The following is a 144,179-nucleotide window of genomic DNA, read 5'->3' on the forward strand; positions in this document are numbered from 1 at the left end:
TTCCTGACTGACTCCGGATGAGAGAGCGGAGTTTTCCTGCGTGACTTCTGGATGAGAGAGGGGAGGTTCTCCTGAGTGACTTCTGGACAAGAGAGGGGATGTTCTCCTGTCTGAATTCTGGACCACAGAGTGGAGGTTCTCCTGCAGGAGAGAGAGTGGTGATTCTCCTGACTGACTTGCAGGCAAGAGAGATGGGAGGTTCTCCTGACTGATATCTGGATCAGACATGGGAGGTTCTCCTGTCTTACTTCTGGATGAGAGAGAGGGGAGGTTCTCCTGAATGACTTCTGGACCAAAGATGGGAGGTTCTCCTGACCATCTTCCAGATGAGAGATAGGGGAGGTTCTCCTGAATGACTTCTGGACGAGAGAGAGAGTGGAGGTTTTCCTGCCTGACTTCTGGACGAGAGAAGGGAGGTTCTCCTGACTGACTTGTGGACCAGAGAGTGGAGGTTCTGCTGACTGACTTCCGGATGACAGAGAGGGGAGATTCTCCTGACTGACTTTTGGATGAGAGCGAGAGGAGGTTTTCCTGACTGACTTCTCAACCAGAGTGGAGGTTCTTGAAAGAGAGATGGGAGGTTCTCCTGACTGACCTCTGGACGAGAGAGGGGAGGTTCTCTTGACTGAATTCTGGATCAGAAAGTGGAGGTTGTCTTGCAGAAGAGAGAGGGGTGATTCTCCTGGCTGATCTGGATCAGAGAGGGGAGGTTCTCCTGTCTTACTTCTGGACGAGAGAGAGGGGATGTTTTCCTGACTGAGTTCTGGACCAGACAGTGGAGGTTCTGCTGACCGACGTCCGGATGAGAGAGAGGAGAGATTCTCCTGACTGACTTCCAGGCGAGAGAGATGGGAGGTTCTCCTGAGTGACTTTTGGACCAGAGACTGCAGGTTCTGCTGACCGACTTCTGGATGAGAGAGAGGGGAGGTACTCCTGACTGATTTCTGGATGAGAGAGGGGAGGTTCTCCTGTCTTACTTTTGGACGAGAGAGAGGGGAGGTTCTCCTGAATGACTTCTGGACCAGAGAGAGGGGAAGTTCTCGTGACCGACTTCCAGAGAAGAGAGAGGAGAGGTTCTCCTGACTGACTTCCGGACTTGAAACCAGGCAGGTGCTCAGCATGGCGATGTCAGCGCAAGGAAGCATCTTTACATTTGAAGGTGCTCATGGAGTGATGGCAACTGGGAAGTGCCAACTACCTCTTCTCAGGTGTAACAACAGTGGTTGTATTATTTGCTCATTTCAAGCTACAGGCTGACTTCACTGATAGCAGATTCAGACGAATGGTGCCCAGCCGGCTCCAGGGAGCTGGTGTGAGCAGGACTGTGTCAGGATGGCCAGCAGGTGTGAGCAGGTCCCCTGCCAGGATGGTCAGCAGGTAGCATGTCGCAAGGGCCCGGCGAGGACAGTGCAGGTGAGCAGCGTTCCGGGGATTATTGCTGGGGTCCTGTCTTCCAAATGGGATGGATGTTGGAACTGCTCACAGACACACTCCAAGGGGAACAGGTATAGGGAAAAGGCCTGTGAGGCCACCAGTTACAGGGGATTTGGAAAAAGTTGTAGGGACTAGCAGTCCCAGAGGGTCTCAGGGCCTGAGTGGACGGTCTGTCAGCCCAGGTCATGTGTCAGTGCTTTCAGGAGGTCAGGACTTACTGCGGACCCTCTGGTCCTGTGTTTAGAGGACGGGTCAAGGGCACAGTGGGAGACGCCAGCTGCAGATCAGAGGAGGGGGCTGGACTGGAGATAAACGTGTGAGAATCACACATTCCTGTGCGGCTGAGGCCAGGGTCTGGGTGAGGTTCCAGGGCGACAGTGAGGACGTCACCTGTGAGGGAGTGAGGCCCACCATCTCTCTGTCTCTCATTCCACTCTTCTCTCTGTCTCTGTCTCCCCCCATCTCTCCACGTCTCTGTCTTCTGTCTCTCTGTCTCTCTCTTTTGTCTCCCTCTGTCTCTCCTCTCTCTCCCCTCCTCTGGCTCTGATGAATGCCACGGCTGCCAGCTGGGTAGAAGAGACGATGCCTTACCAGGAGGCCGAGGAGCAGCGGGCAGGACACTGGAGACTGTAGCCAGGGGAGGAGTGTTTCTGGAAGGAAGTCGGCGCTGGGAGGTCCAGCAAGGGTCTGGAGGATGGCGGTTGGGTGTGGGCAGGTGGAGGCCTCTGGAGACCCTGGGGAGGGTCGTGGGCCAGCCGAGGGGCAGGAGCGGCGTGGAGTGGACGCAGCAGTGGATGCGCCTGAGAAGCTGGTCTGGCGCCGTCAGATGCCTCCAGAGGCTGTAGCTGGGGGAGCACTCGAGAGAAGTGGGAGGACTTTTCAAAGGGAAGTACTGAAGCTGCCTACAGGTTGATGCAGCCAAGAGGGGAGTTTAAATGCGAGAGAGAGAGAGAGAGAGAGAGGGAGAGAGAAGGGAAACAACAGAGTAACGACCTCTGAATGTCGCTCTCCCACTAAGAAAAGATGGCAGAAATGGTCAGAAGAAGCTTTTCCACAACTCTAGAAATTAATCAAAGTCTTCCAGGAACACGAGTTTTTCTGTGTTCTGGTTTTTCGTTGTTGTTTCGAGGAAAAGCAGTTGAATGTTGTTAAGAACGGTGAGAATTCTGGCTTTCCCCGTGTCGCCCCTGCTCTGCAACTCTGGGTGACCTTGAGCACCAGCAGTGCCGCCCAAGGGGTGAACAGAGCCGGGGCTCGCCGAAACCACCTCCTCAGAGCACTGCCCTCACCACACGTGTCCTGCGGTTGCTTGGACGCCTCTGTCTACGAGGCTGTCTGTTTGCCTCGACGGGAGCTCACCCGGCGTGAAGTCAAGCAGGGGCAGGTGACGGACGGAGAGCCGGCCACTCAGTGACGGAGCACAAGAGCATTTCAGGTGGAGGGGACAGGTGCAGGCCCTGAGGCTGGAGTGAAGCTGGTTGGGAGCCCAGAAGGAAGATCGGGGGTGGGGCAGGTGGGGGAGTGCCAGAGAGGAGGGCTGGGGACCCGGGATCTCACCCCACTGGCACTGCCGAGATCTGGCTGCGTTTTGAGTTGGGGAAACCGCTCTGAGGTGGGGTGTCACTTTGTCTTTGAGCCACGATCCCGCTGGCCTGTGAGCGACGTGGGAATAGAGGCTGCCTCTTACGTCCTCAGGACAGAATCCTGCCGTCCGTCACAGGTCCTGACGTAGGGGCATTTGGGGAAAGAAAGAAGGAAGGTAGGAAAGCTGGCCGGGTGGCCGGAGCTCACGCTGTTGCGCCTCTGCCCTTAGCATGCTGGAGGGGGTGCTCTGATTTCGGATTTGAGGCCTTTCCTGACTGTTTGGTTTAGCTTCTGTGCCTGTTGGGCCTGACATGCTTCTAAATTCAATACCCTCTTCCTCTCGTATTTTATGCCAAATTTCCTTACCTTGGAAATTCTAGATCCTTTCTTCTGGGGAAAAAAAAAACTGCATGTGTTTGATGCCATAAAATATAATTTACTGGGAGTTACAGATACCTTTTCCATTTGATCATTATTTATTTGTTCAATTTTGCATTTCTTCTATCGATTTTATACCACAGCGTTTCTCTCTGTTGTTAATTAGAGCCAGTCTGTATTCCAGGCATTCCTGGAGTCAGAACGCAGCGGTTCGTTGTTTGCAAAGGTGAATGGGAATTGCCAGCCCGTGCCTGCCCCCAGTATGCCCCAGTATGCACAGTATACTCTGCGTTTACACATTCTCAGAAGGCCCCACATGTCCCCATATCTGGCCGGGGAAGCCGTCGGTGGCAGTGATGGTCCTCACCTGGTGATGATCTCTTTACTGCGTCTGTTAAATAATGTAGTCACTTTTATTAATTCTCAGTCCATCTATGCAGGAGAAAATATCATCTGAACAGCCATATGGTTGACTTTAAAAAAAATTTTAATGTTTATTTATTTTTAGAGAGAGACAGAGACAGAGCATAAGTGGGGGGTGGCGCTAAGAGGGAAACACAGAATAGAAGCAGGCCCCAGGCTCTGAGCTGTCAGCACAGAGCCTGACACGGGGCTCAAACCCACAAACCGTGAGATCATGACCTGAGCCAAAGTCAGACGCTTAATCAAGCGAGCCACCCAGGCACCTCCATGCAGTTGACTTTTTAATGATTGCAAAATTCCTTTTTTTTTCTTTTATGAAATTTATTGTCAAATTGGTTTCCGTATAATACCCAGGGCTCATCCCAACAGGTGTCCTCCTCAATGCCCATCACCCACCTTCCCCTCCCCCCAACCCCCATCAACCCTCAGTTTATTCTAAGTTTTTAAGAGTCTCTTATGGTTTGGCTCTCTCCCTCTTTTTTTTTTTTCCCCTTCCCCTCCCCCATGGTCTTCTGTTAAGTTTCTCAGGATCCACATATGAGTGAAAACATATGATATCTGTCTTTCTCTGCCTGACTTATTTCACTTAGCATAATACCCTCCAGTTCCATCCACGTTGCTACAAATGGCCAGATTTCTCATTGCCAAGTAGTATTCCATTGTTATATAAAACACAGTTTTTTTATCCATTCATCAGTCAATGGACATTTAGGCTCTTTCCATAATTTGGCTATTGTTGAAAGTGCTGCTATAAACATTGGGATACAAGGGCCCCTATGCATCAGCACTCCTGTATCCCTTGGGTAAATTCCTAGTAGTGCTATTGCTAGGTTGTAGGGTAGTTCTATTTTTAATTTTTTGAGGAACCTCCACACTGTTTTCCAGAGCGGCTGCACCAGTTTGCATTCCCACCAGCAGTGCGAGAGGGTTCCCGTTTCTCCACATCCTCCACATGCAGTATCTAGAGTCTCCTGATTTGTTCATTGTAGCCACTCTGACCAGCATGAGGTGGTATATCAGTGTGGTTTTGATTTGTACTTCCCTGATGAGGAGTGACACTGAGCAACTTTTCATGTGCCTGTTGGCCATCTGGATGTCTTCTTTAGGAAAGTGTCTATTCATGTCTTCTTCCCATTTCTTCACTGGATTATTTGTTTTTTGGATGTGGAGTTTGGTGAGTTCTTTATAGATTTTGGATACTAGCCCTTTGTCCGCTATGTCATTTGCAAATATCTTTTCCCATTCCGTCAGTTGCCTTTTAGTTTTGTTGATTGTTTCCTTTGCAGTGCAGAAGCTTTTTATCTTGATGAGGTCCCAGTAGTTCATTTTTGCTTTTAATTCCCTTGCTTTTGGAGATGTGTCAAGTAAGAAATTGCTGCAGCTGAGGTCAGAGAGGTTTTTTCCTGCTTTCTCCTCTAGGGTTTTGATGGTTTCCTGTCTCACATTCAGGTCCTTTATCCATTTTGAGTTTATTTTTGTGAATGGTGTAAGAAAGTGGTCTAGTTTCATTCTTCTGCATGTTGCTGTCCAGTTCTCCCAGCACCATTTGTTAAAGAGACCGTCTTTTTTCCTTTGGATATTCTTTCCTGCTTTGTCAAAGATTAGTTGGCCGTACTTTCGTGGGTCCAATTCTGGAGTCTCTATTCTATTCCATTGGTCTATGTGTCTGTTTTTGTGCCAATACTATGCTGTCTTGACGATTACAACTTTGTAGTAGAGGCCAAAGTCTGGGATTGTGATGCCTCCTGCTTTGGTCTTCTTCTTCAATATTACTTTGGCTATTCGGAGTCTTTTGTGGTTCCATACACATTTTAGGATTGATTGTTCTAGCTTCGAGAAGAATGCTGGTACAATTTTGATTGGGATTGCATTGAATGTGTAGATTGATTTGGGTAACATTGACATTTTAACAATACTTATTCTTCCAATCCATGAGCATGGAATGTTTTTCCATTTCTTTTTATTTTTTTCAATTTCCTTCATAAGCTTTCTATAGTTTTTAGCGTACAGATCTTTTACATCTTTGGTTAGGTTTATTCCTAAGTATTTTATGATTCTTGGTGATGATTGCAAAATTCCTGATGTCACATGAAAGATTCTGGATGCGTGCACATTGTGCCTGATTTTCTGCTAACTACCAAACCTAGCTCAAATCCCCTCCTGGGGGACCTTTACTATGTGGCTGTGTATTTAAGAAAAGGGGACAGTTCACAGAGCAGGCACAAAGCTGCAATGCATACTTAATGGCTTGTTCTAAGGAGTAAATTAAGCCTGGAACTGTCACTGTATTAAACTTAGCAGAGCAGGTCCTGAGCATTAAGGAGAGACATTTCTGAGAGAGAGGGTTCATTCTTTCACATTGACTCAATAGTAAAATAAAGTGAACTCTGACAATGTGATTTAGCAAAGACTCTAAAACATAACATGTTGGAATGGCTGTGTATCAAAAGTTATTTTTCTGTTCTATTACCTTTAATGAATAGCTTAGATCACCAAGTATATTCACAGAGCTATGGCCCAGTGCATTTTTGATAAGGAGAAAAAACGTACCCTGGGTTTTGGTGTAATTTTATATATGATGGCGTTGCGTTCTCAGTGTCATGTGTGTGCAGAAGTGCCTGTCCCCGCGCACAGTGCCCGTGTTTGTTTACACACATGGGCATGTGAAGATTTTACCTGTGGGGCTTCGACTGAATCAGGATAGGTTTGATAATAAAGAGCTTTATTGTATTTTTCATCTTAAATAAATAGAGGTGCACAAAACCCTTTATTGGAAATTCACTGAAGGGAGATACATCATCAAATTTGTCCCCACAAAGCCAGCTGTGAGGTGAGGTGGTGAATCTATCTCAGATGAGTCACTGCTCTTTGAAAAAGCCTCAGATTATTTAGCCCATGGCCTTGAAAGGACTAAATGTCTCCCAATGCATGGTTTCAAGCAGAGTTCAAACCACCCATTCCTTATTTTCAGAGTTCAGGTGGGAAGTTTCCACTCACCTTCTGGGCTGAGTCTCTTCTCCCCTTCCAGCAGCGTCTTCAGCTGCTGGGAGGGGAAGACAGTCCGTCTGCCCCTGGGGCTGGGTCGGCCAGTGACTCCCCCACTGTAGGACCCCATCCTGTACTGGGGACCCCTCACCTGTGTGGAGAATCCTGGACAGGAATACTCTCCGTGGGGGTTGTGGTAAAGCACCCCCCACCCCCCGCAGGCTTCTGCCTGGTGTGGGTCAGCGTGCCTCAGCTGGGACCACAGCTTTGCCGACCCCACGGTCACCGGAGGCACCCCCGCTGCCACCCCTCTGGCCTTTCTTCAAGCTGCCCCCCCCCTCAGGGCTTTTGCTCTGGCTGTACCTTTTAGCTGGAACACCCCAAGCCTGGTTGCCTTGTCCACATTCCTCTAAGACTTTTCTGTCTTCTGAATCTATGACCATTCATTCATTTGACACATTCATTCCTTCCTTCATTCATTTATTTATATACTTATAACGTTTATTTATTTTTGAGAGAGAGAGAGAGAGAGAGCACTAGCAGGGAGGGGCGGAGAGAGAGGGAGACACAGAGTCGGAAGCAGGCTCCAGGCTCTGAGCTGTCAGCACACAGCCCAACACGGGGCTCAAACTCACAAACCATGGGATTATGACCTAACCTGAAGTCAGACAACTGATTGAGCCACCCAGGTGCCCTGACACATTTTTTTAAAGTTTATTTATTTTGAGAGAGAGGGAGAGGGAGAGAGTGAGAGCGAGCAAGGAGAGTGCACATGAGTGGGGATGAGGCAGAGAGGGGGAACCCCAAGCAGGCTCCACGCTGTCAGTGCAGAGCCCCACACAGAGCTCGAACTCATGAACCGTGAGATCACAACCTGAGCCAATATCAAGAGCTGGACTCCCAACCGACTGAGCCACCCAGGCACCCCACATCCAACCCATTTTTGATGACTTCCTCTGGATGGGAGGCACCAGGTATAGGTGTGGCTCTGAACGAGCCATATGGGGGGGCTCATGTTCTAAGCAGTATACGTTCTAAACGTATACTGTCTCAGTATACGTTTCATGGATGAGGACATGCATCACACACGATCTGTCCTGTGCTTGGCACAAGCCAGGCGTCACATGGGTTCAGGGGCCCTCATTCGGGCTGTCACAGGCATTTGTCATGGTGTGCACCACGCTGCATGAGAAAAGACCTTTTCCACTCCTCTGTAAGTTCTGCAGGGCAGAGCCATGCTGTTTTGATCTTTTTATACATAGCGTGGTGCCTGCTTGGCGGCTTCTAGAAAATACATTCAGTAATCCATCCCACAAATATTTACTGAGCTCCTGCTGTGCGGCTTGCCTCGTTCTAGGTACCAGAGATGGAGATAGGTGAGGCCGCCACCCCCTGGGGAACCAGGGGAGGAAAGGAGGCTCAGTCAACCAGTGCACCTGGGACCCACCACCCCCAGAGTCTCTGATGAGGCAGGCGTGCCACGGGGCTTGAGAATGTGCATTTGTAGCAATCCCTGGAGCTGCTGCTGCCGGTGCATAGGACACTCTGAGAAGGTGACGTGGAAATTGAGGCCTGGAGGAGAGGAAGGGGGCAGAGTGGTTCAGGGAGGGGCATCGAGGGCAAAGACCCCGAGGCAGGGACAACCCGATCATAACACCAGGGGCCCTGAGCCTGGCGTCCGGTGAGAGGGGAGGAGGGACGTGACACACAGGGGATCTGGTGTCAGGTAGGTCCCCCGACCTGGGGCCACTGAGCTCAGCAAGGAGCTGAGATTTTCGGAACAGCAGTGAGAAAGTGCTGTGGCCTGCTAAGCAGGGAGTGGCATCCGCTGACGTGCATGACGGCAAACCCAGTGGCCTCAAGCAACACTGCCCTTCCCAGCTCCGGGCTCACCTGTGGGCTCACGGGGCTGAAGTCACGATGCCCGCACGTCGCATTCCTCTCGGAGGCTCCCGGGGAGATTCGCACCTCCTGGCCTCTTCCAGCCGCTAGCGGCCCGCGTGGGCTGGAGTCCGCCTCCTCGGTGGTTAAGGCCCATGACGGTGCACCCGCCAGTCTTTCTCTGCTCCCTTTCCCACCTTCAGGGCTGACCCACTTGGGTGACCCGGGGTACTCTCCACATCCTGCGGTCCACTGACGAGCCATCTTTGTGGGGAGCACTGTTCTGCCCGCACATCTGATTTACCTTTAAAGTGAACACTGTGGATACAGTTCAGAGGTGGCGGCACAAGGGTCCCGAACTGGTCCAGGCGTGGGATGGGCGGGCAGGGGTGCCATGAACTGAAGGACGAGGAAGATGAGGGTCAGAGTCAAGGCTGTTCAACCTAGCTCACTTACCAGTATACACACCGGGCTTTAGAAGCACATAAACTTTATTTTTTGAACCAGAAGATGAATCTTGGGCTCTAGTGTCTGAAGGAAATCCATCACTCTGTGGGCTGGCACTGACTGACCTGTGGGACAAAAGGAATCTGCATCAATTCTGGAATGTTTCATAAAGAGAGAAAAGATGTTTGAAGACTGTGCTTGAAAGGAAGTGTGGACTTCTGGGATGGGCACAGGTTGACCTGAGTTTGAATCCAAGTTGGGCACTTACTAGTTGAGATATTCCAAGAACTTGGCTGACTTCCCCGACTCCTTCATCTGGAAATATGCCCTGGGAAATCCACCTGTGGGGTTGTCTAAGACTGGGCGTGCTGTATGTAAATGCCTCACAGCTCCTGAGAGTTCATTCTTACACTCTTCTGGTCTCTGTTGAGTTCTAATGAGTTGGAAATCATTTGTTCTGACACTAGTACTCTGAGGCAACGACTTTTTCAGGGTGCTATACAATTACTGATCCAATTGATATGCCCTATGAAGGCTCCTCAAAGCAGCCAATAATTAAAAAATTAAACTTTGTAAAAAAGTTCAGCATCCTTAAAAATATTTGTATTATTCACTCTTCTTGATAGGCCAGCAGGTGTTAAGAAAAGTTTTACTTTAAAAACAATTTTTTTAACTTTTTTTTTTTTTTTGAGAGAGAGAGAGAGACTGTGAGTGGGGAAGGGGCAGAGAAAGAGGGAGACACAGAATCTGAAGCAGGCTCTAGGCTCTGAGCTGTCAGCACAGAGCCCAACGTGGGGCTGGAACTCATGGACCATGAGATCATGACCTGAGCCAAAGTCGGACATTCAGCCGACTGAGCCACTCAGGTGCCCCAAGTTTTTCTTTTTTTTTTTAATGTTTATTTTGAGAGAGAGAGAGAGAGCAGGAGAGGTACAGAGAGAGAGGAAGAGAAAATCCCAAGCAGGTTCTGCACTGTCAGCACAGAGCCCTACGTGGGGCTTGAACTCATGAACCCTGAGATCATGAACTGAGCCAAAATCAAGAGTTAGATGCTTAACTGACTGAGCCATCCAGGTGCCCCCCCGAAAAGTTTTTCTAATGAGGAATTTGGGAATCTCTGTGAAAGTCCAGCAGCCCTCTTTGAGAGGTAGGAAACGTTACGTACAAAAACAATACATTATCTGATGTTTTCCAAACTGCCTTACTCCTCTCCTCCCGTGTTCTCATCTCTGTGTACACTCCCATCTGGCGATGCGCACAAGTACTTGTCAAAAGTCAAAGCCATATTAATATGTTTGTTTTCTCAGACGGTTGGCAGTGAGTGAACAATTAGCAGGTCTGATTATGGTTTTAAATTCAGTCCCGCTTCCTAGTTGCCAAGCATGACAGGCTTCACGACCCGCAGATACTGTGAGTTTATTTTTCATTTGTATTCATGACACTCGTGATCTGAAATGGCCATTTTCATGTGTCCCCACTCCTCTTTGCAACAAATTAGTGGAGTCAATTGCTTCTGGCCCAAGGTCTCGTTTGTTGTGCCAAATGTGACCCGGATGCCAAGTTCCGTCTCAGCATTGGCCTTTATAGCACATTAGACATAAAGAGACCCTGACAGCCCTGATCTCCGGCCTGGGAAGGGGCCAGCAGTGCAGCACCACGGACAGCTGCCTGAACACGCCTCCTGACACTTTATGTCTGGGGATGCAGTGACCACAGGCTGTCCCTCCCACACAATGGGAGGTGATGAGAGGGGACAGCTCCACAGGCTCTACTCCAGCACTGGGGTATTGACGAGATGATTCTTGGTTTTGGCAGGGTTTGGGGCCAAGGAATTTCAAATACCTTTACTTTCATTGTGATTATTGATGCAGAATCTTAAGGTTGCTGAGTGTAGCATTTAAAAAAAATTTTTTTTAATGTTTATTTATTTTTGAGAGAGAGAGACAGAGTGCAAGTGGGGGAGGGGCAGAGAGAGAGAGGGAGACACAGAATCTGAAGCAGGCTCCAGGCTCCAAGCTGTCAGCACAGAGCCAGACGTGGGGCTCCAACTCACAAACCGTGAGATCGTGACCTGCGCCGAAGTTGGACGCTTAACTGACTGAGCTCCCCAGGTGCCCTAGGGTGGCATTTTTTAACCACTATTTAATAATATTATAAAGGTAATATATACAATATATGACTTTTACAAAGTCAGATGTAGAGAAGAAGGTAGAAGATAGATGCTACACACAGGTGTGGTTTCTACCGTTCTAAGTAGGATCTCAAAGACGGGGTGGATGTAGAAGTGTGAGTTGGGGTTCTCTCCACCCCTTCCACTGTGTGCTCCTTTTCTACACTTGATTGTAGCCAAAAGGCTGAGAAGCAATGTATGCTTATTTTCTAGAAGTAGTATTTTTAGCTTTTAGCTATTTTATTTCTTATGTACCTTTATAGAAATATGTATGCATTTACCACAATGTCATTTATATAATACATCTCTATGGTACTTATAAGGCATCTCCATATGTATACATATGCACATTTGAGAAGCCTGATTTAGATGAACGTTTCCCGTTCTAAATGCACCTTTTTCCTTATCCGATCTTGAATATTTCATATGTACAGAAGAGTACATACACTGGGTGCGTTCCTTCAAGAATGACAATGAGTGGATTCTCTACCCTACTCAGGTAACACAAGGAAGCCCATGAACACCCATCAACTGTACCCCTTCTCCTGTTACCCCAAATGCTGTAATTATTTCTTTGCTTTTCTTATAATTCATCACATATGCATACATCCCCCCCAAAAGTCAATATTTTCTTTTACACAAATGGAATCCTCTGTTGTTCTGCAGTTTTCTTTTTTGGGGGTAGAATATTTTTGTGAAATCAATCTAGATTGATGGATAAAGGTGGATATTTGGATTGGAGATAATATGGGCCAATCGGGGGCGATGGAGGATGCTGACCGGGACGCTGAGAACAAACACGCCCCTGAGGTTCCCATGGCTGATTCTTCAACGCATCTGGTTGGACCAGAACCCTGTGCTGTCCCCACACAGCACCACCCCTCTGGCCTGGGCCGCCAACATCACTCCTGCCTGGGTTATGGCAGCCAGCCATCCTCACTGCGCCCCCTATACCCAAGTTCATGTCCCATCAGCCTGCAGAGCAGCGAGGGCCACATTGTATCTCAGCCCAGAGCCCGTCCGTGGACTCTCATGTCACCCCAAGCAGAAGTCAGGGTCCCTACAATCCTCTCCACGTCCTGACCATGAGCCTCCGGGACCTCTGCACCATACCCCTCCCTGCCCTGCAGCCTCCAGCTGCCCCCGACACTCCTCTCCAGCCAGCTTCCTGCCAGCTCCCTAGTCTCTTCTAAAATGTAAAATGGGGGGGGGGCGCCTGGGTGGCGCAGTCGGTTAAGCGTCTGACTACAGCCAGGTCACGATCTCGCGGTCCGTGAGTTCGAGCCCCGCGTCGGGCTCTGGGCTGATGGCTCGGAGCCTGGAGCCTGTTTCCGATTCTGTGTCTCCCTCTCTCTCTGCCCCTCCCCCGTTCATGCTCTGTCTCTCTCTGTCCCAAAAATAAATAAACGTTGAAAAAAAATTTAAAAAAAAAATAAAATGTAAAATGGGGCACCTGGGTGGCTCAGTGGGTTAAGTGTCCAACTTTAACTCAGGTCATTCATGATCTCACGGCTGGTGGGTTCGAGCCCCGCGTCCAGCTGCCCCCGACACTCCTCTCCAGCCAGCTTCCTGCCAGCTCCCTAGTCTCTTCTAAAATGTAAAATGGGGGGGGGCGCCTGGGTGGCGCAGTCGGTTAAGCGTCTGACTACAGCCAGGTCACGATCTCGCGGTCCGTGAGTTCGAGCCCCGCGTCGGGCTCTGGGCTGATGGCTCGGAGCCTGGAGCCTGTTTCCGATTCTGTGTCTCCCTCTCTCTCTGCCCCTCCCCCGTTCATGCTCTGTCTCTCTCTGTCCCAAAAATAAATAAACGTTGAAAAAAAATTTAAAAAAAAAATAAAATGTAAAATGGGGCACCTGGGTGGCTCAGTGGGTTAAGTGTCCAACTTTAACTCAGGTCATTCATGATCTCACGGCTGGTGGGTTCGAGCCCCGCGTCGGGCCCTGGGCTGACAGCTCAGAGCCTGGAGCCTGCTTTGGATTCTGTGTCTCCCTCTCTCTCTGCCCCTCCCCTGCTCCTGCTCTCTCTCTCTCTCTCTCAAAAATAAATAAACATTAAATTAATAAAAATAAAAATAAAGCGTAACCTTCTGCCGAGGGCTCCTTGAACCATCCTCTAAAGAACTACATCCTCCTGCCCTCTCCCCCAGCTCCCTGCCCCGTGGCCACGGTATGTTTTCAGCACTACTTGTTATCCGCTAACATATCGTGTAATCTAGTCATTTGCGCTGTTAATTGTCTTTCATAGCAGAACAGAATCCCCTGCTAGAATATTAGTGGGGAGTTGTGTTTGTTTTATTCTCTGCTACATGTCTAGCGTGCAGAAGAACGTGGGGCACGTGGTAGGTACTAAATCAGTCTGTGTTGTATAATTGAAAGGAGGAATAAAAATGGGACAGCCACGTGTGCCCCGGATGTTTGTCTGACTGTGTCCGTGATGTGGGCTGCGGGTAGAGCATAGGACAGAGATGGATACGTAGCTGGTGCCGGGAGCCTGAGCGAGCTCACCTGGGAATGAGCAGTGGTGCAAGAAGAGGACGGAACCGTGACTGTCAGGGTGGGAGGTGTCCCAGGTGAGCGTGTGCCCTGGGGGCAGAGGAAAGAACATGCAGGGTGCCCCCCTGGTGACAGTCTGACTGTGAGATTTGGTGATGGGATCCCTCGGGTCTTGCTGGAGGAGGTGATGGGAGTAGGGGGTGTGAACGCCCTTCTGTGGGAAGGTTTCAGGGAAAATGGGAGGAACAGAGGTGATGACATTGAGTATGGTCACAGCCTCGGAGACCTTTTCCATAAAGGGGAGAAGAGAGTGAGGTACCTGCTGTGGGAGAAGGGAGCTTACGTGGTTTGTTCAAGGTGGGAGGCATTTTGGCACATCTGTGGCCAGGAGGAATTCTGTAGAGAGGAGAAAGTTGGTAACGAAGGACAGGATGACCGTGGTTGAGAGGTGGCCTTGAAGCTGTGAGAGGCCCAGGGCTCTGGTGTCCACACAGGGTCCCCAGCCTCCGCAGGGCACACGGGTGTGTGTTTGCAGGAGTGAGCAGGCGGAGGAGACATGGGGACACGGGTGCCAGGCGAGCGATGGCTGGGAGGACCTGTGTCTCTTTCTGGTTGCTTCTGTCTCCCTTGGTGATCTGGGAGGGAAGGCCGTCATGGGGAGAGGGGAGGCCAGCAGCCCCCCGGCCCTTGCAAGATGGGCGGCCTTGAGTCCCAGAGCGACCTGGACACATGCCTGTGCTGGCCTACTGCCACGGTCAGCTGGGTGGGTGCAGGCACACGTAGGCAGAGCATTTGGGTTAATCAGGGCAGGGGTCTTCTGGGGACATAGGCCGCGTGGGCAGAGGCCAAGGGGGCTGACTGCTCGGAGGGATCAAGCTGCATGAGGAAGGAAGGCGAGGGACAGCAGACAGGCCCCCGGATCTGTGTCTCAGAGACTCTCAGAAATGGCTGGGGTTTGGCTGTAAAATGACCAGAGCGGGTGAGTCGCTCTGATACGTGTCTAGATACATGTGGTGTTTGGAGAGTGCTGTGCTCCACGTGATCGTATGGAGGTGGTGTGGCTTCACCAGCCACAGCGTCGGGAGAGAGCTGTGGGGATGGGTGGCTGAAGCATGGAGGGTGAGGTTACTGGAAGAGAGACGCCAGGAGCTGTACCCAGTGTCCGCATAAATGCTGGGATTTGAGAATGTTGAGGGCAGAGGTGGGCTGGCTGCTGGGACAGGCATCCATTTTCTGAGGTTACTTTTATGGGGAATTAGGATGTTGGCTGAAGGAGTTGGGGAGTGCTTGTGTGTCCTTGTGTCGGAGGTGAACGGAGAGGATATGAGAGTCACAGAGCGACAGTGACAATGACGATGGTGCTACTCACTGTCCTTAGTCACTTAAATGCATTGGTTTGGTACGTTTTTCGTGACAACCTGAGGAGGAGGGCACTGTGTTACCCACACGTTGCAGACAGTGAAACTCTGGCACAGAGGGTTTACATCACCAGCTTGAGATTGAACAGCTCATCAGAAATGGAACTAAGTCCCCACCCCGGAGATCAGATTTCAGAGCCCGTGTTCTCATGACTTGGCGTCCGTGCTGGACCCCACCTGCCCGCCGTGGCTGTGCACCCCTCTGAGGGAGGACGATGACCAGGGAGCACCGAGCAGGTCGCCCGGCCACAGGGCGTCTCTGGTGGGCTCAGGGCTCAGGGCCACCGTCTGCAGAGCCGGCTGCATCCAGCAGAGCGGGACACAAGTGCCTGAGCCCAGTGTGCGCTCAGCCACTACTTTGTTTCCCCTCCAACGTTCCACCGTACAAACTTCACATGTACGGAAGAGCTAACGGAATTTTACAGTGAATGCCTGCACGAGATTCCTCCATGTAGCTTTTACTATTCTTGTTTTATCACAGCTTCGTCCGTCTCTCTGTCCCCTCCAAGCATCAAACCATCATATGCTTTTTATGTATTTCAGAGTCACTTGTGGAAGTCAGTGCACATTTCCCTGGATTCTTCAACATACGTGTCATAAACTAGAGTTTAGTATTGATTTAGATTTTTTTCTTTTGAGGTAAAATTTGCATAAAACTAAACACACACATTTTAAGTGAATCATCCCATTTTGCTCTGACAAATGCACGTGTGTAAGTAACCCAGACTCCTGGCGAGATGCTGAACATCCCCCTCACCACGGAAAGTTCCCTTCTGCCCATCTCCCATCACCTCCCGCTCCCTGCCCACTTCCTGGAAGCAGCCGCTTCCTGGTTATTTTCCACCTTAGATTGTTTTTGCCTGTTGTAGAACTTTGGATAAATGGTACCATACTGCGTGCTGTTTTCTGTAGACTTGTTTCACTTGGCATAATGATTTTCAGGATTCAGTCAAGTTATGTACCTGCTCTGTTCGATTAAGTTACTGAGCCCCAGTCATTGTGTAGATAGACACACGGAGTGTTTATCCATTCTCCCATTCACTGACGTCAAGATTATTTTTAGTTTTTGGCTTCAGCGAATAAAGCTATGGGGTGTGTAAGTCTTTTGTGGACACCTGTTTTTATTTTTTCTTGGGAAAATGCTTGGGCCACAGAATTGCCAGGTCACGCTGTACATATGTAGTTTCATTAGAAACACTGACCGACAGTCGGTGAGGCATCTGGGGGCTCAGTCGGTGAGGCATCTGACTTGGGCTCAAGTCATGATCTCTCAGTTCTTAAGTTTGAGCCCCGCGTCGGGCTCTCTGCTCTTTAGTGCATAGCCCACTTTGGGTCCTCTGTCTCCATATTTCTCTGTCCCTCCCCTGCTCATGTGCTCTCTCTCTCTCTCTCAAAATAAGTAAATAAACTATATATATATATAATATAGATGGATGAAACACTGACCAACAACGTGTGAGAGCCCCAGTCCTTCGATACACCCATCAACATTTAATGTTGCCATTCTTTTCAGTGGTAGTCATTTCGAGAGGGTGTGGTCGCTTCTCATTGGAGTTTCAGGTGTACCATAGAGTGAGTGAGTCACATCTCTGTACATGACTCCGTGCTCATCATAAGTATACTCTCCATCCCCATCACCTGTCTCACCAATCCCATTACCCGCGTCCTCTCTGGTGACCGTCAGTTTGTTGTCTAAAGTTAAGAGTCTGGTTTTTTGTTTGTCTCTTTTTTTCTTTGTTCGTTTGTTTCTTAAACTCCACATGAGTGAAATCATATGGTATTTGTCTTTCTCTGACTGACTTAGTTCACTTAGCATTATACTTTCTAGCTCCATCCACGTTGTTGCAAATGGCAAGATTTCATTCTTTTTTATGGCTGAGTAAAGTTCCATTCTATGTATACGTATATATAGCATATACACATATATACATGTATACATATATGTACATAGACCACGTCTTTTGTATCCACTCATCTATTGATGGACACTTGGGCCGCTTCCGTATCTTGGCTATTGTAAATGCTGCAATAAACATGTATCTTTTTTATTTTCTTTGGGTAAATATCCAGCAGTAGAAATTACTAGATCATATCGTAGTTCTATTTTATTTTTATTTTTTTAATGTTTATTTATTCTTGAGAGAGACAGAGAAAGAGAGAGAGACAGAGTGTGAGCAGGGGAGGGGCAGAGAGAGAGGGAGACACAGAATCCAAAGCAGCCTTCAGGCTCCGCGCTGTCCTCACAGAGCCCGATGTGGGGCTCGAACTCACAAACCTGAGCCAGTCAGACACTCAACCGACTGAGCCACCCAGGTACCCCACGGTAGTTCTATTTTTAATTGTTCAAGGAACCTCCATGCTGTTCGCCACAGTGGCTGCACCAGTTTGCATTCCCACCAATAGTGCACGAAGCTCTCTTTTCTCCACATCTTCACCAGCACCTTATTTCTTGTGTTTTTCATTATAGTAAGTCTTGAAGTCAGGTGACTTTCAATTTTGTTCTTATTTTTTGAGATTGCTTTGGTGATTCTAAATTATTCACATCTGCACAGACATTTTTAAATAAGCTGGTCAGTTTCTCAGAAAATTCTTCTAAGATATGCTTGAAATCTTGTTGAATTTATAGATCAGTTTAGAAAGAATTTATATCTTAACATTATCAAGTCTTCCAAGTACATGTGCATGCTATATGTTTTCATTTATTTAGGACTTATTTAATTTCTGTCAGCTATATTTGAAAGCTATCAGTGTATATGTCATGTGCATTTCACCAAATTTATTTCTAACCATGTTTCTATTGTAAATGGAATATTGTGAGTTTGTTATTTAAAGTTTTAAACTTAATATTCTACTTGTTTGCTAAGTACAATTGATTTTTTTTTTTTTTTTTTTGTAGTGAGCTTGTATCCTGTGATTCTGCTAAATTGTCTTATTAGGTCTAATGGGTTTTTTTTGTAGATTCCTTAGGATTGTCTCTGAAGCAGTCTTTGTCCCACTCACTGGCCTAACACTGTCGTCTCATGTAGAGCAGAGGTGGCGGAAGTGGGTATGTCTGCCTTGCTCCTGATCTCAGGTGCGCTAGCGTTTCATAGCTCACAGGTATGACGTTAGCAGTAGGGTTTCTGAGATGCTCTTCAGTAGATCAAGGAGGCTCCTTTCTGTTTCTGACAAGTTGCTGACAGTTCTGAATCATAAATAAGCATTGAATTTTGTCAAATGTTTTCTTCTTTATCGTACTGATAGGGTAAATTGTGTTGACTTTGGAATGTGAAGATGTATTTGTGATCCAGGGATAAACCACATTTAGTTGTGACATGCCTCCCAGTTTGTGTATTTCTGCATTCAGGGTGTTCATGTTGGCCAAGGAGTGTGACGTTCACGAGGGATATCGGTCTGTAATTTTCCCTTTTTATATCATCTTTGTCAATTTTTGATGTCAGGGGTGTGCTATCCTCATAACATTATTTGGAAATTATTACCCTCACATTATTATTTTCTATAAAAATTATGTGCAAATTGTGCTATTTCACCCTTAACCTTTTTTTAATGTTTATTTTTTTTTTTTGAGAGAGACAGACACACACATACACAGAGTGCGAGCAGGGGAGGGGCAGAGAGAGAGGGAGACACAGAATCCAAAGCAGGCTCCAGGCTCTGAACTGTCAGCACAGAGCCCGACACGGGGCTCAAACTCACGAACCGAGAGATCATGACCTGAGCTGAAGTCAGACACTTAACTGACTGAGCCACCCGGGCACCCTTCTTCTTTAAATATTTGATAAAATTCACCAGTGAAACCATGTGGTCTTGAGGTTTTCTTTTTACACATGGTTTTGCTAACAAATTCAGTTCCTTTTAAAAGACAGAGATCTATCCAGAGTTTCTGCTGCATCTTGTCTCAATTGTGCTAAATTTGCATTTTCAGGGACTTTGTCCAATTCGTGTAAGCTTTCAGATTTCATTCATGCGATGTTACTTCCAGTATTCCGTATTTCCCGTGTACACTTGTAGAATACAAGTGAGGATGGCACTCCCTTTATCTCTGGTATCGGGAGTGTGTGTCTCTCTCTTTCTCTGTGGACCAGTTTAGGTAAGACCAGTTTTGTTCACCTTTTCAAAGAACCAAGTTTGGGCACTATGAAATGTCTCTATTGCTCATCTGGTTCCTGCGTCCTGGATTTTTATCGTTATCCTTATAATTCCTGTATTTACTCAGCACTCTGTTTTCTGGGTATCCACAGGTGGAAAATTTAGGTCATCAATTTTAGACCTTTCTTCTTTTCTAATATAAACATTTAAGGCTATCCATTTCCCTCAAGTACCACCTTATCTGATAGGTTGTATGTTTGTTTCCATTTGATTTTGAAATACTTCCTGATTTTTCCCTTGACCCATGGATTAATTAGAGGTGTGTTGTTTAATTTCCAAATACGGAATTGTGTTTTCTAGGAATCTTGTTATTCATTTTTAATTTAATTCCGTTGGAGTCAAAGAACATACTCAGTATATCTCAGTACTTTTAAGTTAACTGATACTTAATCTGTGGCCCAGTGTGGGGTCTGTCTCGTGGAGCTCACTGCATGCCCTTGTAAAGAACATGCCTTCTGTGGTTGTTGAGTGTGGTGTTCTATAAGATCCATGAAGTCAAGGTGTTTGCTAATGCTGCTCGTATCTTCTAGTATTCATTTATGTATTTGGATGGTTTTGTAATTCCCAAACTGTGCACTGATGACCTCGGGTGTTGTAATGAACCCACAAGTGTACCCTGGCGTATTTAAACATGCTGACGTCTGTCGGACTCTGTGTGCGTTAGTGCTGGTGAGTCTTGGGGCAGATCTCCCAAATGTGGACATAGACCATTATACAATATCAAAATCTCATGTTCATCAATATCACCACTGACTTATTCAGAAAAATCATTAAGTATTGGGAAGCTGTAAAGTTCATGGAGAGAAATGGAAGTTTTCCAAATTCTTCTTTTTTTCCTTTTTAAATTTTTATTTATTTTTGAGAGAAAGAAACAGAATGTGAGTAGGGGAGGGGCAGAGAGAGAGGGAGACACAGAATCCGAAGCAGGCTCCAGGCTCTAACCTGTCAGCACAGAGCCTGATGCAGGGCTTGAACTCATGAACCGCGAGATCATGACCTGAGCCGAAGATGGTCGCTTAACCAACTGAGTTACCCAGGTGCCCCAACGTGTTCCACATTCTAATTCTGATACCGGTTCCATAGACCTAGGTCTGAAACACCACAATTTGTCTCTCAGTCATTTTTTTGTTTTTCAAGTAAGAATAGTGGTCTCCAAAAAGGCATCGGTTTAGTTAGCAACTCACACAATCACACAAATGTATTTTCTTAGACAGCTGCCATTGCTGCAGATGTGTTCCAGAAGTACTTTCTGTCACATGGGCAGCAAAAGGGTATGTAGTCAAGTTTTGAGATATCATAAAATTAATATACCCCCAAACTAATAATCTCTACTGCTTTTTCAAGAACATTTTCAAGAGACACCAGCTGTGTGTGCCATTGAATGGTGAGTATGTGGCAGTGTGGAGTGATTGCTGGCAATGCAATCAGGAGGGGCCCCTGCTGCATCAGATCACCTCGTGGTTAGAGTCCATGAGATGTGGGTCCAGTCTTGGCCTCGCTCATCAATAGTGTGACCTTGGGCACATCTTTCTATGCCGGGATATAAATTTGCACCTTGCACAACATTTGTGAACATTAAGCATGCAAAGTATATCAAATATCCAGCAAAGAACCCGATTCATATTAAACAGTCAAGAACTGGTGGTTGTTCTTGCTGGTTTAATATTAGCAAAGGGAGGGGCACCTGGGTGACTCAGTTGGTTGAGCATCTGACTTTGGCTGAGGTCATGATCTCACTGCTTTGTGAATTTGAGCTCTGCGTCAGGCTCTGTGCTGACAGCTCAGAGCCTGGAGCCTGCTTTAGATTCCATATCTCCCTCTGTCTCTTTCTCTCCCTCTCTCCCTCTCTCTCTCTCTCTCTCTCTCTCTCAAAAATAAACATTAAAAAATAAAAAAAATATATCAGCAAAGTGATCAAGAGCCTGGACATTAGACCCAGACCATCAGGGTTTGCACCAACTCCCCTTTATTTATTAAGTGTAACTTTAGAGAAGTTACCTAATTTACCTGAACCCCACTGTCCTCATTGGTAAAGTGAGAAACAGTCATACGTGTTGCATGAGATCGTTGTGAGGGTCGAAGAGGTTAACATTCTGAAATGTTTAGAACAGGGCCAGCCCATAGCCGGAGCCGTGCATGTGTTAGCAGTTGCTGTCACTAGTATTATTAAAACCATCATTGTGCTGTTCTTTGTCACCAACATCATCATCGTCATCTAGGGTGACCAGAAGTCCTCGCTGGGCCCAGACTCTTCTCTGGTTTTAGCACTGAAAGTCTGGGGTCCCAGGAAAGCTCTCTGTCCTGGGAAAGCTCTCCATTGGACCAGAGTGGAGCCCTGGGCCATGCGAGGCCATGCCCTCGCCTTAGTGCCCACCTCCTGTCGTCACAAACCAGACAGAATCATCATGGAGTTCGTGTGGCCAGGCACCCATGGATGCACCCCCCCTCACACCCTCACACACCATGACAAGGGCTCTCCAGCCTTCTCCTGGAGATGTCCAAGATTTACTGGTCGTCTGAGCACCTAGAAGCAAACATTAGTTTGCCATAGGACCATTTTAGCGTGATAAACCCTGCAAGCGAGTCTTAGTTTCTGCTCTGTTCTGGAAGCACCATCATTCAGAGGAGGCCAACAGCTGTGAGTTTCACTCTTGCAAACCAATCATTTCTAAATAGAGCAATACCACAATCTTAATTTTCCACTCAATGGTGAAAGCAGTCACATTATTCAAAATTATTCATCAGCACTTAGTAATTCACATTCTAGAGCAATCTCAGAGTGCTTTAATGTATATATTACGGGCGAGATTTATGGTGGGAATTACAGTATGGCAAAGCATTCTTTAAAATGGTGCGTAAATCACACAAGTTTAAAATACTAATTATGTAAAATATATTCTGAATTTTTAATTTCTACCTTTATTTAACAATATTCTCATTACCAGCGTTGGAAACAGGATAGGTGCACCTTCAAAAGCACTCAACTCTGAACCCATCTGTAAGGCAAACAACTTAGTGTTTTCACAATGCTGCCTGTGCCCCAATGTCCCCATTAAAAAAAAAAGTGAATAATGATCATGTAAAAGTTACAATCATTGCAAGATAATGGGGCATGAAATTCTGTTCTGAGACAAAATCATCTCTAAAAAGTGCTTGAGAAGCCTTTGATGGCCATGAAATAACTATTCAAGTTAAAAGATAAAATTTAGGAAATCTTTCTACTAACGACGTGGCTCTGGAAAAAAAAACCATATTATCTTCACTTGATTTCTCTTGTGTACCCACAAGGAGAACCTCTGGGAGATCTAGAACCGCTTAATTTTCTGTAGCCATTTGTGACAGCCTGGTGGGCTTTTGGGAACCCCAGAGGGTGTTCATTGCCTCGTGGCTGGAGTCTGGCCAGAGGCCACATTTACACACCTCCTGTCCCAGAGAACCACTCACACACACTGAAGACCAGGCTTTGTTTAAAGTAGCCCTTTCTTCCTCATTGCCAAGTAGTATTATTCCATTGTATATATAAACCACATCTTCTTCATCCACTCATCAGTTGATGGACATTTGGGCTCTTCTCATAATTTGGCTGTTGTTGAAAGTGCTGCTCTAAACTTTGGGGTACATGTGCCCCTGTGCATCAGCACTCCTGTATCCCTTGGGTAAATTCCTAGTACTGCTATTACTAGGTCGTAGGGTGGTTCTATTTTTAATTTTTTGAGGAACCTCCACACTGTTTTCCAGAGTGGGTGCGCCAGTTCGCATTCCCACCAGCAGTGCAGGAGGGTTGCCATTTCTTCACATCCTCTCCAGCATCTAGAGTCTCCTGATTTGTTCATTTTGGCCACTCTGACTGGTGGGAGGTGGTATTGAAGTTTGAAGGGAGGGCAGGGGAGAGGGGAAATGGGTGATGGGCATTGAGGATGGCACTTGTTGGGATAAGCACTGGGTGTTGTATGTAAGCGATGAATCATGGTAATCTACCCCCCAAACCAAAAGCACACTGTATACGCTGTATGTCAGCTAACTTGACGATATATTTAAAAAAAACAATAAAGTAGCTCAAGGTAGCCCCCTGCCACAGCTCCACCCCAGGCCCGCTGTCCAGTCTCTTGGAAACATGGGGATTGATTGCACATCGGTGGGCAGGCCGTGTCAAAGTCATGCTTCTCCAAGCATCAGTGTCCAGGACACAATTCTGTTGGTGGAGGGGGAGTTGGGGGGGGGATGTAATAGGAATAATGAGACCCACCCACATTACTCTTCACAGTGGGCTCTTCTAGAAAGGTGAGCTCTTCAGATGACAGCCAGTGGACAGGGACACCACCCACACATAGAGTGAGCACTTAAATCGTTCTCCGCAGAAAGGAGTAGTTTAATGCAAGGGTTTCACGAGCCCTGAGGACGTGTCCGCCGAGTTAGATGGGGGGCATCTTAAGGCTGGCACTAAGTCACATTCACCTTTGTACTTCCCACTGCACAGAGCCGAGGACCTAGCCCAGTGGGGCGTGCCAGTGAGCATCTGCTGGCTGAACGTGCAGATGAACTGTGCCCGCAGATACCAGGAAGAGTGGCTCGCTCCGGCTTCTCATCTGTAACAGGGCCCTCCTCACCAGGCCTGGCTCTAGAAGTTTCTTCTGCTTTGGAACTTTCACCGTGCAGTTGTCTTTAGTAGCATTCCGGACTCTGATGTCATGTGTTTAAAAATGAGCCAATGCCTGGGGCACCTGGGTGGCTTAGTCAGTTAAGCATCTGACTTCGGCTCATGGTTCATGGGTTGAAGCCCTGCATCCAGCTCTGATCTTCGTGCTGTTTGCACTCACAGTTGGCCGTTTCTGGCCCACTGCTTCTTTTGGATCAGGGTCTCATCCAGCCTTGGAAGGGACAGGTTCAGGAGCAGGGTCTGTGCACAGGGGCTTGCCCTGCAGCCGCTGGTCCCCGCGCCACCGCTGGGGGTGCTGACCCACTGTTTTCCTCTCGTGGAGTAGCTGATTCAGATTAGTCAGTTAGCAGCAGGCACCCTGTGCCTACTCCAGGAAGAGCTTCATGCACCCAGGCTTACATCGAAGAAGAGAGAAGAGAGGCAGGCGACAGAGGGCAAGGGTGGGGGACACGACTTTCTTTCCCACTGCGGTTGTTTCTTCCAGGGAGGGGATAGCCCTTTCTTAACATCCATGACCGTGCTCTGTCCTGAGAAACATTCACCACAACCCATTGTGTGAACGATCACATCCATCACCTCCCTCACATAGCATTGTCTTTATGGGGATGCTTATGGTCTACTCTGTTAACAAGTGTCAGGTATAGGATATGGTATTGTTAACTGCAGTCGACCCCAGAACTTACTCCTCTGCGCCCTTTGTCCGGCCTCTCCCCAACGCCCTCACCCTGGTCCCTTGTATCCACCAGTCTACCTCTGTTTCTGTGATAATATGTATGCACAGCGGTTGGAATGCATAGGGAACCACCTGTGTCTGTTGAATGAATGGGCATCTCCAGATATATAATATTTCTCTGTATATGACATATGTAATATTCCATTATGCACAATGGAATCTCGCGGAGCCATAACAGGGAAGGAAATCCTGCCATGTGTGACCACATGGATGAACCTGGAGGCATTATGATCAGTGAAATAAGCCAGGAAAAGAAAGATGGATACTGCATGCTATCACTTACATGTGGATTCTTAAAAAGAAGGAAGAGGAGGAGGAGGAGAGGTCCTTGAGCATCAGGGACTCAAATCCCTGTAGCTTGGGAGCAGCCATCCCCACGTCTGACATCGTTTGTCGGCCTGGATGGCCTCCGAGGGTGAGTTGGGGAACACGACACTGTGAGCAAGTGTGGGGTGGTGCGGGGGGGACGGTCCGTGGGTAGCAGAAGCACCCTGAGGCTTGCAGAGTGAGAGGACACAGCTAGCGGTGCTGTCACTGTGACACACGCATTCCCTCCGGGGCAGGGAAACCCTGAGTTAGCACCAGAACGAACTGGAAAGAGCGCCGAGCCATGGCATGGCAGGTTTCTAAAATACCCGCGAGATGGCCTCATTTCCCACGTTCATTTTGTGGAATATTAACTTACCGGACAGACGAACAAAGTGTCCGTTGTTCCCGCCTAAGACACCCAGACCCTGGGAATCTGCCTGACGAGGGGATAACAGTCTGAGTCCCCGAGTGGGGGTGAGCCCACTTGCTCAATCTGGGGTGTAAACTCATTCCAGGTAAGTAAACACATGACCTCTCTCCAGGGTGGCCACATGCTCTCCTTGTGTTGAATCTGCCCCATTGTTGCCCAGATCTCCTAGTCACACCTGAGATGGGAGCAGGTTCTATGCTTCGGGCATACCCTGGTTCTGTGCAGCCTTCCTCTGGTGATTCAAAAAGAAGCTTCTTTTCTAAAGTGTGTGAAATGGGTAAAGAAGGGGTGTTGTGATTGAACCTGAATTTGGCTTAATTAAGACGAATCTCTGTGCAGCCCCACAGCCCCTCGGACGCTCCAAACAGGATTCCCTTCAGATCTTAAGAGGCTGAAGCTCCTTGGGTAGGAGTGGAAGCCGAGTCTGGAAGCCAGCTGGCCCTTCATGCTGCTTCTTCATTAACTTTGATGAAATCTCTGGCACATCGTGAAATGGGTTGGGAGGGCTTCAGTGGAAGAGAGCCCCTGAGAAATCAGTGTCTGGTTTTCCCTCCCCGTTTGTCAGTTTGTTAATATTACAGTGGCCAAAATAGACCCAAAGTAAAGGGCGTGTGTGTATGTGTGTGTGTGTGTGTGTGTGTGTGTGTGTGTGTGTGTCCAGCAGGAGCATGTAGTGTGAAGTGCTCCCACCTCACCAGGAGTGCTCTCCACATGCATCTGGGGCATCACTGACAGCCCCCACTCCGGGTAGCCTGCTGAGGGAGAGGGGGTCTTCCTGGTCATCTGTGGCTCTCCCTCCATGTGGGGGGCTCTCCGGGAGGCCCCTTCACCAGTGGTCATGCAGGGGATGGTCTGGCTTCCCTAATGGAGCCATCACTCAAGACTCTGTTTCTTTTGTACACAGAGTCTCCTTATGACTTTAATTCCTAGCTTTGGGGTATTTCTTAAGAAGCTGGAAGGAACAAAGTAAATTCACCTTCTCTGTCATATCTAAACATAACGCCTGGGCATTCTTGTTTTTCCTCCACCATATTGTTGAATTGGGAGAATTTTTAAACCAACGTCAACCTGATCATCTTCTGCAACATACCAAGAGTTTTCTGATTTTTCTCCGCAATAGTTTATCTACTTTTTTGTAAACACATACATTTACACACTATATACGCACAGCACCCCCCACACAAGCACATGACAACCTCTTCTAATATTTGTACTGTTTCCTACTTAGCAGTATATTCCCTTATTAGAATACTCTATGAAAATTATTCACACCAAAAACCCTGCAGCTTTTTAAAAGATGTATTTCATTTTTTTCCTTGTGTCGCACAGAATTAATCAAGGTTCTAATGATTGTTCTGCAGGTGTTATTTCAAAAACAACAAGTACCCCCCAAATCAGTAAGTTTACAGGGAGACTTCTGATTACAGGAGGTGATGACTGTTATTTTTAAAATAGAAGATGTGAAGTGTGACAGAAATCAATGACACGGCCATTAGGTTGGAGCTAAATTTACCCAGGTTTTACATTTGTGAGGTTCTTACCCCCTTCTCTGTAAATACCACGTTGTGACTTGTGAGTGTGTACACTTGGATATTTATAACTTATCCTGATGATTTGGGGAAGAATTTGAAAGAATCAGTGCCCAGAGATCTACTCAACAATATTACTGAGGAACTGATCAGTGCAAGGCTTGACCCTGGTCCACAAAGGATTTGACACAGGGCTCTTCCTAATGGATTTTCCATTTGAGAGAAGAGACAGACGTTAAGCCCACAGGTACCTGCGTGCATACATAACCCCAGGATTGATAAGAAATACACATGGGCACTTAAATATGGGAGTCATATTATGGGAAGAGGCCCCAAGGAACAGACGGAGGGCACACCTTGAGTTATTTAGGGCGTGGAGTCTTCCCTAGGAATGTGGTTGCAGAGAGAGAAAACTAATCTGCGTTTTCAAAAACTCTCTTTGCCCCAAATCCTGTTCCCTCATGTCAATTTCCAGGACGGTGTGGAGAGCTCAGGTTTCGGGGTTCTTAAAATGTGTGCTGTTGTACACCATTATAAGAAGGCAGGGCCTTCCTTTGCAGAACATTCTAGAAGTTTGTCTCTACTTTGCAAAACTCACATGTCCCCAGTGTCAAGGGCTGTCAGTGGGGTGTGACTCTGCCCCTGCCCCTGCCCCAGGGGATGTGTGACAATGTCTGGAGACACTTTCCATGGTCATAACTGGAGGGGAGGTGGTCCTGACATCTAGTGGGTAAAGACCAGGGATGCTGATAACCACCCTGTAGTGCCCAGGATGGTGACAGTCTCCCCCCGCCCCGCCCCCATCCCCCAGGACAGAGAATCATCTGGTGTGAAATGTCAGTGACCCTTCTTCTCTTGTGTCCCTCACTGGACAGCAAGATCCTCGTGGATGGCACAGAGGTAACACGGAAGTGGCCAATCACACGTCTGCAGGTTCTGTGGGAGCCGCTGGGCAGCTCCAGCTTCTGTCCTGCCACCTACCAGCCGTGCATGCACCCCGAAAGCTTAAACTCTCACCCCTCCCTTTCCTCCTTGGGAAAATAGCAATGCCTGTGTGGCCACAGGAGCTGAAAGTAACTCCTGGGTGGGCTCCTAGTAAGTGCTCAGTAAATACTGCTGGTCATTGCTAACCCTGGAGGAAGTTCACAGCTTCCAAAGCCTTATCTTAAGCCTTGTCCTTCTCCCTTTGAAAAGCCAAACAAAAGGAGCACGCCCCCCACATTGGAGTTTAAGTGAGAATGTAAAAGGTTTATTGGCCTTTGGAATGGCTCTGGGCCTGAAGGAGGCCCAGGTTAGAGATAAGGATTATCGGTGTCTCCCCCCACTGGGGTCCTGGGTGCCTCCTCCGGATGCCTCCCATGATCATTGCTCCAGGCCGCCCCTCAGATTCTTTTATGTGCACACCTCTGAGATCACACCATTTGGTTAATGACTGTGCTGTCACACTTTGTCTTCAGAGCCCAGGGGGCTGCCCCCCAGCCCCAGACACACAGCCTTCTCCTCTAGGTCTGAGCTGGCCTCCTGCTGGGAGAGAGAAAGAGAAGGGACCTCATGACTGAGCCCCCCCCCCCCCACCGCCCCGTTCCCCTGACTGTTGTTCCTTCAGCATCCATGTAACCTCAGCCTTCTGCAGGTGTGTGGGTATGTCAGGGCTCCAAAGCTCAACCCAGACCCTCTGTGACGTTCCAGACCCTTGTCCAGTCCATTTGGGGCCCAGGGATCCAGTTGCAAATTAGACCCAGCTCCCACCTTTCTGATGTATACAGTCCAGAGCAGGGGAAAGGATTACTTTTGAGGAAATCACACAAATACATGTAAAAAATGATAATTGGACCAAGTGCTATGGAGAAGGGCAGGTGCTATAGGTACAGGTGACTATGGTCTGATGCAGCGAGCTCATGGGGGCCTGGCCTGAGTGCATGGCCATGAAGGGGATTGTCTAGGAGACCTGGAGGAGTCAGGGGAGGAGACCGCTGTGTGGGGGGTGAGGCTGGGGAGACCAGAATGCCCCACTGGGCTGCCGGCTGCCAACGCCACTGACGAGCATCTCCATCCGGGATACGATGGACCAGGGTTTTCTCCATCAGAGGAGAGCCCCATGTAGACTAGTTGTCCTACCCCACTAATCCCTTCCTCCCACAGCTGGCACTCTTCGGATCCCACAAGCAAGGGCACAGTGGAGTTTCTGCAGCAGAGGGACATGACCAAACCCATGACTGAAAACTTCCTGGGTGCTTCACAGGGGCTGGATTGAAGCTAGGGACAAGTTGGGTGCCGTTGGGGAGGACGTGATGGTCCTCTGGAGTGGAAGGTGGCCGTGGTGGGGCGGGCGGTGAGAAGAGGCACATTTCCCAGACTTCTGGGAGTCAGAATCCTTGGACTCAGCGTTGGATGGGTTTAGAGGCTGCGGGAAGAGCTGGCAAGCGTGACGTCCAGGTTTTGGGCTTCAGCACTTTGGGTACAGTGGCTACATGGACTAGTGTGTGGAGGGCTCACTGAGAAAATCCCCTAGAGCAGTGCCGTGTTGGGGGAGGTGGGGCACTGCAGAGGCGTGCTGGGGACACGCGGCGCAGTCTCATCCCTATACGTCATGTCCTAGACAGAGTCCATGCCTCCCCAGATGGCCCTCCATCCCTGCTCGAAGTACACCTCCCTTCCCTCCCCGTCCCCACGCACTGACCCTGTGTTCCTCCTTCCTCTTGCTTCCTGTGCTCTGCACAAAGCCACCCCGCACACCTCCAGCCACGTGTGGACTCACAGGTCCACGTTATCTCAATAGAATGTTGGGGCTCAAAAGAACTCCAGGTCACCAGTTGCCATGACCTTTTTCAGTGCTCCACTCCTCAAGGTCAGCGGCCATGGATCCCGTCGTGTCCCATAAAGGACAACTATAGAGTTGTTCCCTCTTCCCCGCAAGAATGTCATCAAGTCTTCTCTGCCAGGCAGTCGCCTGGCCTCTGCTTGTGTGTCTGTGGATGCTGGAAAGTTCCCCCTTGGGGCTGTTCTGCCCCAAATGCTCAGGTGGGGATCTTCTCCTATCAAGTGGAGTGTCTTTTCCAATTGGGACATTAGGAGTTGGCCGCTTTCTGTGTGGCAGGACGGGCCTTTCCCCAAGCAGGAACCAGGGGACTTGTTACTTGGTAAGTGGTCCTAATGCGGAGTTGTCCCCCAGCTCCTGAGGGGAAAGTCCCCTTTGTGCCCAGTGTTTGCTTCTGGGCTGTCCTTGTGTGTTGCTCCTGGAAAAGGGGGAACAAGCAGGGGAGTTTCACCTACTAATGCAACCCCAGTGGACCCAGAGGGGTTAGCCCAGTGACAGCGTCTGTCTCATGTCTCAGTGCCCATCTTGTGGGGACCTCGCCTTACATGATTCTGTGTCCCTAGAGCACGTCCCTGGAACACGGTCAATACTCAGTGAATGTTTGCTGATCCTGTGTCTCATGAAGGAGGAGATTCCAGATAGTCGAACATCTCCAGTCCTCACCACACAGCCAGCTCCAGGAGGATCCACATTCTAGCACATTCTGTTCATTACAAGCAAGCCACTAAGTACACCCCATGCTTAAGGAGACAGGAATTACCCCCACCTTTTAACATGAGGGTTATCAAAAGGGCTCTTGTGGACGTCCTAACGAGAACAAAGGACCCAGACATGGAGGGACTTCCTTGTAGAGATCTGTCTCTTGGTCCTTCCGTGCTCTCCAGACTCCGTCCTCGTGCGAATCAGAAATAAATCCTCTCATCTCTCCAGGTGTGCAGTATGGAAATTGAGCCTCCCCATCCTTTAAAGTTGGCCCCAGCAGATCTGAGCTGTGAACTTTCCCTTTGCTGACCATTTACACTGCGGACCATTCAATCTGCCCGTCAGACTGTGCACACAGTACTCACCTGCCTGCAGCTTAGCAGCTGAAATTTAGATAGCCGTGCCCGGGGACCTCCACCCTGCTGGTAAGGTGTGTGCTCTAGCCTGTCCAGTGGGGAGCGGGAGGATTTCTCCATTAAACAAAGAGGTCAGCCCTCCAAAGCAGCGATAAAGCCAAAGCCACACTTGATATTTTGCCGATCAGTTTAGCGAAGGCATATACGTTCTCCCAGCTCCCGCTGGAAAACACTGCGTTCCCGCATCTTGCACCATGGATTCTGTTGACTGCCGCGGGTTTCCACCTTGGATGGTGTCCTGAAGGCCTGAGTTCTTCTCCAGAAATTCATGCAAGGGCTTCAGGAACTTTCTGAATTTTTATGCAAGCTCTGTGTTCGTTTTATATATATATACATACATATGTATATATATATTAATGGAGAGTCAAAAACTCTTTCAGATCCTTTCAGAATCCCTGATGAATTCCCACTGACTGTCCCTCTGTCCCCCATCCAAACACGGTTGTGACCCCCCACAACCGTGACTCTCTAACAGAAGACATGCTCTCTGTCCTGAAGTTCGCACCACTGGTGTGTCCGGCCGGTGGACGTGGGTCGACGCTCTGAGAGAGTTGTAGCAGCTGCATTTCCCCGATCCCCTGCCATGGAGCCGTGAGCTTTGACGGAAAGGGCCATGACTGCGTCTGCTCTTAGCCGTGGTTTCTCAGCACATGGCTCTTTGTGGAACTGAGTCTCCACGAGCTTGCCAGAGCTTGGCTTCCAGGAGCTGGTTCTGGGCACAGTCGTTCCTGCTGCCATATGCTGGTCTCACCCAAAATAGAGCCGAGTATTTGCTAAATGGCTATCAGCTTGTCATGTGCAAAATAAGCAAGATAAACCAGGAGGCAGATCCAAACAGAATCTAGGAAATAAATGTGATGCTACGGACTCGGCCCCCTTCTGACTGCGGAACTGTCGCCTCCCTCCTTCCCTCCTCCCCTGCTCCCTCAGCAAAACTTACCCCGGATTCGCCCAACACTGTGCAGAGGGCCAGGAGCCTGAGACAAACGGGGCTGTCTTGGAAGTCCCTGTCTGGAAGGGGGGACGTAAGGAACCACCCAACACCATTCATAGCCTGAGAACACCCTGGAGGCAGGAACTTGGTACCTCCTTGACCTGCTCTGTGATCTGATTTCAACATAGCAGCCTGAGTGTTCTTCAGAATGGGTTGGACCACGTCACTTGTGTGCTTAAAACCACTGGCTGCTGGATAACACTCAGAGCAAAAACCACATTCTTATGCCAACCTGCAGGGCCCACGTTGCCCCCTTCCCTACCAGCTCCTCCTCCTTCCTCCCCCCCCCCCCATCCTCTACCTCTCTGCTCTCTCCCCTGTCTCACTGCTGCCCAGCCCTCTCCTCCCCTCCACTCAGCTCCTTGAGCACTTTGTCCTGGGGCTTCCTCCTGCCCCAGGGCCTTTGCGCTGGCTCTTCTCTCTAACTAGCATGTTTTTCCCAGATGTTATTTTCTCTCTAGTTATTCTGGTCTCACCTCAGAAGCCACCCCTCATGGAAGCCCTCCCTACTTATTATTTTCCGTGGGACCCCCTCACTCCATCACTCTCCGGCTCTGTTAACCTTTGGCTGTATCTGTCCTTGCAGGTACACAGCCTTTCTTGGTTTTGCACATGTCAGCTACTGGAACACCATGCGGGGTGGGGAAGGGCAAATTGCTTGTTCACGTCCGGGTCCTCAGTGTCCAGACCGTGCCTGGCAGTGAGTGGGTGCTGCTTAGTGTCTGAGGAACGAGCAAGGGAGACACCGTTCTTTGTGATTCCCAATCCCTGGCTCCTCCCACTGCCCGCTCCACCCCTGCCCTTCTTCCCTTCTAGAAGGTGCAGCTGGAGTAAGAATCCCTCACATTTATACACTTCTGTTTTCAATCTATGATGTCAACACCCAGAAAACAGGAGGTGCTCAGTGGGCATTTGTAGGATGAGAGAAGGAGTGAATGAGTGAACGAATGCACAAAGTTTTCAACGTTTATTTATTTTTGGGACAGAGAGAGACAGAGCATGAACGGGGGAGGGGCAGAGAGAGAGGGAGACACAGAATCCGAAACAGGCTCCAGGCTCTGAGCCATCAGCCCAGAGCCTGACGCGGGGCTTGAACTCACAGACCGCGAGATCGTGACCTGGTTGAAGTCGGACGCTTAACCGACTGCGCCACCCAGGCACCCCATGAATGCACAAAGTTTAACCAGAGCCTGCAGGTTCCAGCCAAGGGAGTCAAGGGGCCTTCCCAGGAGAGCAGAGTTGAGCTCTTTCCTGAAGGAAGACCGAAATCGGCCTGGGAGCCGTGCCCAGGTGTGCCTGCGTGTCCCCTGCACCGGTGGGTCGGAGCCCCCTCCTCCTGTGTCCTCCCCTCTGCCTTGAATGGCTCAGCCTTCCCCTGTGCTGGAAGCCCAGCCCTGCCCTGGCTGTGCCTCTCGGCCAGCCCCGTTTCCCTTCTTTCCTGCTCTCTGAAGTGGACGCCCCCTGGGGCTTCCCTCTCCTCTCCACCTGCTCCCTCCTGAACTGCTTATAGCATTTCTCCCGCAGAGACATTGTTCTCCTTTGGAGCGTGAACCCTGTTGAGTAAAGATGGGCAGGAGAGCTGAAGATCAAGAATGTCTGTGAAGAATGAGGGTGACTTTTGAAGACATTGAGGCCGTGGAGAGTGAGGCGGCAGAAGGATGCTGCCTACGACCATTTAGGAAGGTGGAGATGGGTCCCTTGAGCCCAGGGAAAGAGGCCACCATCCCCGTTTCTGAGAGGCAGTGTCTATCGTTAGTGTGCTGGGGTCGGGTGCCTGCATCAGGCCCTGTGATGGGGAGGAGGAAGGAGACTGTGTGTATAAATAGGTAGATGCGTGAGCACGTGTGCACAGACACACACAGACACACACGGCCTAATTGTATGCATCAAGCTAGTGCTTTAAAGCCGTAGATCTTGCCTACTATTGCTTCAAATGTAAAGGTATCTGCGCAGTTAGATGCAGAAATTCTACTTCTAGTTATGTGTCCTAAACGGATACTTACGTATGTATGCGAAGATGGGTCGTCAACGATGTTTATCGTAGCACGGTTGTAATAGCCACCACCATGCCCCCCGATGCACAGGAGACTGGGCAAGTCCAGGTCAAAGGAAATGAATAAGTACAAATAAGTAAGCTCTCAGTGATGAGGCAAATGCATTTACGCCAATACAGGAATATCACCAAGCCCCATCACTTTGTGAAAGAAAACAAGGGACGTTTGCATGTTTGAAAAGCTGCTGGGGGTACGCATCCTTTTGTTTAAATTTTCACTACTTTAAAAAAAATTGTTATTATTTACTTATTTTTGTGAGAGAGACAGAGACAGAGTGCGAGTGGGAGAGGGGCAGAGAGGGAGGGAGACACGGAATCCGAGGCAGGCTCCAGGCTCTGAGCTGTCAGCACAGAGCCTGACGCGGGGCTCAAACCCACGAACCGTGAGATCGTGGCCTGAGCCAAAGTCAGATGCTTAGCTGACTAAGCCAGCCAGCCCCTCCAAATTTTCACTACTTTCTTGTAATAACGTAAGAATGGCCAGTTTTCTTAGGTAATTTGAAGTCACCTCTCCGATGGCAGAGATCGTGGGGATGGTTGGGGCTGATGTGAAGCCATGTGCACGCTCAGTGAGGAGATTCCCCGGAAGCTCTTTCTGTCGGTATTTTTTGCAAGTAGGAGCTATGCAGGCTTTGGAAGCAAAATGGAGTAGATTCTTGCCTGTCTGCATATTTGAGGGAAAAGGCTCTCCTTTATGAGGCTTCCCTCTGGGACACAGCCTGTCCTTTGGGTTTGAAAATCATTCAGCCTCCACAAGTTAGAGGCTCGTTCAGACAAGACTGCCACATGCCTCATGTTCCAAATCTCCTGTCTGCTGATTGTCCAGTGTACATCTTTGAGCACTTACTCTGAATCAAGAACTAGGCCAGGAATAGAACATGAGCAAAATTAAACATGCCTTTGCCTTCACAGTCCATGTTTTCAAAGGACCTCACAAATACAATGTTGTAGGCGCTGCAAATAGGTGTTCATAGCACACGCAAAAAGTGTGCTATGGGAATGAGTCACGGAAGCTCTGAAGGGGGCCACCTGCACGGTTGTGTGGTCTGTGTACTGACCAAGGGCTTTCTCAAGAGTGTATAATGAGAGGGGACTGAAATCTAGCCCACACTTTGCTGACCAAACCCTGCGCCCTAATGTAGGGCTGTATCCACCTGCTGGGGGCACCACCATCCCTCCCCAAGCCATAAGTCCCCAGGGCTATGTTTGGCCAGAGGCAGCATCCTTCCTAATCGTCTACCCAGAAGGGGAGTCGCATATTAATGCTTCCACTATTGTCTGTAGGCTAGATGTGGCTGTGGATGTGGCCTCGTCGGGGATATCAGGGAGGGCTTCCTGGAGGAAGTGACACATGCTCTCTGGATGAGGAATGAGAAGAGCTCTCCAGCCAAGAACGAGTGGAGGCCGAGGGTGGGAAAGATCACGGTCCGTGTGGGTGATGGTGATGGGAGGGGCATACCGGCAGACGCTGCCGTGAGCATCCCCGCGTCTCTGTCTTTTGCACACTTGTGTGAGCGTTCCGCATGACAGATGACTGGACACCGAGCTGCTGACTCAGAGCCCGCACTTTCTCCAAATGCAGCAGAAGCAGACAGGACTTACGAGGAGCCTCACTGGGCCCCCGTGGAACATCTCGTCCTGACCCCTGCTGGCCAGAGCCAAACCAACTTTCCCCGCTGGACTGAAACCTCATCGTCTTGTTCTTCCAGGACTTTCTAGTGAACAATTTATTTTATCTATCTTTAAAAATTTTTAATGTTTATTTTTGAGAGAGAGAAAGAGAGAGAGAGAGAGAGAGAGAGAGAGAGAGAGAGAGAGGAAGTGGGGGAGGGGCAGAGAGAGAAGGAGACACAGAATCTGAAGCAGGCTCCAGGCTCCCAGCTGTTGGCACAGAGCCGGACGCAGGGCTCGAACCCACAAACCTGGAGATCATGACCTGAGCCAAAGTCGGATGCCTGACTGACTGTGCCACCCGGGGGCCCCTCAACAACTTTTTTTTTTAATTTTTTTTGGTAACGTTTATTTATTTTTGAGACAGAGAGAGACAGAGCATGAACGGGGGAGGGGCAGAGAGAGAGGGAGACACAGAATTGAAAGCAGACTCCAGGCCCTGAGCCATCAGCCCAGAGCTGGACGTGGGGCTCGAACTCACAGACGGCGAGATCGTGACCTGAGCTGAAGTCGGACGCTTAACCGATGGAGCCACCCAGGCGCCCCAACAACTTTTTTTTAAAAAGCACCCTCTGAGGGGCGCCTGGGTGGCTCCGTCAGTTGAGTGTCCGGCTTCAGCTCAGGTCACGATCTCGTGTTCCGTGAGTTCGAGCCCCGCGTCGGGCTCTGTGCTGACAGCTCAGAGCCTGGAGCCTGTTTCGGATTCTGTGTCTCCCTCTCTCTGACCCTCCCGTTCGTGCTCTGTCTCTCCCTGTGTCAAAAATAAATAAAACGTTAAAAAAAAAAAAAAAAGCACCCTCTGAGCATGGCTTGTGGGCGCCCCTGGAAGAAAAAGAGAAGAACCCCCTTTTACCGTCAGTTAAGTAGCTACAAGGAGGCATCAGAAGGTCTCACTGTGGACAGGTGCACACGGCAGTGTGGGGAGCGCTGGAGGCACCTGTGCATTCCACAAAGTCGACCCCATCGGTGGGTGGAGACTTACTGTCCGGCTACAGGGCACGTCAGAGGCACGAAGCCCGTGACTTGCCCAAGGCCCCAGAACTCTGCAGAAGTGCTTCCAGGGAGCACTGGGGGAGGACAGGTGTTCCTGGCTGTTTCTGCTCAATCACAGACACTCTTAATTTAGCTCCCTCCACGATGGGGTCCCCTGGGCATGATGTTTTCAAGTCTCACTGCACAAACAACTTTGTAAACTGATGGAATCCACCTCCCTTGTTTTATGCAGAAGAGAAACCGGGGGGACAGGGAAATGGAGGTTGTCAGTATCACAGGTGATTAGTGGCAGAGCCGGGCCGGGACCCAGAATTGTTTAGAAGATGGAAGTTTTTGTACACTTGAGTTCTGAACCCTGGCTGCACACGAGAATTACCTTGGAAATGTTTTAAAAATTGCCATGTCTGGGCCCAGTCTGCTCAGTTGCATCAGAGTCTTTAAGGGTGAGACGCACAATCGGTATCTTCGAAAGCTTCCCAGGATATTCAAATGCACAGCTCTGAGAACACTGCTGGGTAGGAACCTTCAACGGGAGGAATCACAGGTCCTCTGGATGGAAAAGTAGCACTGCTGTCCTGCTGGACAGTGGCTTCTCCGAGTCGCCTTTCATACTGCAGTAGCTGGAGAAAAAAAAACAGATGCCCCAGGCGACCACACTTGCGCATTTGGTGCAACATTGCCCAAAGCCACAGATCTATAGGACTTCAAAGGGACTTGTGATCTCACGCTGACCTTATGCACATATAATCACATGCAGAGCCTTCCACACGTAAGATCTGTGCATTTCACTGCATGTACATTTTCTTTGGAGTAGAGCATGAAGTCAAAATTTACTGACATCCTTCTTTGGGCTACCAGCCAATTGGGGACCTCTGTAGGACATGTGGAATTGCAGAAGAGCAGTTGTCCAGAAGGTGAAGTTGAATATGCTCAGATACCCATGATGTTAGAGAAGGGCGTCCCATAGCATTCATGCTACGTGCAGCTTGTTAAGCTGAATGAGCTCCGATGTGTCTGGTTAAGTTGCTAGGTGTCATCTGTGCATCACACGCAGCAAGGAGATAAAATGTGGAGTCTCAGACAGGTGGAGGGCCCCTTGGGGCATTTCTTCCTGGCTGCAAACTTCCAGGTAAAGGTGCCTCTTCCTCTCAATGCCCTGTTGATGCCTGCTGGGTGCACCTCCTTAGCAAAATGCTGGAAGCTAGGGAGCCCTTCATCTGTGCCAAGACTTGTGTGAACTTGGTCCTTTGCAGGGAATCCATCATCAGGAAAGTACTTCTGTGGAAGTCTCTGTATCTATTTGATAGACCGTTCATTCTTCACTTGTTGGATCTGTGCCCTAGAAAACCGGTTTTTAATTGAAAACTGTGCAGCTGTTGCCGTTGCAAACTGCATTTGCCCATGTCATACATATTTGCTGAAATTTACCACTGTCCCAAGGTTCTAGACAAGTCTCTGAGCTTTTCTTCTGTGCCCCATGCTTTGATAATCATAGCAAGGGCTATTTACTCACAGAGCTGTGAGAGTGTGATAGGTTCTAAGTGTTTGGGCTCTACTCCTTTATTTTTTAGTGATCAAAGCAAAGTTTACATACCATGAAATGGCATAAATCTGAAGTGTGTAATTATATGAGTTTTGACACAAGTACAGTGATCCAATCAATATAGGAACTTTTTCACCATCCCAGATAGACAACAGCAGGACTATTCAGATGTTCTGTTTCTACTTGTGTCAGTTTTGGTAGGTTGTGTTTTCTTTTTCATCTAAGTTGTCAAATGTATTGGCATAAAACCATTTAAATATTTCCTTGTCCATTTATTTATTTATTAACTTGTTTTATTTTTTTATTATTTTTTTAAATTTACATCCAAATTAGTTAGCATATAGTGCAACAATGATTTCAGGAGTAGATTCCTTAGTACCCCTTACCTATTTAGCCCATCCCCCCTCCCACAGCCCCTCCAGTAACCCTCAGTTTGTTCTCCATATTTATGAATCTCTTCGGTTTTGTCCCCCTCCCTGTTTTTATATTATTTTTGTTTCCCTTCCCTTGTGTTCATCTCTTTTGTCTCTTAAAGTCCTCATATGATTGAAGTCCTATGACTTTTGTCTTTCTCTGACTAATTTCACTTAGCATAATATCCTCCAGTTCCATCCACGTAGTTGCAAATGACAAGATTTCATTCTTTTTGACTGAGTAATACTCCATTGTGTATATATACCACTTCTTCTTTATCCATTCATCCATCGATGGATATTTGGACTCTTTCCTTGTCCTTTCAATGTCTGTAGGGTCTGTAAGGATGTACATGTTTTTATTCCTTATGTCAATAACTTATGTTCTCTTTCTCTCTCTCTCTTTAAAATTAACACAGTATTGGGCACTTGGGTGGGTAAGTCGGTGAGCATCCGAGTCTTGATTTTGGCCTGGGTCATGATCCCAGGGTCGTGGGATCAAGACCTGTATTGAGCTCCACACTGAGCCTGGAGCCTGCTTAAGATTTTCTTTCTCTCTCCTCTCCCCCCTCCTCCACTCATGCTCTGTTTCTCTCTCTAAAATTAAAAAATAAATAAATAAGGGGCGCCTGGGTGGCGCAGTCGGTTAAGCGTCCGACTTCAGCCAGGTCACGATCTCGCGGTCTGTGAGTTCGAGCCCCGCGTCAGGCTCTGGGCTGATGGCTCGGAGCCTGGAGCCTGTTTCCGATTCTGTGTCTCCCTCTCTCTCTGCCCCTCCCCCGTTCATGCTCTGTCTCTCTCTGTCCCAAAAATAAATAAAACGTTGAAAAAGAAAAAAAAAAAAATTTAAAAAATAAATAAATAAAAGTTAAATTAAATTAAATTAATACAGTATTATTAGGGGGGTCTAGCAATTTTATTACTCTTTCCAAAGAAAAAACTTTTGAATTTGTTAAAATTCTTTCTACTTTTGTCTATTTCCTATTTTACTAATTATTGCTGTCCTATTTATAATTTCCTAAGGTAAGTCAATTGATTTCCTTAATTACTCCCCATTGGTCGCCTCCCACCAGCCCTTGGCAACCACTAATCAATCTACTTTCTGTTTCTGTGGATTTTCTTATTCTGGACATTTCATATGATCGTCATACAAACTGTGGACTTTTCTTTTACATAATTTTTTCAGGGTCCATCCATGTTGTTGTAGCCCTGCATTCCTTCATTAGCCCTTCATTTCTTTTTATGTTCCACTGTATGGAAATCACACTTTATCTTCTGGTATGTTGATGGACATCTCAGATTGTTTCCACTTTTTGGTGATCATGAGTAACGCTCCTAGGAAAATTTGTGTACAAGTTTTTGTGTGGAAATATGTTTTCAGTTTTCTTAGACATGCTTTGGAGTGCAATTGCTTGTGTCATTAGGAGCTCCATGTTTAACATTTTGAGAAAAATGTCAAAAGGTTTTCCAAAATGGCAGTGGTTCCATTTTACAATCACATAGCAAAGTCTGATCGTTCCAATTTTGCCATATCCTTGCCCAAACTTGTTATGTTGTCTTTTTTATTTTACCATCCTAGTGGGTGTAGAGTGTTATATCATTCAAAATACTCTGTTTCACTTGTGATTTATTCCTTGATCTCTGGCTTGTTTCAAAGTGTGTTCTCCAATTTATAAGACTTTAGAGTTTTTATCAGGTTATTGATTGACATTAATTTCTTTTTTTAATATAATTAATTGTCAATTTAGCTAACATACAGTGTATATACAGTGTGCTCTTGGCTTCAGGAGTAGATTCCCATGATTCGTTGCTTACCTACAACACCCAGTGCTCATCCCAACAAGTGCCCTCCTCAATGCCCATCACCCATTTTTCCCTTTCTCCCCACTCCCCAGCAACCCTCAGTTTGTTCTCTGTATTTAAGAGTCTCTTATGGTTTGCCTCCCTCTGTTTGAAATTATTTTTCCCTTTCCCTCCCCCATGGTTTTCTGTTAAGTTTCTCAAGTTCCATACATGAGTGAAAACATATGCTGCTTTCTGTGACTGACTTAGCATAATACCCTCCAGTTCCATCCATGTTGCTGCAAATGGCAGGATTTCATTCTTTCTCATTGCCAAGTAGTATTCCATTGTATATATAAACCACATCTTTATCAATGATTGACATTAATTTCTAACCTAATTCCAGTGTGGTTAGAGAACATACACTATATGATTTAATTCTTTTGAAATTTATATACTTAAAAATTATATAAATGGAATAATTCACTATATAGCATTTTGAAATTAGATTCTTTTACTTAATGATATGCATTTGAAATTCTTCCTGTGTTGCACGTGTCAATAGTTTCCTATTGCTGAGTAGTTTTTCATTGTGTACATAAACCACAATTCATTCATCTATTTGGGTTGCTTACAGTTTTGACTATAAGGAATAAAGCATTTATGTAGAAGTCTTTATGTGGACATATAGTTTCATTTTTCTTAAAAACCTAGAAATGGAATTGTTGGGTCATTGGTTGAACGCATGTTTATACTAAATTGACAAGGAATTTTCTAACATAGCTGAAATGTTTTCCATTCCACTGGCAACATATAAGAATTTAATTTATTCCAACACTCTACAAAATTCAAAATTCTCAGTCTTTTTGTTTTGTGCTATTATGTTAGTTGTGCACTGGTATCTCATTGTGGTTTTAATTTTCACTATCTCTAATGATTAATTCTGTTGAATGTTCTTTTACCTGTGTCTTTAACAATATACATGTTCTTTGGTGAATTACCTGTTTGTGTCCTTTATTGCTTGTTTAATCTTGTTATTATTGAATTGTAAGTATTCTTTACATATTCTGGAAACAAATAATTTGTCAGGTAAATGTTTTGAAAATACTTCCTCCTACTCTGTGGCTTGGCTTACATTTTATTTTCCTAATAGTGTCTTATGAAAGCAATGTTCTTAATTTTGATAAAGTCCAATATATCTTTTTAAATTAAAATTTGTATTTGAGATACATGTACATTGAGATTGTAAGAAATAACACAGTTGTCAGAAATAATACAGAGAAGTCCCATGTACCCTTTACTGAGTTTCCACCAAAGGCAACACTTTGCAAAAATATACTTCAATATAAACACCAAGATATTGACATTGGTATAACCAAGGTACAGAACATTTACATCCACAAGGATCCCTCATGTTGCCCTGATGTAGCTACAGGCACTTTTCTTTTTCTACCTCCACCTGCTTAACTTAACCCTGGAAACCACCAATTTGTTCTCTATTTCTATAATTTTGTTATTTTGAGAATGTTATATAAATGGAATCGTACAGTATGTAACTATTTTGAGATGAGCTTTATTGCACTCAGAGTAAATCCCTTGAGATTAATCCCTAGTAGTTGCTAGTATTCCTTTTTTTATTTCCCAGTAATATTCCATGGTATGGATATACCACAGTTAGTTTAACAATTAACCCACTGAAGGGTATTTAGGTACTTCCCATTTTTGACTACTGCTAATAAAGCTATGAATTGTGTCTATAAGTTTCTACATGAACATAAGTTTAGAATTATTTCCCGGGAGTACTGTTGCTCAATCTTTGATAATTCCATCACTAATTTTAAGAGAAACTTTCTAATTATTTTCCAGAGTAACTCCACCATTTTAAATTCCCACCGGCAATGTAGGAACAATTCAGTTTCTCCAAATCTTTACTAGCTTTTGGTGTAATCACTATTTTTAAAATTTCTGTTGCGTTGATGGTGTGTAGTGATATTTCAGTATACTTTTAATTTCCATTTCCCTAGTGGAAAAGAGGTTGAACATTTTTTCATGGGCTGATTTGACATCTTTGTATCCTATTTAGTGAAATGTCTGTTCCTATCTTTTGCTCAGTTTTTAATTGGATTTTTTAAATGTTGACTTTCACAGATTCTGTATATAGTGTAAAATAAGGCTTTTGTTGGAAATATAATTTGCAAATATGTGTCCCAGTCTCTAATTTGTCATTTTGTTATCTTGACAGGGCCTTTTGAATAGCAAAGTGGTTAATTTGGATGAAGTCCACCAAATTATGCTGGTGTCAAGATCTTTGCTTAACCCTAAATCCCCAAGTGTTTCTCCCCTATTATGGTTTTTCAAGTTTTAGTTTTGTGCTTTATACTTTCTACCCACGATTCATTTTTATTCATTTCTGTGTAAGTGATGCGACTCAGGTGGAGTTTCAGGTTCTGTGCTATTGTTGTCGTGTATTTTCCTCTGCGTGTGTTACACACACCACGCCTCAGTGTTGTTATTCTTCTCTAAGCAGCTAAAAGTCTCTTAAAGAGACTTAAATAATGAGTAAATATATATTTTCTCACTTATTCCCCACTTGTGGTCTTCATTGGTTTTCACGTAAATCCCTGTTTCCATCTATTATCATTTCCCTCGTTCCCGAAGAACTTCCTTTAATATTTCTTGTACCAGGTCTGCTCATCATGAATCCTTTCAGCCTTCCTTTTACACATAAAGTGTCTCTATTCCGGCTTCACTTTTGAAATATACTTTTGTTCTGATTAGTATCCTAAGTGGATGGGCTTGTGTTTGTGTTTTCCCTCAGTGGAGATGCTCTCCGCTGTCTTCTCCCCTGGGGTCTTTAGACTTACCTTTGTGCCTGTTTATGGAAGGTTTCTTTCTTCCCTGGCTGCTTTTTAAAATACCTTGTGTCTTTTTCTCAACTTAGTATGTTTTTATTTATTTATTTTTTAAGTTTTTAAATGTTTATTTATTTATGAGAGAGACAGAGACAGAGCGTGAGCAGGGGAGGGGCAGAGAGAGAGGGAGACACAGAATTGGAAGCAGGCTCCAGGCTCTGAGCTGTCGGCACAGAGCCTGACACGGGGCTTGAATTCCCAAATGGTGAGATCATGACCTGAGCTGAAGTCGGATGCTCAACCAACTGAGCCACCCAGGTGTCCCATCAACTGGGTATGTTTTTAAAGATTCTGCCACAATCTGTACATTTATCAGCAGTTTTCTCTTTTTCATTCCTAGATAACATCCCCATCTCTGAACCTGTGCTCTTTGTTAACTACAACTTAGATGATGAACCTGTGAGCTATTTTTAGTCTGGAATCTCTGATTGCTTTTAAGATTTTTCTCTCCATCACTGGTTTTGAAGAAATTAGTTATGCTGTACCTTTGTGTGGCTTTCATGTTTCTTGTGCTTCAGGGCCATTGAGATTCTTACATCTGGGAGTTTATAGTTTTCATCCAATTTAGAAATTTTTCACCATCATTTCTTCAAATATTTTTCTCTTCGAACTGCTTCTTATTCTAGGGCTCTTAAAATTATTATGTAGCTAAATACTCCATTTTATGTTTTGAATCTTTTTATTCCCTGTGTTTCATTCTTCAGAGCTTGTATCACTGTGTCTTCTAGGTCACTGATTTTTTCTTCTGTGACATCTACTCTGCCACCCACATGTGTGTCACATGTTGACCCTGTTTTCATGAAATCCATAGTCTGGTCAAAGAGACCCAATTCTCTTGCCCATTTTTGATGTGAGTTTCCTTTCTTCCTTCCCCTGTAATCTTCTGAATACAGAACATTTAACTTTGAAAGCCTATGTTCCCCCTTAATAAATCCGCCAATGGGTTCCTCTGAGACAGAGAGAAGGTTTCTTTGTAATACTGTAATAATGAATGTGGCAAAAAGTATTATTGCTTGTTTTTTTTTAATGTTTATTTAGTATTTAGAGAGAGAGAGAGAGAGAGACAGAAACCAAAGCAGGCTCCAGGCTCTGAGCTGTCAGCACAAAGCCTGTCAAACTCACAAACTTTGAGATCATGACCTGAGCTGAAGTCTGACGCTTAACCAACTGAGCCACCCAGGGGCTCCATAAAAGTGTCATTGTTTCTAGACTGAAGTTCCTTCCTCTTCACCACAGTTACCTTCCTTGTATGAACCTGCTTTGAATTCTGTGTCTCCCTCTCTCTCTGCCCCTCCTCCCACTTGCACTCTGTCTCTCTCTCTCTCAAAAATAAATTAAAAAAAATTAAATAAAAAGATGCATAAATTCTAGGAATCTAATGAACAACGTAGTGATTACAGTTAACGATACTATACTGTACACTTGAAATTTGCTAAGAGAGTAGGTCTTAAGTGTCCTCGCCTCACACACGTGATCCTAACCGTGAGATGTTGGGGTTTTTAACCAACTTGACTGTGGTGATCATTTCACAATATATCCTGCATTAAACCAACACAGTGTACCCCTTAAAAATAAGGTACAGTATGTATTTCAATATAACAGCCTGGTGTGGCACGAGGGAGGCAGAGGGCCTAGCGGAGACTGTCAGGGGGGCATACAGGGAGATTGGAAGCAGGCGGAAGGCCCTTACTATGTTGTCCCAGAAAGCGTGGCCAGCATCGTTGCTCATAGAAAACAGAAAATGGTTAGTGCAGTTCTTTACCAAGTGAGCTTTCAGGCCGTGTGTTCACAGGAACCCTCATGTTTTTTTTCCAGCTGACTGTAGTCAGAGGAGCGAAGGAAGAGATGAGCTTTAAAAATAATTTATCAGATGGAGAGGAATCGGGACACGGTGGGTCCCAGATTCAGTACTTTCTCATCCCAGCCCTCTCAGAGAGCCCACAAATCTCAACTCAGGCTATAGCTTCCAGGGAAACCCAAACCCGGGAGTCTGTTGGTAAAAATCATCGTGTAAAGAAACAGCCATGGATCTGACTTTAAAATTTCCTTGGGGACGCAGAAAGATTGAAGAGCCTTTGCACAGACCACGGCCTCCCAGGCTCTCCCTGTTGGACCGTCGTGTCCCCAGCCACCCCCAGGTCATCGTAACCAGGCCGCCTCAGCTCAGATTTGCAGGCATGGCTTCTGTCAAATGGCATGAACTCCAATAAGTTTCACAAAAGATGTGCAGGGTATCGAAGAGCATTCTGTGCACAGAAATGCTGCCTGCGAGGACTAACGGGAAAAGACACAGTGGAAAAAAAAGAAAAGAAGGCTTTGAATCCCAAACATGTTGGCTCAGGAAGCAAACAGAGAAACCAGCTGCTGTGGATGTGAGCTATATATTCATGACAGGGAGGGACACTTGGGAGGGCTGAACTGGGAGCCCGCAGGCAGAGCTGGGGACTGGGGACAGCCACTGAAGGCAGCAAGACTGGGCAGCCCGCCTCCATGGCCCGCCAACGTCACCCTATTAACAGGAACGTCGCAGAGGGGGTGGTGGCCCCGTGCCTCCTGTGGGGGCAGATGACTTGTTGCAGATCAGGGGTCTTTGCGAAGAGAGCTGGACCAGAGGAGTGATCCAAGAGCAGCCTCATCCAAAGCTGGACCCGATTTGAGGTCAGGATCCTGACCTCCAGCTTGAGCCTAATGCATGATAACAGCTTTCGACAGGTATGGGGGACAGTGCGTGGATTTGGCGTGTGGGAGGAATATATGTAATTTGTGACCTGAGGAATGACCACAGGGGTTTTGAGACAAGGCCCCAAATTCTTCATTTCTCCCATTAGTCAGTGGAGGGGTCTGACACCCCTTTCCTTTTCACGTGGGTGGTCGAGGACCTTGCTGGTCGTTAATGGAATACAGCCAAGGTTGACACTGAGGCCTGGTTAGGAAAGTGAATAGAGCATCCCTGCCGTCTATCAGGTTACTCACTCTTAGAACCAAGTGGCTTTCCTGCAAGCCTGGCTTTGCAGAACCCAAGTGTGGGCCTTCCCACAAAGAGCCCTTGCTGAGATTCCAGCGGAGGCTGGCTGCCCATTGTGACATGTAAGTGAGGAAGCTTCTCTCCACCGCCCGCCACTGTGGGACCGTCGCCGCCTAAGGAACCCCAAGTGAGAACCACCCAGCTGGTTCCAGCTGATCCCCAGAACTGTGAGAATTAATAACAGCAGTAAATCGTTGGTGTCATGTAACGCTACCAAGTTAGGGCTAGATTATCGTGCAAACATCCAGCCTGTGCATACGGGAGACCAGGTGTGGGAAACAGAGGTGTGCAGAGACCATGAGGCCACGAGGCGTGCACCCCCTCTGATCCCTGTGCTGTTCCACAAGAACCTGGAAACCCAGATTTCTACGCAAAATCTCTTGATTTTGAGAACACTGAGGTGGCCAGGCCAAATGGCAATGGGTACGTGCAGCTCCTCGGGGAATTAGGCCCATTGGTGCTCCTTCAGCACGGAGTCCAAACAGCAGAAGACACGCGGCCTGGCCCAAACCTGCCTTTTTTCCTCGGCACTCGCTGCTTCTCCTGCCGTCTGGTGACTTCGGAGGATTTCCGTCGCGTGGCTGTTTGCAGAGCTGTGGTGTCCGCTGTGTGGCTAGGGGGCAGTGTGTCTCACTTTCCAGAATTGCTAATTGCTGTCCGGAAAGCCCCACCAAAGACCATTAATGCTAAATACTGATGATGCTGGAAGGCTTTCAGGAGCTGGCTCTCAGCCGCAAAGGCAATGCTTATTTATTCATTCTGCCTAATATAGTTCACCAGCCTTTAGAAATATTTTGAAATATCTGAGAGATGCAGTGTGTCCACTGGTGTCAGTATCTGGACATCTTTCTTTAGCCTGGGCTTGTAGCATTTATTAAATCTCAGGAAATGAAGAAACTGTATCTCCACTCAGCCTTTCAGGGGGGCATCAGAGAGGTAAACAGTTTGGTAAAGTGATGTTTTGCTTTCAAAAATTTAATTCAAAATTCAGAAATTTTGTTGGGGCTTTCCGGACCGCAGCACTTTTGCCCATGCCGAAAAGTCTCAGGAGGCCCTTTTCTGAGAGGGTCCTGGCATCGAGAACAGGGTTTCAGAAGCCCTTGACCAACGTGGCCGTAATGTTCACCTCAACTGAACCGTGGACAGGCTTCTTCATGGCGCTAGCCATTGGACCTCTCTTAGAGAGTTTACTTCAGACAGGTCATCGTTGTAAATGCTTTCCCTACCCCACGGAGATGGATGTCTTTCCAACCCAGGAGAATAATTGCTGGAGGACCTTTGCAATGGAATCTTCTGGAGAGAGTGGGGACCAAACGCTGATGGGCTCCAGTTGGCAAACACAGATGGCCCAGTCACACAAGAAGACATGCGTGAACTCAGGAAGGACTCAGCGTGCCGGACACCTCCCGTCCATCAACAAGCCCTCACCCATCCCCCAGGACTTCCCATCAGCCCCTGGCACTAACAGCCCCTCCACTTCTTGCCCTCAGCACTCCGGTGAGTTCTGACCTGTCTCCTGTTGCAGTAGGCTTGCAGAAAGTCTTTTTTCCTGTTCTACTTTGTGTGTTTTGCACCTCCAGGTACACTGTTCCTTACTTTTCAGTTACTGATACTTTTCCTTATTCCTGTTTCCCTTTATTATGCGTCTGAGCTCTGCCATAAGGGGACCCGGTCGCTGCTTGCTGGGATTGCGGTGCTGGGATTGGAGGGAACGCGACACTGTGCATGGATTATCACTGGTGTAAATTCCGCAGATCAGATCGCTCTGTGAGTGAATGAAATACAGGCCACTTATCTTCCAGAACCGCCTCAAGCATTCTTTAATGTGTTTTGCAGCGTTGGGTGGTGGCAGAAGGTGTCCCGGTAGATCCATGGTTTAGAACCCAAGGGCTCTTTGAAAGTCACCTCTAATTGAGACTCTGTCTCTGCTCTGGATCCTTCATGCCTGAGAAATGACTAAGTTTGACAGGGTTTTGGGTTTTGTTTTGTTTTGTTTTTGTTAAGTATTCCAGTGACAGAAGAGAGAACATGGATGGACTGTGCCCGAGTGAGCCCCGTGGCTGGGCTCACCTCGTTGTACACGCTGCTCAGCCCTCATTCACCATGTCTGAGTTTGTGATCTGAGCCGTTGCCTACCTATTACCAGCTCTGCTCCTGCGAGATGATGACTTTGCAGCCAGAAGCCACAGTACTGCCCACCCCCAGAGGGATTTTTGTTGGATTGACTACAAGGATACTTATGCCTGTAACTTGGCTGCCAGTTACCATTTGTCTGAGAACCAGGGGTTTTGGAGAACGTTCCTCGAAATATGTCAGATGTAAGACCTCTTCTTTCTTTGCCGATGCCTACACAAACACTTATGCTGGGTGCCTATTCTGAGCCAAGAACTGTGCTGGACTCTGGGATGAAAACGTTGATTTAAAAGGTGGCTAACCCACCCACGGAACTTAGAGCAGATTTTCTTCAGTAATAGGTTTTGTCCACCTAAGAATTCCTTTGCTTTGGGGCACCTGGGTGGCTCCATCGGTTAAACGCCAACTTCGGCTCAGGTCATGATCTTGCATTTTGTGAGTTCAAGCCCCAAGTCGGGCTCTGTGCTGACAGCTCGGAGCCTGGAGCCTGCTTCAGATTCTGTGTCTCCCCCTCTGTCTGCCCCCGCCATGCTCATGCTCTCTCTCTCTCTCTCTGTCTCTCAAAAATAAATACACATTTTAAAAAAAAGAGTTCCTTTGCTTAGTGAATAGGGGATTTGATTCTTTTAATTTACATGGGCAACTCAGGCACACATGTGCTGTGTACAGGTGAGTTCCCAACTTATAAATGTAAGTGGGACAGTTTTCCCACAAATAAGAGGAGAAACTATGTATCATCTTAGGTATCACGATGGCACGTTAGGCAACTTGACAATCTTTGCATATGTGTTTTCCTCTTTTGCTACCACTATAGCTCTGTGAGTTAGGAATGGTCACTTATGCTTATCCAATGGGCAGGGATGCTGGTCCTCACAGTAATTAGGTGTCTCAAGTAAGGCCACATGGCGGAGGAGGTGACGTGTGCACCCAGGTCGGTCTGTCTGATGCAGAAGGATAACCATAATCCCGTGAGAAGAACGAGAGTTTCACAGATTCTTGAGTCAATGCTCTTTCTTCGAGACCACATTACCTCTTACTTCGCTTTTAAGAGGGACGATCTAATGGAATATTATTCAGCCATAAAAGAGACAGTATCAACATGCTACCACGTGCACGGACCTTGAAAATGTCGTACGGAGTGAAAGGAGTCAGACCCAAGGTCACATGCTCTGTGATTCCACTGATAGGAAATCGACAGAGACAGAAGAATGAGTGGTTGGCAGGGGCTGTGTGAGGGGAGAATGGTGTGGCTGTGTAATAGGTCAGGGTTCCTTTTGGGGTGAGAATGTTCTAGAACTGGATAGGAGTGGTGGTTGCACAGTGCTATGAGTGTACTAAATGCCGCTGAATTAGACACTTTAACAGGGTTGGTTTTAAGTTATGTGAATGTCACCTCAATAGAAAAGAGTAAATGGAGATCGAAAAAGCAGGCCCCTGACCAGCCTGACACACCAGGAGCAACAGAGGACACTTCTCGCCGAGAGCTGTGTCGTTTTCCTATCACCCAAGGGTCCCGCCTGTGACATCGCAACACGGCCAGGTGGTGACCCTGCCGAGTGTGACTTGGAGCCTGAGAGCAGACACTGGTCCACGAAAGTGGGTCCTTCCAACATGGGTGCGAGGATCAGCGTTGATGTTACCACCCCAAGGACAGCACAGCTGTGAAGAGCCCGGGCTCTGGAGGCAGACGAGTCCAGTGTGGATCCCGCTGAGGCCTTTCCCTGCTGTGTGATCCCTCAAAGCCTCGCTTTCCCCATATGTTATGGGGTCAGTAGTATCTTCCTTGTAGGGATGTTGTGGAGGTTAAGGAGACAGCGTTCCAGGGCCTGACGCAGTTGTGGTGAGCTGCTGGGCTCTGTTACAGAATCACATCGCTCGTGGCACAGCAGTATTGTTGGTAAGGTGAGGGCTGGACGTGCCCTGGTTCCCCAGAGCCCACCGAGCCGAATGAATCAGCCTTCCCAAGTGGCTCTGCACATGACCTCCCTCACCAGGGCCCTCTGCCTCCCTGGCACCTGGTCGACTCTAGCTCAGATCATGGGCCCCTATCACAGGTTTGATTTTGTTCGATTGATTCCAGTGGACTACATCCACAGGCTGCGGAAACACAGGAGCCCGTGTTCATGCACACAAAGTCCTTGGGGACACACAGGCGGTGAGATTGTCAAGTGCCCTTGAGATAATCACACACGGCAGCTTGTAGGAACCGTGGCAATGACGATCCCTTCCCTGAAGGACAAAGGGGCTGGTGCGAGCTGCCTTGACCTGGAGAACAAAGCACCCTTCTCCAAGTGCAGAGTGTTTATTTGCAATGTGGTGTTGTTTTCAGAATTTCTGAAGCATCCCTTGGACCAAAGAATGCTGCACAATGGGGCTCCATGGCTCGTCCAGGGCTCCTTGACATTTGGAAGGCAGTACACCTGTTGTTCTCTGCCTTGAAGATATTAAGCACAAGCCCTTGAGGATGCTTTCTGCATCCTTTTGCTTGGGGGGAAAAAAAGGAACATTTTCCTTCTCTGTTCAGTGTGAACACCAAGGGGCTAATTCACCAAGAAACAACCTACTCACAGTCACATGCAGGAGACTTGGTAGAATGTGTTTGCTGGCTCAGGAAGAGCTGTAGTAAGCTGTGTCTTGAGCAATTGGAAGCCCTAAGAAAGAGTCACTCTCCAGCCCCCTGGCTTTATCCGCTGAGCAAGACCGAATGCCCCGCTGTCCTTCCCTGCACTTGAGAAGCTCGGTCTCGCATAGCTGCCTTTTGAGCCAGAGCCTCGTAATGAAAGGAGGATGCCACTCGAGGCCTGATTCAGGGCTTGGAGTTGATGCTCACCTTGATCCTCGCTGGTCGGCATCTCAGCCCCAGCGTCCCCTGGATGTTCAGCTGTGGTTCTGGGAGCAGTGCACTATGAGTATGTCTGCAGGTTCAGCTCAAAGCCTTCCCGAACTGGGGCAGTAGTCGCCCTTGTGACAGCATAAGGGGACGGCCTAAGGGGAGCTTTTGGGGGGTGCTGATCACATTCTGTTTCTTCATCTGGGTACTGGTTATATGAATGTATTCAATTTGAGAAAATTCGTCAAGTGGTACCCTGTGTGTTTTCAATTTCAGTGAATAAAAGTGTAAAAACAGAGTTGGGTCCTGGCCTGGGGGAACTGTGTTGCTTTCTTGCCTCTGTCTTCCATACTGAAGATCCGGCTACACGTGCGCCTGACCAGTCCCTGGGCTCAAGAAGTCATGAAGAAAGTAGTACCTCGGGATCAAAGAGCTTTGGGATAATGAAGAAGAAACCAGGTGGCGATGGGTGAGCCCGAGGGAGAGTTTTGCAGAGTGAAGGACTGTCACAGCTCAGAGCAAGAGACCAAGAACGTCAGGAAAGCTGGAAAGGCTTCATGGAAGTCTGCGTTGTGCTGATATGCGGTGGGGGCTCCAGGAGTCTCCCGTAAGATGCCCTGCAGCACATTTGACCCTGAGCCGTCTGATTCTGAATCTCATGCCCTGTCAGCATCCCCACCTGGCCTCTCACCTGCTCCTGCTCCTCCCTGGTCAGACTCTCTAAGCTCTTCTGTGTCCTTTCTGTGACCGAGCCGTTGTTCGGTCTTCCTCACCTTGTTCCCTGGTCTTGATTTCCTAGTCCCGCTCCCCTTACCCACCTCCTGCACACTTCCCTGACCCTCAGCTCCCCTGGGCATTTCTGTTCTTACCAGGTTCCTAGTATGGGCCTGCTGGTCCCCCTGCTTGATAGCAGAGCCTGCCAGGCCCCTGCCCTGTGTCTGCCAGCACTTCCCTGCCTTCTCTTGCCCAAGTGGCAGCGCAAAACTTTGGAGAACTTTCCCTTTTTAGAAGAAAGCCAGCCTGTAGAAATTAAGCCCTTCTTTTCTTGCTCCATTTTCTGTGAAACCAGAGGACAGATGGTCATCGTCCTCCACGATGAGAAAAAAAAAATCTCACCAACAATTAAAATTGAAATGACCAGTATGTAAAAATACCATCTTACCAGAATTCCAAAATATAAAATAAATAGCGACATTTCCTGGTCGCTGCAAAGCTCAGTGTTAGAGTTCTCTTTTTTTAGAACAGGCGGACTAGTATAAAACTTTAAGTTAAGGGAAGATAAATGATTTCTTTTATATTTTTAACTAAGGGCGTTAAGGCCACTAATTTTTATGACCTTCTGTCTTTCTCCATGGCAAGGTCTTTGTACCATTGTCTTCAGAAGAGAGTCTCCCGAGAGCCCTGTGCCGTCTGAGCCTCGCTGCTGTGCCCCTGTCCACAGACAAAGGTGGGAACAAAGTTGCCCTCATTACAGATGTGCAGGGGAGCACCCTGCTGTAGGGAAACTTCAGGAAACACTGGGAAACTGAACAATGGCTCCCGGAGAACAGGAACAGATACGCCTCAATTTCAGAAACAAATGCACATGAAAGATCATCTTTTATTGGAGAACATATATATTAACTTAAACTCTTTTAAAAAACATAACCAGGAAACAGTGACCTTTCCAACGCCTTCCTGAGCTGCAGTTTTAGGAGAACATAATAAATGCCACGAGACGCTCTGGAACAGAAAACATAGGGATTCAACAAATGAAACTCGGGACACACGGCAAAGATACCCAGTATAGACCTCTGTGTACAGTCACTGCTATGTATTATTTTTTCCATCAAAAAGTTGACATTCAGAATATTCAAGAAATAGGAGTGCCCTTTCAGACTTCAAATTGGGATTTATTTCCTGGTGATGCTGTGTTTATTTAGCCATGTATTAATGTCATGCAACAGAAATGGGCTTTCATGAAAATAAAATCTCTTACTTCTTGCTATCAAAATTCAGCATGAATTCCATTAAGAGAATGAAATGTTAGGGTAGGTTCGATGCACTAATAGCTCTTTATATGTAGAATTTTAACAGCTGAAACCATCTCTGCTGTGCCTTCTCCTTCGAACATTTGTTTACGAGCATGTATGAGTTCATAAGCTATCCTGAGCTAAGAATTAAATTCAGGCTAAAATGTAAGGTAATAGTAGAATAAAGAGGAGAATAGGTTACCGTATATATTTGAGAACATGTTCAGATTTTGATGGTTGGAAGAAAAGCCAGCTTTCTGTGCTAGAATTTTTCCTCGTTTCCGCTCATGTGGGTCTATATGCAGAGGTCTGCGTTGGTTTTCCTGAGTGTTGACTTATGATGAGGCAGGGCCGGCCACCACTGGACTATTTTTAAGCCAAGTGTGACTATCTGCTCTTGAATCCTCTGTCTTCTTCATGTTCCTACACCCACGTCCTCACTTTTCAGACCCCGTGGAAAGGATGAAGGGCACTGTAGTGTGAGCCCACCTCAGTGCTGAGATGCCTCATGGGGTGACCGACTGAGGGGACAGACTGGTCTGTTTCCAAGTGACGGGGCAATGTGTGTCCCCTGGGACGTGGCCCTCAGATGTGGGAGCTCAAAATGTCAAGTAAAGCAAACCGTTACTCTTCCTTGGGAACGGACTGTTGTGTTGGCCAATAATGAACATGGAAATTGTGCATCTGAATGTAGAGGATGCTAATCTTGCAAATCTATTTTCTTATCCTTAATGAGCATGAAGTGACTTTTTTTTAGTCCATGATCCTGAAAAACTGAAAGATTATGGCATACAATTATCTCACTGTCAAAAATTTTTCTTCTGTTGAAAACGAAGTCAACGTCCTTGAGTGTTTAGCCCTTCTTTTAATTGATCTCTTTTTAGATTTCACTGGCATGTTCGGGATACTCAGAAGTTGGGGTATTATAGACAGTTGTTTACTGGGGTCCGTCATGAAGGTGCCTGGCCCCAAGAACGGCTGCAGATGGAGGGATGCCAGCCCTATGCAGCTCTCATCAGACATGTGCGCCAGGTGGTGAGGGGTGACGAGTCCCAGTGCCAGAACCATTCACAACCCGGTCCTCACCCCTCTATAGCTTCATCCCAACGGCCGCAGCACTCAAGCCCTGTTCAGTTTGAGGTGCTCCTCTAACTTCATCCCTGTCCATCCGTCTCTGTTTCTGCGTCTTTGTCTCTTGACTTCTCTTTCTTCTCCCAGCCCTGCACACACCATGCCTCTGCCTACAATGCTGTTCTCTCCCTCCTTGCCTGACTGTCTTCTGTGCACCCATTTGGTACTAGATTAAGCATTGCTTCTTCTGGGAAGACTTCCTTGGCCTTCTTTGAGACCATCGGAGTAGTTCTCATACTTGACTGTATTTATTTAACTATTTCCTTTGTTAGACTCTATACTGAAAATCTCTAAATCGTCTACTTCAAGCCAAATGCTGCTCACTGCCTGTTTTTGTAAACAAAGTTGTATTGGCACACAGCCATTCATTTTGACACATGGCTGCTCTTGCAGTACGATGGCTGAAATGAATGCCTCTTCCATCAGAGGTGTATGGCTCAGAAATCCTAAAATATTTGCTATCTGGCCAGTAGTGGAATAAGTTTGCTGACCCCTGCTGTAAACAATTAGGTCAGAGACCTGGTACTATTCCGTCATCAGTACTTGGGCTAGCACCGACAGGCATTTATTTTGTGGACATTTGTTGAATGAATGAATGAAGGTGGGTATGCTGGCCGAGAAGCTCAGCATGAAGGCACTAGAGGTAACTGGCTTACCTTTGCAGAGGATCTGATATGCAGAAAAATGCAGAACATTGATGTTCTTGATTCTGTTTGTGCTGATGCTACTTCTAACCAGTTAGCGTGTATTGACTATTCACTACCTGCCACAGATAGTGCTGACGGATTTAGCTGGTTTCTCTCACTCAATCCTCGCAACAATCCAGCGTGGTAGGAACTAGTGTCATATCCATCTTACAGAGAAATAAACGGAGTCTGGGAAAGTTTGGTTTGGCCGTGACCCCCATGTCTAGGAAGCAGACCTTTGGGAGCTCACTTCTTTAACCGATGAGCCTCCAAATGAACTAGCTCATTTGCTTATTTGGGAATTGTGTCTTCAGTTGCATTTTATTTTTATGCAAAGCATATCTTCTCTCTGAGCAACTGTCTAGGTGTCGAGGTGAATGGTTAGTTTTGTAGGAAGTCCGGCTTCTGCAATGAAACTGAATTTCCCATAAATTCCATTGTAGCCACAGGTATAAGATATATTTTCAGAATTGTTATATTTGGACTAAAAAAAAGTGTGAGCCCAACAATTTGACTAAGAAAGAATTTTCTGAAATCAGGAACTACATGGGATGGACGGGTAAAAATCACTGCAACCAAACAATTTCAATGACAAAACAATAGCAACAATAAACGTGAGCAAAGCTGAAAGGCATTTTAATAGATCATCCCCATGAAGAGCGCTCTTATGGGTAAGAAATCTGGTGGGTGGCAAGGACCCCAGAGGCCAGGGACATATAATCTTCACATGGGGTTATGAACAGCACAGGCATTTAAGTGGAGCACTCATGGTATTCCATAGAATAAATACTATATTCCGTAATGAATGGATGGAGTGATGTTTACAGTGTGACTTTGGCCTTCTGATAGCTATTAACGTCTAAAAGTTGGAATTACATTTTTATTCACTTACCTTCCATACTTTGACATTATAAGCTATTCATATTTTATTTGTCTCTTTTGTACTAAATAAGTCATTAACCCTAAAACGGGTCCACAGATAGAAGAGGACTTGAATGTGCAATGAAAAGTCAGAGGAAACCTACATTTCCAAGATTTTATGAACTAATTGTCAATGGGAATATGCATAAACTTGGAAGCAATTTGTTTGATTAAATGAAGAAGTTCTTCATTCAGATTGCAAAATCACATGGGCTTAACATCATGGACAAAGTTAAAAGTGACTGAATTGAACATTTGAAGGAAAATCTTCAATTTATGTTTTAATACGGTTCTTTTAAAAGCTGAACTATTTGAATCATTAACCAAAAACCTACAAACAAACAAACACACAAAAAATGCCCAGGACCATGTGACTACTAATGAACTCTAACAGACATCTAAACAATCAGTACCAATCTTTCTCAACCTCTTCCAAAAAATGGAAGAGAAAGGAATACTTCCTAACTTATTCTATAGGGCCAGCATTACCCTGATACCAAACTCAGAGAAAGACATAAAAAAAAAAAAGACTAATGTGCCCATGAATAAAACACAAAAATCCTCAACAATACATTAGCAAACCAAAGCCAGTAGCAATGGTAGCAATATGCACCATGAGCAAGTGGGATTCACTCCAAGAATGCAAGAGTAGTTCAACATACCAAAATCAATCAGTGTAATACCTCACATTGACAGAATGAAGAAAGAAAAGAAATCACATAATCATTTCAATAAATGCAGATTAAAAAAAAAAAACAAGCATTTGGTGAAATCTAGTGCCCTTTCAAGGTAAAAACAAACAAAAACTAAACTAAACAAGGAATAAAGGGAACTTCCCCGATATAATAAACAACATTTATGTAAAATCCACAGCTAATATCACACTTGAATGAAACAAGAATTCACACTTTCACTATCTTTTCAGGATTGTACTTGAAGTCCTAGCCAGAGCAATTAGGCAAGAAAAAGAAATAAAAAGACACCAACATTGGAAAGGAAAAAGGAAAGTTGTCTCTATTCATAGATGATATAATCAGTTGTATTTCTGTAATGAACTGTCTGAAACAGAAATTAAGAAATCAATTCCATTTACAACAGTATCAAAAAGAATAAAGTACTTAAGAATAATTTGAGGAGGTACAAGTCTTGTACAATGAAAACTACAAAACATTGCTGAAAAAATGAAGGCAGCTAAATATAAAGACACCCTGTGTTCATGTGATAGAAGACAATATTGTTGAGATTGTAGTACTCCCCCAAACAATCTATGGATTCCTTTTAATAGCTATCAAAATCTCAATGGCTTTTTGTAAAAGTAGTAAAGCTGGGCATACATTCATAAGAAAATTCAAGGCACATAGAATAGTCAACTCTATCTTGAAATAGAAGAACAAAGTTGGAGGACTTATACTTTTTTATCTCAAAACTCTTTCCTGCATCAAAGGGCACTATTCAGAGTGAAAAAAAGAACTCACAGAATGAGGAAGAATTTACAAATGATATATCTGAAAAGGGTCTAGTATCCAGTATATACAAAGAACACTTACAATTCAACAACAAATAGACTAAAAGCCCAATTAATGCATGGGACAGCAACATGAACAGTCATTTGAGGAATGCAAATAAAACCACAATGAGATAATGCCACTTCACACCCACTAGGATAGCTATAATCATAATCATAATCATAATCAATAGGAAATAAGTGTTTGTGAGAATGTGGAGAAATTAGAACACTGTGCATTGCTGATCAGAATTTCAAGTGATGGAGCCACTCTGTAGAACACTTTGGATGATCCTCAATAGGTTAAACCTAGAATTGCCACATGACCCAGCATTTCCACTCCTAGGTATATATCCAAAATAATCGAAAACAGGTGTTCAACCAAAAACTTTTATGCAAATGTGTATTGCAGTACTAAATACAGTAGCAAAAAGGTGGAAACAACTCAAATGTCCATCAAGGGATGAACAGATAAATAAAGTGTAGTATAGCCATACAACGGAATAGCATTCTGATATAAAAGGGGATGGCGTACAGATACATGCTATAATACAGATGAATCTTGAAAACTTTGTGTTAAGTGAGCAAAGACACAGAAGCCACATATTGTGTTATTCCACTTACATTAAACATACAGAATAGGCAAATCCATAGACAGAAAGCAGATTTGTAGATTTTAGGGGACAGGTGTATGGTGGGGTGGGAACTCAGTGTGTATGGGATTTCCTCTTGGGGTGATGAAAATGTTCTGGAGCTAGATGGTGGTGGTGGCTGCACAAGAGTGTGGAAGTACTTAACTGCCACTGTGTCGTACACCCTGAAGTGGTTAAAATGATAAACTTTATGTTTTGTGTATTTTCCACAGTAAAAAGCTTAGCTATTATGGCCAGTTTCTCCGAAGCAATAAAATCATTTTTTTTATTATGCATCTTGGCAATTTTATATTTTAAATGCCTATTTTTTTTCTGATTAGAAAAACAGTATTTGTTTACTAGTAAGGTTTCAGACACACAGAAGCACTATGGGAAAAATAAAACATACCCGTGTTCCCACTACTAACAAGTAGCCACAGTGAGTTTTTGATGTCAATCCTTCCAGGCTTTTTTTATCATGGGTATAGGGGTGTGTGTACACAATCATGGTTGTTATTTTCATTTTTAACAAAACTGTTATTATGCAGTACATAGTGTTTTATAATCTGCTTTCCCTCTTGCTATATCATGAGCATTTTCCTATTGTCATTTCATGTTCTCCCACATCACATTAAATGGCCAGATAGCATTCCATCTTATGGTTGTAACATAATTTATTTAGCCAATTTCTATTGTTGGATGGATCCTAACATTTTAGAGTTGGAATACACTATAGACATTATTGTGTCCAAGTTATTTCTTTCCCAAGCTTTATAGCTGCAAGCCTTAAGCAAGCACATGGCACACAAAAACCATTCAACATTTTGAAAACAGAGTTAATTTTTCACTTTCCAGCTGGATTTGGGTATTGCAGGGGCTTTGGATTTGCCATTCAGGAATCTAAAAGATGGAAATAGCGGATGGGTGGTAGGAGGGGGGAACGAGCCAGGTGTAAAATAGTGCCCAAGGCATCAAAACTCTATCCTGAATGGTTTTGTTTCCCTGAAAAATAGATATGGCAGACCACAAAATAGGTTCTATTGAATCTGTTGATGACAGTTCCATCATGCAAAATGGATAATGCCTTGACAGAGAAGAGACTAAGTAGAGAACAGGTTGCGGTGAATGTGTCTCTCATAGTCAAGCAGCACTTTCTCTTCCCCACAGTTCACAGAACGAGAACATCCAGTCATTCGGTCTTGCTGTGCTGAGCCTCCCTTTGTGTTTCTGGAGGCACGGGGGCCAGGCAGGAGAAGTCGTTCTTGACGCTTTCATTACAACTGCCCATCAGCGTGAGAGACTTCAGGATATTCTCTGATGATGTCTTTAAACCCAAATGAGTCACATCAAGGTAGAAATAACTGTGTTCCTTGAGGTCTACACGAAATGTGACACATACTCTGGATGTTGGAGGATTATCGAAGCAGTTGTATGTGTTTTCTGGGGTGTCCCTCATGGGACGGAGGCTTTCCAATTAGAGTGATGCACTCTCACTGTCACCGAGGCATTTTCCACAATAGGGTGGCTTCTCAATAACACCCCCCATTGGCTTCGTTGGATTTGGTAGAGGGCACAGGAGGCCACCTTGCCTGGTTTTAAGCTGAGGTTTTAAGTCCAAGTTAGATTGGTTTTATGAAGAATCATTCCTAGACTATTTTTTTCTATTGTGTTGAATGGATTTTTCTTACTGAGTTATAGAAAATTTTCTATCTCAGGCACCAATTATTTTTCTGTTGTGTATGTTTCAGGTTATTTCCACATCTTTTGCTGTCAAACTATGTGCATAGTATACAGAAATTTAAGAATCTCATGTAACCAAACACGTCTTTCTTTCCTTCCTTGTTTCTGTACTTTATGACTTAATTTAGCAAGACTTGCCCTCCCCAGTAATTAGTATTAGTTTTTAATATTTCTTTGTATTTTATTCCTAGGCTTATATGACATCCCCCTTCCATTTCGCTCTCTTATCCACCTGAATGTAGATTTGCATGTCATTGGAGGCAGGGGATGAGGAATACTGTTTCAAGACCACCACCTATATAATCTTATGTTCTCCACTAACAAGTGTGTCTTCAGGATGCATTTCCTTCCTTTGGAAATTAAATCTAGAAGCAAGTCTTGCTTGTGAACAGTCAGAGAAGCTTCATTTGGTATGAATTCCCAGTGGTCTTACTTCAAATCAAGGCCAGTACAAAGCCTGGACGCTTATTTCAGTGATCCTTTTGGCTGCTTTCCAAGGGAAGACATTGTAAGGTCATTCACAGATTTATAAAATGTGTTCTCATGGCTTGTGCTGGCTACAGAGGAATTTCTAGTATGGCCCGGTATGTCTTGAAAAATTTGATGAGCTTTCCAGAATGAGTAGGTAAGTCTGTGCTGTAAGATCAAAACCCCTAAGTCCAGATCACTCTCTTAAAAAGACCTTCTTCTGAGTGCCTGGCCAAGGGCATTTGCTTCTTATGCAGTTGTCAAAGGTAACAAGAGGAGAGCCACTGGCAGGTGAGGCCTCCCCAAGGTAGGACTTAGAAAGGACTTACAGTGCTCACCCTTTGCAGGGAGGGGCATGATCTAGAACCTCAGTGATCCTGGCTCCCCCCTTTTTCCTTGTTCAGGGAGAGGCTTACCTTTGCCAGAAAAAGGCTCCTAATTCAAGCATGCATCTGTCTGTGGGGACACCGTGTCCCCTCTTTCCTTACCAGACCACAGACACTCAACAAAGAGCATCTTATAAACACATCAGAGCCAGGTAAGGTTAACCAGAAGGAAGGAAATGACACTGAGTGATTGGGGTGCAATGATCCTGGGTCACTCCAAATCACCACAGCTTGAACTCACAAAGTCTTTTCTTTGCTCTTGGATTTCTCCCACCAGCACCTCTTGACTCCCGGTGGAAGCATCACCACCCACAGAAACTTTCCACTGCTGGTTTGAGAGCCTTTTTTCCCAACATAGCAGCACAGATGGATGGTGTCAGCAGAGGGCTAGGTGAGTCAGCAAGGTCAGGCCAGACCATTCAGCCCACGTCTGTGTCTAGTTGAGCAAACAGCAGAGTCTAGGGGATGCTGTCGGGAGTATTCTAACACTGATGCAGTTCGTCTTGTTGGCCTCGATCTCTGATGCAATTAACAAATTCATAGTGAAGGTGCTCCTCATAGCTTTGTGCCCTGGAAACTTCTGGGAGATTCCTCTCTCTCCTGCACGTTCTAGGAAGCTGGTGAAAGACAGGGAAGGTGGGATTTTTATAAAACGCAATCCTTCCTGGAGCTAATGCTGGGTTATGCTTCCTGCCCTCTGGACACGTGCTCCCGTTCAGCTTCAGCAGGAGCATGAGGCACTTGCCTGTCACATGGGCACATGGTGGGAAGGGAGAGAGACAGAAAAAATAGAGAGAGAGAGAGAGAGAGAGAGAGCGCACGCGCTTCAGATGTCTGCTCCAGAATTTTCCCCTTCATCCCTTTACTTGCTATGCGGCCAGATGGAAAATGTAAAACAGCTGCAGGAAGCCCTGTGACTGCCCGGGGTCCTGAATGATGTCTTTTGCCAACTTAGAGACTGGACCTTCTCCAGGTCTGAGGCTCCTTGTAGAGATTGAATTCCAGGATTCCAGAAGGCTCTCCCCTTCTTACAAAAGGAAACGATTGTCCAGGCAGCAGTCCACTCACATCTGGCAAAGGTACAGACAACTTCTTGGAATCGAGCTCAGTATTTTACAGCTGTGGGTGCTCGAATGCTCTCTTGGTGACCACTAGACCCAGCCCTCGATCTTTCTTCTTTGCAAGAGAGGGTCTCCCGGAAGTCCAGACGTGTGATGAGGCATAAGGAGAGGTGCACCTGCCTACTGCACTGTGTTCACCACAGAGAAAGTTAGGGGGAAGAGGGCTTTGGGTTGGCTGGGGATGCTTGCTGCCCTTGGCTTGGCACCTCCACCCTCACGGTCGGGAACCTGGCCACGGAGTAGCAGATGGGCCCAGGGCTGGAAGCAGCCAAGAGACTGCTTCTGCATCCAGAGTGCTTGTGGACGAGCGAGTCTCTGATTCACAGCATCAGATGAGTTTGCCTCCATGGCCTCCAACCCTTGGCTGAAGGACGAGGGCTCTCTCGATCTGCTCCGGAATTTACAGAGTGGAGCCTTTGCCGAGAAGCCCACTCGGGAGGCCTTTCTGAGAGCTGAGTGAATGTTCTACAGTGTGTGTCGACAGCTGGCCTCGTAGGAGGCCCGTGTGCCGGGGACCCTGGAGAAGTGCGTGTCAGGGCTGGCAGGATGCAGCTCTGGGAGACAGTGACATGTCCCCTGACAGCCTAGGTGACAGAGGGCTGTTCGTTCATTGCCTGGGCTTCAGACCAAACACTTCCCCAGAGCAAAGAGACACCGTTTAGCAAACTTGAAGCAAAAGCTAACATAAGAGGCAAGGAAACTCCATGCAAAGGGCGTCGGTACCAAGGGCTAACATCCGATTAGCACTCCCGGCCTATGAGGCCATGTGCTATAGTGGCCATAATGGGCACTGTCCCTTTCATCTTCAAAGCAGCCCTAGGAGGCCAGTTCTGTGTCATTATCGTGCCTGTTTGACAGCTGAGACTCAGGCTCAGAGAGGCCAAGATGCTTGCCCTGAGTTGAACAGAAGCAGAGGAGACAGGACCCCGACCATGGCTGCCTGATGCAGCAGTAACATTGACTCCTTCAAACTTGCGCTGTGAAAAGTGGTATCTGATACATTCTTTGCAAACTAACTAAAGATAGTGAGAAAACAGAAAGCGCCCTCTCTTTCCGTTTGAGCTCCCCGCCCGTCCCTCCCCGTCTCCCCAGCCACCGGGCCCCGTGGCCCCCGGAGACAAACTTACTTTAGCACATGGCTGCTTCTGGCCCTGCTGGAAAGCCCTGGGAAGCTCTTTTCTCTTATTCCCCGTAACTGCTCTTGGTGTAAAGCTGTCGGAGTTGAAGCTTATCCTGATCCATTTACCCCCCAGATGCCTGGGTTTCTTCTCCCTTGGGATCTGACCCCCACTTCTCCTCCTCTCCCTCACTGGCGTTGGCCTTTGCAGGTTGGAAATCGGAAGGCGCCTGGCAGTCTCCCTGCTGGCACTGAGCTGGCGACTGGGGTGGGTGGGCACAGTGCACGTCCGGGGAAACCACAGCCCGGTGAAAACGACAGCCGCTTTCTTACAAATGTGACCGAGCAACCCCTCCTCCTCCACCTGGAGCCCTGGGGGGGCTTGTTGTTTCACAATAACAAGTTAGAAAGTGTGTGTGTGTGTGTGTGTGTTGTGTGTGTGCACGTGCACACGTGGGCACCCGCATGCACACTCAGCTTCCTGGTTGTTCAGATACAAAAGAAGAAAATGTTGTTTTGGGGTTTTAAGGTCTTTTATTAATATATATTATATATATAATATATACATATTTATTATGTATAATAAATATAAATATGTATAATAAATATATTTATTATATGTATAAATATGTATAAATAAATATAAATATGTATCAATATAAATAAATATAATATATACATATATATGTATATATACATATACATATATATACATATATATACATACATATATATTATATATATACATATATATATACGTGTATATATATATATATACACGTATATATATATATACACATAAATCCAGCTTTCTTTCCATGACTTCTAGCCTACACGTGCAGGAAGCCCCTAGCCTCGGTCCCCACTCAGCCCCTCCACTCTGCAGAAGGGTGTAGACATTTCTTCCAGAAAGGTTTGGTGCTGATTGGCCGTTACGTGCACGTACGTAGCACATCGATTGCTCATTTGCGGTCAAAATGCCGAACACCCGGCCTCTGGGGCCACCATTCTGTCCTCCTGTTCTGTCCCCTGCCTCTCTTCCGTCTAGAGCAGGTGGCGTTTCTGCCGCAAAACTAACAAATGTATTTGGGGGCTCCACCTTGAGGTGGGGTGCTCCTTCAGGGTGATGGCGAATACCAAGCACCAAAGGAAGCTTCTAACTCGTTTGAGAACAGAGTAGAAGAAAGTTTCAGGAAGGCCCGTTGTCTCGGTTCCGAATGCCAGAACCAAATACCACAGATGGGACACTCAGACAAAGGGAGTCTGTATCTCACGGTTTTGGAGGCTGGAAGTCCAAGGTCAAGGTGCCTGCAGAGTAGGTCTCCGTGAAAGTGCCTTCCCGGCTTGTGGCTACCCATCAGCTCCCGGTGTCCTCACAGAGCCCCTGCTCTGTGCTCTGTGCGTGTGCTCCTGGCACAGTCTTGTTGCATTAGAACCCCACCCTCGTGACCTCATCTAACCTTGACTACCTCCTTGAAGGCCCTACCTTCAAACACAGCGACATTTGGGATTAGGGCTCCAATCTAGGAACTCTGGGGGGACACAAATTACTACAAGTTACTACAATTTAACTATAACCTAAAAGCCAAGATGAATGTGTTCCTCCTACACATGTAGATTTCAATGAGTTTCTTTCTTCCCTTTTTCTATTCCAGTTGGGAGAGTGCATTGTGCACCAAGAAAGCTCAAGTCCCCGTAGGCAGAGGGGAGAAGTACCCTACAACCCCTCCAATGCCCCCTGTCTCCACTGTTACCAGGGACACGAGCATAGCCATGCATGCCGGGACAGATGCCTACCGGCCTGTGCCCTCCCGGTGAGGGGGTCCCCGCTGGCCCTGCTCCCGGTCGGTGTGTGGGCGTTGGGTCACAGGCTCGCTCACACCTCACTCAGATGTGCACACACCATGTGGTTGCTCCGTTTTTGCAAGCGGCTGCTCCAGTGTCCTCGGGGGTCCCCCGTTTGCCATATAGCAAGTGGGGGGGAAGCTTCAGCCCAGCCCAGTGAGCTCGGTCTGAAGAAATAATTTACATCCGGTAAAACCTTGGATTGCAAGTAACTTGTGCTGTGAGTCTTCTGCAAGACGAGCAAACACTTCTCATAAATTTTAGCTTGATAAACGAGCGATGTCTTGCCATACGAGTCGCACGTGGCACTGAACGTCCCATGATCACAACTGAGCCGATGGTTCTTGAAATTCACCTTGATACACGAGTGCTGTGGATTCCAGGCGTGTTTCTGGAACGAATGACGCTCGCACACCAAGGATTTACTGAATTCAGTTTAGGATGTTTGGTCTCTTCATGTAAAGATTCAGACTTGGGTCACATTCCTCTGCCCCTCTGCAGGGTTGAGGCTGGGTGGGTGTAGAGGCACAGCTGGTGGCCTGCTGGTGGCAGAGGACAGAGGGAGACCGTAGGCGAGGGAGGCACGGCCCCCTCTGGCTGTGGCCTGATGCCCCTTCTACACTGGGGACATGGACGATGCCCTGCCTTCCCAGGGAGGAAGTTCCCTGTCTCCGGGGACTTCCACACCGTGGCGCCTCTGCCGGCACATGCCCCCCCTTTAGGAAGCCAGTCTCCTTCTCACAGCCTCAGCCTGAGCCCCAAGGGTGTCCTCATTAGGAATCTTAGAGGGGTGGTGCTTTAGGGACAGGGGACCTTCGCCCAGTCCTCCTGTTCCCTGCTCCCCCGTGGCTAAGGGGTGCCTTGGCTGGTGGCGTGGGGAGAGGGGGGCTAATGAGGCCCGCTGGACAAGTGTTTCAGTTCAAAGTCTGAAACGTTGCAAAGCTTCCCCCGACTCGCACACCTCCTTTGCACTCACAGCCTTTTGAAGTGGCTCAGCTGACTCGAACCAGAGAGATTCAAAGCTGAATTTCAACCACTGTTCATTTCTTATTTGAGATTAGGGAAGGCAGATCCTTAGACGGTGAGTGCACCGTGTCTGTTCAGGGGAGAGATCGCGAGCTGCTGCGGGACCTCTCGGGGATGCACAGCCAGGCTCCTCTCTGGGCTCCGGGCATGCGGGGGGCGGGGGTGGGGGGCAGGGGGGCTGCCGGGACCAGCCCATTCAGACACAGGCCACAAGTCTGCAGCACCTCACTACAAATTTAGCAGCAAGGCAGCGATCACACAGTGATGATAAATTAAAAAATGAAAAAGTAAAGATTAAAAAGAGGGAGAGAGCAGCTCAGCTCCTGAACAGAAGCCAAGCAGGAATTTGCTCCCAGAGTGATTGGGGTTGCATCAGGGGTGAGTTAGGCTTGCACACACTTCCTCCTGCCGCCGCGGGCAGTCATCTCGTTTATTCTCTCTGGAAGCCTCACAGCGTGGGGCATGCGTCCCCCTTCTGGGCTTGTGAGCACATCAGACGTCTCATCTGGATGTAACGCAACCAGGAGGGCAATTTCTTAAGATGGCAATTTAAGCCATAGGTTGAGAGGTGGAGTGAGCTCCCTGCTCCCTCAGATTCTGGGAGATGTGAGGTCACCAGAATCCCGCCCCCGGCCTGGGTCCAGTGCAAACTCAGCCCTGCTGGCTGCTTGAATCCAGGTCTCCTTCATTTGCATGCTGATTATCCAATTAGTTAATGTTCCTTTCTCCAGCTGAGTGGGCTGGGGGGGGGGGTGGGTGGAGAAAAATAGTAGGGTGGAATCTCAGGGCCATAGTAATGGCTTTCTACTCCTTGAGAAGCATTTGATGGGTGTTTTTCCACAGAACTTAATTCAGTTTTGAATATGAATCAGGATGAAAACAGAACAAATCTAATAGCAATCAACAGAATTTCGCCATGGCAGATCTCGGGGTAATTTAAGATGAACTGGCACAAGACAAGCTAAATCAAACCAATAAAGGCTTCACGCCTTTACCAAGCGAGGTCGGACAAGGGCGTCCTTTAGGGTAGAGGTTCTTAGCTGGGGCCTCACAGCTCAGCATTACGGGGTCCGTGTAGTCCTGGACATGGGATTCCAAGCCAGCTGGTGTGTGCATTTTGGGGGGAAAAGATCCTTAATTTTTTCATCAGCTTCTTAGAGCAGTGTCAGGTGGTCCCCACTGGCTTTGGCAACACTGTTTAAAAGAAGATTCAGGGATTGATTAGAGACCACAGGGGGAGAGATGGTACCAGACCTGGGCCTTGAGATGCAAATTGCTGCCGTGTGCGTGCGTGTGTGTGTGTGTGTGTGTGTGTGTGTGTTGGGGGTGCACTCATACCCTCGTGCGGGTCTGCCAGACATGCTAGCGGAGTGAGAAGAGCACTGGCCCAATATCTCAACCCTGTTTCTGTCTCCCACTGTGTGACCTCAGACAAGTTTCTCAACCTTCCTGTGCTTCAGCTTCTTACCTGCAGAATGGGGACAGTCGTGGTGCGCATGCCATAGAGGCTTTGAAGATTCAAAGCATCAGTCCTCACAGAGATCTGCAGACGGCACACAGCAGAGACAGCGACACAGTGGCCTCCGGCTGCTTTGTGCCTCCGCTTAAGGCAGCGTCGCCGTTTCTATTCTCGATCCCGCGCGCTTCACGCTTCCGTCGTCTCTGTGTTAGGTAATGGGCAATGACGCACGCGGCAAAGTGCCTGGCGCGAGGTGAGCGTAGCGGAGAGTCAAGGAATGTTTGTTCAGGTGCAGTTCTGTCCGCCAAGTGCAGCCGCGCAGGGCGAGAGCCATCCAGGGTGCCTGGAAGAGCCCAGACTTCAAAGCCGGTGACAGCCGCACTTCTGTGAAGCCCTCCTCCTCTGTGCTGATGGCGACAACTTCTATTTGTATTTTCATTGTCTTTCTCCTAAGAGATACATTTTGTGGGCTGCCATTGAGTCTGCTTCCCAAAATGTAGCTTGGAGATTTTTTTTTTTTTTTTGAGATAAACTATCCTGTGAATAAAGATAGATACTATATTTTAATCTGGGAACATTGCATTTGGAACATCTTTTTTTTTTTTTTTTTTTTTTTTTTTTTTTTAAGGCAACATTAGTGGTGCTATCATTCAGAGGATATGGACGTTTGGGGGAAATTTACGTCCAATCGTGCCTGTGAAGCTTTGCCAGCCCTGGGCAATATTATCTTTCTCTCTGAAAACAGCAGTGGCTATGGATGTAACACATGATCCCGGATCATAGTGCCCACACCACGAAGGTCCGTGTCCACACATCTCCAGGTCTGTTGTGGCTGAGATCCTTACATGGGAGGGTCCCTGCCCTGACAGATGGCATGTACCTATCGGAGCGAAGCCAGGGAGGTCTGTTGGTTAGCACAAAGGCGGTATCCAACCCACAGGGAGGACACAGGGGCTGGCATTGAGCCACTGGGGAGCACTCTGCTTAATCCTGCCCCATTTTGGAAACAATGGGGAGGAAGATGAGCTTGGTGGTTGAAGGCACCTAAAATTGTCACCCTGGGGTGTTTCCCAGATTGAAACTAACTTGCCTTTTCTCATAGCAACAAAGATGCAAAAAAAATCAAGACCCATTAGTTTTGGTCCAGATAGAGCTGGGTGCTTCTATTTGATAAATATTAACCTGTAGAATAAGATGGTCCCCTGTGGGTTGGTTCCACCTCAGAACTCCCTGAGAACCCAAGCATGGTCCCCTCGTCAATGAATCTTCCCGGCAGGTGCCCTCGAGCCCTATGTGCAGATGTGGGGCCCATTGATTTCAACATATGTAGGAGAAAATGCAGCTGTAAACAAGTCTTCTTACACATCTGTGGGATGTACAATACACTCATCCCCCCACAAACTAAAACGTGACCCTCTGCTGCAGACTCGGGGAGCACCCCACAATGTGCCTGACATGATGCTTCTCCAGGAAAGGAACAAAACTGCATGACATCAGTGCCCACCCTTTCCAAAGACTTTCAATTCGCCATGGTAATGGGGAGTGGGGCCAAAACATGGGCAAGACAACACCAAAGATTTTTTTTTAAATTTTTCTCCAATCTTTATTTATTTTGAGAGAGAGACAGAGCTTGAGCAGGGGAGGAGCAGAGAGGGAGGGAGACAATCCGAAGCAGGCTCCAGGCTCGGAACTGTCAGCACAGAGCCCAATGTGGGGCTCGAACCCACAAAAGCAAGATCAGGATCTGAGCCAAAGTCAGATGCTCAACTGACTGAGCCACGCAGTCTCCCCGATGGTCTTATTTATGGAAACTGTGTGACATTCCTTCCATCCCCAGCCCCTCCCAGTGGGCACCCCGTCTGTGATTTGCTCAAACCTACGGTGGTTTTTATGAGGATGTGTCATCCCACCAAATGGTGGAAACTGACCCAGGGTTCAAATTTGCTGGAACTCAGTCTGTGAAATGGATTAATTTGCACCTTGCTAGAATGTAAGCGCAAATTCAAGTTCACAAGGTGGGGGTGGGAAGGGATTTACTAAGAGCAAGAAAGACTTGAGCTGATAATGCATTTTGAAAGCGTGGAATTGCGCTGATAGGTATGGGCGTAAGGAAGACAGGATTCTATAAACATGTATTGGTCAAAAACTTAGGGCTGATGCTGGGCCGGTTAGTGGACAAATAGGGCTCAACTATGACCTCACAGGAGGACGTAGGTCTAGAGGATGCACACTGGGGCAGGAGAGGGCCTCTCTGGCTGGACAGGCAGGAAGGAGCCCGTGAAGGTGGCCACCCGGAGGAGGTGGGGAGTGGTGCCAGAGGGTGGACACGATTTGGAATGCCGCGTTGGTGCTGAGCAGGATGCGGGATTGTGAGGAGCCCCCCTGCTCTTTCAGACCCCAGCTTTGGGGACTGTGGGTCTGCAGAGTGTCCTGTTAGGTGACAAGCTAACAACATCAATAAAGAGTGTTATCTCCTTCCCTTAACAACGTGGCCAGGGTCAGGGCACCTGGGTGGCTCTGCCAGTTAAGCATCTGACTTTGGCTCAGGTCATGGTCTCAGCTTCGTGGGTTGGAGACCCCCATTGGGCTCTGTGCTGACAGCACACGGATCCCGCTTGAGATTCTCTCTCTCCCTCTGTCTCTGCCCCCTCCCTGCTCACATACGTGTGCTCATGCTTTTTCTCTCTCAAAAATAAATAAAAACTTAAAGAAAGAATGGCTAGGGTCCTGACACTGTTTCTGCAAAGAGGGGACCAGCAGCGGTAGGGACTCACTTTGCTGGACATGGAATCGGGCTACACATGTGTCACTGACACCACCTGTGTGGCACAAAGGCTCACCCTCTGCCCTCGGCGTTTCCTGTTTTCCCTCCCTCTGAACGTTTGTCTGAGTTTCTCCTGAAAAGCCAATACTCCTCTCAAGGAAGCCGTGACCCCTATAAATAGTTCTAGGGAACTCCTAAACCCGGCCCATCTCTCTGTCTCTTGTTCCCAGACCATGGCTCTTAGGAGCTTTAATACAAGTTAGGAAGTAAGAGGAGGGTGTGATGAGTGACAGTGGCAGGTCGGTGTGGTTTGCTGGGCGACAGGTTACGAGTGTCCCCATAGTGCTGTGCGGTCCTTCATTGTTGCTCTTCTTCAACACGTGGCTGAGAGTCACGGCCACGAGCACGGCTGGCTGTCTCTGACGTGCTGTGAGGACGCTGGGGCGGGTTTTGCCAGGGACCGGAAATCCTGGGTGCCTCCAGATGTTCTATTTCTCTTGGAAGAAAAGGCTCTTCTGGGGCCAGTACAAAGAGAATCCTTTATGCTTCTGTGAGGGGGTGCCAAAAAATCTACGAGAACGACAACAACAAAAAGAAATCACCATCACGTTTACGCCTTAAATTTACGGACAGCCTGTCACGATGAAGTCAAAGACTGATACTCACTGTGTGGACTTAATTTCAAATGACTTAGTGGAGGGAAAGCAGGCACTCGCTTTGAACGGCCCGCAATCCAAACACAGACGCCGACAGCCGAGCGTGAAAAGGGGCCGTTGGGCACTGCTGACCACCTGTCCCACGTTCACCCCCCCTTCTCTCTCTCCACGCAGAGTCTCCACCCGCGTCCGCCCCTCCGCCTGGAGGTCCACGTGGCTCCAGGGGCGCCGGCCGCACCTGGGGGGCCAGGCACATGCCTGCACGTGTGCACCGGGGGTCCTGGAGACACGAGGCCTCCTGGGTTCTGCCACCAGCATTCACACCCAGCCTCGGCTTTGGGATTCTGCTGTGTGTCGGGGCGGCGACATGCTGCAGCCACTTGCTGGTGGAGGCCAGCCCGGGGGACAGGTGAAGGGTGCTCTGAAGCCAGACGTGCAGGAAGAAGATGGGCCCGGTGACTCCCTCTGTATGGCTGCCATTGGAGTGGGGGCCTCTTTATTCACAGACAAGAGGGTCCCTGGAAGCTGAGAGCTGTTCATACTACGTATCTGGGACCCAGGTGATCCCAAGGTGGCCTGCTCAGTCGCTGTTGACTTCGGAGGCCCTTGGGTGGAAGTTTCTCGTGCTCCCGGAGCAGGAGCCGCCCAGGCACGGCGTCATTCTCCCCGTCTTGCCAGGAGAAGGGCCTCGCGCCCCCATCCACCCCAGCAAGGCAGCAGAGTGGCAGCACAGAGGCCGCTGCATCCCCTGGAGGCCTCAGGGAGGCTGCGTGATGGAGGCTTTCCATGCGCCAGACGCCCTGCACCGCCCACCACCGCTTCTGGTGCCCCTGCACGGCCCAGACCACCCTGGGCGTGGACCCCTGGGCTCCGCCTGTATGAGTGAGGGCCCCAGGTCTTCAGTGGCAGAGCGTCCCCGGCTGCACAGCCCTCCTGCCGCTCTCCCGACGGGCTGTCCTGCGCCCGCCGCCAGCTGAGCGTGGGCAGAAGTGCTGGAGGCCGGGAAGCTCGACGCGGCAGCTCCGGCCACGGGCACAGCCGAGTTTGGAAGGTCGTGGGATGGGAACTGTGTCAGTGCTCAGCGGCTTCTTCAGTGTTACGGGCTATTTGTTTTTGTGTTTATTTAGTTAGGTTTGGGTGAGAGGCTGGGGGGAGCCTGCACATGCGAGTAGGAGCAGGGGAGGGGCAGCGAGAGAAGAAGAGAGAATCCCAAGCAGGCTCCACGCTGTCAGCACAGACCCCGATGTGGGGCTCGAACCCACAAACTGAGAGATCATGACCTGAGCCGAAATCAAGAGTTGGACACTTACCCGACTTCGCCACGCAGGCTTCCCGTGTTACAGGCAGTTTAAAATTCTACTGAATTGGTGTTTCTGCGGTGAGCAGAGTGCAGGGCACCCAGGAAGGACCTAGTGCTTTGGGAGACACCTGGCCAGATGATGACAAGAATTGCAGGGAGAACTTCTTTTCGGTAAGGCATTTCTTCATGTGCTGCCAGAGTGCTAAGTCCTTCCCCCACCTTCTAACTTATTCCTCCCACCGACCTCTTAGCTCCATTTTATAAGTGAAGGCAGAGATCACAGAGGTTCAGTAACTGTCCAAGATGACACAGCTTGAAGAGTGTGGGCTCAAGATTTGGACCCAGGGGCACCTGGGGGGCTCAGTCGGTTAAGCAACTGACTTCACCTCAGGTCATGATCTCACGGTTTGTGCGTTCGAGCCCTGCGTCAGGCTCTGTGCTGACAGCTCGGAGCCTGGAGCCTGCTTCGGATTCTGTGTCACCCTCTCTCTCTGCCCCCCCCACCCCGCTTATTCTCTGTTTCTCAAAAACAAACGTTAAAAAAAATTAAAAAAAATATTTGGACCCAGCTGAGTCTGAATGCCAGACCTGCCTGGACTCTCACCCGTTACTGACGTGCACCTAGACCCACATCTCTGTGACAGTTTGCTCATGTAGAGAAAGTGACGGTGAGAGGCTGAAGGGTCTGACTTACCTGGTAGGTTAGAACCAACCGTTTATCCAAGAAGCCTCGTGAATCTCCAGCTCTCTCCCGCCTCGTCCTTACCCTGCCTGCTGACGAGACAGGTGCCATTCAAACACTGGCAAGTCTCTGTCATTGCCCCCAGGGGAGGGGTGACCTTAGAACACGGGGCAGCCCCATCTGCCTGAGCTGGAAGAGGGCAGAGAGGAAAAACTTCAGGGAATCCAAACACGAAGACCACGGCCACCAGTCGGCCATCCTGTGCTGACAATGTGCTTGTCACAACACATTAATATGATGCTTTTGAATTCCGGTCACTTCAAATGATGAAGCCTTGTACCGTAAATGGACGTCACTGCTGCCCCATGAAAGAATGCAGAGGGATTCCTCGTAAAGCCACCTCGAGCTTGCCCCTGACCTCACCTGCTTTAATTATGCACGAGATGCTCAGATTCCCTTGCAACAAGCAGGCATTCATTACCTATAATTCCTATTTTATAACTTTTTTGTTTGATCTGTCCCAGAATTCATTCTGAAGAAATTCAACAGAATAAATGATCATTCTCCCCGACCACTTGACTGCTGCTTTGAATATGTGATGAGGCTGCACGTGTGTATTATTTATGAAAAATTGATTGCCACGGAGCCTCCACATCCCTTTCATGCTCTGCAAACGTGGACTTAACACACTTCCTCTGAAACCCGCAGCCAGCCCCGCGTACGTGACAATATGTTGAAGAAGCAAATGGATTTATTGGTTTGGGCAGCATGTCCTCGGTGAGGAAATTAGGGGATTTCTATGCAAAATCTGCTCTTGTCTGCATCTCGGCACGCTGCTCTGGGGCCCGAAGACTGCATCAGCCTACAGGGAAGCCCCCCACCCCTGGGAGATATGAGGACTCCATGAGCCAGAAGCAGGCGCCCGAAGGCGCTTCTCTTAGAACCTTTGCCAGAAAGAAGCACCTGCCAGTGGGGGACCCAGGACACAGCGTCACTGCAGCTCGGGGGCCGACAGGTGCCCCAGGGGCTCTGCGATTGGGGCCCTCAGACGCGGGCCTTCAGACAAGGAGTTGGGTCCAAGAGTTCACTTACAAGGAGATTCCAGAAGAATCACAGGGGGTTGGCAGGGGCCAGCAAAGGGTGTGTTTGTTACCAGACTCGGGGATCCTTGTGAAACACCTCCCAGCTCCCCCCGGGGCGAGGGGGCAGGGGTGCACAGCCCCTGATGCCCACTCATCCCTGGCAGGGGCGTGATCCAGGTCCCCTCCTTGCTTGGCATTTCTGGCCGGCCCTGCAGGTGGCGGGGTTGGGGGGCAGGGGAATGGGGAGATGGGGTGGCTGGAACAGGACAGCATGCACTGGGGGGCAGTGGCTGGGTCGGTGGTGGTCCCCACGTTTAGGAGACCCTAGTCCCACGTTTCTCGCCGCATACCCGGGGCCCCGGGAGTCACACCAGAGTGACCCTGCGAAGTCGCATCTGTGACCGTGGATCCAGATGGTGTGGTGGCATCCCAGTGAGAACAGCCACCTGGGGACGTGGGGCTCTGGGGTCATGGTGAACGTTACCACCTGAGCCTACTGTTGTGCCATCCAGAACCTTCTGCAGAGCTTCACTGGTGCTGGCAGTGTGAGAGGCCCCCAGACCTGACTGGGACTGGGAGGTGAGGAGCGGAGGGGAAGGAAGGGAACAGAAATGGGACAGCAAGTAGGGGGAGGCGCCCTGCAAGGGGGGGCGGGGGAGGCAGTGTGTTTGAGGCTCACTCGGGCATGGCGTCCCCGGCTCAGCTCCAGCGCAAGGACCGTGCAGCCCAGCCTGTGTCCCTGAGACGGACGAGGACCTGCTTCAACTTGTCTCCAGCCTAGCTGCTCCCAGTCTGGCCAGCGGCCGGGCAGCTCCCGCCTCGCCTGGGAGCCATGAGAAATCCCACTGTGGTCCAGCCCTGGCCTCTGATTCAAAATCTGCATTTTCATAAGATCCCCAGCTGCTTCCCGAGCCCATGGGCTGAGAGTCACGGATTGGGCGCTGGCTCTCCAGCTGGGAGTCCCGGGCCCTCCCCTGGGTGTTTGGGGTCTGAATGTCACGGAGCCCACGTGGCTTCCATGTTTTCAGGGGGCCAGACTCTGCACGGCCTCATTTCACTCTGCAAATGACGCTGCTCGGCCACAAGCACCCGGGTCCTCATCACTATACAGGGTAGGAACCCACAGTCGTCCCAGGGACATATACACCACAGTCCCTGAGTCCTGCAGCATCCGGCCTGGAGCCCACACCCCTCGGGCCCCCGTCTCCCCAGCCGGCCCGTCCCTAGGCAGCGGAACACATCCGATCTGGAAGATTGTTGGCAGATTTCCACACCCGAGAAAATATTTTGTTTTGTTTTGCGTTCCAAATGAAGGAGACAGTGAAAGACAGACAAAGTGGTGAAGTTGTAGGCAGACTGTTTTGTGCTGTATTTTCTTGCTGAATGTTTTTTATGAGGCATCCGATGCCCTTTAAAGGTCAGATATTACTATTGTTCATTTCCTCATCAGTTAGCTAATCAAGTACTGTGCACCGCTTAAGGTCACAAGTGTTAGTTACTGATGAAAGAGAAAGCCTGCTCTTGATTTTGCAAGGGGAAGACATGATTTGAATGCACGCTTGTAGAAACGGTTTTGCAACCAGGGCAAGCACGCTATGCACAGATTTAATTTGGGGGAGATAACGTTATGTCAGATACAGGATCTTGACTCCGCTGCGTGCAGGGGCCACACCTGCTGGTGCCGATCTGGCCAGGACAGTGGCCAGAGCGGGGACCACCGTTTCTGCATCGTGACCAGGAAAGACACCGAGTGCTGCAACAGCACGGGCCAGCCTGCTTCCCCTCTGGTGTGACGGGGATGACGAACCTGCCTGTCCCCTGCAGGGTGAGGGGCGGGGTGGCATACACAGCCTGTCCCAGTAAAACGGTCGGTGAGAAAAATGAGACCACGTGCACTCCTGGGACTTGAGAATCCACATCATGGTAGAACTTCTCTCGGGAAAGCCGGGCACCTGCCCTAAGCAGGAAGGTCCAGTCCCCTCAGAGCAGTGGAGAAAACCAGCCAGCAGAGAGGTCTAGTGGCCCGCATCCCATGGCACAACCAGGGGGTTCTGGCACCTGACCTGACAGAGCCCCCAGGGCAGGAGGCCCTCTGTGGTCCCACAGTGTTGAAGCACTTACCTTCTCCCTTCCCACAGCTACTAGCTGTCTTTTATTTCCTGTGTTTTATTTCCCATCCCGGAGGGAGGTCTCATTTGTGGGGCGAACACAGTAAGGCCTGGAGGCTCTGTCAGGGACAAGAAAGGCTGGATTAGGGGCGCCTGGGTGGCTCGGTCCGTTAAGTGGCCGACTCTTGGTTTTGGGTCAGGTCATGATCTCCGGGTTCTTGAGTTCAGGCCCTGCGTTGGGCTCGGTGCGGACAGTATGGAGCCTGCTTGGGATTCTCTCTCCCTCTTTCTCTGCCCCTCCCCTGCTCTCTCTCTCTTAAAATCAATAAAGAAAAGAAAAGAAAAGAAAAGAAAAGAAAAGAAAAGAAAAGAAAAGAAAAAAGGCTGGATTAAAACTCCTGGATAGGGTTTGCCCAGCGCAGGTGAGCAATGAGGACAAACCTGATGACATTCCACTTTCTTTCAGCACATCTTGGGGTAGGTTTGGATGTAAGAGACAGGACCCAGTCCTGTCGCTCAGGGATCAGGAACATCTGGCTCCAGAAAGCAGAGCAGCGGCCCCAGCAGTTACAGATGGAGCTGGGCTGAGGGGCTGTGGCTTCTGTGTGGTGCCTCCCTCCAATAAGGGTTTATATCTACCCCCTCCACTCCCCCTACCCTGTGCCTCTCCCTCTCTGCGAAAGGAGACTGGCTTTTGTCCAGACAGCAAAGAGGGAGAAAATATAATCACTTCTCTAAAAGAGATGGGAAAGGGGTTCCCACAATTCTAATTGGTTGATTTGCACCACGTGACCAGGGACCTGGGGGGAGGGGAGGGGTTCTGGTGATTCTGATTGGCTGGTCTGGTTCAGGAGCAGGTGATTCTGATGGAAGGTCTCACCTGGACTACCTGTGTGGAGGATGGGGAAACATTTCACCTCATTCAGAAGAAAGCGCCAAGCCTGGGGACCCTCCCTTGGAGTTGCTGACTATGGGGTGGGTGGCTCTGGTCACTGGGTAGGTCCCATGTCCAGGCAAGAGTGCCCTTTGAACTTGTCGCCCGTTGCCAAACCAGCCAGGCCCGGGCACTGCTCTGCTTCATTCCCCACCCCTTGTCACCCCCTTTGAGGGGTTGCATCACTCAAGGGGACACACGAGCCCTGCTGATGCTCAGTCCCTCGGTTTTTATTGTTGTTAATTCTGTCCTTTGCTGCGATCATGGAATTCTGCTTTGGAAATCATTTTAGGTAAGACTGGTCTCGTGAGTGTTAGAAGTGACTCTGTATTTTGGCCTGGGGGTGTGTTTCCAGGCTGTGTGAGCTCACTTGTGTTTTATGGGCCCGACAGGAGGCCCTGGCCCTTCACCTGCGTCACAAATGTATGTGTGCGTACAGTATTCCACACACACGCAGTATCACAGCCTCTCCAAGTGCCAGAGACATCTGTTTACACTGTGCCTTGTTCTCCATATACCCTCACACCTGTCTGATTTGGGCCAACGAAGGCCATTGTGCAAATGAGCTGACATGCCACTCTGCCCACGGTGCGCAGACACACGCTCCCCGCTTCCCCCGGGTATGGGGGCCCCGGGAGATGCTGTACCTCATTACCTATCAATACCGCATCCGATCAATTTCCCCGGGAATATGACAGGCTTGTTCTTCCCCTCCAGCTGCAGCCAGTGCTGGGGCCCATCCTGGGTTGGAGATGTTCTGCTCCCCTTGGAAATCTCGAGCTTTAATGACTGGTTAACATATCGACTGCCCCCACAAGCCCTAAGGCATCTCCTGCTAAAGGTCAGCCTGCAGCCAGTGTATAATGGCTGCTTCTCCGAGATAATTAGTTACTTTCCTTCAATTAAAATTGGAAAATGCACAGAGCGGAACATTTGTCTCAGTTAACATCCACTGAGATGCATCTTCAGACCCATAATCGCTCCCCGAAGGTGGGAGGGCTGACTTAGGGGACCATGGACAAGTCGGGTCTGATGGGGTGGTTTCTTGAAAATCAAGAAAGCACCATCATTCTCACCACGGTGAGCTAATCTTGGCACCGAGATGGCGTGGGACCTTGGAAGGCCTCGGGGAGATGTGCGCAGGCTTCCCAGACCCCAATCAACACCCCCCACCCCCACCCACTGCCGTCCCATACTGCCTGCGGCGGCCGAGCCAGGGTCCGGGATGTCCGTATCTGATCACCAGCTGCCTCCTGCCTCCTGAACATGCCAACAACACAGCTCATTATTCAAACAGATGTTTCTGTTTGCTTCAGATTGCTATTCTGAAGGGAATCGGGCTTTCTCGTTTACAAAATGAAGACTGTACTTCAGTTTGTGCAAGATGTTAGGTCCCCCAAATACCCAGATCGTTGGTAGAGAGGCTGACGGCTCTAGGGCAAGAGGTTGGATGGGAAAATGGTCATTCTGCAGTCAGCGAGCATTCTGTATTCTCGTGATGGGCCTCCGGTCCTTTATCTCTGTCTCTTGAATATTCAGAATCCCGGGGAGCTTCACTCTGGAAGAGTCCCCCACCCCCTAGCCCCCGACAGGCAGGTTATGCACCTGTGTCTACAACACAGCTCTGGGGGCCCAGCCTGAGCGGTGTAAGACCCCGTCCACGGGCTCCTCTCTGCCCTCTTGTTAGATAACATCTTGTGTTTACTCCCACACCCTCAGTGGCTGTCCTCTGTTTATAAATAATTCGTGTTCATTATTTAAAAGTCATAAGAGCCCACAAAAACAACACGGAGAAAGTAAAAGTCTCCTGAGTCCCTGTTGGCCTGGTCTAACCCATGGCAAATGGTGACTCGACGTTTTTATTCAAATCCTTCGACTTACTATTTCTTTCCACTTCTCTCCACCATTTCTTTGAGGGATGGGCTGGACAGCGTATTCATTTAGGAGTCTCTCCAAGTCAAGACCCTTTACAAAAATTGTTGCACACTCGTTTCTCTGTGGCTGTATAATAACTCAGCAACCTTTGCCCCAGTGACGAACATCCACGTAGTTTCTAGTTCTTTTTGTTTTGGGGGGGGGGGGGGTTGGGGGTTTTACTGGCCAGGCAGCAGTGCTACAATGTACTTGATGTACGTACCTGTCCTCATGTACCCGCTCAGTCTTTAACTCCTAGAGAACTCTGGCTTCTAGGCACTGATAAGGAACGCAAGTGGTTGTTTGCAGAGCCTATCTCTGGGGAAAGCAAACGCTGTTTTCAGCTCCACTGCCACCTTGTCCTGTACGAGAGTTTGTTCCCATTGCACAGAAGACACCTGACGCCTGGGGTCATCTTCTCAGATGTGCGAGGCTCTCAGCTCCCATCCCATTTACTCTTGGCTCCCCAGCCCGTATCAGCCGTACCTCTCACGGTTTGCTGAGGTCCCCAGGAATGAGTGACTGACTCTCTATGTTGGAGAACAGTCCGTAGAAGTGTGTCTAGGTCCCTCCTGGATGCCCAGCCTCTGTTTGCCTCTGCAAGTAGACCTCTCCCCATTCCTATTTAGCTTCACAACATCAAGCAGATAGCCTTCCAGGGCCAGGAGGAGGCAGGGTTCCTGTGTCCAGACATTGACATAGCCGGCAGGCAGAAGGGGGTCATAATTTCATGGTGTGGCCTCCAATGGAAGTATTAGGAGTTCCGGTGGGGATTGGAGAAAGCCGGTTTCAACCGGTTAAATTACGCACACCGTCTGTCTCCATTCTTCTAAAGAATTTTAGGTAGAGGATTCTGATTTCAGAGCACAGGCAGGAGGGCCAAGTCCTTTGGGGTTTGGGGGGAAAGTGACATTTAGATACGGCCAGGACAGGTCTTAAGTCCTGGCAGAATGGAATCCCTAGATAGAGCCTGCACATCAGAAGTCAGGAAGGTAGGAACGAGATTTTGGACTGGGATGGGGGTCCAGACTCTGGACAGCCTGGTAGGCAGGGGGTCAGGTTCTGAGCAAGGGTTGCAGGAAATTCCAAGGGCAGGTTATGTTGAAGAAAACCTGGACATTCCCAGGAGGTCTGGCTGCTCCCGTCTTTGCCTCCTTCGGGAGACGCTTTCCCTGTGATCCCACACCTGCTGGAATCAGAGAGAGCCGCTCTAAGGGGCCAGGGCGAGTACTTCCTGGGCGTTGAGAAGCACATCCATTCACAGAAGGGCCACGGACAGCTTCAAGTTCGGGCAGGAAATGCGGCGCGTGACAAAGTTTTGGCAGGAATGTTGTTTTCTACTTTAAGATGCCTGAAAGGCGTTTTAACACTAACCTCCCATGTAGCTTTCCTGTGGATGATATATAACTCCATTTACCGCTGTAATCTGGGTAGCAAAATGAATACTCCATCATTGTACTATGAATAGTAAATTAACCCAGATAAAAGTGTTCTCCAGCCAATCAAAACCATTAAGTAACTAGGAGACTAAGATTAGTGAGCACGTTTCGAAGGCAATTATAACTAATGAATACATTAACTTCAAGAGGGCGGACGGCTTCAGAAGCTTTCTGGTCTCTCCAAATAAAATGAGGGTAGGTGGGAAGAAAGCTGAAGTAATTTCGTAAAAAGGACATATTTATTGATCTATGTGGGGCCATTTAGAATGGGTAATGGGTTCTTAGGGCGACTTGGGCGTCTTAGCCATCAGCAGGATCATTAAAGGAAACAAAGAACTGAGAAGTTTTCCCTGCTCACCACCTCTACAGCCAGGTCAGACCCAGAGGCTGTGCCTGAATCTCAGTGTGGCAACAGTTCTCAGTCTCTTGTGAAGAAACACCATTTTCGCGTTTTAAATGTAAGTGTAATGCATGCTAATTGCAGACAGTATGGAACACTCACCAAAAAACGCGAAACGATACCAAAACCGATCCATAATCCTGTCACCCAGAGACAGCCATTATTAACATTTTGGGGTAACTAGGTTTTTAAGTTTTTCTAGGTATGTACATTATATGTTTGGATAGTCGTAAATTATTCTGTTCACTTAAGAATAATGGCTTTAATATTTTGGTAAAAACGATACAACTTATTATATAAAATTCAAGCCATACAGAAAAATGCAAAGAAAGGTTTTAAAAACTTTCACCTGGGGGCACCGGGGTGGCTCGGTGGGTTGATCATTCAACTCTTGGTTTCGCCTCGGGTCATGATCTCGCGGCTTCATGAGTTCGAGCTCTGCGATGGGCTCTGTGCTGCCAGCCCGGATCCTGCTTGGGATTCTGTCTCTCCATCTCTCTGCCCCGTCCCTGATCCTGACCGCCCCCCCCTCTCAAAATAAATAAATAAACTTAAAAAAACAAAACTTGCCCCTGAACTCTCACCCAGGGAAGTTAACCATCCTGCATCTTCCTTCAGCTTATGGGCTAATTATGTGCTCTCTCAGAGAGAGAACAATTACCTTCTGCAAAAAATGGATGATTGTAGGCTATTTTAATGCAAAAATGGTTTTTTTTTTTTTTTTTTTTTGTAATTTCATGTAAGGCAACAAACCTGAAGGACAAAACACAAGGCTGAAGGACTGTGGGGCTACTGGAAACTGTTTCCAGGGGCCACACTGGCTCTTTTAAGAGATTCCGTCCATTCTCTCCCCTGGCTTTCTCTTCTTTGTGCTGAGACATCTCAGCTCATCGTGTCTTCCAAGGCAGCAACAGGGCTCTGTGTAAGGCCCTCGGCCGCACATCCTGCTTTTCCTGACTTCCAGCAGATTCTCTAAGTCTGGTGGCTCAAGCCCAGACACAACAATGGCCGGGTACTGAGAAGTGTTCAGCCCGTGGCCACGGTGACCCTCGGCTGTCTAGCCAGTCACTAAAGGGACATTCTTACATGTACTGCCAACCCGCATCTTCAGGTGCTAGGGAAAGATGAACAAACACAAACACCAAACAAAGCAAAGCTTCCAAGACCTAAGCAGTGATATGAGTGAATTAAGTGGCTTATGTGGGATAAGAGCAAACAAATAAACCTGAGCATCCAGAGCGGACAGTGAAAACCCCCAGCCTAGTCTTGCCGGATGGGAATTGGGGTCCATGTGGGCATATCATCAGATTTGTCAGGAGGAATCAAAAATCTAAATGTTTTTAAAATTTTTTTGTAATGTTTATTTTATTTATTTTGAGGGGGGTGGTGATTGAGTTGGGGAGGGAGAGAGAGGGAGAGAGAATCCCAAGCAGCCCCCGGACTGTCAGCACAGAGGCTGATTCCGGCTCGAACTCAAAAACTGTGAGGTGGTGACCTGAGCCCAAACCAAGAGTCGGGCACTGAACTGACTGAGCTGCTCAGGTGCTCCCCACAAAGACCTAAATTTTTAACTGAAATCTCCTTACTTACATATATTGAGGGTAAGTTAGAAAATTGAAAACACCGTGCAAAGCAAACGAAACTCACTGATGGGTCAGCCAGATTTCTTTTGCTGTTCTGACACAATTTAGTACAATTCAGGACACCAGTTCAAGAATATCAAGTGAGCAACAGACAATTTTTAGTGAAAATATGTCCCAGACAATATCTGGTACATATTTATACAAAAAGATATTCATTGTTTTTTGTTTTTCTGTTTTTTATCTGAGATTCAAGTTTTACCTGGATGTCTTGTCTTTGCTGGCGGGCTTTGGTGGATGATTTCCACCCCCACTCACGGGGACCCCCTTCTTAGGAAGTCTGTGAGCTTTCTCTGTCTTCCCTGCCTCTGTCCAGATTTCAAAGTATTTGGCAGCTAAGTGTCATGTTTTTGTTTTGGTCCATTTCCTTTTTCATTGATAATGTAGTTGTTTTTCTCTTACTATTATTTTTTTTATTTTCTTTTTGTTTCCAGTAGGTTTGGAGGAAATTGTGGGGTAAGAATGTATTTTTTTATGCCATTGATGGGCAGTCTCTACAATCTGCTTTTTAATTTAACATATCATATATATCTCCCCATTATGAAATATTTCTATTTAAATTTTTTTTAATGTTTATTTATTTTTGAGAGAGAGACGGAGAGACAGCATGAGCAGGATAGGGGCAGAGAGAGAGGGAGACACAGAATCCAAAGCAGGCTCCAGGCTCTGAGCTGTCAGCACAGAGCCCAACGTGGGGCTCGGACTCACAAACTGTGAGATCATGACCTGAGCCGAAGTCAGACGCTCAGCTGACTGAGCCACCCAGGTGCCCCAACATTTCCTCATTATGAAATATTTTTAAAACACATTCACTCGTATGACTTTCCCAAACCTGTCTCAGGTGAAGTTCAGTTACATTTAATGCTCAGAAAACCTGTGTACAGATATTGGAGCTAGAAGCAGAACTCTGTGGGAGCAACAGTCGATTGTCCTGCTTGTTCCTAATGGGGCTGGGAGAACAGGAGAACCGTCCACGGTGGGTCGGCTCCGACTGTCCTTAGCAGCCACTACAAATGATGGTTCCTCCCACAGCCCTGGTCCCAGATTTCCAGTGGCCTTCCTTAGCTTTACCTTAAACAAGTCGGGTGAAAGATTTCTTTTTCTCCCCTAAATCATCTGGGGACCTCTTCTTATTAACTGTTGGTTTCTAATGAGCAAGGCAAGCCTACCAGCTGGGTTTGATGTGATTAAGAAAAGTGCTTTTTCAAGCTATTATTTTTTGTGGTGGGGATGATTCTCGGATAATTAGGTCACACTGTGGAGACACAACTTGATACATTGGCTTATTTGGGTTTTGACAATATGATTAGAAGTCCTAGGCTTTCCCCAAACAAGCTGCTGAGGAATGTTGGCATTCCATTTGGTATCTGCTGGGATCTGAAGTTGTGTGTGGGGGACAAGGGTCAATGCACAGCTAGGGGAGGAAGGGGCCGCCGTGTCCTGTCCGCGTACTCCACCTGCGGGGAGCTCGCGCTGGCTCACGGAGATGGTAAGGGCACCGTTGGGACCGCATACCGCTTCCCAGGATAACCACATTCCATGAAGAAGGTGGATGGCATCTACCCTGATGGCACAAAACACCGCGATAGTTCCATTCTACTTCCTGTTTTTTTCTCCAGACCCACTCCACTGTGGCACAGTGAGTCACGATCGTTCTCGGTTTTAGAGCTGGTGTTTTTAATTTTGTTGGCGGCTTCAAATGCCACTTTTATGAAGTTGAGAATCCTGTTATGTAGAAACTATGAGGCACTTTGGGTGACATGTTGGGCCTCCACAAACTAGCTTTCTTCTTCTTCAGATACAGGACTGGATTGGCCCGTGGGTCTCTGTCTCGCGTGGGAGGCGTCCACCGGCCAGCGCTCTTGCACTCTTCCACCCAGTGCTTGCTGGCCGGCTCAGAGGGTCCATCCATCCTTGTTTTGGCAATCAGTGCCTTAGTCCGGCCATTTTTGGCTAGGGTAGGAAGAAAGAAAGAAAAAGAAATGGAGAGAAGAAGAAAGGCAGAAGGACGAGGAAGCGGGGGAGGAGGGAGGGAGCGGAAGAGGGAGAGCATAAGGAAAGATCGATGCTCCAGGATCACTCCACATGCAGAAGGACCACGGGTGTTAGGGTGAGCTTGAGGGCAGGTCCTCAGAACGTCATCTGAACTTTAAAGTGTCATTCCCAAAAAGAGAAATCAAATATTCAGTGGCTCCAAAATGCCAATCTATCCAATCATGAGTTGCACCTAGCACACCTCTCCATCTGGAGGCATGAACACTAAAAAGGGCTCCATTGCTAGAGCATCTCCTGGAGAGAAAGCTGTGATAAGAAGAAAAGGGAAAACACCCGAGTCTCCTGTGGCCCGCACACCCGCAGCCCAGGAGCCAAGGAGAGGCTGACCCTGGCGTCTTTCTTGCCGGCCGGACAGGACTTGATTCTCAGATGTGATTGAGTTAGTGGGGCTGTTGGCAAAAGCTTGTTTTGACTGGTAAGCGATGCAAGTTCGGGATAGAAGTCGGTGACCGAGGAGGACGGTGGACTGTTGAGGTGTCCTCCTCACCATCACACGTCTGAACCACGGCTACTTCTAATTCTCCTGCCAGCGCGCCTCCTACTATTTTTGCCAACCTCTTATTTCCAAACCACCTGCCGGCGCACCATCTCTGTTCAAGCAGTTGCGGGATTCACTGTTGGAGACGGAAGATTGTCTCGGCTCCCACAGATGCCGATCCATGGGGTCTGAGATCTTCTCTCCCTCCCTTTGTTTCTGCTTCCTCTGTGGAGTCAGGCGACGCTGTGTGTTCAAAGATAGCACACGACAGGGTACACAAAGTACGTACGTTATATCTTGTATAAAAATCACGTTGACCTCTCGTACCCCTTTCAGAGGAACCCCCTTTAGTCTCATGACCTTGTCTCTCTTACTCAAAGCACGCCCTTCACTTTGCCGCTTAGCCCTTTATGACTTAAACCGGCATGGATTGCACCTGTTTGAAATCCCCAGCAGGTGCAATCGCCAGGCAGCCGACAACCTGACGTTAGGATCCAAATGTGAACTGGTTCACTCTGGGAAACTTCTCAACTCCTTCTTACACGGAAGGGGACATCTGGACTGTTATTTGGATCATTTCCAGGGTTGCCCACAAGCACCTGCCATTTATGCTGAGGCCTTCTGGATTGTTCTTTAGCACCCCTTCCCGCTATTAAAAACAAACAGGTGCCCCTTGGAAAGTGTTCTGTAGAGAGGAAGACTCCCAATTCCATCTCCTGGGTCTGACGACCGTGTTTCCGTGCGCGGGGTGGGACATGTATACACTGCGGGATTCCTCACACGAAGTTACCGCCTAAAGCGTGTTCTCTATAATGTCAGTGGCAACAGCTTTCTGCAGCCTCGGTGCTACATCTCTCTCCAAGGCTCCAGTCCCAGTTTATCCTCCTGCATCAAACTACCTAAATGTCCTTGAAGTCACAGAAAATCGGGGGACGGGAAGGAGGTGCACCCACCAGGAGATTGCTCGGTGCTTCCCGCATAAGCTTCATAATGCCCATTTTATGAGAGGCTTAAACTGCGTTCACATGTAGGTCAGAACATTATTGGGACTTTGTTTACCCTCCCTCCCCACTCGGGGCGGCTGACGGGTGTACCCCTTCTGCAGATAGGTGCTGAGGAAATACACCAAGAACATAGTAGGCCGTCCATAGATAATGCCTTGGCTTAATGACAGGAAGAGAGATGGCATTTTCAAACGTGGCTGATGAAATTTGGAGGCCTAAAAATAAGTATATGGTGGAGCTCATTTTAAAATCCAGCTGGGGGAGGGCAGGCACAATGCTGTAAAGCCTGGAGTCACCTGAGCCCACGTCGGCAAGAGAGAGTTCGCCCTGCCTCTCCACAGGTGACCTGTGCCTCCTCGTGCTTTGCTTCCTGGCACGTGCCTCAATCTCTGCGGTGTATTCTCTTCCCCCTCTCTCACTGGGCCAGCCAATAAATATTCACTGAGCAACTACTATGTGCCCCTGCTTGTGGACAGGGCCGCCGTACAGAAAGACGGACCCACGGGCACATAGAGCACATTTTAGCTCAAGGGTCGGCAAACTGTGGCCCACGGGTCACAGCCACCGCCCTCTGTGCGATCTTTAAGCTAAGAAGGGTTTTTACACTTTTTAATGGCTGGGGAAATTCAAAACAAGAACCCTAATTGGTGACGTGTGAAAATGACATGAAATTCATATTGCACTGCCCATCGGTAAGGGTTTTGTGGGAACAGAGCCACGCTGTTCACTTACATGTTGTCTGTGACCACTTTCTATGGCAGAGGTGAGTCATTATGACAGAGACCGTTCGGCCCACAGGACCTATCTGAGCCTTCCCGGAAAAATTCACCAGCCCCCATTTTGGTGGGTGAGGAGAACAAAACTGGGCAACCTTCTTTACTGGGTGTCTGATTCAAACCCTTTCTCTTTACGACACACCATGACATCGACTTTAGTGAACCTTGTGTTCTCCACGTGGCTTTTACTGAAGCAAGCCAAGCAGCACATTCTTGGGGACATTTTGTCACCACGCATGGCTAAACACCTTCCCAGATTGTGTGGCCCTTTGACTTGGGAACTACGGAAATTCTGCTGAAATTCCCACTGGGTGGTGCATGGGATGGGCGTGAGATGCTGGGGGCCAATGGAGGCTGCGGAAAGCAGATGTGGCTGTTATACACCCACGGAGAGGAGTCCTCCGCGAGAGAGCTGGTAGTGTGGACGGAACCCAGCCCCCCACACCAGCTTACTCTCCTTCTCAAGGGCAACTCCTGCTGGATGTGACAGATCACCAAGACGGGCATGTTTGTTTGTTTGTTTGTTTTTCCCACATTTATTTCCTGCCTGTTCCTTAAGGACTTCAAGGCAGGTTTCAACCAGGAAGATATGTTTTAAAAATAGATATAGAATATTTAAATCCCCAAATCCCCAAATTCCTACTATTTCGTTTGTTTTTAACCATAATCAAACAATTTCTGAAACTGTTTTCACTAGTTTGAAGCAGTCTTTCTGGGATTTGTAACACAAAGATTCTCAGCTGATTTTCTGCCCTTGGACAAATGTGGAATATTACCCTCAGCCTGGGCCCGTGTTCCCAGGCCTTCCCTGTCCTGGCCAAGCAAGCCTGTGCTGACCTGAGCCACTTTGCCCACAGTAATGGCTTCACAGCCTCCATGGATAACGTTGACCAGCATCCCCTAATAAGGACTTTGCTTAACATGTAGAAGATTTCCTGTTTTGCTCTCTCACAATGAAAATACCCTTTATTTAAGGTCCAATTAAACTCTGTCTGGGTAAAACCTGGTATTTCCCATGTGTCATTGCTAATTGTCATCTGCGGATCAGAATTGCTGAACAAGGACACTGAGCCTTGAGCGTTGTGGTTCCTGCTGCCGGGTTTTACTCCAAGCACAACCTGTGTTTCCTGGTACTTGTCTACACCCCGGCCAACGGACTTGTGTTGAGGACTACAGCTGTGTTAGGTCCTTTGCTCCCCGAGGAGCTGAGAACCCTTGGCTGTCTGCGCCCAGGACCATGGGCAGAGGGAGCCCGCGCAGCCCCTGCTGATTTTTCTCCTCTCCTTTGGAGCCCTGCAGGTGGAGGGCTGCTTTCTGGAGGTGGAATCGTAACCATTACGGAGTGGCCCTGGAGTCAACTGGCCCCAGTGAAAATCCATCCGTAGCTGGATTAAGTGTTTAAACTTTCTTAAACTTCACTTGCCTCCTCTGCTCAGCAAGATAATTAGAGCCTTAAATGCATAATGGGTGTAGAGGTCATGGTCCTTTGCAGAAGGAAGCCCTCAGGTGCCGCTGTGGTCCTCCATGGGGGTTTTTCTTGTTCTTTTCATTTTCAAAGGAGCCTAACACGACAACCAACAACCTCGTCTTGATGGGCCACATTTTGTCCTGTGACTCAATCACATCCCTTCTCCACTTCTTCAACCCATCACATCGCACCCTCGGTCCTCTCTCTCTCTATGGTTCTTTATTCCCAGGCTCTTCTGTGTTTTGTCTGATCTCAGACCGTGTGGGATGCAGGCTCCAATGAAAAATTCCTGGGCAGACTTTCTCTCTTTTCCTTCAGGCATCCGAGACGGATGGCTGGAGGTTACGTCTCAGCACTCTGGCCTCCCTTGCCTGTTGGGAATCCTGTTCCCAGTTCAGTCTGTTTTCTCTAGTTGCTGTTAATGTGATTTTTCAAACTTACCCTGTTTGGTGCCCATCTTTATATTTCATCAGCAGTGCATTATTGATGGATATTGTTTTGGGATATTGCTCTTCACCCCGGACCTCTCTTCTCCCCTTCTGGAATTCTTGGCGAATGTACGTTGGGCCAGTTTTTCCTATTTTGTGCATCCCCGAGTCTCAACTTCTTCCAGCTCCTCTCCCCCCTGTGCTGCTTTCTGGACAGGACACTGGTTCCACGGCCAGCCCCCCGATTCCTTCAGCATCAACCTTGGGGGTTGAGTCTTCAGTTCCCTGACTCTGTGCCATGACCCGCCCTCTTTGGAACCTACCCTTGCTGCTGTCCCACGTCTTATTCTGTTCTCACGGCTTTGCTGCCTCCTCCGTGCCTCCTGTCATGTTGAACACACTCAATTTGTAATAGAATTCTTCAATTATTTGCAGTGCTTGGGCTCGAGTCTTGCTGTTTGTCGGGTCCGCTCATGCTCACGGAGGTGGAGGGTTTTCTTTCATGAGTCTCTTAACTTGAATTGCGAATCCATGTTTACTGGGGTTTAGCTGGAGGAGCCTATGTGTCTTGATTGGGAGTGTGTTTCCCCCAAAGCAATTTTGGGCTTGTCTCTGCTGGATGTGTAGGGTTGTTGTTGGCTTTAGACCAATTTTTTCATGATATCCTTGGCTTGGAGACTTGGGGGTAATCTGAGAGTTAAATTTTAAACACCAAACCCATTTAAGACTCAGGCTGTGATGGTCAATTCTCAGGGGAGACCATTAATTTTTCCTTCCAAGGCGGGGTCCAGGCAGAAACAGATGAGATCCTGTAGTGTTCAGGGCAGATGATGCCTTTCTGTACGGTCCTTTCACTAAGGGTGAGGTTTGTAGAGGGTCCACGTTTTGTGGAGGTCTCAATCCCAAAGGCATTTGTTCTTTCCAGCTCTCTGGGCTGTGTCTTGAAAATAATGCTTATTAGTTTTATCAACATTTCTAAACAACAATAGCAGAGACATTTTGGATATCCTCTCCGGTGCTGGAACCAGAACCCTGTAACTACAACTTTTACTTAGTTTGTGTATTGACATTCCCACCCACAGATGCTCTGTGAAGATAGGGGCAATGCCTTTTTTCTCTTGACCGAATACTCAGTTCCTACCCAGTGGACAAAGCATAGCAGTCACTCGGCAAATATTTGTAGGATGAATACACAAAAGTGGAGACATGAAGGTCCTACTGCTTCTGTACAAGAACATTCTCTCCTGGTTAGATGGCTCAGTGTCACATAGCTCCCTGTTTCTACACTTTCTGCAGATGCCTGCTCCCCAGTATGGATTTTTCACTCCATCCTTTTTGCCAGTTCATGAAATTTAAAGCCCCCACAGCCTCTTCCCACTTGCTTCTTTCCACAGTTTCAGGGAGTGTGCCTTCCACTTTGTAAAGTGCTGTTGTTTTCCATCATTTCTGGACCCTGGGGGGAAGCAGGCTCTGACATCAGAGTCCCTGGTTTCATTTCTTGGCTTTGTCCCTTGCCTGGTCATCCAGCGTGAGTCTCTCCACCTCTGTGCCCCCACCTGCACTGTGGGAATCCTCGGGGGTACCGGGAGGACTGAGTGGTACCCCGTAAAGCACCAGGAACACTGCATGTTTACACACTCAGAAAGCCCAGCTATTAATTTCATTTCTTGTGTCTTGCTTTTCTCCCCAACAGCCTGTAAATTTTGTGTCTCAAGCCGCCGTATTGCCTGATGCAAAGAATATTTGTAGAATGAATGGATGAATGAATGAATGAGTGAATGAATGAACATCATTCCAGATGCTCATAAATCACCGTGGATCACATAGCTCTAGACACACGGTGCTCCCTGACATAATGACTGATCCATGCACCTAATGCTATCATCGTATTTAAATAGTACAGTATAATTTTCAAGGTGGTCTCATCAATTGCTTCACTAAATAAAAAACATATATACAAGTATCGCATAAACAGGTTCTCTTTGTTAAAACTATCAGACCTCACACAAAAGAATAAAGTCCCCCTTGATCATCACAGACAGACCTGCTCCCTGCTCCCTCATTGCTGCTGACTTACTGATCCTTCCAGACCTTTCTGTATGCATTCATAAAATAAACATGGGCTTGTAGAAGTACAGCGTCTTTGTGTGTGTGTGTGTGTGTGTGTGTGTGTGTGTGTTAAATATCAATAGGTCTGCAGCTCGGTGACTGTATCTCAGAAATCTTTCCACCTCAGTGTGTAGAACTGGCTTATTTTTTTTCTTAATGTTTATTTATTTTTGAGACAGAGAGAGACAGAGCATGAGCAGGGGAGGGGCAGAGAGAGAGGGAGACACAGACTCCAAAGTAGGCTCCAGGCTCCGAACTGACACAGAGCCCGATGCGGGGCTCAGACTCACGAATCGTGAGATCATGACCTGAGCTGAAGTCGGATGCCCAACCGACTGAGCCACCCAGGCGCCCCCAGAACGGGCTTATTTTTGACAGCAGCTGCTTGGTACCCTGTAGCATGGACACAGTCACAAGTGCAGTTGTTTTCTGGGTCCATCCCCTGGTGGATTGTTGGAAAGTGTTTTTATTATAAGCAATGCTGCAAAGGATATCCTTGAAACTAACATTCTTTGCCTGATCACATTTTCGTCAGATTTCCCTGACCCCGCTCCCCCAAAAGGCCCATCCGTGTAGAATCCAGTGTCGGCATGGATTGGTGAGTCAGTGAGGTGAAAATCCCCCACCCACGATACCTGACAAGCTCCTCATTTCCACTCTCACCTCAGGGATATCTGCCCCTCACCCCGGCCTGCTTTCAGCGAGAATCCCGTCAGGTGGGCTTGGCCGGAATCCGTCTCACCCTTGATTTCTCCTCCTAGGAACTGTCCACCCACCGGTGCCCGCATGCCCCCTTCCCCAGCTTGCCCCTTGGCTTTGAATCCCCAATTGTTCTGGTTGTGTTCAGAGTTGAACCCAGCTCTGTGTTGATGTCTCTCTTCCTTTGTTGCAATATTTTTTTTTGAAGAAAACCTCTCTTTTCTGCTTTAACTTCTGTCCAGTTCTGAGTCTCTTTACGTATAAATACATACAAATATATGTAACATTATATAAATCCTACATTACATGCATTGTATATATATACACACACACAGGTATATATATTATGTACATTTATGCAGTATTAACATTACACATCATATATGAATCATACACACACGAACACTTCTCTGTATCTGTGACCCGATCTCAGTTTTGATCCAGTGTTTGAAGCAGCCCTTGGGTATAGCAGAGTAGCACCATTCCTGGGCATTTCACACAGATGCAGATTCAGTGAATCTTTCCTGAGCACCTAGTACGTACTGCGTTAGATGCCAGTGGCTTTTACCTGTGCTGCCCTGTGTAAAATAGATCTCAGAATATTCCAGCTCCGGCCTGTGGAGAACCACTTTCGTTTTCATTTCTGTCCCCGGGTCCCTTGTCCCTCCTAGCCTGCCTGCACTCACGAGCCCTTTCCACTGCTGCCTTTCAAGTTCACGTTATGCTTCGATTTATTCCCTGTTCCTTTCCAGCTTAGTTTCGTTTTGTGAAATAGGTTAAAAACATTATAAGCTATATATGTATTGTGTTTGGCCTCTAGTTTTTCAACCTAATTATCAAACTGGCTTAAGGCAAAATTCTTCTTTGCCGACGATACTCCTCCTCAAGCAATTGAATTTATTCCCTATGGCACCAAATTGGTAAAGGACCCCGAGGTTGCACACACACAGACGCATGAGTGTTTGCAAGCACAGCCCACACCTTCCCCTGTGAATGTGGTCATTGATCCCTGCAGGGCTGTAAGGAGCTGCCTGGATCCCAGTCTGTAAGTGACTCTGTACTCCTGAGCTCCGTTCCCAGCAGCCTCCCTCCCCGCCTCCTCCCAGGCTGCTTTTGGAGGCTTCTGTGACTACGCAGTTGCTAACAGTAAATAGCACAACGTCACCATGTTTAATGCCCATGAATTAATTTAAAATGTGAGAAATGCCTTGAATTCATCAGTGCAAAAGGCACAAAGGGTATGATCATGAATTCCTCACAGTGTCCTTTCTCTGCATTAGGTTTTGTGTGTGTGTGTGTGTGTGTGTGTGTGTGTGTGTGTGTGTGTGTGTGTGTCCCTCGGGAGTGGGACTGGAAAACCATGTATGCCCATTTGAAAAGTCAAAAAGAACAAAAAATATAAAGAGATTCACCTCTCTGTGAGTTCAGACCAGAGTGCCTTGTCTCTCAGTCTGGAATGTACCATTTTTTCCAGCTTATTGTGGTTCTTCAGATATATGTAGAGCTCCCCCTCTGTCTCTTGTATTTAGCCATTATGGGAGTGCCCACTGTTTTGCACCTTGCTTCTTGCATTTAATCCATATTTGGTGATTGTTTTATACCGACCCGTATAGAACTGCATTTTGTCCACAGCCACAGAATCCTGCACTGTGTAGATGCACCTTAATTTATTTAAATGGAACCACATTAAGCTGTCTTCACTTGTGGGCTATAATAAACAAGGCTGTAAAAAAAAAAAACCCCAAACAGCAGCTTATGTGTGTCTCTTTACTCCATGTAAGTGTATCTACAGGATAAATTCTAAGAAGTGGAATTTGGGGCCACAGGCTACGTGTGTTTTTTATAATAAGATTTTTACGGAAGTGGAACGATCCTACAGAAACTGTGTAAATCAGAAAGAAGTGTACAAATCAATGGCTTTACACAAAGAGAGCACACCCATGTGACTATCACCCAGTGCAAGGTGAGCACACAACTAAAACAGCAGGTGTCCCCAGGTGTGGCACCAGATGTAAGCCCCCCGAGGCCCACCTCCCTAGCCTCTGTCCCCACAGCCCCCCTCCCTTATTTATGAACTCTGGGACGGAAGCACCCAGCAGGTGGTCTCCTGTACATTATGTTTGTGGTACCTGTCCCTGTGTGTGTGTGTGTGTGTGTGTGTGTGAGACAGACAGTGCTTGTACGTTCTCCTGAAGATATAAATAGTACTAGAGTTTATCCATTCCACTGCTGATGAATATTTGGGTTCCGTCTGTATTTTGTCTGTTGCAAATAATGCTATAAACCTTCTTGACATATTTCCAGAGCCTGGTAACTTACACTTCTGTGAGCGTGTCCCTGGGGTGGGTCCCCAGGAGTCGGTGGGTCGTAGATCATCAGCATGTTCAGCCTCAGTAGACACGCCCAAAGAGACTTCTGGAGTGCTTGTGACAGTCACTGTCCCACGAGCAGCCCGCAAGAGGTTGCTGCACATCCTCACCGGTGTTTGGTGTTTTCTGTCTATTTAATTCAACCACTCTGGCTAAGTACATAGTGACAGCACGTTTTGGGCTGAATTTGCATTTTATCATGATTAATGTCACTGATTACCTTCTCATGAGCGTAACGGCCATTTGGTGACAAAGGACTATTCAGTCTTCTCTTTCTTTCTCTCTCTTTCTTTCTTTCTTTCTCTCTCTCTCTCTCTCTCTCTCTGTCTCTCTCTCTCTCTTTCTTTGTCCTTCCTGCCCCCCGCCCCCCCCCCCCCCGTTGGGACATCTGTCTTTGTCTTACGGATTTACGAGAGTTCTTCATATACACGGGCTCAAAGGCCTTTGCCGGGCACATGTACTGCAGATACCTTTCCCTCCTGGTGTCTTGTCTGTGCCCTCTTGTCACGTGTCTTTTGTCAATTTTAAGGGTAAGTAATTAATCACTCTCTGCTCTAGGTGCTACCATTAGTCCTGCCTCAGAAGTGAGGACGTGCCAGGCTTCCTTCTAAAACGTTTACTGCTGTGCATCTCACATTCAGATCTGCAGCCTGCCTGGTTTTGGTTTGTGATTGGTGTGTGTTAGAAGCCAGGGCACATGGCGCTTCCCACATGCATACGAGGTGCAGCGTGTATCTATCCGTCGCCTGTTCTCCGCGCTCGGTCACTCTTGCTGTGACACCGTGACCGCATCCGTGTGGGTGGGCTTCCGCCATGGGTCTAGCTGTTTGCCCGTGCTGCTGTGTGCCCTGCCCCACGCACGTCCCGGAGGAGAACCTCGGTGTTCACCAGCTGTCCTCCTCCTTCACAGATGCTGAATTCATATAACTTTTTCTCTTCTTAGCCCTAGAGCTCACTGAAAACTGTGCCCTGCTTTTTCTGCCCTCCTGTGGCTTCTTAGCCCGTTATCCTGCACGCTTCAAGGACGGACCCACAGGGAGTCGGGGTCGCCTCTCAGTGTCCCCCTTAGCCAGAGGCTCTCAGCCCCTCGTCTCCGGGCAGCCCCACACTACAATCTTCATCTCCTCAGTTGGATGAGGTTGCAGGAAGTTGTGCTGGCCGATGTCACTGCCTCCCGGCAGATCCTGTTCCCTCCCCCATGCCCTCCCCACCCTGTCCACACAGCAGGGGACTGGGAATACTAATACCAGCTTGGTGGGGGTAGCCCCACTCGATGCCATGGCAGCACTTAATGCTTCCAAACAGGATTCTTGGGTGGTTTTCTCCATGTTTCTTTCTTGTTCTCAGCGGTGCTATTGTCTGCTACAAGTTACTCCACTGTGGCCCGGAGCAGAAACCTAGGCATGTGTACTATAAATTTTGATAAACATAAAAATATTGCTAATTGCCCTTCAAATAGGTTGCCCGATTTATAGAGTATCTGTGCCTTAGCTAAAACTGTAAGCAGCTGATATTTAATTGGAGACAGAGTTTGATCCCAAGATGGAGAATTGGTACGTTTTCCAGCTGTGCCTTTTGGGTCCATTCATAACATTTAATCTACCATCATTTGTAGGATTTTGCTTGCAACCCACATCAAAGAAACACAAATAAGCCTTTGATGGTTTAATAGGAGCTGGCAGGTTGAAGACAGGTGGCCTGGCCATCTTTGTGATTTCAAATACGCTACAAACTTGTTAATGATGTTTACCTTCTGATTTCCTTTGAAGCACCATTCCTGGCCTTAGCTGGGAAATGTGACCTAAGAGCTTACCTGCAGGGCGGCTTGGCAAAGCCTGCCCTTCCTTGAGCGAGTTCAGTCTGAGAAAGGGAGCCCTCTGCTCCATTCTGTGTGTGTGTGTGTGTGTGTGTGTGTGTGTGTGTGTGTGTGTGTGTGTGTGTGTGTGTCGGGGGCTCAGTCGGTTGAAATGAAAGGCATCCGTTCAAGCATAAGCAAGCAACCTATCAGTAGGGTTCAGTGAGAGGACAGAAGTTTGTTTTACAGGTGGGCACTTGATGGGTGCATGGTCCCAACCCTACTCTTGTGCATCTTAATAAAGGATGGATGTGTCCGTTGTCACTCCTGCTGGCTCGGTGGGGCAGACCAGGGCAGTCTCCACATGTCTGCACCTGCTCTTAGCACAGAAGTTCACAAGGGGGTGAATGTGACCAGAAAGAAGCCTCTGGAGTTGGAGTTGGAGAAAGATCATCTGTGATGAAACAGAAAAGACAAATTCTCTAAGGCAACACATTTGCGCCCAGCTGGAGCCTTCCCTCCTAGCCCTTCTGGAAGGATTTATGCTCCTGGCTTTCATTTCTGTGACATATTCCTCCCAACCTTTGGGGAATTGTTTGGGATTGATGCAGAGCAATGGTTCGAAGTACATTTCTGAATCTTTATTCAGATCCGCGTGTGGAGACGTTGACTCAAGTCGTGAACTGGCTCAGGTGTTTCTGTCTGCGTAGCCTCCATCCTTCAACTACGGATCTACTACCATAATTAGATGTTCTCAGCCCTGGTTGCTAATTAGAGGCGATCGAAAAGGATTTCTTTTCTTTCCTTTTTTCTTGCCTTTTATTTTAAATAAGGAGATTCTGATTCTTTAGTTGAAATGGGGCCCAGCCTTAAATATTGTTTAAAAAGCTGCTTGTGTGATTGGTGCATGCAGCAGAAATTGAGAACTACAGGTCTATCCTAATTTCTCACCATCTGCCCCATTGCTCTCTCAGCTCCAGGCACCCCGGACTCTTGGGATTCTCAAGAACCTTGTGGTCATTCCTGTCTCAGGGACTTGGCACCTGCTGTTCCCTTTGCTTTGGATAATTTCCCTCCTTGTTTTCACCTGAGTCTTCAAGCGTTGTCATAAACGATCCACATCCCCGAAAGCCCTTACAACGTGATTCCCTTTTCCAGTACAATTGACACAGTTGGAATTCTAAAAATTATTTGGAGGATTATCCATAGATAGTTGGTTTCCTGCACCAGACTCCTCTTCGGGGCATGTGTCTTGATCTCTGCCGTCCCCTCAAAGCTTTGTGGAGGGGAGCCCAGAGCAAACACTGACAATTGTGAGCGCTAAGTGCGTCCTCTTGTCTTCCTTCCTTCCTCGCTTTCTTCCATCATCCATAGCATTTACTGAGCGGGCAGGGTGCAGGACATCGACTCTTATCTCTTCCATGATCATTAAGGCCATTTTCAACCATTCTTCAGCTCACAGAGAGCACGGACTAATGGGCTGGCTTCGCTCAAGTGCTGGAAACATAATGAAGCTTCTGTGCTCCTGATCAGAGTTTGCCTCTCTGACAACGAAGGCAGCCATGACTTCAGTCTCCTTCTGTCATTACCTTTCCTCCATTGCCTTCCTCCCTGCCACATTTACCGTAGTCAGCTTTATAGAGCTATTATTTACATACAGGGAAATGCACCAAGTGTAAGCTACAATTCAATGAGTTTTTTTTTTTTTTTTTTTTTTTTTTTGGGACAGAGAGAGATAGAGCATGAACGGGGGAGGGGCAGAGAGAGAGGGAGACACAGAATCGGAAACAGACTCCAGGCTCTGAGCCATCAGCCCAGAGCCCGATGCGGGGCTCGAACTCACGGACCGCGAGATCGTGACCTGGCTGAAGCCGGATGCTTAACCGACTGCGCCACCCAGGCGCCCCTACAATTCAATGAGTTTAACACGAGTACAGCCGAGTAACCATTGCCATGGTCACGCCACAGGTCATGTCACCTCCGGAGGCTCCCTGACAATCCTTTCCTCGGCCCCCTGGTCCCTGGCAGCCACAGATCTGTTTTTATCACCGTAGCGTTGCCTGTTCCAAGGATTTCATATGAAAAGAATCAAATAGTGTATAACCCTTTATGCCCGGCTACTTTCACTCAGCGTTTTCAGATTCATCCACGACACTCTGATCTCAGTAGTGCAGGTTCTGTTTTGTCCCTGAGAAGTAGCCAGTTGTACGGTGGGACCTCAGTTTGTTAATCCGTTCACCGCCCACTTGGGGCTCTTACCGGAAGTCTCTATGAACATTTGCACACAAGCCTTTGCGTGCGGGCATGGCTCCATTTCTCCAGTAAGTCACCGTAAGTAGAAGTGTTGGATCGCAGGGTGCGTGCTTGTTTGTAAGAAGCGGTCAGAATGCTCTCCACACCGGTTGTCCATTTTACTTCCCCCCGGCAGTTCCTGCTCTCCCCCTTCCAGTGCTTTCCATTTCCACCGTTCTGGGGTGATGGTATGTAGCGGTTTTAGGCTGCCGTTCCCTGATGACTAATGATGTCACGTTGTCTCCATGCGCTCATTCGCCACTGTCTTTGTTGAACTGTGTGGCCAAGCTTTTGCTCATTGAAAAAAAAGTGGGCTGTCATCTTATTATTCCATTTTAAGTATTCTTTATATATTCCGGACACAAGTCATTTCAATTTCTTTTTTCTGGTCTCCAGCTTGCATTTTGATTTTTTTTCACAGTGGCTTGTAGGGAGCAAAAGTTTTAAATTTTGTTGAGGTCCAAATTATCAAGTATTTATTTTATATTGTGTGCTTTTTGTGTGTCCAGTTGAAGAAAATCTTTGCGTCAGCCAAGGTAAGTACACTTTTCTTCTATGTATTCTTTTTCATCTCTAAGTCTTATAGTTTTAGCTCATCTATTTCAATCTATGCTTTATTCTGCGTTAAATTTTATGTGTGGCGTGAGGTCAAGTTTGGGATTCTTTTTCTGTTTTCTTTTCTTCCAGGGCTGTTTGTTGAAAAAATCGATCAACTTTATCTTCTGTTTTCCTTCTTTTCCTGCCTTATTTTGTGTTAACTGATTGGTTTTATGATTCAGCTTTATCTTCTTAATTAGCTTATGCTCTATGTGTGTTTTCTAAACAATGATTTCTCTAGGGCTCATAGTACACAGTTGTGAACTGACCATCATCTGCGTTTACACAGCAGTTGGACCATCCCAGGTGTGAAACAGTGACATGATTCTGCTGTGTGTCCCAGTCCACCCGCCAGCCTTCCTGCCGCTCTTGAAACTCTTTCGTTTTACGTGTGTTTAAATCCTAGATGGCGCTGTTATTACGTTCAGTTAAACATATATCTTTTAAAGAGATTAAATGATAATATAAAGTCGATGACATTTGCTCACACAAGGCGCTTTTCATTCCTTTGTCTACACCAACATTGCCACCTGGTCTCATTACTCCCACGTGAGGATTTCTTTAACATGTCTTGTGACTCTGGTGTCTTTGCTTTGCATCCCCCTAGCTTTTGTTGTATCCTTGTCTACCAACCTGTCACCTCTGTCCCTCCTCAGTCTGTTTCTGTTGATTACTTTGTCTCCTTCCTTCCTCCCTCCCCTCCTTTCTTTCCTCCCTCCCTCCCTCCCTCCCTTCCTTCCTTCCTTCCCCCCTTCCCCCTTCCTTCCTTCCCCCTTCCCCCTTCCCCCCTTCCTTCCTGACTTCCTTCCTTCCTCCCTTCCTTCCCCCCTTCCCCCTTCCTTCCTTCCTCCCTTCCCCCCTTCCTCCCTTCCCCCCTTCCCCCCTTCCTTCCTCCTCCCTTCCCCCTTCCCTCCTTCCCCCTTCCTTCCTTCCTTTCTTTTTCTCCTTCCTTCCTTCCCCCCTTCCCCCCTTCCTTCTTTCCTTTCTTTTTCTCCTTCCTTCCTTCCTCCCTTCCTTCCTTCTTCTCCCTCATTCTTTCTTTCTGATGGGCATATTTTCCTGTTTCTTTATATGCTTGATAATTTTTGATTGAATGCCAGACATTGTGGACTGTATATTTTTTTGGCTGTAAAGTATTTTCTGTATTTCTTTAAATATTATCTGGCTTTCCTGTGGCACAAAGTTAACTCACTTGGAATCAACATCAAACCCCTTGTTTTAGGTGTTGCTCTGGCGAGGGCAGAGCAAACTGAAGCCCAGGGATAATCTCTGCCACTGCTTGGGCATGATCAGGAGATTCCTCCACACTGTGTGAGGGGAGACAAACTATTTCTGGCCGTGAGTGAGCTCCAGCGACTGTCACACCTTTCTGGGGGTCCTTCCTGGGGCACCAGCAACCTCCTCACATACCACACCACAGGACTGAGTCTTGAGGGCATTCTCCAAGAGTCCCCAGAGTGTGTGAGCTCATGTATGCACTGTCTCTCTTTTCCCCTCTCTTTCAGAACTTTGCCTCACAAATTTCGACCCCATTACATCTGTAAACCCTGAGGTCAGTAGCCTCAATCCAGTGAGACCACTAGGTTCTGTTTAACTGCCCTCCTTTTGCTGTGGTGGAAAATCTTCCCAGGCAGTGAGATGGGAACCTGCTGGTTTCTGGAGGTCACTGTCCTGCACCTCCCGGTGGCCAGAGGCAGACCAGTGTTGTGTCCTGTGTCTTATCTTGTTGCTAGCTGTTCAGGAAGGGAAGGGAAGTCCAGTGCCTATGATTCTATCTGGACCATAGTGGAAGTCCTTCTTCCCTTTTTGATTGTTAAAATTAGGAGACATTTTCTTGTGTCTCCAAATGTAGCCTATCATGTACTTTTGCCTTGATTTTCCAGAAATGGAAGGTGGTTTTGGCTACTAGCAAAGGGAGATAATGTTCATTGGGAAAACAGTGATTGGAAAATTAGTGAATCGAAGTTCTAGTTACAATAATCTTTTTGCTTCTATTTGTCCTTGTTAAAAAAAATCTTTAATTCAAGAAGAATTTTATGTCTTAAAAAATGTGTTGTCTTTCCATGAGTATGTTGCCTGAGCATGAATCTTAGTCCTGAAATTCGAGTTAAGTTGAATAAATGGGCATAGATCTCCAAATCCGTATGCCTACACACACACACACACACACACACACACACACACACACGTATTTCTAAATTTTTTTTAATGTTTATTTATTTTTGAGAGAGACAGAGACAGAAGGCGAGTGGGTTAGGGGCAGAGAGAGAGGGAGACACAGAATCTAAAGCAGGCTCCAGACTCTGAGCTGTCAGCCCAGAGCCCAACGCAGGGCTCAAACTCACCAACTTCGAGATCGTGACCTGAGCCGATGTCAGACGCTCAACCAACTGAGCCACCCAGGTGCCCCATACACACATGTATTTCTAATTTACAGGTAGCCCTTACAAAATAACTTATTGACATGTGTACAGTAATTCGATATATACAGATTAAATCACCCCTAAAACATGCAATAATTTATCACAATATTAGAATTAAATTGCCTAAAGAAAAAGGTACTTTTTAATTTCTAAGTAAAAAGAAAAAAATTTTTTTTAAAAAGCATTCTATTTTCTGAGACTCCCAAACAGTTATTTATGTGTATTATACAAACTCTCTTTCACGTCAGTATTCTTTTTTGTTTGTTTGTTTCTGGGACTAAAGTCATGGGGATGGGTGGAGAGTTTCCTCGGCCACTGTCCACAGTTACATGTGCCTCACCTTACCCATCTAAATAGCTGCCTTCCAGCCTCCTAACATTTTCTTTCCCTACCAATCACCGAGCCATTAACCCAGAAAATAAATTGATCAACAGCACTAAAGCAAACACATCATTCATTATTCATTTCTATTAGACATGCCATCATATTTAAAAGCCTGATGTACAACCACATAAGTAAAGTATTTATTTTGGCTGTTAAGCTGATAGAGCATGATAATCTCTAGCTTCTCCATGTCTCTCAGCTATCCAGAAATGAAGCAGAGGAGGGGAAAAAAAACCTGTCTTTAATTTGGAAATATAATTCTTGGGACAACAGCCATTCCCTAGAAAAGTCCTTCAAACAGGAACCATTCTTCAAAATCCGCTTTCTGTAAACAGTCCAGGTGGGGGGATGAGCCAGTTGTATTAACGTTTCTTATTTGAAGCAGGGAGCCCTTGTCTGGCATTTTAAATCCACTGAATAAATGGGGTTGGGGCTGCCAACTTATTTCCTGTCCTGGGAGCAAAATCACGCCCCAGTGGCTCCTGGTTCTGGCTGGCACTGCATGTTAAAAGTAGTGATTAACGTATTTTCAAATAGGTGTGCCCAGCCTCTTTTCATAGAGAATTTACCTAAAAGGCCTGGCTTCGCATTGAGGGATGCAAAATCTTTGCTTGAAATACCAAGACTACTCTTAGCCAGAAATGTTGTCATCAGCTTTGAATATTACTAGATTTCTGACCTGCCCCGGTGTGCTTCAGATCTGTGTGGTCGCAGGAACCTGATGCTCCTGCCTGACTCCCAGCCCCTCCTTCCCCGCTTCCTGCTCAGTAAGGCTCTGGCTGGACCAGAGAAATGCACATTTAACAGATCTTCCCAGATTTCCCTGTGCGTATTTCAAATACCATTGTTTTAGGAACTCACTCTTAAGTGGGCAGGAACTTCAGCAAGATTCCACCTGCACCCAAAATGCACAAATGAGTAATCCAGAGGAAGTCTCTGCCATTTGGTGAGCAGTCAGCAAAATCCTAACTCTTGGCTCAGGAATTTTCTGGGCTAGAAGATAGGTCTCACTTGGCCAAAGACTGCATTTATTAAGCAAAGCATTTTTTTATTTCTCCCTCTTGTCCTGGATGAATGCACTGGTCTGAGATGCTCAGCTTGCAGACACTTCGATTTCCTGAAAGTAGGACTCTTTCTCCCTGGCCAACCCAGTGCTGGTGGAAGTCCCCATCTCTGTGGCCATCAGTCCCTCTTCCTGGTGGGATAAGCAGATCTGGAAAGAGGGTGTTGGTTGCTAAGGGCTTGTAAGAGGTCCCTAGACGTTCCCTAGAAATGTCTTCATTGAGAGGAAAGGGTCAGAGAGAGAGAGACAAGGAGGAAAGAGACAGAGAGAGAGAGATAAGGAGACAGATGGAGGGAGGGACTGCCATGTTACTACATTATTACTGTGGGAATAATGCATTTTCTCTCCCAACCCTTAGTTTGTGTGGTGGACTATTTTGCCCTCTTCGGAGTTCAGTCCGTTTCTGTGGAGGGACACGCCATGCAGAACTGATTAAGAAACACGTTCGTGCATTCGTTGCAAGTGTCACAAGAAGCAGACAATCAAAACCCAATCCGCATTCAGAAGAAGGAGTAAAACCTTGCAAAGATTAATTGGTGGAGACAAGATATGCTGTTAATAAAAGTGCTGTAAATGAAAATTATCAGAGTATCAGTTTCCTGCTCTGTCTTGGAACCCAGCCCAAGGACACACGCAGGCTCCTAGAAATGAGTTTTAATAATTTTCTTCTCTGCCTGTGTTCGTCTGTAGGCAAAATTTTGTAGTTTTAATAATCATCTCCGACAGTAATGCGTTCCTCCAGTGTTTATACCTCTCTAACAATACATGGCTATAATTACTGTAGCAGGGGATTTAATAAGTCACAGAAAGTGGAATAAATATGACATCGTGTTTTCAGAAAAATATTAATCCCTTCTCTATGTGTTTCTGTAATTTGAGGTTTTTGATCAGGAATGTTTTTCTCTGGTGCCTCTTTGCCCACCGAGGACAGAGGCGCATGAGCAGAGAACCGTGCGGGCACGTCCTCACCACTGGAGACATTTCTGCTCCGTTTTATTCCTCTTTTATCAAAGAGTCGTTCACTGACCTCGCAGCCCAGTGTCCTCCAAGGGATTATCAGACTCATCGCCCAATGCCCGGCATCCCTGCATACTGGATTAAATAAAATGCATCATTCAAGTTATTTTTGCCTGTTTCATAGTCACATCTGGAAGCTAAACTGCCCCCCTCCCTAAGGGATCCATCATGTACACCGCCTTCCCTACACACATGGTCCCCTCTCTGTGCCAGCCCTCCTACCCACCCTTCCCACCTCACTGGCTTCTCCTCCTCTGTCCACGTGTAAGTTGCTAAACCAGGGGCAGATTTCCCTCAGGGGGCACTTAGCAAGGTCTGGGACATATTTGATTTGGTTGTCACATCTTGGAGTGGAAGTCATGGAGAGGCCTGTCGTTGGGGACGGAGAGGCCAGGGATGGTGGCAAACATCCTGCAGGGCACAGGACCGCCCCTCCCCCCACATACACACAAATACATATTCAGCCCAAATAACAACGGCTTCGAGGAAGGGGGTGAAAACCCTACTTTTAATGTCGAACTTTCCCAGAGCTCAATCCTACGTGTCCTCCTCCGGGTACGTTCTTGTACCTTCTGTCCAGTCTCATGGCTTTATGTATCATCCACACTCGGCCAACTGTTGGCTGGGTCTCCCCTGGACCGTTGGGTTCGCGCACCCCACTCTGTGCTTGGCATCTCCCTTTGTGTTTCTGAGGGGTTTCACAGCTCACCCCCACCCTGGTCTTTATCATCTTGGCAATCGGCACCTGCATTCACTCACTCGCTCAAGCCCTGAGCCATCCCATAGAGCAGCCACTGGCCATGTGTGGCCTCAGCCCTTGCAAGGTAGCTAATCTGACCCACAATTCACTGTAAACTTAAAATGCTCACTGAATTTCAAAGACTTCATTTCAAAAAGATAAGGATGTAAAATATTTCATTAATAGTTTTTATATTGGTTGCATATTTATATTAGACTGGTAATATTTTGGCTATGGTGGACTAAATAAATTATTACAAGGCATTAGATATTTACATTTACAAATCTACATACAGCGCTCACATCATATTTCTACAGACGGCCTTACGCTAACCTAACAGTGCCCACATTTCATCAACGATCCATACTGGCATCACTCCCCAGACTCATCTCAACCCCCACCTTGTCTGTCTTCACCACCCAGAGGACTGGGACCCCAGGCTACCATAATCTTTTGCTCAGTTCTTGAAATAGCCTTATCAACCATCTCCTTGCTTTCTGTTTTGTCCACATGCCAGCTAGAATGATCTTTTTTTTGTACTTTTTTTTTTTGTTTTGAGAGAGAGAGCGCATGAGCAGGGGAGGGGCAGAGAGAGAGAGAGAGGGAGAGAGAGGATCCCAAGCAGGTTCCATACCACCAGCTCAGAGCCCCATGTGGGGCTCTGACTCATGAAATGTGAGATCGTGACCTGAGCTGAGATCAAGAGTTGGATTCTCAACTCAGTGAGCCACCCACACACCCATAGAATGATCTTTTAAAAACTTGTGTCAAATCATGACACTCTGCTGCCTGAAGCCCTCCCCTGGTTACTCAGAGCAGGGAGGACCCAGGTCCCTTGTCTGGTGTCCAGAGTCCTACCTAATCTGTTCCTACTCACCTTTCCCATCCCATAACTTAATGTTCTGCCTGATGTCCACACAGTGGTGAATGCACTGATATTTTTCTTGCTCCCAGATGTCCCGAGATTATTTACTTACAGGAGCCTTTGTATTAGCTGTTCTCTCTTCCTTGAATGCCTTGTTGTGTGACCATTGAGTGCTGGTTTCCAGATACCGGTTTTAATAGCCTACAAATAAGCCAAACTGGGCTTTGTGTAATGGAGCTCTCTGTCCCCAGCTGTTTTCTCCGGTGGCCTCTGCCATCTGTCATCATACTTGTTGGTTTAGGGCATTAATTTGTGGCTGACCCCCACTGCGGGAACGCACACCTCTTTATCACTGCCATATCCCCAAAGTAACTGGCACATAGTGGGCACTTAAAAATATTAGTTTCTAAAGTGACTTCCTTATCAAATTGTGGCTGACTCCCAGGGATCTCAGTAAATCTAGAATATTCTAGAATATTCTGTGTATTTCTTCACATGGGCATTTACCTTAAAGTATTTTCTCCATCAATCCCTTTATGATCATGTGTCTGTGTTTTCCTTGGTCTGCTCCTACCCCAGCTCTTACGTGATCTCTCTTCCACCCTGCTAGTACCTCAGGTGCTGACTCCCATGGGCTGTAGCAACCGGGCTTCCTTGCTTCCTGGTGGGTATAGCCAGTGGGGGATGAGTAGGTCAGAGAGTGGATATTATCCCTCTGGTTCCCTTCAGTCCAGGCCACAGTAGTGTCTTTCATGATCAAAGACAAAAGCTCTTGCTGGGCAGAGTCTTCTCCATCCCTACCTCTGCCTTGTCCCAGGACATGTCCCCCACTGTTTGCCAACTTCCCTGGTGGTGATTCCCCGTCTCTTGAGGCTTCTCCTTCACTTGCCCACATCTTTGTAAATAGTCCCTTCGCCAACTCTCTTCAACTGTCCCATTGAGTGTGCCATCTTGTTTCAGTGGGACAGTCTACTTGGCTTATTCCACTTTCGTCAGTGGACCCTCAGAGGCAGATCTTTTCTAGTGTTTCATCTTCTGTCTTTCACACTGCACAGGATACTCTTTGTGACTCTTTCTTCTCTTAAAGTTAGAATTTTTGCGGATAAGCCGATGACTTTCAAATGTTTACCCTCATTTGAGAACTCTGTCACTCAGTCTCTTACATATAATTGCCAGTTAGATAGGCATACTTGTTCCACGCACCCTTTTACAGGCGGAGATTAGAGAAAAACAGACATTTTCTCAAAGTAAGAAAGGAATTTCTAATAGAGATCACTAACAATCAAATGGTCTGTCTCAGGAGACAATGGATTCCCTATTTTTTTTTTTCAACGTTTATTTATTTTTGGGACAGAGAGAGACAGAGCATGAACGGGCGAGGGGCAGAGAGAGAGGGAGACACAGAATCGGAAACAGGCTCCAGGCTCCGAGCCATCAGCCCAGAGCCCGACGCGGGGCTCGAACTCCCGGACCGCGAGATCGTGACCTGGCTGAAGTCGGACGCTTAACCGACTGCGCCACCCAGGCGCCCCGATTCCCTATTAAAGAAATTATTCAGGACCAGATGAAAGAGATAAGATGACCCAAAAGATTCACTCTGGATCATGCCTGGAAATATTTCACTGGCAACGTCTGCGGTAGAATAGATATCACTGAGAGAGGAGTTGGTTGGGATGGAGAAAATACGTGTATGTGTACGTGTGTGTCTGTGGGAATGTATTTAGATGTATCTGGGGGTGTGCATATGTATAAATAGAGAGAAATATGATGTATACATATCTGACATCTTTTTTTTAATGCCTGCAGCCCGGATAGAAACGGGCTCCATGAAGAATGAATGAGTTGACAACATGCCGTCCAATTCTGCATCTGGAGCAAGCACAGGAATTTATTACAAGCAGTAGCCAGATCTTTTTTTGGACGTGCGATAATCTTTTATTCTGTTTTATGTGAAAGTTAAAAGCTAAAGAATGCCATTTGCAGACCTTCAGCAACTTCTAGCTCGGCGTTAGAAATTCATTGCAGAAGAAGGAGAACTTTGATATAGGGCCAGCACAATGACATCCAGCGCCCAGATCTTAATTTCCGAATTGATTCTTCAGCTCGGTACCTGCTCTGTTTGCAGGAATGACAGACCAAACATCCAGAAGTAGATTTCAATGCATGGAAGTAGTTGAGAGATTCCAGCTGGGAAAAAAAAAATTAAGTGAACCCCGCACCCACACACATCACATATAAAGCCACTCCCATCATTTTTTATCGCGGATCTTCTGCTCTGACAAAAGATTGGCATCAAAGAAGAGGACTGCTTACATTTCAAATTAACATGACTGTTGAGAAATCGTATGGTGGCTTGAATGGACTCTGGCAAGGTGAATTCACGAAAGTCCCAGGGGACCAGTCTGACATTTGCCCACTTGTCAGGCAGGAGGTTCCAAGCGAGAGAAGTCCTCCTGAACAAGGTCAGTGGGAACATCCCTTAGTCTGGCAGCAAACAGTGATGATGAGACAGGAAACAGGGCCCAGGACGAAACCGTAACCTTGACTAGAGAGACAAGACTTGTGCTCCTGCCCTGGAGTCTCCGCTGAATACTTTTTGGGACGGCCAAAGCGGCACTTGGGTGGAGGGTCAGGGAGGCTACACTCCTGTCGTATGTGCAGCTGCAGGGCTCTAGGATGGGCACCCCTCAACCTCCCAGCCCCCTGGTGAGCAGCGAGCACGTCTTTGGTTGGCTGGAGCTTTGGAGAAGGGGCCCAAGCAACCCCAAAGTGGTTTGCTACTGGGACAAGGGGAGAGAGAAGGAGACTGGTGGGTTTTATTTTACATTTCCACACAAATCTGCCCATTCCTATGTTTCAACTATTGTCCATGACCTTCAGAGTCAAGGCCCACCTGTTCAGGGTGCCCAACGGGGCCCCAGATGGTGCAGATGCCCCTGAACTCCCTGAGCTGTCTGTCATCCACTCTCCCCTTCTCCAGAGTCCATCCCACCTGGTTATCTTCCCTGGTCACCTGCTGCTGGGCCCTTCCTTCCACTGTGTGTGCACCCTGTCTTCCCCCATCCCTTCCCCTCACCTGAATCTTGATTCTCAAGTCTTGGTTTCTATGTCACCTCCTTTCCCTGGGCTTTCCCCACCCACCCCTCCACCCACCTGCCTGGGTCAGGAGGCCATTTTCAAGGTCCCGGGATCCCCTGAATCTTCCCTGTCATGTATTCTGCCCAATCACATCTTGGCCCCTTGTTTCTCTTCCTCTCCATCATGGGGAGCCGGTCTTCCTGAGGGCAGGGGCTGTGCATCCTTCACCTTCCAGTCTTCCGCACCCACTCCTTGCTCAGCAAAGGGGAGAGTATCAGCCCCTTTAGGCCCAAGGGTCATGTGTTCTGCTTTTTAAATTGATCTTTTCAAGTTCAGCTGTGTAGAAGGAAGAGTTTTGAGAGCATATGGTTGGAGAAGTCCTAAATCATCTTAGAAAATGCTTACGTCATTGTGTGTGCATTGCTGGTGGGAGTACGGGGGTGACAGTGCTGGGGGCTCAGAATGAAGTGAGGGGCGTGTCCCTGGAAGGTGGGGGAGATCTGCGTCACAAGGACTCCCCAGGCCCTCACCATGCAGGGGTGTGAGCAGAGCTGGGTTCCTATCTGACTGCACCTGGGCCTCCAGGTGAGAGCCCAGCCCACGCCTTGGTTTCCACCTTGTGAGACCTGAGCAGAGACCAGCTGAGCCAAGCTGTGCCTGGACCCCGGACCCACGGAGAGTGTGATGTAATCGGTGGGTGCTGTCTTAAGCATGATCAGCCTGTGGAGATCTGCTAACACAACCATAGGGCACTCACACAGGTGAGCACTGCTGTCTCCCCAAAATGGTCAGGTCCCTGGTGCTGCCACCCTGTGCCCGCCACATCCCAGGCTTCTTCCCTCCTCCACCAAAGGAGACACTGCGTGCCATGCGGCATGGTGAGGACTGCCAACGTTAGTGGTCTCGCAGCTCAGTTAGTGCATATCTTTAGTTTTCCCTTCCCCGTGGAAGATGAACCATGAGAGAGTCTAACATGGATGCTAGCTCAGTAAAACCATGTGACAAAAAGCAAAAGCCAGCTGGTCCACACTTGTTCCAAAGGGGGCTGTCTTGGCTCCTTTGGTCCCTGTTAGCTATCTTATCAAGTGATTCGTTGTCATGATCATGGTGATTTAGGGTCACGGGATGAATTCCCACAGGAGGAGTGTTTTGTATAAATTCATTCTCTTTTTTACTAGACTCCATTTCATGAGGTTTCTGTAACTTTCAGTCACAATACTCTAGGGCACCACTGAAATACAGATGCAGTAAATTCACATGAACCATTCTGGACTGTGTAAATCGAGTTTGCCCTAATAATTACATCCTTGTAGTGTTGATGTCTCTGGGCATAATGGGCCCCATTGCATTACAGGAGCTCCAGCCGCATCTTGGGCGGAAGGCAGACTTCATCTGGGTTCATCTTCTGTGCTTCATAATTTCATTAGGAGGACTGCTTCTAAGTCAAGTCGTCTCCAGTGCCATTGTCCAGGCTGTTAGCAAATTCGCATCATAACCCTCTTCTTCATCCACCTGCCAGAGGCTTAGTGCAAGCCCTCCTGTCCACAGGAAAACGTGCTTGGTGACAGGAGACATGTGTTCTCCGTCGAACTCCTGAGCACTTAGCAGGTGACCCTTTGTTGTGATTCCCTGTACCCCCCCTCAGGTCTAATTACTCCATATGTCTTTCCATATTTTGGCTGATCTACAATTGTAGTTCTCATTATCATTTTGTGGGTTGTGATGCTATTTCCTCCAGTTTCATTCTCTCTTTTATGTTTCTCTTGTACAAAATTAATTACATTGTACCTTCAAGCATAATTTTAACACTGTCTCCATTGCAATGTGTCTGCCTTTAATTAATGCTCTTCTAATGTAGATTTTAGAGCCAAATGGTGCCATATTCGGAGCATCAAAGAAACAAAGGATCTAACAAAACTACAATGAATGAGCAAGACAAAACAGCTGACAATGTATTCTCACTGAAAATGTCACTTGTGCTGTATGTTGGGTAGCAGGACGGATTACTCGGGGCTTTGTCTTCTTAAAGACGAGACAAGAGAAGTTGACTGCAGAAGTTGGACGCTGTTGGCCTGGGCTCCGTTTCAACTTATACTGGTCAAACATCTCAAGGGGAATGAACAGAACACAACGTTCTCATGGCTCAGGCTCAGGCTCAGGGGGTGGAGCCCACAAATACATTGCTTGGACATTTTCTATAGAATAGACAGGATAAATCCCCCATCCTGAACTTCAGTCTATGCTTTTCACGTCTCAAAGGCTTCTCTCATGCTCGGCCCCTTTGGTGTTCCCACTCCAAAGGCAAAGCCATCTCTTTGGGTTACTGTACAGAAGTTTCACAAAAAGAAAACCAAACAGTCGACACGAACTGCTATCCACCAGGAGGGAGTGCTTTGAAAATGTGTGCGTGTGTGTGTGTGTGTGTGTGTGTGTGTGTGTGTGTGTGTGCGTGTGTGTGAATTTGCAGCAATAAATATGTACCCTCTCTAAAATACACCATTTATATTGGTTTGGACATATTTTGTGCATTTCTATTCATAAACTTCAGTTAGTCAATGCATCATTTCTTTTTTTTTTTTTTTTTAATTTTTTTTCAACATTTATTTATTTTTGCGACAGAGAGAGACAGAGCATGAACGGGGGAGGGGCAGAGAGAGAGGGAGACACAGAATCGGAAACAGGCTCCAGGCTCTGAGCCATCAGCCCAGAGCCCGACGCGGGGCTCGAACTCACGGACCGCGAGATCGTGACCTGGCTGAAGTCGGACGCTTAACCGACTGCGCCACCCAGGCGCCCCTAATGCATCATTTCTTAATGAATGATTAAGACACTTGAGGCTGAATGTGTGATCATTTTGAGGAATAGAAACTGAGACCTGATCTCAGGCCATGTGGGGAATCTGGTTCATCTGAGACCATGTGATGTGGACCAAAGTGTGAAGGTTTCCTTGTCAGGGTGACCACGGTTCTTGTCCCGTGTGACCCTGAGGCATCCTGACCTCTGCCTGGGCCTCCCAATTTTCTGGGAAGTTTAATTTTCTCCTTCCACTGCCTCCTCTACGATGGCAGAGACGGAACATCCACGGTGAGAAGATTATTACTCTCCCATGACCAGAGAGGTCACCGTCGTGAGCGGAGTGAAAACTCTCCGAAAGATCCATCCACATCCCGACCCCTGGAAACTGTAAAGGTGACCTTATTTGGAAAGGGATCTTTGCAGATGTGATTGAGTTAAGGATCTTGAGAAGAGAACATTATAGATTATCCGGGCGTGCTGTGAAATCCAGTGACAATGTCCTTACAGGAGAAAAGCAGAGGGAAGTTTGACATGCATGGGGGAGAAGACCATGTGACAACAGAGGCAGAGACTGGAGGGACGTGGCCGCAAGCCGAAGGACACCTGGAGCCACCAGAAGCTGGAAGAGGCAGGAGGGTCCTCCCATTGAGCCTCCGCAGGGACCCTCTGGGTGGATCGCCACAAGCTCAGGGCGGAAAGGGAAGGCAACTAGGTAAACGCTGGGGTTTTTAAGGCAGTGAAACCGTTCTGTGTGATACCGTCGTGGGGGATACGCGATGGCATATATTTGTCACAACCCATAAACATTTATAGCACAAGTAGTAAAACTTAATTTATGCAATTTTAGAAACAAAATTTAGGAGTTTGGGGAATCCGAAGAAGGAAGGCAGACCTTGAAGAGAGAATCTGACTGTGTTAACGGGCATGAGACAACCCCAGTCAAGTGCACGTGGAAGAGGTGCCCACTGGAGTAGTTTGGAAATCACGGACCACAGGAAATGCACGTCTGCCCCACGCTCTGGTTGGTCAGCTTGCTTCCCGGGGGAGGAGGGCTTCACAGTGTGAGGGGGGGTCTGATGTTGCTGCACACGTATTCCACAACCACTGAGCAGGTGGACGGTGCGGGAGGGGAGCTGGGCTTCCCGCTTCGGCGTGGGTCTTTCCTGAGATGCAACAGGGCGAGGCTAGAATGACCCATGTGGGGATGGGTTAGGGGTGGGGCTTCTGGGAGAGCTCGAGTTTACGTAGTGCAGATGCAGGCAGTGTGTGCAGAAATACTCAGAGACGTGCATGTCTGCAGGGGTCAGCACGCACACGGGTGTCTCTGTGCTCTGTCTGCCGAGCACTGAAGGAAAGGATGCCCAGTGCAGTGAGCACACCTGGTGCACAGAGCTTGGTGGCTTAAGGCAGCAGATGTTCATTGTCTCATGTTTTTGGGGGCCCGAGTCTGAACATAGGCTGTTGCGGGTTGGTTTCCTCTGGAAGCTGTTGGGGAGAAGGCCCCAGGTCTCTCCCGGCTTGTGGTGGCTGTCCACAGTCTTTCTGGTCCCTTGGCTTGTGAACTAAAGACTCCGGTCTCTGCCTCAATTTTTCTGTCACTTTCTTCTGTGTCTCTGTGGGCCTTCTACCTTTCTGTCTCTTATAAGGACACTTACCATTGGATTTCGGGCCCACTCTAGCCCAGAATGATCTCATCTCGAGACCTGAGATTCTGGGAGGACATATATTTTGGGGAGTCACAATTCAATCCACTGTAGGTATGTTTTGGAAAAGGAGTGGGGTGAGTAACTTTGTTGTGGAGAAATCTGATAAACATGGCTTACCTCTGAGGATCAAGGCCAGTATCAACAGTCAGACAGATTTCGGCAGAAGGGCTTCCTGAGTGTGCGCCTGGCCAGCTCCTCAGGACTGTAGAAGGAAAATCTGAGAAATGGTCACAGCCACAAGGAGCCTAAGAAGACATGACAACTAGGGGCACCTGGGTGGCTCAGTCTGTCAAGCGCTGGACTTTGGCTCAGGACATGATCTCCCGGTTCGTGGGTTCGAGCCTGACAGCTCGGAGCCTGGAGCCTGCTTTGGATTCTGTGTCTCCCTCTCTCTCAAAACTAAATACACATTTAAAAATTAAAAAAAAAAAAAAAAAGAAGACATGACAACTAAGTGTAATTTGATATTATAGATAGGACCTTGCACCTAAAAAGGACATTAGATATAAAATAAGGAAATGAGAATAAACCGTGGATTGTATTTAGTAATGGTGTATCAGTGTTGGTTCATAGACCGTAACAAATGTTCCATACTAATGTAATGTGTTATAATTGGGCATGAGGTCTATAGGAACTTCAATTTTTCCGTAATCTGTACGTCTAGAACTGTTCTAAAAATAAAGACAAGGTGCGAACAAAAGTTTCTACAAAGAAGATATTCAAATAAAAATATATTTGCCATTACTCGCAGGGAAATGCAGGTCAAAACCACAATGAGATATCAGTTTATACCTGCTAGAAGACTAAACTCAACAAGGTGCACCGGGCGAGGGTGTGGAGAAATCTGAACCCTGATGCTGATGGGATGATGCGGTCACTTTGCAAAACAGCTTGGCGTTTCTTCAAAATGCAAAGCATAGAGTTATCATCTGATGCAACGATTCCACCCTGAGCTGGATTCCGGGGAGAAATGAAAACATACATCTGCACAAAACCACTATAGCACCACTATTTGTAGTAGCCAAAAGTAGAAACGACGCAAATGGCCATCAACTGAGGAATAAAAAGACGTCCTAGATCCCTATGGTGAAATGTCATTTAGCCCTAAAAAGGGATGAAACCCTGATATGTGCTATAATCGAGAGAAACCAGTCGTCATGGCCTTATACTGTGTGATTGCATCTGTACCTTACAGGAAATGTCCAGAACGGGAAAATCCGTGGAGACAGAAAGTCGAGTCATGGTTTCCAAGGCTATTTAGGGAAGCAGGGGAGGGGACAGACTTCTGATGGGCATGTCTTTGGTGATTTCAGGGAAGTTTTGGTGATCTATAATTTTCTGGAATTAGGTAATGGTGACAGGTCTGTAACTCTGTTAACTGTGCTTTGATAAGCCTGTTGTAAATACCTATGGTCGGTAGGGTGGGCATATGGCTTCATGTACTAGAAAAAGGGGCCACTGTGCAGCAGCAGCTGTGGGCAGGGGTGGATCTCAAAACCAGGCAGTGAAGCCCAAAGTCATGGGAAGATAATCTCATCAATAGACAGGCATATTCACACCGTTCAGAGACACTTACCTGGGGGGATGTAATTAGAAGAAAAACAGTACGGTCGACATAAAATTTAGGATAGTGATTCTCTTGGGTAGAAGGAGAGGGAAGCAGAGCAGACGGGGAGGTGTACCCGGGTTGTGGGCATACGGGAGAGAGAGAGAGACAGAGAGAGAGAGAGAGAGAGAGCCATGCAGGTTCCGCACTGGGCGCAGAGCCCAACACCGGGCTTGATCCCATGACCCTGGGGTCATGACCTGAGCCGAAAGCAGGAGTTGGACGCTCAGCCAACTGAGCCACACAGGCACCCCTGTTTTAGTGACATCCCTTAACCCGTCCATAAGTAGTTTCATAAACTGTATAGTCCACTTGAAAGGGAAGCTCTCTGTTTTCTTCTGAGACCACCTCAGTGCATCAGGTCAGACTCGGGTCCCCTCAGGTGAGTCCATTTTGTACAGCGAAGGATGGCAACCATGTGCATGCTGGAGCTTCCTGACGGTCTCTGCTGTCACGCCTTCCTCCCCGTCGCGTTCCTTTAATTCTTTATGAGGAGGCGGCTCGGAGGGTGCTGTCGTCCGTCTGGCACCAGACAGGGCCAGGCGCTCGCCGCGGTGTAGAGCTCTCGTGTGGCACCGACAGAAAGCGGTGGAAACCCTCTGCAAAGAGACCCTGGGGGAGCACGGTGCCCCCTCTCCCCGCTCCATTCTGGTTTTGAAAAGGAAGGTTGGCCCAACCTGGGAGCTCCCATCCCTCGTGTAAGTGGCGGGAGCATCTGAGGACAAAGGGCAGCATTTGTGTGCTCGCCTGTCGGGGGAGTTTCGTTTCAAACGCCCAGGGCTCGGCAGGCCGGGCCTTCTGAGAACACAGCAAACTTTGATTCCAGCCAGGAATAAAATGGAACGTGTGAAGTAAAAGAGTTGTCGACAGTCATATTTCTATTTCCGCACTTCCCAATGAAAAGGTCACCTGTGTGCACCATTTCACATGGAGCAAACCAACGCGTTTCCGCGTCATCCCGCACAGGGCGGTGTAGACAGGCGGGGTCTGCCTCTGGGGCCCACGGGACCCTGCCAGTCACTCCGGAAACACACTGGGGGGTCTGCAGAGCGGAACCGTGTGGAGACGAATGTGAAGTTCCATATTTGCATCTATCACTTGAAAGTGAACAGACCCAGAGAAAATCTAGCTCAGGTGATATACTTAGCACCTAATCTCAGCTTTGCATTCGATTGGGCTTTATTTTCTGCTAATATTTGTTCTTTTGACAAGGAGTATTTCCTTATAATATGCAGTGTTATATCAATCAAGTTCCAACATACGTTTCCTTTATTTTAATGTCTCCATAATGAGCACGTTCACAGAAATGAATTTCATGGGTGACTGGGTTTTATTGTTTATAGAACAGCCGTTAATAGAGTCTGCAGTCCACGGAAGAATAATGTTATTTGAATAATATCATATCCTAGTATAGTCACTGAGTTTGTTTCCAGATAGATGTCGGGTGGAATGTTTTCCACCCCATTTCTTCTTCCTGAGTCACAGGGGAAGTAAGCTGGATTCTTCTGTCGATGCCACGAAAATACCTGTTTTTAAATTTGGAAAAGTAAGTGAATTAACAAGCAAAGGCAAGAAGAAATGAATGCACACAGCGTTGATTATCTTGTGGTTTCCTTTCTATTATTTGTCATAAGCTTTAAGATTTCTCGATTATTTGTCATTGCTAAAATCCGAAGCAGAATGTCTGTAGTATGTAAAATGTTTATGCAAAAAAAAAAAAAAAAAGATAAAGACAAACTCGAAGGAAAGGCACTCACTCGCATAAAATGTGGCATATGGGTGCCGATTCTGTTCCATTTCCCAGAAGTGCCACAGCGTCTGATCGATGGGTGAGTTTGTCTGGTGCTCCCCCTGTTGGCCGCGACCTGTTTTGAGAAAACGGAAAATATGAGGCTAAGAGTGTATATTTTGCATAAAATTTCAGATCTCTAGGTTCTCCTAAAGAATTAGCACATTTGGCAAATTGCGTCTGAATCTCCAGGAAGCGTCAGTCAGCTAGAGGCCAGTCTCCTCAGAGGGTCTCCCCGCCTGGATTTGCCGCAGTCCCCACCTCTCCCTATTACTCCCCAAGGGAGCCCTCGTGCTAGCCACGCCTCCTCATTCCTCTTGCACTGACTTTTCTTTCTCCTGAGGGTAGACGATGTTCTTTTTTCCTCTGTTGGTTCAAATAAGCTCGACGTGGCCCAGCTTTCCTCCATCTGTTGGACAAAAACGAGGGCAGGCCCTGGGATATTTCTTACATTCTCAGATAAGGAGAAATCTTTTCAAGTAAGAGAAGAGCCCCCCTCGTCACTAGAACATATCGTGCAGATAATACTCAGAACCCCGCACTTCCCTAAGAGGTAAAGCTTCCCCCCTCCCCGCCCAGGGGCACGGGAGGCAGGTGGTGGGGAAAGTGGCTGGGCCAGCGCCTCCCACCGGTCTCCCTGCATCTTTCAAGTGTGGCCTCTGACCCCTGGGCTCAGGGCAGTGAGGAAGATAATGGAGAGCAGGAGGGAGGGGGCAGAAAACTTACCCCAGCGATGCCCATAAGCTGCTCTCACCTGCTGCGAGGCGGCTGCGGGTGGTTCAGAGACCACCCGAGCCCATCGCTGAGCTTGCTTCCTGGTTCACCTTCATGAAACGAAGGCATATGCGTCTGGCAGGCGGATTCAACTCTTCCTGCAACCCCGGCTTCCAGCAGGGCACTGCCAGCTGTCCTCGGCTCATGTGCCCTCCTTCCCAGGTGGCACTGAGAGAACAGCCGGGGTGCGCTGTCCCTCTCTGCCTGCATCTGGTCCGTGGCACACGTGCCGTGGGAGCCGGCCCCCTCTGCACTGTTGCTGTGTCCCCTAAAACCCCATCTAGCCTCCCTCCCTTTAGCTTTCAAGCCTGAGGACACCGAGCCCCTCAGGCTCCAGGGGACACGGGTCTGTCTGCCCCTGTTCTGCCAGAATCGGTCCTCAGTCCACGAGATCTTCTTCCCAGGTGTCGGGACTCAGCATCCTCTCCACTCCCCAGCCTCTGTTACAGATCTGATAGCTAAAGGTGCCAAATCAAGTGTTGACTCCTTCCTTGGCAAGTCCTGGCCTGATGCTCTAGATGAGGCTCCAGTAAACATTTTCTGGAAAGCCTCAGATAGTAAATATTTTAGCCTTTGTTTGCCAGATGGTCTCTGTTGCAGCAACTCAACCCTCTTGGAGCAGCGGGAACGTGGCCAAAGGTAATAGGTACACAAATGGATGTGACTCTGTTGCAATAAAACTTTATTTACAAAAGCACGTGCCAGCTCCTCCAGAGACCATCCTTTGCCAAGCCCCGGTCAGGGTTCTAGAACATCTCTGCGGAATGTGAGTAGAGTTGGCTCCTGCTATTACTGGCCTCAGTCCACGTGAGTGTCCTGCTCCGTGTGGAAACAGGTACCACGTAGCAGAGAGGTCATGGGAGACATCGTCCAAGTCCCTGCAAGCGTGTGCGTGCAGAGCCTTAATTCTTGCAGCAGGACATCGTGACGTGGCTGCGTGTGACTCAAACTAATTTCAAAACAACTCAGTCTCTTGTCTAGTGCATTTTAAACCCTTCAAAACCACTTTTTAACTTCTTCCCTCCCGATTCCATACCCTCATAAACTATAGGTACTACCACACCTCCCCCAAAGAAAAAATATATATTCCTCCAGCCCCTGATTCTGCCCCCAACAAGCCGGTGGGTGTGTCCAGTTTTCCTGTGGGCAGTGCTTTCCCCGCACTGTCTGCAGAGCCCGCCGTTGGTTTCTCGGCTCAGTTTAGGGCAGACGGAGGGACGCGAACAGATCTACCCTGGTCGGTTTCAGGTATCGAGATTGGATGCAGTATTTAGTTTCAAAATCTGTGTCTCCCTCTCTCTCTACCCCTCCCTTGCTCACTCTCTGTCTCTCTTGCTCTCTCTCAAAAATAGATAAACATTAAAAAAATCTGTTGCTAAAGATGTGAACCCTACGCCATAGGGAATGGGAGAGTCCTGGAGGACCTTCCTGGGGTATCGCATGAGAAATGACCCTGGGGCTCTCTTGGCACAGGTGTGCCTAGGTGTCATGAGAGTTTGCAAACTGGTTCAGCTAGAGCCCTTGGAGCACCAAGGGTTTGATGGGAAAGAGGCTCCAAGATGTCTTTATGAGGGGCAACAAGAGGTTGTAGTGGCTGAGGAGGAGTTGAGAGTTCACCTAACGCAGCAGGACCGTAACAGAGCCCCTCTGGGGTTTGCTTCCGCCACGTGCACAGGAACAAGCGGCTGCCTGGCCACATGGACCAAGGGTGGTTATGAAAGGGGTCTGTAACTACAGAGGGCCATAAAGAAGACACAAGTCCTGGGCGGGGTTTGGTGGGAAAAGTGTCCCTGAGTATGCGCCCCTCCCCAGACCTGCGGTACACGATGTGACATCGCACTGAAGCTCTGTTGGGCATCACTTGGTATGTGTTTGCATGTGCGTACATATGTGCATGCAGTTTTTCAGGCATTACATGTTCATTAAAAAAATCTGGATTCCCCCCCCCCCCACAAAAGCACAAATAAAAGTTACCCTTACTGTCCACGTAGAGGACAATGCGATCGATGTTTGTATGGTTTTTCTTCTACTTCTACATCTTTTTATTTTTTTGGTACTTTTCAGAAGACTAAACAGTTATTGTTTTACTTGAAAATATATAATTCAAAAGCTCTATAACTGTAAGTCTGCTGTCACATTGTGTGATTTTCCGTTCTCTAGCTCGGTAGTGATTTTTCTCTTTTCTTTTCCATTATAAACAGTGATGCAGTGGACATGTCGTGCACTTGTCATGTGCGTGGCAGGAGGGCGGAGACGAGCCACTCATGTGCCTGGGCTTCCGGAGGGTCTGAGTCTTTGGAGGCCACCTCTACCAGGACTGGCTTATCCCCTAGGACCCCACTGTCCACATCTGCAAGATGGCAATGAGCCCTACTTCCCAGGGCTTTGTGAAGGTTAAGTGAAATAATCCCAGTAAAGAATTTAAAATAGGGCAACTTTTGGGGTGCCTGGGTGGCTCAGTCAGTTAAGCGTCTAACTCTTGATCTCAGCTCAGGTCACGATCTCATGGTTCTTGGGACTGAGCCCTGCATCAGGGCTCTGTGCTGACAACACAGAGCCTGCTTGGGATTCTCTCTCTTCCTCTCTCTGCTCCTTCCCTGTTCACTTCCTTCCTTTCTAAATAAATAAATAAATAAATAAATAAATAAATAAATAAATAAAATAGGCAAATGTAATAAATGTTTGCCTATACAGTCAAATGAGCAGACAGGTGAACCTGTGCATGGTTGCTGGATCAAGAAAGGCGGTATTTTAAGAGTTTGGTAGACCTGTTATCAAATTGTCGTCCAGGAACATTTGGCCAATTCAAGAATTCACTAGTAATGCGTTCAAGTGCTTTTCTTGCTGTCGTTTCACTAAGACTTGAAAATATATATTTTTTAATGCACATATTTCCATCATGGCAACTTAAATGATATTCGTGGCTGTTTAAACTTAGATTCCTTTGATCGTTACTGAGTTTGAACATCGCGTCATATATTTGTTAGCTAGTCGTGATTCTTGTCTGTGCTTATTTTTGTGAATTGCTCATTATCTTGTTTTTGTGAAGATTAGTAAATTAACTATATATAAAGAGATTAACATTTCCTATCTTGTAAGGCATTTTTTTTTGCCAGTTGTATGGTAGACCTCTCAATTTTCATAGTGTGTTTTATATCGAAAGCATTTTGTTTTTTCTACAACTAAATATGAAGTTTATGATATTGTGACTGTTGGTTGTTGCTTTACTACTTAGGATTTCCTTAAAATGCAGAATATCTGGGGACACATGCAATTCTTTTCAGTTTAATGCATTACCTGCAATCAAGTTAGATGTTGACATGTTCTCTTGTCTTAGTTTTGGTGTTGTTTGCTTTCCCTTTTCGTGCAGGTAAGCTGAGAGGTCAGGACATCTCTCAGGATTCCACATGGTGATCTGTTGCCTTGTTAAAAAGTGCTGGGCAGGGGCGCCTGGGTGGCGCAGTCGGTTAAGCGTCCGACTTCAGCCAGGTCACGATCTCGCGGTCCGTGAGTTCGAGCCCCGCGTCGGGCTCTGGGCTGATGGCTCAGAGCCTGGAGCCTGTTTCCGATTCTGTGTCTCCCTCTGTCTCTGCCCCTCCCCCGTTCATGCTCTGTCTCTCTCTGTCCCCAAAATAAATAAACGTTGAAAAAAAAAAAAAAAAAGTGCTGGGCAGTCTCCACCTTCTCCTCTCACCCGATTCGTTGCCCTCATCACTGCCAACTCGCTGCATGGCTTGACATCTCTAATTTTATCATTTTACAAACAATATTTTCTCGTGTCTTAACTTAAAAAATTTAATAGCCATTAGCATCTACTCCTTCTTTAACATAAAGTATGAGATGCTTTGTCTAGCAAAAGAAAAAGATCTTATTTGCCTGTTACTATAATTGATAGACCGTCAGGGTAAAATTGGGATCCTTCCCAGCCATAGAGGATGTAGCATTATTTATTTATGTAGCCTCAAAATTAATTTCATGATAACCTTCAATTTGATCCTATAAATTTCTGCTTAAACTGATTTCTCCCATGTTACAGTCCCCCGTCTGCTGTGAATGTGACCTTTCATCAGTTCTGTTTCCTGGCTTGTTTGGCTAATATAATTATCGATCTTTATCTTTTTTTGTAACTCAGCACATTAGGGGATATTCATTATTTCTGTACTTGGGTTGATTTTTATCGGCCGTTCAAGATGGACAATGTCACTGGCAAAAAATTTCAATCCTCTATTTGCTAATAATTTTACCATATTGATTTTTTTCTTATTTTATTGCATGGGCTGGGTTCTCTGAATGAGGCCATGCCATATGGTGATAATGGGAATTCCTATCTTGTCTTTTCATCTCTGAAATTCTTATTCTCATTCTTCCAACTCCAGTGCCGATCAGCCGAGGTCTGGAGCTTAGGGTCAAGAACGGCCCTGACTGGCTGTGCATCAGGACTTAAGTGTGGACCTATTATTTCAATTTCATTTACAATAATTACATACAGAAAATAATCTGAATATAAAAGGATGACTTTGGTTAAATGACATCATTGTGTAGCCAGGAGATCAAACCTTCGGTAGTCACTAAAAGTCCTGTTTTCAGAGAATGTGTCTTGGTCCAGGAAAGACTTCAAGTGTCTGAGATAAACTGTTGGAGCTCAGGAGTGTGAGCTCTGAGGTGAGACCCCCTGGTTTCTAACCCTGGTCCCTTCTGTACCCACCAGCTTTGGGAACAGAGCAGTCTGCTTCAACCTCTGTGACTCAGTTTCTCATGTGTTGGTTCCTCCGTCTGTAGGCTGGAGACCCCGGAAAGCTGGTGGTATAATTCAGTCCAAGTTTGAGGGCCAGAGACCATGGGGTCCAAAGGTTTAAATCCCAACTGGGGAGCCAGGGCTGGAGGTGAGCTGACACGTCCCAACTCAAGCAGGCAGGCAGGAAGAAAAAGGGGCAAATTCCTTCTTTTGTTCTACAACCTATTGGGTCTGCCTTCCACCCTGGGGAGGGCCATCCACTTTAGAGTCCGTGGATTCAAATGCAAATCTGTTCCATTAACATCCTCACAAATGCTGGCAGAAAGAAGGATCTGGGCACCCCTTGGCCTGTCATAGGACTCATAAAATGAACCACCACAGGCTGCAGCCATTGGCGTGTGCACTGGGGCCCCCTTTATCCTGCAGACAGTTGGCGTGCCCAGAAGTGGGGCTCTGGCAGTCTGCAGGACCTCAGGAGGTGGGTGGGGCTGCATCCTGCGTGGTCAAAGCCCAGACCCTGAACGCAGTGCCCCACGTTGGGCAGGGAGCCCAAGTGGTCCAACTCACCCTAACCCCAGATGCTCAGTTACTGGATGACACAAGGCCAGTTTTATTTGTTATGGAATGCTCTAGGCTCTTTTGAGAAGTTTTGGGTTTCTTTGCACCCTCTATTTGGGATTTCTTCTCTATTTTTCTTCCAGTAGAGAGTTTCAAGAAGTTTTAGCCCTTCTAAGAGCCATTCTGCCTTATTTTTGTGTTACCAATAACCACTCCCCAACCACACAGGACCTGATGGACAGCTTTTTTCTCTCTGTTTGGGTAGCCTGGCTTCCACGCTGCACCTACCTTTCAGTGTTGCAGAACTATATTATGTAGATACACTAAGTAAATCGACACATATCAGTATTTATTCGTGCTTCTTCTTGGAAACAAAAAGAAATGTAGTTGGCAATCCTTGCACCTCATGGATCAGATGTTGTGAGAAATGAGTCGTCACAAACTGCAAACCCAGTCAACGCGTGCAGTGTTGTGTTGCTAAAACATCAAGACTTTTCGTGGTAAGGATTTATAGTGCAAAAAATAAATAGGAAAAAAGTCACCGATCGCGCCAGCATTCAAAGGTAACTACTTTTAATATATTATACATTTGGTTTTCTAAATGTGTTATCCCCATTCGAAAATATTGTTTGTGTGTATGTCTGTTTGTGATTTTTACAGAATCAAAAACTATCCCCAGTCCCAAACAAAGTGTGGGCATGTCACACCGAATGGATGTTTCCTGTAGAGTTCAGGTCTTAGAGATTTTAGAGCCTTCGGCAGGTGAGAAGCTGGTTCAGGGGCCGCTGTCCCGTCCTCTAGTCCTGAAGAGAGTGGTGTCTGGCTAAAGGTAGGCATTCAATGGATATTTGACAGAGGAATGAATGAACGGACCACGAGACGTAAACCAGTAACAGCGGCGCGTGCCAGGTAGGATGAAGAATTTGTCAGCGCTGCCTTAAAACAGAGACGGCCCTCCAGAGAAGGCTGGCCTTCACCAGCCCTGGGGTTTATAAACAATGCTTGGGTGTTCATAATCGGCAGAGACAGGATGTGGGGATAACTTTGCTTCTGGCCTGAAATCGTGAGATTCCCATGGGTGAAGTACAATGATCTGGCTACCATCTTGAAACGAGGAGAGGGAAAGATGTAGAAACCAAACACAAATTAATATCTCAATAAATTACCCTGCCACAAGCAGCTCTCTGAGCAGATCAGGAATCTGTCAGTTCGAGGCTATGGGGAAACTCACAGCCTCTACACGTAGGAGGCAGGGCTGCTTCTGGAGCCGGGCAGTTTCGTCGGGGAAAATCCGGGGCTGGCTGGGATTCCTATGGGTAATTATTGACTAAGTCGACAAATGACTGGGCCGTCTCCAGAAGAGCTGGTTCCCGGGCAGGGGAGATGTGGGGGCTGCTGGGGGAAGGCTGTGGGGTCTGTAGATCCTGGTCACGTTCAGCCGAAGGAGACCAGGGACAGGTTCCTTGGCGTAGTCAAACTTGCTGCTCTGGTCTGTGTGATGTGAGGCTGGTGCACTAGCCCCACAGTGAGGACTTGGGGTGATGTGTGGCCCGTGCACATACTTACGCTTCACAAAGCCCAATTCTCTTCCTTCCCTAGACCTCAACTGCATCACTGCCCAGGTGCTGGCCTGACGAGGTGCATTTCCTGGAGGGCTCGTGCTTTGTGAGTTAAGTCCTAAACTCTGGCACACCTTCCAAATGGTGTTGCCTTGCAGGTACCACAGGGTAGGCATCGCCTTGGGCAGTCTCCCAGAATTGGGCTTAATTTTACTTAAAACAAATAATCTGGCATTTTTTACACTGATAAGTTTGTCAGAGATCCAAACCCACTTTAGACTGCCTGTGGATGGTGGATCCCATTTAAAGAGATGTTGAAAACATTTTTTTTAAACAGCTTTCTTGAGGTGTAATTGCTATGCAGGAACCCCCACATGTTTAACGTGCACAATTTGGTGAGTGCGGACACACGTATGCATGCATGATGCCATTCTCTCAGTCAAGGTAGTAGCCATATCCGTAACCTCCAAAAGTCTTGTTTATCTATTTATTTATTCAGTAGTAACAACACTCAACATGAGATTACTTTCTAACACGTTTCTAAGTGCACAACACCATGTCGTCAAGACGCAACTTTGTAAAACAGATGTCTAGAACTTACTGACCTTGCCTTCCTGGAACTTCGTACTCATGGGACAACTCCCCATTCCTTGCAAAGGGATCCACCCCAACAGGTGCGTGGATCTGGCACTCAGCAGGCCGTGTCAGACCCATAGCAGCTAAGCCCTCTCCTCCTGATGTCCCGTGGCCGGGAAGCACACAGACACCCAGGCCCATCTAAAGATAATGTGCACGGCTTCTTCCGCGAAACGGCCCTCATCCCTCACTGTTGCCACTGTCTCCAACTACCGAGTTCATCCCAATGCAAACTAGCCTGGCTGTCCCCAGGGAAGCCCCTCTGCAGTGGAGGGACGTGTGTGACCCCTCTTTCTCTTTCTGGGGTCAAAGCTGCCTGGAGTCTGGGAGAGTCCCATGATGTGTGCAGAGTGATGCTGGCTCCTCCCCAGAAATCAGGCTGGCAGTGTGGCTCTCGACTGAGACAGAGAGCTGAAGCCAGAGCAGGATAGAGATTGGCTGCAGGCCAGGGCTGAGCCACTTGTCACCATTAGAGTTATCTTCACTGTCCCCTTGTCGTCATCGTCCTTGGAGCTGCCACTTGCATGACGCGGCCTCTGCATCAGATGCCGTAGTGCGAAACAGTCGAGCTCAGAAGTTCAAATCCTGGTGGGCGGTGGGGTCCCTCGGCCCGGGGCCGTGGCTCTGACTTCAGAGCTCAGTGGTGAGATGACGGACCTTGGAGTGTCCCAAGAGGAGGGTGACATCGGTCTGACCGCTGAGTGGCGAACGGGCCATAATACAGAACATGGGCACAGCTCAGGGGAAAGCCCGTCCAGGGCAGATCATGTGGCTCAGACTAAGGTGGGGAGAAAGCGTTGGACACGGTTGGCTTTCAGGAATAAATCTGACTTCAAGGGGGAGGAAAGACCATGTCTTTGTTTCCGTAGAGTCTGAGCTTTGCGACAAAAAGGGAAGCAGTGCATCTGTAACCTGAAAGGTAAACATGTAGATACCGCAGAGCGTGGCCCAAACCCTCTGGTCAGGATGGAGGCCTTGTTCCCCCCACCCCGGCCCTCCGTCTGCAGGTGGACACTGCCTCTGCCCGAAGAGCAACTCCCCAGGGCCTCACCCCTTCCCAGGCAGCCTGCAGCCAGTGGCCGTCTACTCAGGGTACAAAGGGACAGCCTTCTGGATGACTCAGAGGGCCCTTCCAGCTCCAGCATCCCCTGCCGGCTTGGTGAGGCCTCCTGTGTGCAGCTGCATGAAACCCCTGACCCTCCTCCTTCCCTCACAGTCAGGTTTGCTCCCTGGGGACCTGCTGGGGCCACCCTCCACCTCACAGTCTGCTTTGCGGAGGCCCCGCGCTCAGGCAGGAACCACCCTTGCAGTGGCTACAATGCATGCGGAGGCTCCCTGAATTCTGTCTCCTGGTGGGAGTTTCTGAACAGGGAGATTCATGTTTCAAGCTGCAAAATCTAAAGAGGGAAACCACCTCATGACTCTGAATGAGTAAGAAACTCCTAAGATGTGTTTCATGTTGTGATTACAGAGGTAGGGAAGAGCAAGCTATAGAACTTTCTAGTACATGAAAAACGGGGGCAGATAAATAGGATGCCTGGTAACAGAGCCATCCCGTAGTCCAGGTACTTGGCCATCGTTTCTGAATCATGAAAGTCCCAAGTATGGCCCGACATGCCTCTCCTGTATCATTTCTCCAGGGAACCTCTTCCTTAGTTCATTTTGTGTGGCTACCAAACAGCAGTGTGATCTCACCGGAGATGGGGCCTGGGAGTAAGTGACTGGGGAGCTCTGTCCCCTGGGAGGCTGTACACACGGAGGGGGATGAGGGCCCGGCCCCACGGGCGTCTGCTCACAGTGGAGCAAGCGTCTCTGGGACCCCTGGGAGGGCAGGAAGAAGGTGTGTGCACAGCTGTGTCACTTTTAATGACAAAACGAGAAGGGGGCCGGGGTGGCAGGCAGACTGAGCCCAAGCCAGGACGAGCGGTGGGTGAGCACCGAGAGGGGACGTACCAGGCAGCGCTGGAGACAGATCCGGATGCTCAGAGAGCTGTCGCGGCCTTGCCAGGTCGTGGCTCCCGCTGGTTCCTCCAACACCACCTTGTTCCTGGAGTAGCGATGGGCACAGGTGCCAGAACCTTCTGACTGCCACTGGCCTTTTGTGGAGACCCCCGCGTGTCATCTGGAAGGCTGGGGCCAGGGCTCCTGAACAGCGGGAAGGGCCCCCTTCAATTACAGCCATTAGTATGATGCTGGAGGGGCTGGAGAGCGAGAGGGGGACCCAGCAGCCTGCCTGATGGAGCGAACTACCTGTCAAGGTATTGTGCGCAAAGGGAGCGGAGTCAAAGAATGCTGTGTCGGCAGGAGAGGGCCCGGACTCTCCCAGGTCCATCCAGGAAGGCACATTTTAATGAGCTCCCCAGATGATTCTGGTTCCAGATGAAAGGCCCTTTCCCAGGAAAATGGAGCTGATTCTGTCCCCCTCTCTCTGCTCCTCCCATTACATTTTCCTCCTGCGATGGGTTTCTGCCGTAACCACACACAGGGTACACACGCCCGTTGAGAACTCAGCCATCTAACGAAACCCCCGTATTCCACTCCAGATCTTTCGTCTGTATTTGCTTTAGGGAAGTGGGCCCTAATTGGCCATTAAGAAAGTGTGCTGTTGCCTACTTTATCGGTCCCCTGGATTGATCTAGCCGGTGCTAGATTTAAATGGAACCTGAGGCTTCCTTCATTCATCGTCACAGTACATTTAACTAAGCGTTTCGTTTCTTCCCAGACCTAAAGGAACTAACATATTTATTAAAGCGTTTTGATCCTTTGGAGACAGATTAATAAGAAGCCTGTGTCAGTTTTGTATGATAAAATGAGCCAATAAACAGAAATGCACGCTGACGTGAGAAATCCTCAGCCACAGGTGGTGCAGCCCACACATTGCTGCTGTCACAGAAAAAGATTAAACTGAGGAGAAATAATCTGCAGTATTGTATTTCTGTTATTAAATGGACACTGTAAGTCTGGTGTGTGTGTGTGTGTGTGTGTGTGTGTGTGTGTGTCTGTGATGGGCCAGATCTGTTTATTCTTTTTTTTTTTTTAATTTTTTTTTTCAACGTTTATTTATTTTTGGGACAGAGAGAGACAGAGCATGAACGGGGGAGGGGCAGAGAGAGAGGGAGACACAGAATCGGAAACAGGCTCCAGGCTCTGAGCCATCAGCCCAGAGCCTGACGCGGGGCTCGAACTCACGGACCGCGAGATCGTGACCTGGCTGAAGTCGGACGCTTAACCGACTGCGCCACCCAGGCGCCCCAAGATCTGTTTATTCTTAAGACAGAGACTAACAAATGAGTTTGAATGTTAGCTTTGGAAGCTTTAGAATGTAATGATGTCATGAGTGTCTATTTCGCTCTGCCATGATTTTGTGGGCTATGTGGTCTCTGTTGAAACCGCTCATCCGTCGTGGTTATTGTGCCAAAGTGAACACAGGCAACACGTAATCACGTGGTGTGGCTGCATTCCAGCAACACTTTCTTTAAAATAGCAGGAGGCTGCGCGCTGGCCCCGGGAAAGCCCCATATCCGCCCGTCCCCAAAGAGGCCGTACCCCAGAGGGTTGTTTCTTCCTTGGAGGTGCCTCCCGACCTTGCACTTGTGCGTTGGTCTGGCCCCAGGATCCAGGAGGCAGCTCTTGTAGCAAGACAACTCTTCTCTGCAGAGGCTGCATTCTTATTTAAATGAGCTCTTCTTTTGGGATGACAGGTTAGCAGGGAAATAATGTAGATGGTATTTTACCACCAAACCTTCACATCTAGGAACAGTCATGTGTGTTAGAGACAATTCAGTCCCTGACAGTGTTTTTTTTTTTTACTTAAAAATTTTTAAACAATTTGAGTCAGATTTATTTGCGTCTAAATGGAGATTAACACGATGGCTTAATAATAACCAGTGAGAGGTATTTCATTGTTAGTTGGATAACAAGGACACAGATGTCGGCTGTGTCCATCCCGGAACCAGAATGGGACCTGATGCACACACTGGCCGACTGGTGCTTTTGAATTTCTGAAGAACATGCCACTTTGTTCCTAACTTGGGCGAAAAGAAACTCAAAATGTTACTGCAGAAAACAGTCTGTAGGATATCTATTGCCGTAGAAATATTCTGTATTACTACAGAAGATCACTGTAGGACATTACTGTAGTATTGTTGTGCTGGTAATGGATTATTCTTCATGCCCGAAAGCCACCGTTATTAACCTCTTAAATTATCTGCACAAAAAGGAACAACTCTGTCTCAAACCAGGAGCAAAAATAGGAAGGGTGACAGTATCTCCGGCTGCCTCATGGTAACCTGTCCCCCTCCTCATTGGTTCGCTGGCTCCCAGAACCAGGACTCACCAGGCCTGGGATGCAGGAGATGAAGGACAGGGGCGCCAGTCCTGGGGTTCCTCCCAGGGAGGCCAGGATGTTCACTGCCTGGTGTTTGTTTTCAGAGGGAGGGAGGAAAGGAGGAGGAGACACAGGAAGGGGGACAGGGTCCAGGTGACCCCTTCCCTTCCTAGTTGGAAAAACCACATTTAAGTTGAGTCTGTGCAGGGAGCCACGCGGTGACGGCAAATGCTGGGCAGTCACGGACGCTCTTATATGGGTCACTCCCACCCCTCCACTTCGAACCCTTCGTCAAGCAGGTACTAAAACACCCGTGTTGCAGAAAAAGAAAGGGAAGCTTAGAGTGTTGGGGAGTTCTCCTGGGTCGTAAAGGAAATCCTTGGAAAATCTAGCTTTTCTGGGTCCATAGTCGCCGGATGTGTTCTAATCTCTTTTGGTTTTGGCCAAAGGCTCTCTGGACTCAAGTGCAAGTAACAGAGACCGATCGTAATGGTTTAAACAAATGGCGTCTGTCTGCTTGTTTGCTTTCCAGGCAATTGCTTTTACTGTGTCCACAGTTCAGCCCCATCAGGGCAGCACATCTGTGACTTTCTTTTTCTTCCTGGTCGTGGGGGCTTGATACAATTCTGTCCCCGACCGTATGGGAGTTTCTCAGGGAGCAGGACGGCGAGGAGGTGCCGTAGGGAGTCGGCAGCCATGAGTGCTTGGCCTGTAACCTGGGGAGGTGTCCTTCGTCCAAGGCCTGGACTGAAGCCATTTAGGACAGCTGTCAGCCTCCCGATCACAGAACACCGGTGGGATGAGGTCTGTGTCCTCGTGGGCACAAAGTCACGTGCCTAGACATAAGGATGTCCGTGCTTTTGTACAGTTATAGATTTTGCACAGAATAAAGCAACAGCCACAGGAACAGGTTTATTTGCAAATAAACTCACTGAAGAACAAGTTCCTGAAAGAAACCTCAAAGTTTAGTGTCAGGCAAACATGCAGAATTTGTCTTTTTATGAAAATTCAGTGTCCCAGCTGAGGCGGCATGGGGGCCTACAGGGTTGCGGTACGCCCTGGTTGCTCCCGGGGGTGGGGGTTGGCTGGCGAACTGAGAAGAAGAGAGAAAGTGTGATTGGCACCTGCCTTCCGTGTACTCCCCCAGCACAGAAGGTTCCGGGCCTGATTTTGGTCAGAACCCAGCCCAGGGAGACACTCTGCTTGCTACATGCCGCCCCCCCCCCCCCCCACAATGGCGAGGCCACCAAGGATAGGGACCTCTGTCTCCGTGAAGACAGAAAGCCCCATGCAGTGGAATCTGAAAGGTGTGCCTGCGTGTCTAGGTGAAGTCGACTGGCAGAGGCCCTTCATCCATCAATAGCCAGCAAATGAGTGTGAGTGTGTGCACAGGTGTGTCTCAGCAGGAGGATGGTTTACCTAATGACCTTGATCAGCAGGACGCTTAGTAGATCCAGCAGTGTTCTGGAAGCTCTCTCTCTTGGGCTGGGCGCACCGGTGAGAAAGACCCTAAGGTCTTTCTTAGGAGATGATGGGGAGATTTTGGGGCTCCCTGGTCCTCTGAGTCCATACGTTTGAGTTCATAACTGGTCTCTTAATAACACAGGGTGTCCTGCTTTTCACCTGAATTACCTAGTTCAAGATGCATCCTGCCGAGAGCTGTCAGGGCCTCCTGGTTCCCAGCTAGAGCGGAGCTCCCCACAGTGACCATGCAAACACAGGGGCTGCTTACCGGGTTCTGTGGCTTCAAAATTATGTGACTCTTGATTAATTTTTCATTAGAAGCAACTGCCAACTTTGAAAAGTCTGTGCCTAAGTCAAGACCTTACTAATTATTTAACACTGCATTATTTTAACAGTGCTTAATTCAAATGCCGATAAACACAACCCTTCTATAGCCGGCCTGAGAACACCGACTTGGAGAGATGTTCCAGACTTTTAAAGGTGTTCTTATCTGCTCATGTCAACACAGATCTGCATTGATTTTCTCTAGATAATTAGTTTATTGCCATGACTGTTGCTCAGGACAAAATAAACAATAGGAAAACAGCTGATGAACATGCTTCTTCTCGCTTCTTCCCAAGAGAATCATAGCAAGCCAGAACTCTTGATGAATTCCTTGAGTAACTGGGAATAATCCTTATGCATCCCTGAGAAACTGTCAGGAGACTCCAAGCATTCCTGGGAAGAGTTTGTTTGGGCAAGTCTGCAGAAGGTCATACGTGGCTCTAGAATGTCCGCTATTGTGGGCTAGCCCACGTGTGAGTGATTCCACAGAGCATCACTGATGTGGCCACTTCTGTTGATAGGTTCCAGATAAAAGGTGCAAAGTTGCCTGCCTTTCTGAGTTGAGTTCCTGATCCTGAAGTGTAAGGACGTATTAATTTGGAAACAGAACGTGTGATGGTCTGTTTTTATGTGTCAACTTGGATCAGCGCCCTGATATTTGCTTAAACATCATTCTGGGTATTTCTAGAAGGGTGTTTTTGAATGAGATTGACATGTAAATTGGTGGATTTTGAATAAAGCAGATTACAGTCCATAATGTGGGTGGGCCTCATCCAATCAGTGGAGGGCCTTGACAGAGCAGGTGTGTGCTCTCCTGAGCAGGAAGGAATCCTGCCAGCTGACCCCCTCTGGGCCTGAACGGCCTCTTCCCCGCTTCCCAGCCTGCTGGTTTGCACTGCAGGTTTTGGACTCGCCGAGGCTCCATAATCATGGGTCAGTTCCTTAAAATGTGCCTCTGTTTCTCTCCCTCTCCCCTGCACCCTCTCTACGCACACATCCTATTGGTTCTGTTTCCCTGGAGAATCCTAACACAGACGGGGATCCTGACCTCACAGGTCCGTGACTGAGGCTGCAGGTGATTGTGTGTGAGTGCAGTGCGGAGTCAGAATTCGCCACGCAGCCCCACCGCTGCCATCTGGGACACCATCCACTTCCCGAGCCCAGCTGGGCCCCCCAGGCCTGCAGTAGGCACGGCGGAGATGGCAGTGGACGGGCAGGACACGGCCCGCGCTCTCCTGGAGCACACGGTATAAGGGGGACACCAGGTTACAGGTGCACATTCTGTGCCTGGGGCCGAAGGAGGAGTAAAGCGCGAAGGGAAGAGTGAGGCACATTACAGTCCGCGTTACATCAGAAGTGAGCACTGCCACTGAAGAGGTGACCCCGGCCTGAGTGTTGAAGGACAGGTGGCAGGTTTTCTGTTAGAGGGGAAGGCATTCGGAGCTGGGACACAGAGGCAAGGCCGGGAGCTGTTGGAGGCCTGGTGGCTGATACAACAGGGGAAGGGGAAGAAACAGTGCAAGATCAGGAGTGAAAATCAGCAGAAGCGAGATCTTGGAGATCCTCGTATGTGGGCGGGTCAAAGCCCAGCGCTGTCCTGCTTTCAACACAGCAAATTCTGTGCTCAGGAGATGTGCTTTGGTTTTCCTGGAAGTGTCCTCGCTTTGAGACTGAGAATATCACGTCCTGGGAACCCCTTCCCTCCAAACCCTGGAGCATCCCACTTATCCGTCATGTGTATTCAGTCAACAGCAATTATTAAGCACCCGCTGTGTACTAGAAACTGTGCATATAGGCATATTCCTATTCTTCCGTAGCTGGCCTCTCAGCGGTGAATAGGGGCCTACAGACTTACAAAGGAATTTGTTCACAAAGGCGACGTGTGCATGAGAAACTGAAAGAAATCCAGCGAGGGGGTAGATGTTGTAGGGACAGGTAAGGGCTTGAGCTTTTGTCCTCAAGGAGGTGGGGACGCGGGAGGATCTAGTAGAGCCTTGAGCAGGTCCTTCGTGAGCTGCCAGCTGCCCCTTGCCCCTCAGTCATCATTAGTAGAAAGGGTCTGCCCACAGAGGGGTGGGCCACCCTCGCTTCCCCAGTGTGTGGCAGGCTGGGGTGGCAGGGGTGGGTACAGCAGTGCTGCGTGGCAGGAATGAGCCCACGGGGTGAGGGAGCTGATAGCCGAGGACTCACTGGAACAGGGCTGTCCTCCTGAGCCAGCCGAGCGGGGAACCCCGTGGGGTTGAGGGTCATGCAACACGAAGGTAATGCAGGTTCGGAGCCTGGGTTTGGATCCCAGCTCGGCCACCCTGGGCCGTTCGAGCTTTGCATTCCTGACACGCAGTCCATTCCTCTGCAAGGGGACAGAAGCTCCCGCACCACTGGGAAGCCCGGACTCGGACATTTGGGAAGCACTGGGCTCAGCGGCTCTTTACTCGGCAAGCCGGCTTCCATCACAGCTGCGTAACCCAGCCGGACGTGATGTATGTGGTTCCGCGTCCTTGTCTGACACAGGGTCCTGACACCTTGCTGGGTCTTCATCTCGATGCCTTTGCTCACGTCGCTGGGGTGAAACTGAAGTCCTTGGTGGGCGGGCAGCCTGCCAGGCCTCAGAAGCAGCAAGGCGTGAAGCCCCCTTCCCCTAATCCGAAGTCCAAGCCCCTTTACGCAGACTAACCCTTTCTCATGACCGAATCAGGAAATAACCGAGACAGGAAACAAGTCTCACATATTTGCCACATTAGGCTTTTCCGTGTCTGTTTGGGAAGCTGGGAAGATAAGGAGAACAAACCATCTGTGCTCTGCTGAGGCTGGAAAAGTCTCCGGGGAGATTTGGGACAGGTGACATGGAGCTTCCCCCCAAAGGCCACTTTTCTTCCACGTCACAGGCAAAGGTTGGGGAGGCTGGAACGTTCTGCACTCCCTGGTCTCCATGAGGACTTTTCCTGAAGAGTGTCAGGATTGACCGTGGTGTTCAGACAAAACCTTGTGCAGACAGGTGCACAGCAGCCGAAAGGTGGAAACAACCCAAATGTCCATCAACTGATGGAAAAGTTAACACACTGGTATATGCACACAATGGAATACTATTCAGCCATAAAAAGGGACGACACGCTGCTTCCTGCAACAGGGAGGACAAATCTCAGAGACGGTGTGCTGAGTGAAATAAGCCAGGTGCAAAAGCCCATCTGTTGTATGATTCCTTTTATAGGAAACGTCCAGAGAAGCCAAATGCTTAAAGGCAGAAAGTAGACAGGTAGTTGCCTGGAGCTGATGTGGAGGGGGTTTAAGGGCTGACTGCTTAACGGAAGCAGGGTTCCTTTTTAGGGTGATGAAAATGTTCTGGAACTGGATAGAGGCAGGGTTGTACAACAAAGGGACTAAGTACTAAGTGTCACCCATGTAAGTTTTATGTTCTGTGTATTTTGCCACAGTGGAAAGAAGAAGAGTATCCGCTTAAGGTCCAGGGCAACCTGAGTATACACATACAAGGCTATTTCATAGGTCCCTCCAAACTGAGTGGCTTACTCAGTTTAATTTTTATTTTATTGGTTTACATTAAAACCCATCTGTGAACCTCTGGCTCCTTTTTCTTTGGAAATGACTAATTTCAGATTTTGTAAGTGCACAATGAATGCTGATGAGCCTCCATTTGTCGCTGGGTGCCTGCGAGCGTAACAATCGTTCCCTGAATATATCTTGCGGAAGAGCCAGTGGGATCCCTGGTGATGGTTGCAGATAAAAAAGGTTGTCTCGTGTTGTGTCCATCTGCTTAGTGACCTCCCTCGTTCCACAGGTGTGTGTCAGCGTGATTCATGCTCACGCTTCGTGTGGTCCTTTGCCAATCTAATCGCCAGGCCATTAAAGGGGAGGAGAAAATTATGTAGACATCCATCCCCGTCCATTTCAGGATATATGGTGTATCAGCTGCTGCCGCCTATGCAGATGCCTGATACCATTTTGAATATTAATATCCACCCCCAACTTTGAACAACATTATAATTTGGCAGTGCTCAGTGGTGCTTCTGCCTTTCCAGCCAAATGACATTTGTCACACTCAAGCAGGAACAATTATTAATAATTTTCATTTCATTAGAAGCACTACAATAAAATGTCAACAGCCTTAAAAGTGCATCAGAAGTGTACAAATTAATTTTGATTTTCTGAAGTGTAATTACTTTTGTAAGTACTAGACTGTGTAATCACTTTGGGCGTTATTACTTGTGCAATCAATTATACTTAAATGCACTTATCTGTTTCCAAACATGATTTTCAGAGGTCACCTGTTGGCGTTTTTTTGCTCTCATAATAGGAAGATGCCATAATTCATATTGGACATTCAGGAACCAAGGCACAGATAAGGTAGCGGTGAGATAAATTGTACCATAAAAGCAAAAGTTACTTTAGCAAGAGATCGCCCCTTCCCACATATGAATTTGGGGCTGAATTAGTTTTAATTTAATTCTGACTGGGGTGCTCCATAGTGAATAAAAATAGTCTTCGCCGTGGAAAAGTAAAAGAGGTTCTTCTTCATATCTGTTCTACAGTGTGGATGTTAAAACCTTGGGTTCTAACATCTGACTTTCCGACTTGCTAGGTGTGTGCCATTGAACCTGAAGGCTACAGTTTATTCTCCTCTGTCGGGAAGGTGGTAGGCGCCTGCTCCCATGAGGCCCGTGGGCCTGTTTAATCGCTGACCATTTCATGTTCATAGCACAGCATGGCGCAGGGTAGGTGCTTAATAAATGCTTAGTGGATGCACAAATGAAGAAGTATAGTCATGAAAATTCAGGGATAACAAGTACACGCACTCATTAACTGTTAGCGAGTTATTGTGTTGATAATAATCATAATCAATATAGTATTAATAATGATCATTTGAATCTTAGGAAAATCTGTTGATCCATTTATTTGGGCCAGGAAACAGAGCCAAACTCAATAAAACCATGGAAAGATCCAACACATCACCAGTAATTAAATGCAAAATACAACGTCAGTGGAACACCTTTGTTGCTTATGGAAGAGCAAACCAGAAGATTGATAACGTGTAGAGACACAGGGGTGGTGGAGACTTAGGTGCTCGCATACACTGTTGGCAGGAACGTAAATTGGCTCAATCTTTCTGAAGAGTGATCTGGATACATATATCAAAATTTAAAATGCATGCAACCCTTTGACTAAGGAATCCTTTCTTACTCTTTCGTTCTTTCTCTTTCTTTCTTTCGTTTATTTATATATTTTTTTATTTTTTTTAATATACTTTATTGTCACCTTGGCTTCCATACAACATCCGATGCTCATCCCAACAGATACTCTCCTGATGAGCATTGAGGAATCCTACTTTTGATGTCTAAGTTACAGAAATAAAAATTTAGCAGAGAAAGGTTTATACCCAGGGGATTTTTTGCAGTATTAGGTGCCTAAACCAAATGGATCATAGATGTTCATCAATAGGGTATATGTAAATAAGTTATGGTATGTGCATAGAACAAAATCCTGGGATCCGTTAAGAAGAATCATTATGGATTGATGTGTCAATTTGCTAAGTTACAGCGTTAAGTGATATAAACAAGTTATGATCCAGCATGCACAGTATACTTACATTTTTTGAAAGAATAGACTAGAGCACATAAAGCCTAAGGATTGTGGAAAATAAGTTGTGGGTCAAACTTAGAGTTACCACCTGCAGAAGGGGATTTACTAGGTGTGGTTGTGACTGATTCATTGTTTCACATCCTCTAACTGATAGCATTACCTATGGTTTTACTTTCTTTTGCATCTGTAAGAAAATTAAAACAAATGTGTAGAATTTATTTAACAATAGTTTTAAATGTGTGTGAGCCCTCCTGGTAAGTAACCAACCAAACCAATGAATGAAGGGCAGTCAGGCCCATCTGACTCACACACTCGTCCTTCCGGGATGTGCTCCCAGGCTTGCAACTTAATTGGCTACCAGCTGGCGCTGATTAGCAAGTGTACCAGTAGAAATGGAAGCTTCCTGAAAGAGGACTGGTTGAATCCATAGAATTGGTAGGAAGAACTGTTTAAACTTCCGCATTCTCAGGACCTTCCGGCAACACGACTCAGAAAGCAAGACTACGTGAAGTACTTTCCAAAAATGTGCACGAACTCACAAAACTATGTCCTTGGCCTCAGAATGATTTCCGGAGACGGTAGCTAAATGCCCGCCAAAACGCTGTTCTACTAAAATGTTGAAGTCCTGCCTCAATGATAGGATGGGAAGGTGGGGCTGATGACCGTGGCTCTTTGGGGACGGGAACTGAAGTGGAAGCTTCTTGCACTTGTTAGAATCAACTCCATTTGAGGTCCGTGAATGAAATGTCCGTCTTATTTTTACCATATTGACTTTCGAGAAAGAATCACATTTTAAAACATTATATTAGCAAGTAAAATCATAATTACAAGAAAAATGACGAAACCATAAAATAAGTAAGCCCTGTTTTTTAAAAAATTAATCTCCTGCTTTAAACAAAATAAAACCTTGTATTGACCCGAGAACTTGGTTAATGAGGCATTTGCCAAATTGTTGAGTTTTTATGGCTTGCCAAGTGTGTAATTACTTTGCTTGGCACTTTTAGAAAATGTTATTATAAACTCTTCTTCCAAAGAAAATTATGCAACATAATTATTAACTCTAAAATTACACACACATTTATCTGCTAGTAGTCGCTTTCATGCTTCAGCTGCCACTTAAACATCGGCTGCTTGAATCACGCACCTGTTCACAATGATGTTTTCAATGTGTTTCTACTAATTTCCCATTATATGGTAGAAAGCCAAACACCAGGAAAGAGAAAGTAACAAAAACTGGGCTTTAATAGAAACTCATTTCTCATAACATCGGAGACCCTCATCACGTTTGCACAGAAGGGGACTGCCGGGATCCTGGTCCATCCTGATAGTGTTATTCATGGTCTTTGTTACACGTTCTCATCCATTTTGAAGATTTCAACCAGAAACAACAGCACTTCAAACTCAAACACACAAAGGCAAGGTGGCTGGTGTCAGGGTTAGATTTTGTTCTTGCTTTCTCCTGCGTGTTGCCTCTAAAAGGGAAGAAAATAATGCCTTTTTTCTAATGGACAGAAGGGAAGATGCGCCAGGAGAAAACTTCCATGAAAACTAGAACCTTTATTTCAGGGGGATCTTCATCCAGACTTCATCTCTCAATTTCCCTTCTTTGAGACGCCTGCCGTCTGCCAACCAGTAAGCTCTCTGAGGGCTGGACCCATACACTCCACACCCTAACACCTTCTCCAGCTCACTTCTTCCCTGGTGCTCAGGGATTATTTGTTAATCGACTGAATGTCCATGTTCAACTTTCGCTTCCATTCATCAGCGAGCCAGAACACAGAAACCGTCATGGGCTGAACTGTGTTCTCCCCAAAATTCAAACCTTAAAGCCCCCGCCTCCAGGATGTCAGAACGTCACTGTATTTGGACATGGGGCTTTAAAGAGACCGTTGAGGGTGGATCTTAATCCAGCGTGAACGGTGTCCTTATATGAAGAGGAGATTAGGACACGGACCCACACAGAGGGATGACATGAGGAGAAGGCAGCCACCTGCAAGCCCCAGAGAGAGGCCTCACAAGGAACCAAGCCTACTGACCTCTGGACCTTGGACTTCCAGCCTATAGTACCAGGAGAAAATAAATTTCTGTGGCCAAAGCCACTCAACCTGTGGTCCTTTGTTATGGCGGCCCTAGCAGAGTAATGCTTCGCTGTGCTTAGGAGAGAACTCTTTATGTGTAGCTATGGAATAATTCAAGCTACCTGCATTGAAACTTCATTTTGAATTCCAAGACAGAAGAGAAATTCAACTGTGGCAGCATGGTGGGATCTGGCCATAGAGAAGTGCCACCCCCAGAAGCCCCAGAGACTCAGGAGTCCAGGGTTTCTTGGGTGACCTGGTCCAAGGAGGCTGGAAAAGACAGAGGTGACATATCCACGTTACCAGCTTCCATTGTGCCAGCATTCGCCCGGATAGTAGTAGACAGCTCTGCTGTCCTACTTGGACCCATCTCCCTCCTACGAACCTCCCCCAAATGTCATGTGCAAGATCCGCTGGCAATTGCTGGAAGTTCATAATGGCCATGCAAGGGGGAATTCTAAAAACGCACAACCACACACACAGACCCTGGCCTCCCAAGACGTGAGGGGCAGCTGGTATCTTCGTGTGAAGTATCACGCCCCAGATGGCTGGGCTAATGACCCCCTTCTTGTGGAAATGTGAGAGTGGATCGCACTCCAGCTAATCCTCACGAGCGCTCCGTATCCAGTGAAGGTCTGATGCTGACCATGTTGCTCTTTGCAGAGAACTAGGTTTCGTTGAATCCTTACATGCTAAACTAGGATGCATATCACTCGACTGGATAGAAGCAAACAAACCGTGTTTGGAATTCTCCAGACAGTGCTGGGCCACCTCCACTTTTACTGACCCCACACTTCTTAAATTGATTGCTTTTTTTTTGCCTCTGATTCGGCAATAGAGATTCATATTTATTTTTCTTGGGGCGAAGAACGCGAATAAAGAAGCTCTGAAAACATGACCTGTTTTTCCCTACGGCCACTAAGACTTGATCAATATACACCCACCATGACCATACCCTCTGGTGTTTTTTCAGATACTATTTTGCTTTCTGCTCCATGCCTCCTGAGATAATCCAAAGAAATCACATGCAAATCTTCATGATGCATTCTTAGAAAACGTTTTTAGGTCCCATTTTAAGGAAAGAGTGAGACATATTTTCACTTTTACACCTTCTGTTCCCACATGAAAACATTGACTTGAAAGCCAGGCTCGCAAACAGCTCTCCACTTAAACAATAAAAATTCACTGAAATCCTTCCAGTGATACCAGAAGTCATGTAGAAGATATAGGTGTTTATATGCACATAGAATATATGGAAATACACCACGTAAAACCAAAGACGCATGTTGCTTTTCAGTTCAAAATCACAAAGAATAATATCAGTATAATTTCCTCTAGAATGTTCACTTAGCCCTCAACAGAAATACCAAATTCAGCAACAAAGAAAAAGATGGGCCTGCTTGTTATCCTTTGGGTAGTGAAGGCAGGTTGGTGTAAGAAAAGAGATTTATTCGCAAGGGGGGCCCACGCCTTTTTCCAGGAAGAAGCCACCCTCCTGAATGAAGGCGGAGCTTAATATCAGCAGTGTTAGTTTCACACAAACAGTGCGACCTTCCGATAGGGAATCCTACAGACTCTGTAGACTCGTCGCGGGAGACTTGGCTACCAACTCTACACTGCGAGTGTATAGTTCACTTTGCCAAATGCTTTTTTTTTTTTCTAGTGATTAACTGGAGAAAAAAGGTAAAGTCAGACACAGATGAATTTCCAAATTCAAAGAAAGCGGTATGAAGCCATATCTGGACAGCCTCATTTTATTTCCACACGGTAAGAGAACATTCCCTTAGACTCGTACCTTACGGTTCTTTTCTATTATGTCTCAAAAGCTGGCCATGTGGGAGAAAGAACACGCTGCTTATCAGAGAGGGCTGCTCTAAGATAGTCCAGACCTGGAAATGTCTTGCGTTAACGCTTCCTAACACTCATCAGTTCTTACTGTCTAACTCAATTGTGAATAAACAAATGTGCCATTTCCCGTAGTCCATATTTAGCAAATTTACCTTAAAGCCCCCTGTCTACAGTAAACAGTGCATTCATTATATGATGTGCTTATAATTCGGGGAACCTCTTCTTTAAAATCGGCGTAATATGCTTCAAATTATATCTGAAAAGATAAAGGGGGTTTCGGCTGCGCGAAAAGCATTTGCAGCTGCTCTCTCAAAAAAGCCACATTCCCCGAAGTTTTCCCGATTTCCTGAATCGTGTTGAGATCACACAATTTTCAGATAAGACAGCAAAACTTGCTTTTTTCCTAAGAACTTTTTCTTTAGGAGGAACAATTCCGGGCATCAAAAGTTGCATGGTAGATAGAAGCCTAACCATTACCACAGTGACTTTCCATGGCATCGCCGATTGCAGGCACATGAGAAAACTCTCATCAAGGCGTCTCCGTGCCCGGCATCAAAAGGAGTGTTTTAACCCAGGGATGGAGCAAAAGGGGTGCTGGAGTGCGAAGGGGAGAGGGCGCCCGGATGGCGGGTGTGTCGGGGCTGAAACAGGCATCAGAAGGATTCTCATTTCACTGTCCTGGAGAAAACCTCCATAACATCATCCCTCTTCCCGAACCCCCTGAGCAAGGACGTGTGGATTGGGCAGCACCAGCCTCGTTGCTTTCTGCCCATTTAGCTCCTCACGCCTCGTCACTTTTGTAACATCTGCCGTGGACACCGAGGCGGGACCTTCTGAGTGGCGGGGTCAGCCATGTGCTCACACCACTCCAAGAAGCGTGAAGAACAGGTAGCCTTTTAAACTGGTGCACACATTATTTCACCTTGCTCACGAGTATCCTACCCCTGGCTCAGCCCAGCAGGAAACGGGCTTTGCACTTACCATTCTCTGCTCTCTCCAATTTCGCCAGCTGCCCTTCCTCTTCGATCGTTCCCTTCCATGCAGATGCTCAGGTTTTGAGAGTTCGGCTTCCTTCCTCTTCCCCTCTCCAAGATGGCATCAGGGTGGATGGGGAACTTCTGCGTGGCTCGTGGACCCTGGATCTTGGCTGGCCTTCGTGGAGGTGCTGTTTCCTGTTCTGGCCAGGCTACTGTCCAGTCGTCACTGGCTTCTGTGGCTGCTGAAGACACAGCTAAGTCACTCATAGTCTGTCTTCTCTTAGCTCCCCCGAGCCTAGAAATCCTTCCCTCTGTCCTTCTTGGTTCCCTCACTGGCTCCTTTGGGTCTGGATGTTGCTCATGTCCAATCCTTGACTTAGAGATCCACTTTGCATCTCTCAAGTGATGCAAAGTCACTTCTGAATATCCCCTGGGACTAAGACCCCAGGGGGAAACTTAGTCCTCTCTCTGCCTCTCCAGTGACTTACATTGGATGTGGTCACCTCCATTGGGGCAAGGGACATCTGTAAAGATTTTCTCCTAGGACGCCGAGGGGGAATCATATTCCCTACACTGAGGCAACCTGGTTTAGTAGAAAAGATCTTGGAAGCAGATTCCTAATTGCCTGTATTGGAATCTGGGCCACATATGACCTATGAGAACTTGGCCCAATGACTTATGTTAGTAAGGCTTCAGTTTCCTCACCTGCAAATTGCAGGTAATGAAAATAGTAGCTTCTACCTCTTGTGCTAATACTCTTGTACCATCTGAACAGTAAACACTATGTAGTTAAGCCTCAAACATTACTGACCATTATTGTTCCTATAACCCTGAGCCTGTGGTAGTCGATGAGATAGAGGGAGGAAGTAGGTGCCTGACTGCTGAGCCAAGATGCTGCTCCAGATACTTCAAAATGCACCACTAACAGGCGACACATGACTATTTATGTGTCAGGCATAGTGATTAGCAGATTATAATGCCTTGAGACTGGCTGTAGTTTAATGTTTATTTATTTTTGAGAGAGAGACAGAGCAGGAGTTGGGGGGGTGGGCAGAAAGAGAGGGAGACACAGAATCCAAAACAGGCTCCAGGCTCCCAACTGTTAACACAGAGCATGACGTGGGGCTCGAACTCACGAGCCTTGAGATCATGACCTGAGTGGAAGTCAGACACTTGACCGACTGAGCCACACAGGCGCCCCTAAACTTTTGTTTTAAGTTTATTTATTTACTTTGAGAGAGGCAGGCAAGAGAAGGGCAGAGGGAGAGGGAGAGAGAGAATCCCAAGAAGGCTTCGTGCTGTCAGCACAGATCCCAACTCAGGGCCTGAACCCACAAATGGTGAGATCATGAGCTGAGCCGAAGTGGGATGCTTAACTGACCAAGCCATCCAGGTGACCCAAGGTTGGCTCTAGTTTAGCCCAATTTTACAGCTCAGGGCAAGTCAGAGAAATTATGTCACCTGCCCTATGTAAAGAAGTCTATCTTAATTTTAATGTATAGTTTGACTTATTATCTTCAAATTAAGTTGTAACTAATTCAATGCGCACGTATGTGTTTATTGAATGTATACATGTAAAGACGGATATTCAGATTGTCTTTCTATATTGATTATACTGGTGCATTAAATATGATGGGATTTTTTAAATGTTTATTTTTTAAGAGAGGGAGAGAGAGAGAGCCAGGGAGGAGCAAAGACAGGGGGACAGAGGATCTGAAGCAGGTTCTGTGCTGATAGCAGAGAGCCCGATGTGAGTCTCAAGCTCATGAATGGTGAGATACATCATTACCTGGCTGAAGTCAGCCACCAGGTGCCCAAAAATATAGACGAAGTTTTTAAAAACAGTCGTAGTTTCAAGAAATAATAAAGCTCAAACTGCCATCTTAGAAAGGAGACTATTACGTTGGCATCTGTATTAGCTCTGTCTCACTGTGAAACAAGTTACCCCTAAACCTAGAAGGTTAAAACAGTAAGCATTTATCATCCGACATTCTCTGGAGGTCAGGAATCCAGAAGTAGTTCAGCTAGTGGATTCTGGCTGAGGGTTCTCTCAAAAGGCTGCACTCCAGCTGTCAGGGGGGCTGCATCATCTGAAGGCTTGACTGGGGCTGGAGAACCCACTTCCAAGATGGAACCCACACCTGGATGTGCGCTGGAGGCCCCACTTCCTCACTGCATGAGCTTCTTCCAAGGGCTGCCTGAGTGCCTCGTGGGATGGCATCTGCCATCGCCTAGAGAGTGATCTGAGAGAGACCAGGGAGGCAAGAGCTTATCATCTGGTCCCCAAAGTCAAACACCGTCACGTCTACCTCATTGTACTTATAGAATGAGTCAGTAAGCCAGCTGTTACCAAGGGGAGGAGAGTCAGGCTCCACCTTTCAAGGAATGATTATCAAAGAATTTATGGATGTTTTCAAACCACCACTGCATCCATCTCACACTTCTTTAAACCCTGGTATCCCATGGTGCTCCAAAAGGGCACTGTGGCTTGCAGACTTTGTTTGGGTGCTTTGGCTATGGCTTCAGCAGGGTGCATCATACGTGCACATGACTGCCCACAGCCGCCCCAGGAAGGGCATACGATCCAGGCCCCTGGTTTTCTTCCCTCTCTCCAGTGACCCAAAGCATTCTTATTTCAACATGGCTGAAAACAGGAATGCACACATTTTATCACAGGGGGGCCAGGCAATTGGGAAAGACAATTCTATGGCCCTCAGCAAATCCAAATAGACTAAGTTCATACTTACAGAATGCTTCCTTGAAGGGTTTTTCTAAATACCTAACATCTCTTAGGCATTCAAGTCTTTCCAGCATCATGGCTAACCTCTTGTGGATTCGTCCGTTTGGGACAGTGCCCTGTCTCCCCACGGGGCTGACCCCTCATCCTAATCTTGGTTTAAATGCTGCCTCTTTAGAGATCCCCTTCCCAGACCAACCTGTCCAAGAAGAACCTATAATCCGTAACATTACAGGTTACACTTGGTTTTCATTTTCCTTGATAGAATTTAGCATACTTTGTAATTATATGATTATTTATAGCTTTATTTGTGTGTTGTCTATCACCTGTAGATTGTAAGTGCTATGAAAATGGTTTTGTTCCAGATGTATATTTAGCCCCTACACAGTTTTTAGCACTTAGTAATTGCTCAATCAATAGTCTACTGAAAGAATAAGTGAATGAATCAATGACCATGCCTATGAATGTCTATTGAAGTGCAAAAAACTGCATGTCAGTCTTTTTTTAAGGTTTATTTATTTTTGAGAGAGAGGGGAGAGACAGAGTGTGAGTGGGGGAGGGGCAGAGAGAGAGGGAGACACAGAATCCGAAGCAGGCTCCAGGCTCCGAGCTGTCAGCACAGAGCCCGACGCAGGGCTCAAACCCATGGACAGCAGGGCTTGAACCCATGGACATTGAGATCATGACCTGAGCTGAAGTCAGACACTTAACAGACTGAGCCACCCAGGCACCCCCTGCATGTCAGTCTTGAAGAAGGCAGAGC

This window comes from Puma concolor, chromosome A3 (genome assembly GCF_028749965.1).
Source record: "Puma concolor isolate L17-30 chromosome A3, mPumCon1.1.hap2, whole genome shotgun sequence".
NCBI lineage: Eukaryota > Metazoa > Chordata > Mammalia > Carnivora > Felidae > Puma > Puma concolor.